Source organism: Oncorhynchus kisutch, linkage group LG27 (genome assembly GCF_002021735.2).
Source record: "Oncorhynchus kisutch isolate 150728-3 linkage group LG27, Okis_V2, whole genome shotgun sequence".
NCBI classification, from domain to species: Eukaryota; Metazoa; Chordata; class Actinopteri; order Salmoniformes; family Salmonidae; genus Oncorhynchus; species Oncorhynchus kisutch.
Window position 1 is genome coordinate 12,163,048 of NC_034200.2, and position 104,599 is coordinate 12,267,646.

General features: G+C 42.9%; 4 protein-coding genes and 1 long non-coding RNA gene across 7 annotated transcripts; 3 read left to right on the forward strand and 2 right to left on the reverse strand.

The window, feature by feature from the left end:
- The first annotated feature begins 12,139 nt into the window (after window positions 1-12,139).
- On the forward strand, window positions 12,140-16,088 carry LOC116357831 (uncharacterized). The gene is made up of 3 exons (XR_004205864.1): window positions 12,140-12,360; window positions 14,267-15,285; window positions 15,523-16,088. It is a non-coding gene; the product is annotated as an uncharacterized LOC116357831 (long non-coding RNA).
- Window positions 16,089-29,609: 13,521 nt separating this feature from the next.
- On the reverse strand, window positions 29,610-50,324 carry LOC109872308 (angiopoietin-related protein 1-like). Its single transcript, XM_020463499.2, has 5 exons — window positions 50,122-50,324; window positions 34,590-35,456; window positions 31,200-31,393; window positions 30,374-30,644; window positions 29,610-30,260 (listed from the first exon to the last, which is right to left on the reverse strand). The coding sequence occupies exons 2-5, from the start codon at window positions 35,389-35,391 to the stop codon at window positions 30,073-30,075; spliced, it is 1,455 nt and encodes a 484-aa protein (XP_020319088.1). The 5' UTR covers window positions 35,392-35,456; window positions 50,122-50,324; the 3' UTR covers window positions 29,610-30,072.
- A 6,904-nt stretch (window positions 50,325-57,228) lies between these two features.
- Window positions 57,229-76,143, forward strand: LOC109872366 (transcriptional adapter 1-like). Its single transcript, XM_020463572.2, has 8 exons — window positions 57,229-57,375; window positions 60,170-60,261; window positions 64,862-64,927; window positions 65,019-65,116; window positions 65,237-65,449; window positions 65,665-65,816; window positions 71,582-71,738; window positions 71,953-76,143. Exons 1-8 carry the CDS (start codon window positions 57,251-57,253, stop codon window positions 72,103-72,105), a joined length of 1,056 nt encoding a protein of 351 aa, XP_020319161.2. The 5' UTR covers window positions 57,229-57,250; the 3' UTR covers window positions 72,106-76,143.
- A 26-nt stretch (window positions 76,144-76,169) lies between these two features.
- On the reverse strand, window positions 76,170-79,699 carry LOC109871765 (transcription factor AP-1-like). The gene has a single exon (XM_020462755.2). The coding sequence runs from the start codon at window positions 77,650-77,652 to the stop codon at window positions 76,702-76,704; it is 951 nt and encodes a 316-aa protein (XP_020318344.1). The 5' UTR covers window positions 77,653-79,699; the 3' UTR covers window positions 76,170-76,701.
- On the forward strand, window positions 79,574-100,827 carry LOC109871447 (FGGY carbohydrate kinase domain-containing protein-like). Of its 3 annotated transcripts, none has more exons than XM_020462344.2 (4): window positions 79,574-79,977; window positions 82,213-82,419; window positions 85,950-86,178; window positions 100,681-100,827. In XM_020462344.2, the coding sequence occupies exons 1-3, from the start codon at window positions 79,972-79,974 to the stop codon at window positions 86,022-86,024; spliced, it is 288 nt and encodes a 95-aa protein (XP_020317933.1). In that variant the 5' UTR covers window positions 79,574-79,971; the 3' UTR covers window positions 86,025-86,178; window positions 100,681-100,827. The 3 variants fall into 3 exon arrangements, with proteins under 3 accessions (XP_020317933.1, XP_031663044.1, XP_031663043.1); XM_031807184.1 differs by lacking the exon at window positions 100,681-100,827 and adding an exon at window positions 86,403-86,849; XM_031807183.1 differs by lacking the exon at window positions 100,681-100,827 and adding an exon at window positions 86,403-86,849 and having other exon boundaries at window positions 79,574-82,419.
- Window positions 100,828-104,599: the final 3,772 nt, after the last annotated feature.

The window sequence follows — 104,599 nt, forward strand, 5'->3', positions numbered from 1 at the left end:
AACCCAGCATGCTGTTGCTTTTCTGGCTGGCCTCTCAGTGGGGCCAGGTCAACACGGAATGTGATAATTGATTTCCAGTGTCCCTGCTGTCTCTGGTTAGTACAATGCACAGAGTCCCATCCACCCTAGCTGTCTCCACATGCACTGACTGCACCAAAAGCCTTATTGAAGTACTGAACTATTTCTACAGCAATAGCACAAAACACTACTGTGAATCAGAATGATTATTATGAAGCACAGTACTAGGCCTACTTTGGCACAGTTGCTTTAATCTAATCCGTACCCTTCAGAATACTACTGACCATCTATCATTCACTGGCTTCTTTTTAAAGCTAAATTCAGATCACATGGATCAACACTCACTGCACTCCCTATCTGTCCTGTCGGTCTTCCGGCTGCACTCTGACAGTGATCCTGACTCTTGACTGTTATAAACTTAGGTGAGTCGCCCCATTCACCCCAACAACAACAGCTGCCCTAAGGAAAGGCTGCGGCTGGATTACACTGGCTCTGAGGGGCTGTCAGAGGACATATCCACTACACCAAGGATTGATCAGCTGGAGAGGTTGTGTGAGAGGGAATAAAGTTATATGACTGACAGAGAAGCCAATATGAGACAAACTTGGTGCACCTAAGTCAGTTTGTCACCCCTAACACACACACACACACACACACACACACACTCTAGGAGGTGATGCACATGGGTGTTACAGAGATAGACTAGGGTCCAAGGTGCCCCCAAGGTTAATGCACTACATTAATGTACAACCAGTGTTTATGTCATAACTTCTGTTCTGATGTATCTAACCGACTGGGAGCATGTTCTCTGGGAATAGGAGAGGTAGCGTTGAGTGTTGGCTGTTGTCCTGATCAAAGCAGATCTGTTATTACAGTTAAATTGCTTTTATAGTGACACTATGACACTCTGTTTCTAGTCAGCACCAGGCAAGTCTGAACCAGGAGATACACTGGCCAAAAGTATGTGGACACCCCTTCAAATGAGTGGATTCGGCTAGATCAGCCACACCCATTGCTGACAGGTGTATACAACCGAGCACAAAGCCATGCAATCTCCATAGACAAGCATTGGCAGTAGAATGTCCCATACTGAAGAGCTCAGTGACTTTCAAACGTGGCACGATCATAGGATGCCACCTTTCCAACAAGTCAGTTTGTCAATTGTCTGTCCTGCTCGAGCTGCCCAAGTCAACTGTAAGTGCTGTTATTGTGAAGTGGAAACGTCTAGGAGCAACAACGGCTCAGCTTGAAGTGGCACGCCAGCTTACAGAACGGGACCGCCGAGTCCTGAAACGCGTAGAACGTAAAAATCGTCTGTCCTCGGTTGCAGCACTCACTACCGAGTTCCAAAGTGCCTCTGGTAGCAACGTCAGCACAAGAACTGTTCGTTGGGAGCTTCATGAAATGGGTTTCCATGGCTGAAAAGCCGCAAACAAGCCTATGATCACCGTGCGCAGTGCCAATCGTTGTGCATGGTGATCTTAGTGGTGTGAACTTCGCCACCATTGGACTCCGGAGCAGTGGAAATGCCTTCTCTGGAGTGATGAATCACGCTTCAACATCTGCAGTCTGACAGACAAATCTGGGTTTGGTGGATGCCAGGAGAACGTTACCTGCCCGACTGCATAGTGCCAACCGTAAGGTTTGGTGGAAGAGAAATAATAATCTGGGGCTGTTTTCCATGGTTCGGGCTAGGCCCCTTAGTTCCAGTGAAGGGAAATGTTAACACGACACCATACAATGACATTCTGGACGATTCTGTGCTTACAACTTTGTGGCAACAGTTTGGGGAAGGTCCTTTCCTGTTTCAGCATGACAATGCCCCCATGCACAAATCGAGGTCCATACAGAAATGGTTTCTTGAGATTGATGTGGAAGAACTTGATTGACCTGCACAGAGCCCTGACCTCAACCCCCATCATACACCTTTGGGATGAATTGGAATGCCGACTGCGAGCCAGTCTTAATGGCCCAACGTCAGTGCCCGACCTCACTAATGCTCTTGTGGCTGAATGGAAGCTAGTCTCCGCTGCAATGTTCCAACATCTAGTGGAAAGCCTTCCCAGCCAAGGGGGAACCAACTCCATATTAATGCCCATGATTTTGGAGTGAGATGTTAGACGAGCACATACTTTTGGCCATGTAGTGTAATGTTGGCGGAATGAACATAGTACTGCTGCACCCCTCAAATACGATACTCATGAATGTATGCGCAAGCGTGCTTGTTTGTTTGTGCGTGTTTGTGTGTTTCTTTTGAGGGGGGGGGCTGACACAGAAACATTGTCTGCCTAGCTTTATGCGTCTAAGGCCAGGAATCACACCCCAATAAGTGTATTTTTCCCCCTTAATCATATCACAATCAAGTTTTACCAGTTGAATGTGGACACATTGAATACCATTTATTTATATATATATATATATATATATATATATATATATCTCTGACATAATTCGTTATTTACCATTATTTTCTATTGGGCAGAAAATGATCTGAAACACAACCAAAACAAACAGCAGATACATCCAACAAGTTTGTAGAGTCACATGCTTGATGTAATCATTGCGTGCTAGGAATATGGGACCAAATACTACACTTTTGACAACTTTAATACACATATAAGTGAACTCATCCCAATACTTTTTGTCCCCTCAAATTGGGGGACTATATACAGAAAAGGCTGTAATTTCAAAACAGTTCACCTGATATGGATTTTTTTTCACCTTTATTTAACTAGGCAAGTCAGTTAAGATCAAATTCTTACTTTCAATGACGGCCTAGGAACAGTGGGTTAACTGCGTTGTTCAGGGGCAGAACGACAGATTTTTACCTTGTCAGCTCGGGGATTCGATCTTGCAACCTTGCAAGTCCAACTCTCTAACCACTAGGCTACCTGTCATGACGGTATGAGAATACGTTAGCCTCGTATTCATTGTATCATTTCAAATCCAAAGTGCTGGAGTACAGAGCCAAAACAACACAAAATGTATCAATGTCCCAATATAGTCCAGTTTGTAACATTCTCTATAAAATGGGCATTTAAATGATGTGTGATTCAATGTAGTGAGCTTTGAAACGATGGATGTATGTCCATTTTTAAAGCGGTTACAATTCGTGACATTTTGATGACGGTAATATATGATACTTTTTGAAAATATTAAAGGGACCAATACCAAAAAATGACATTTTAGCCTGTGGCGCCTGGCCTTCATTTCATAATCACCCACACAGGGTCTGTGTGCCAACAGACTAAAGAATATAGTGTCAGCCTGTCTAGGTTGGAGGTTGCTCATGTACATACAATACATACTGTACCCTGCTATGCTTGGATGTCTCAATGCACATTTTCAACCACAGGTTGCTGGTTGCTATTATACTTGCATGTCATACAACAGCCATAGTATGTGACTACAGTACCTATCTGCATGGTCCCTACAGTACAGTGTATGTGATATACAGTCACTATGCATGTTCAGTCTAAGGTCTGTGTATGACCTTTAAACCACATACCAGTCAGTATATCCCAGATACTCACCACAGTATGAGTACATCACATTCTGGTAAGGTATCTGGTTAGGCAATAGGGCGCGCAGGCACGAGGTGCTCTGGGGAGGGGAAGGGTAGGGAAGGGTGCTGCAACAGGATACCTTTCTCTAACCCTAACTCATGTCTCCACGGCGACCCAGCAGGAATGTCAAGGAATGACCACTTGTCTGTCCCTGTCTTAATGAACCACTCAACGACCCCGCTCCCTTTTTAACCACTTTCCCTCCAACACGCATGCAAACACACACACACACACACACACTCTCCGACCCCAATCCAGCTACATACTATCTTTACCATTCATTGGACAGGGTATTTGTGACTCTTACAAGATAGCTTCGAGGTAAGTTTATGTTGGCTCTGAATATTGCTCTCACTTAAAACATGGGTTGTGGTTGTGGCTTCATTGATTGGGTGGGTGAGGAGTTGGGCAGCATGTGATCCAGGAAGGAGCAGGCGGACCTGGGTTAGTTAGACACAGTCACAGCTGTCTCTCTGAGCTAGCTAGTCACATGGGCTGCGACGGTATGACAGGCGGTATGACCCACGTGTTTGTGTTCTTATATGGGGCCAGCAAGGTCCAAGAGTCACCTTTACACTGCCTTACCACCACCACAACCACCACCCAACACACACACAGACACCCATACAGACTACCCAACTAAGTATTGGGTACTTACTATACAATCATTTCATCGTACCAAGTCCTTGGATAGAATTAAGTCACATTTTACAATAGATTTACCATAAACTGGGGTCTAGACATAAGAAAACTACTGTAGCTTATATTAAGTGAACATCTCTAGTGTTTTTATTTTTATTTTTACAATTGCAAACATATACGACGGTGTATATTGAGTGTTCTGTACCTGTTTTGTACCTTTCTGAAGTTGTTTTTGTCGTTGCTAACTAACCTATTTATTCTGACAGCACAAAACAATGGGAATCTGAGAAGCACAGGTTGATGAATAAAATTAAATGAATGACTGATGTACAGTATGATTGATTGATTTGTGTAGTAGGCTGGACCATCAGCCCCTGCCTGTACTTGGCAGGGCAGCGGTTGGCTCCTCTGTGTGGTTTAACTGCACAACAGCCTGAGAGGGCTTGCCAACTCTGTACCCTTCCAAAGCAATAAAAGGTCATTGGATCCGAGAGGAGTTGTGGTGTCCTTTGTGCATCACAGAACAGCCCGGAGAGGCGTCCTGCTTTGTCTTGTGTGTCCTCTGTCTCTCTGACTGTCCTCTGTAGAGGGACACTGGCAGCTTCATTCACACCTAAATAACTTACACACATCTTTGACCCAGGGTATACACATACACATACGCATGCACACAAACACACATATACACACTCTCTATCCCTCTCTGTCAATGTATTATGGAATATTGGATAGAGTATTCTGGGTGTCCAGACTGATCCACAATTATGTTAATCCAATAGTCTTGTCTGGGAGAGTGAGATAACGAGATGCTAAGCTCCCACAGAGGAGCGAGCAGCACATTGATATTTCAGCTTCGAACAGACAGGCAATCTGCAAATTGCTCTGTGGTATTTCTGTGTGCTATGGCTGGTCGAGGGCCTGAAACATACATGCGTAGTCTTTCAATTCTTTTACCGCACTTTGTCTGTTCTGTCTGACCCAGTTTATCTCCAATCTGTCTCTCTCCTTTATCGTTCTCTCTCTCTTTATTCCCTTCTCTTTTTGGGATTTTTCTGGCTCGTGGCCACCGACACCGCTTTTTCACCTGTCACTTTCCCTCCTTTCTTTTTATGTCTCTCTCTCTTGCTCTCTCACCATATGTCCTTGTGTATCTTGCTCCCACATCTATCAGTAAGTTCCCTCACTTACTGTCCTCCTCTTTATACCGCCCTTCTGTTTTTCTCCCTCCCTCCCTCCCTGGGAACATGACCTTTGACCCCACAAGACTGTCACACCAAGGTCCCCGATGACCTCTTGGCACGTTAATTCTATACTACACTACTCCAGAAGGTCACATTTCAAGGTACTGTATATTCCGATCCTTTTTTTCCCACTAAGCGGCATCAAGGGAATTTTAACTTTTAGTTCTGAACCCAGCGAGACTTCTCCAATATTAATGTGATCTATTTTAATCTCCCTCTTACTCAAGGAATTATTAATAGACCATCTTGGAATAAACGGTAGTCTCTCTTGCAGGTTGGGCTATGAAAAGCCAGAATACATTTACAATATAGATTAGATGTCTTTCCTAATTGAAGGAAGAGTGTGTATGTGGGACAGTACATTAATATATTCAAGGTAAGGATTTTGTGGCTTAATGAGGTAAGAAAGTATTTTAGCTTATATATAATGCAAGTATGAACTGGGATATAAAAAATTACCTGCTTAGCTTGTCAAAGTTCCATATAACAAATGAAAAGTAAGGCTCCTGGGTGGGGCAGTGGTCTAAGGCACTGCATCTCAGTGCTAGACGTGTCACTACAGACCCTGGTTCAATTCAAGGCTGTATCACAACCGGCTGTGATTGGAAGTCCCATAAGGTGGTGCACAATTGGGTTTGACTGGGGTAGGCTGTCATTGTAAATAAGAATTTGTTCCTAACTGACTTGCCTACTTAAATAAAGGTTAAATAAATACAATTCTGAGTGGAGACTGGTATAGATGCAGCACCTCAGAGCCCTCTGGTGATGATGTTTGGATTTAATCCCCAAACACACAGTAGAATGTTTGTTGTTGCATTCCTTTTGAATTAGGAATGCTCATTATCCTAGTCTCTTTGAAAATGGTCTTCATTGCCTCTGCTAAAACTATATCTCCTTTTCTTTTTAGCAGCAGCAACTATGCAGTTATCTAGGTCACTTATTTCTGGAATCCCACTGGGCACACACTGGTTGTATCAATGTTGTTTCCATGTCATTTCAATGAAATTACGTTGAACCAACGTGGAATAGACATTGAATTGACGTCTGTGCCCTGTGTGATTTCTACAGCTAGGTATTGATGCGTCTGACATGATTTTTTATTTTATTTCTGTGCAATAATGAAATATATTTTGAAATATGTATTTATTTATTAACCTAAGTCCCACCAACATAACTAATATAAATGAAAATTCTCTTTATATTTAAACACACCATTTCCTAATACAACATTTATTTAATTTTTGTATAATCCTCCTCCCACCTGTGACTAAGGAGTCAAGGGTCACAGATCCATCATGACCTCCCATGATGCCCCTGTTCTGGGTGTGTTTTTATGGGTCGCTTGTCATCCCTCTGACGTCGCTGTGGGTGTCAAGGTCAGAGGTCAAGGTCTTCAGGAGGTCCACTGCCCCCTCCTCCTGGAGTATACGGCAGTACTGCACACATGAGGTCAAATAGAATCACCCTTGATTTACAAAACATAAAACACCTCAATAATATACACACAATTAACTAGTAAGAGAACGCCTCCTCAGACCACAGAACACCATGCATCATCAATCGATAAATGTTTCCAGTTTTCAGAATAAGACGTGTGCAGGTTGTGGTTGTGTACACATGTTCAATTGAATATTGCCCAGGTTTATATTTACTGGCTCAAACAAAGCACACACTCACATCTACAACATGTTGAAACAGAAAGACCCAGCAGAAGACTTAGAAGTTTCCGCTGTATAGAATATTCATTGAATGGTTCAACTACACTGAACAAAAATATAAACGCAACATGTAAAAGTGTTTGACCAATGTTTCATGAGCTGAAATAAAAACAAATTTGTTTACATCCCTGTTAGTGAGCTTTTCTCCTTTGCCAAGATAATCCATCCACCTGATAGGTGTGGCATATCAAGAAGCTGATTAAACAGCATGACCATTACACAGGTGTACCTTGTGCTGGGGACAATAAAAGGTCACTCTAAAATGTGCAGTTTTGTAAACACAATACAATGCCACAGATGTCTCAAATTTTGAGGGAGCATGGAATTGGTATGCTGACTGCAGGAATGTCCACCAGAGCTCATGCCAGAGATTTGAATGCTAATTTCTCTACCATAAGCCGCTTCCAACGTCATTTCAGAGAATTGTCAGTACGTCCAACTAGCCTCACAACCGCATACCATGTGTATGGCATCGTGTGGGCGAGTGGATTGCTGATGTCAACATTGTAAAGAGAGTGCCCCATGATGGCGGTGGGGTTATGGTATGGACAGGCATAAACTATAAGTGTGTGTGTTTCTTCTCCTACCTCCAGCACGTCCTTGTACAGCTGCAGGCCCTGACACTGGAGGAAGTTTCTCAGGGCAGTGGGTGTCTCATGAGTCAGGTTCCACAGAGCACTCAGGGCAAACTTCAGAGTGAAGTCTAATACTCCTGCCATTGCCTTCTGCTGCATTATACCCAGCAGCTTTTGTTTGGGGGGAGAGAGGTGAGGTGAGGTGAGGGAGGAGAGGATAGGGTTGAGAGGGAGGTGAAGGGGGAGAGAGGAATAGAGAGATGAGGTGTGGGGGGGAGAGAGAGAGAGAGAGAGAGAGAGAGGGGAGGAGATAGAAGAGAGGTGAGAGGGAGAGGAGGGTGAGAGGGAGAGATGAAGAGAGATAGAGGTGAGGTTAGGGATGGAGTGATAGAGAGGGACAGAAGAATAGAGTGTAGAGTGTAAGGAGGAATGAAGAGAGAGAGAGTGATAAGAAAATGGAGGGATATGGACATCTTACCTTCATAAGATATCAGCCCCCAGCTGTGTGGTCTGCTCTGTGGACAGCTGCAGAGAGACTAACCGTTTCAACAAATGAAGTGGCTGCGAATCAGACTTTTCTGGACCCTCTTTCTGACATCTAAAGGTCCTAAAGCTTCTGCGCATGTGCGTGATTCTCAACGTTACATACAGTCTATGATCTACTCGTAGAGAACAGATTTTCAAACAGAAATCTAGTTTTATTGATCACATACACATATTTAGCAGATGTTATTGCGAGTGTAGCTAAATGCTTGTGTTCCTAGCTCCATCAGTGCAGTAATATCTAACAATTCACAACAATACACACAGATCTAAAATAAAAATGATGGAATTAAGAAATCTATAAATATTAGGACGAGAAATGTCGGAGTCCGGAGTATAAATATATATATATATATATATATATATATATATTACAATAATTTCAAAACAGATTTCACAGCACATTAACTGAGGAGTGGCTTCTGTCCGGCCACTCTGGCATAAAGGCCTGATTGGTGGAGTGCTGCAGAGACGGTTGTCCTTCTGGAAGGTTCTCCCATCTCCACAGAGGAACTTCGGAGCTCTGTCATAGTGACCATCGGGTTCTTGGTCACCTCCCTGACCAAGGCCCTTCTCCCCCGATTGCTCAGTTTGGCTGGGCGGCCAGTTCTAGGAAGAGTTCTTGGTGGTTCCAAACTTCTTCCATTTAAGAATGATGGAGGCCACTGTGTTCTTGGGGAACTTCAATGCCGCAGAAATGTGTTGTTTTAGAATGTTGTAATTGTATCTGTCCCTTAACAAATCAATTCTAGATATTATAATTATTTCAATAGTTTTTCTTTAGATCAAATCAGGGTCACATAGGCTACTGGTAGCCTACCCTTTTCTTTATAAATGCACAAAACACAGTAGGCCTATTGTCCATAACGTTATTTTGTATAATGTTATCAAGAGAATTATAAAGGAATGTGGACAACTCGTTGTGTCATAAAAGCAGAGGGTAGGGCTGTAGTGGTCACAACATTTGATTGGTTGATTGCTGGTTGATTGTCAAGCAAATAGCTGTTGGTCTCACGGTAATTGACTGTTAAATAACCTACATACATTTAGCATCTCCTAACTTTCACACATAACCTACAAGCCACTGATGCAGACCTACGTTTGAAAAAGTCTAATAAATCCATGTAATATAGCCTAAACCTTCACAATAAAGCCATGATTTATTTTAGACAGGTCTAAAGAAACATGATATTAAGAAAATGTTTCCTGTTTCAGAAGAACATAATAGCATACTCTGAGTTGTCCTTATGTTAGGCCCTGATCTGGCTATGTCATATGGCTGTGGGCTACACTAGTTCATTTAGCAGACGAGATTTGCTTAGAATTCTGTGGCATTATTTTATAGTATGAAGAATACAGTAGAACATTATATTTTCTCCAACCAATTTGAGGGAGTGCACACATACGGCTATTCTGTGTTGAGCGGCTAACAAAGAAATAGGTACTCCTATATGCTTAATTTAGAGTTATCAATGTAACTTTAGTTATTCTACAAATGTTGGACTATATGTTTAGATTTTTAATACATTGTACGGCTGCAAGATGCGACTCTAATGATGATTTGAGAAAAAGTCGCTTGAAAGGCACGAGCTCTGCTTTGTTTTTTTTGCGCAGGCTGTACACACTTCATCAGTCTCTCGTTCACAATTGGACAAGCACTTGATAATGCCTAGAATTCCATGCCTTTTGCGGCTAGTGGCTGTTGTGCCATTCTTCCTGAGTGCTGAGTGCTCCAAACACCTCTCGCTCACATGGCTCTCCATCATGTTTATTTTTATTTTTTATTTTTTTATTTCACCTTTATTTAACCAGGTAGGCTAGTTGAGAACAAGGTCTCATTTGCAATTGCGACCTGGCCAAGATAAAGCATAGCAGTGTGAACAGACAACACAGAGTTACACATGGAGTAAACAATTAACAAGTCAATAACACAGTAGAAAAAAAGAGAGTCTATATACATTGTTTGCAAAAGGCATGAGGAGGTAGGCAAATAATTACAATTTTGCAGATTAACACTGGAGTGATAAATGATCAGATGGTCATGTACAGGTAGAGATATTGGTGTGCAAAAGAGCAGAAAAGTAAATAAATATAAACAGTATGGGGATGAGGTAGGTAAAATTGGGTGGGCTATTTACCGATAGACTATGTACAGCTGAAGCGATCGGTTAGCTGCTCAGATAGCAGATGTTTGAAGTTGGTGAGGGAGATAAAATTCTCCAACTTCAGCGATTTTTGCAATTCGTTCCAGTCACAGGCAGCAGAGAACTGGAACGAAAGGCGGCCAAATTAGGTGTTGGCTTTATGGATGATCAGTGAGATACACCTGCTGGAGCGCGTGCTACGGGTGGGTGTTGCCATCGTGACCAGTGAACTGAAATAAGTTGGAGCTTTTACCTAGCATGGACTTGTAGATGACCTGGAGCTAGTGGGTCTGGCGACAAATATGTAGCGAGGGCCAGCCGACTAGAGCATACAGGTCGCAGTGGTGGGTGGTATAAGGTGCTTTAGTAACAAAACGGATGGCACTGTGATAAACTGCATCCAGTTTGCTGAGTAGAGTATTGGAAGCTATTTTGTAGATGACATCGCCGAAGTTGAGGATCGGTAGGTTAGTCAGTTTTACTAGGGTAAGTTTGGCGGCGTGAGTGAAGGAGGCTTTGTTGCGGAATGTGATCGGGTCTTTCTCATAGGCTACAAGTGAAGATAGACACATCGAGGACGGAACTGTGCGCGTCCTTATCCAATTCTGAGGAGCATATTGATGATATTGGAAGAACTGTCCACATTTACTTTGTCAGCCAACAAGATGAGTAGGCCTAACGAACAGCAAAAGCACTACCCTATGTCAATCTACAATCCCCCATAGTACAAAAATCTACCTATTCTATTCTGTGTGAGAAATAAATATTCCAAACATTGTCTGGGACAGTTGTGAGATGCGATAGATCCCAAATTAATACAACCAATGTGGCTGACACAACAGTTCAGAACGTTTAGCTTAAAATGTTGATAAACTGTTAAGCTATTTCTTCACATTTTAGAACTGCAATGCACACATGGTAGAAGGCTATAAGCACAAATATTCCATTAGCAGAAAACACCATTATCAAAAGTGACCGCAAATGCAATTATGCATGTAATGCTTTTATTAGGTGCATTTGTATGCCGAAAATTATCTTTCCCAAACTGAAATGAAATTCATGCGCTGCTTATGTATGCCAGTTAGGCTCTACACCCCTTGTAAAGTAGATTAATGTGCTTAATTTTGAGAAGTTATTTGGCCACATTAGTTGTGATACAAATTTTTATCAAAACTATATAGGCCTATGAGCTAGGCTACATGAGGTGTGCGACTATGATTCGGGAAAAGTAGCAAAACAAACACGTTGTTTATTATGCTGGGCATCATTCACAAGTGATAATATATCATTCACAAGTGATAGGGTAATATTGTCACCCATCAGACTATTCTTGATTTAATCTTGTCTTTACATATACTAAATAATACATGTGTGAAATTTGTTTTGATTTAGAATGGACCATTATCATGCACCTGTGTCGAAAATGGGGCAGCGGGAGAAAATACATGTCATCTATGCACTTAAATAGCGAATGGAGGACACTTTTGCGTGGTGTCACGTCCTGACCCTAGTTATTGTGTTATTTGTTTGTTTTAGTTGGTCAGGATGTTAGTTGGGTGGGCATTCTATGTTTTGTGTTTCTAGGTTGTTTTTCTGTGTTCGGCCTAGTATGGTTCTCAATCAGAGGCAGGTGTCGTTAGTTGTCTCTGATTGAGAATCATACTTAGGTAGCCTGGGTTTCACTGTTTGTTTGTGGGTGATGGTTTCCGTGTCTGTGTTTTACACCACACGGTACTGTTTTTCGGTTTTCATGGTACGTTTATTGTTTTGTAAGGAGTGTTCAGTTTATGTGTTTAATAAACAACCATGGACACTTACCACGCCGCAAATTGGTCCTCCGATCCTTCTCGCCTCTCCTCTTCAGACGAAGAGGAGGAAAACCATTACACGTGGTTCATTTTCATGCCAGCCAGGTAGGCTATACTCCTGTTGTAAATATAAGCAATGTGCTTAATATTAGGAAAGTTGAGAAATAAGTATAGTAGGCCTAGCCTATAGAAAACTGATGGGATCCTCTGTCACGTTCTGACCTTTATTTTGTTTTGTCCTTATTTAGTATGGTCAGGGTGTGAGTTGGGGTGGGCAGTCTGTTTGTTTTTCTATGATTTGGGTATTTCTATGTTTTGGCCTAGTATGGTTCTCAATCAGAGGCAGGTGTCATTAGTTGTCTCTGATTGAGAATCATACTTAGGTAGCCTGGGTTTCACTGTTTGTTGGTGGGTGATTGTTCCTGTCTCTGTTTGCACCAGATAGGACTGTTTTGGGTTTTCACGTTTTCTTGATTTTGTATTCAGTTGTTCATGTGTACATTTACGTATTAAAAGAACCATGGACACTTACCACGCCGCATATTGGTCCTCCGATCCTTTTCGCGTCTTCTTCTTCCGAAGAGGAGGAAATCCCTTACATCCTCCTCTTTTTAGTAGATGCCATCACTCTGTTTTCTCGTGCAATTGCATAGCCTATAGAAATGTTGCGCAACATGAGCTCATGGGCTTTCATGAAGTGTTTGATTAGATTTTCGATTACATTTGCATTGATGTCAGAGTGATTAGAGGGACAATGTCTGCAATAATAGTGTTTAACATGAATTTTTTTATTTTAGTACCCCACACATACATGTATCTGTAAGGTCCCTCAGTCGAGCAGTGAACAGATTCAACCACAAAGACCAGGGAGGTCGCAAAGAAGGACATCTATTGGTAGACGGGTAAAAAAAAAAAAAAGTTGACATTGAATATCCCTTTGAGCATGGTGAAGTTATTAATTACACTTTGGATGGTGTATCAATACACACATTCACTACAAAGATACAGGCGTCCTTCCTAACTCAGTTGCCGGAAAGGTAGGAAACCGCTCAGGGATTTCAAGGACAAAGGAGCTTTTTGGGGGGATAAAAATAAATTGAATAAAGCTAATCAAAGGCAAAATCCTAAAGGAAAATCTAGTTCAGTCTGCTATCCAACAGACACTGGGAGACATTCACCTTTCAGCAGGACAGTAACCTAAAACGCAAGGCCAAGATACACTGGAGTTGCTTACCAAGATTACATTGAATGTTCCTTAGTGGCTTAGTTACAGTTTTAACTTAAATTGAAAATGGCTGTCGAGCAATGATCAACCAACTTGACAGCGCTTGAAGATTTGTGCAAAGATGTGCAAAGCTCTTAAAGACTTACCCAGAAAGGTTCATGGCTGTGAGTCTTTCTGGGCAAGTCTTTAAGAGCTTTGCACACCTGGATTGTACAATATTTGTACATTATTATTTAAAAAATTCTTCAAGCTCTGTCAAGTTGGTCACATGTTAGATTATTCTAACATGTGACTCAGCTGTGTGAATAATTATGTAAATTAGATATTTCTGTAATTCATTTTCAATACATTTGCAAAAATCTCAAAATACATGTGTTAATTTTGTCAATATGGGGTATTGTGTGTAGATGGGTTAGAAACAAGTTTTTGAAGGCACTGTATGTCATAATTGTCCACAGGACTAGCTCTAAAGCTGTGCTCTTATCAATGTAACAATGATGACGTAATGAAAACCAGAGGTCAAATCAAGTGTAGGAATCAGTCTACCGTCAACAAGCTAACGGCTACTAATTTGGTCTATGAAACTTTACGCAGCACTTAGTTTACATGGTCCCCTAATTGCTCACTTTAGATATTTTTTTTCGCAAGCTCATTGCTACAGATTTTTAGAGCCAATTCAGATGCAGCCATATTCCGACCACTTTCTTGAGGATGTCTGTTCTGGTAGATATGGACCATAACTCTTTCTCTCTCGCTCTCTCTGTACCTCTCTTTGTACTTCCTCAGAAACCCACATATCTGCCTCTCATTGGCCTCACCGGTTACCTGGAACACAAACACAAGAACATTATCCCTCACTCACTCCTCTGAACAGATCTGATAGGTCATTGGTGTAAGCAATATGGCTGAAACCAGGTGGAGCTACTGCTTTACATCTTCACAGATGTCTCAGATCCACCAAGGCAATCAATGACAGCAGAAAGCAGGAGACAATGTTTTTTAATATACAATAAGTCACCTCACTTTTAAGTCGTCCTTCCCAGACCGAACGTCACAGTAGCCAGCAGCCCCAAAAACACCAGCCCACTCCTCCCCTCCTCGAAGGCCTTGGCCGCCCCTTCAGTCACCCTCTTCCTTCCAGAAACATCCAGAGACACAAGCAGTGGGAGAATCCCAGAACTCCCTCCAGAAGCAGCCTAACCGCCTCATCCCCCTCCCTTTCTTAGTCATCCTCTGCGGTGGACATTCCAGAGGCAAAGCAGTCATCAGAGAGATCCAGGTGCCTGAGGGCGTGGAGCTGGTTGAGGATGGAGATCACCCTGGCAAGGGAAATGTCCAGCTGCCTCAGCTTGTGCAGTCAGGGATCCCGGCACCACAGCAGGGTACTCAGCTCAGTGACGAGGGTGCTGGAGATGTCCAGGCCCTCTAGCTGTGTGAGAGTACAGAGGTCCTCCAGGAATGGGTCTGAGGTCTGTGTATGCCAGGTTTAGTGTCCTCAGGCCCAGCAGAGAGCTAAAGCCCACCTGGGCCCCTTCCTAAACCTCCAGGGACTCCCAGCCCATCTGGTGCCCACTCAGAGTGAGCCTCTGCAGGCTGACTCTGCACTCCGGGTTGGAGACCAGGCCTGATAGGATGTGGGCACCAATGAGGCCCCCAGGGACCCAGGAAGCGTCCAGCTCCTGCAGCCGGTGAGGGCAGAGGACCAGGCAGAAGGCCTCCTCAAAGAGGGGGTTGGAGCGCATACACCCTCGGTACAGACAGTTGTTCACAACTGCGGAAGTGGCAGACCATTCGGTCGTTGTAAGGTAAAGCTGAAATGTGGATGAGAACGTCGATGACCAGGATGCAGACCTAGCTTTAAGCAGCAAGGCCTATTTCTAAAAATGACCTAAAAGCAACCTATTGAATAGAAATGAGCTTTTTTAAACCCATAGAATGTTTGTTAACTATTACATTTATTTAATTCCATTTGTGTGTGTCTGTTGAATGTCCTCTGGTGCCCTCCCTCCCTCCTACTCACCCTGGGCATCCATCTTGTGCAGTATCTGATCAACCATTTCCTGTGGGAGCGGTGGGGCCCAGCTGAGCCTCCGGGACACATCTGGTTGCATGCTGCAGAAGGAGTCCAGGCTGAGACACCTGGGCCAGACAAAGCTCCGACAGGGCCACGAGACAGAACTCCTCAGCCTGCAGTCAGACACACAGCTGGCTTTGGTTCTGCAGTGCATGACATTGCAGCTGATGCAACCACATTTGACATGATTGTACACTTGGTATGTGTCATTTCATTACAGCAGGGACATGAGCATTTTATGCTCAGGCAGCCTGAATTTGCCACTCTGTATTTTAAGTATTTGGAATAAACCTTTTCCTTTATTGATGATACAAAACGTGTACAACTGGTAAGCAATGTACATTAGCGGGAGTTATCGCACGGTGACACTGCTTCCCATTCATTTTCAATGTAAGGACAGAGGTGAGGGGCGGAGTGGGAGGCAGTGAAAAAGCATTTTCAGCATTTACCAACTTTATGCAAATCACAAGGGATGAACGCTGGGCGATCATATCGAGTGCTCCCCATGATGAATATGATGTTCTGAGACCCAACACTGGAGACTTTCTTCAGCAAAGATGGCTGACAAAAATACTAGGATTGAAGCAAATGTAAGTAATTATAATATCACGACGAATCATCCAAAAAATGTACAGTTGAGAGGAATATGTTAGTTAATGTAGAGAAATGATTATGCATATTAATTTTTGTCATAAAGTTAATTTAGCAAGCTAGCTGACTAGCTTTATGGGCGTTTTGACATGAGTATGACATTTTAATTAGTGTCTTTTAATATTTTAGGGACTCCTGAGAACCATTAAACCAGGCTGTTATCTTGTGAAACAGTGGATTTAACTAATCTAGCTAGCTAAAGCATTTACTGCAAATTTGAATGTACAATTTTGTAAGCTTGCCGTGTCGATATTTGCCATGCAGCTGAAGTAACTTAGCTAACTAACTCTTCTTGCTTATTATGTAGTGGAGGATAAAAATCCTTGTATGCCTATGGATGTGTAGCTAGCTATGTAGACCATCTGTGTATGTACTGTCTAAAACGTTTGGTATAAATATTAGTTCAGTTCATAGTTCATATTAGTTTAAATATTTACACCAGTTAATCATGAATCCCCAAGAAATTGCAGAAAATGACTGTTACATGTCGATATTATAATGTTAATATTAGCTAGCTAGCTTTGAACCTAGCTATGAACCTCAGCTATCATAGCCAGTAGTATTGGCTTCAAGACACTCTAAATAGCATCAATGAAGCCTCTGGATTAAGTAGAATATAATATAACTTTAAGTCGTGTGTGTGTGTGTGTGTGTGTGTGTGTGTATATATATTAGTTATTACCAAGCATGAGTTTCCCACATTCTAGCCTGTACATTGAATATATTCACTGATCATGTACATTACTCTACCTTGACAAATAAAGGTATGGCTCAGGTATGAATGACTGTTAGACATTCTTTTTCAGTCATATCCAATTGCAGGAGTATCATACTCCAGTCTTTAAATGATACTGTGTCTGCATGTATGTATTACAATTATACACTTCAACATTGTTTACCAATCCTGGTCTTGGGGCATCAGTAGATGAGAACACATTATTCAACTAGTTAAAGGCTGATTTGTAATTCAGGACCAGAATTATTTTAAAACTGTACACACACTACACCTCCTATGCATCATGTAAATACTCTAAAACAGGTTCATCTCACCATCTCATTTCCTCCATCTGCACTGATCTGAGGACACAGGATATGTGTATTATTTCAACAAATGAGACTTAATTTCAACCAGTAGAGAATGTGAAAAGCTTTATTGAAAGTGACTTATCCAAGTGTTATAAATATATAATACATGCATTATAAATATTATAGTTAGAGTTTTAAACATGTATTTTTCCATTTCGAACACCCTATGTGTTCTAATAAAATCAACTACATGCATTGAGTTTGTCTGATGCTTTAAATTCATGGTTTGATGCCTCATGAGGGCACCAGAGATCTAGAAAACCAGAAGAAAAAAACCTAACCCAACAATTTTCCTCCCACTCCTGCTGGCTTTCGCAGATTCTGCCATTACTCTCCTGAAGTTGATGGTAACAGGCTACACGTGGAGTCGGCAACCTTTCTCATGTGGAATGCCAATTTAACTTACCATTTCTACCGATCTGTGTGCCAGTTATGGTTTTCATATGCAAATGTTTGTGAAACAATTTAATTTATAATAACGTCTTCAGATCTCAAAATCGGTGTCATGTGGTTAATCAAAATTCTATGCAAATCTAAATGAAAATTAAACAAACCTAAAAAGTAACTTCTATTGCCAACTATGTAAATAACCTTAATAAAGCCAACAAATAAAAACATTGCATAAGTAAATATTATATAAATCACATTGGCTGTACATGGTCTGTCTGCAATGAATTTGAAACACTATCAACTTGGGTCAGACCCGAAGCTTGCGCTAGTGTAGCAACTCTCATATGGCTCATTGACAAAGGACACAGTGCTCTTCTCTTTCAAGGTTTATTCAGCAAGTACATACTGTACACAACACTGTGTAAACTTCAGAACTGCAAACCCACCAAGCGATCTCCATCAAAGTTGAATAATTCTTTGGCTGGATCTGTAATCATTTTAGAAAAGTTAAAATGCATATTCATAATATACAGTACCAGTCAAAAGTTTGGACACACCTTCTCATTCAATGGTTTTTCTTTATTTTTACTATTTTCTACATTGTAGAATAATGAAAGCATCAAAACTATAAAATAACACATATGGAATCATGTAGTAACCAAAAAGTGTTAAAGCAAAATATATTTTATATTTGAGATTCTTCAAAGTAGCCACTCTTTGCCCTGATGACAGCCTTGCACTCTTGGCATTCTCTCAACCAGCTTCACGAGGTAGTCACCTGGAATGCATTTCAATTAACAGGTGTGCCAACTTAAAAGTTAATTTGTGGAATGTATTTCCTTCTTAATGTGTTTGAGCCAATCAGTTGTGTTTTGACAAGGTGTAACGGTTTTCTTCGGGTGAAAGAGAGTCGGACCAAAATGCAGCGTGGTTAATTCGATACATGTTTAATAGACGAATAAACACGATGAATACAAAAAAACAATAAACGTACGTGAAAACCGAAACAGCCTAAACTGGTGCAATAACACAGAGACAGGAACAATCACCCACAAACACACAGTTTAACCCGGGCTACCTAAATATGGTTACCAATCAGAGACAACGATAATCACCTGACTCTGATTGAGAACCGCCTCAGGCAGCCATAGACTTTCCTAGACAACCCTACTCAGCCACAATCCCAATACCTACTAAAACCCCAATACAAAAACACACCACAAAATAAACCCATGTCACACCCTGGCCTGACCAAATAAAATAAAAAAACACAAAATACTAAGACCAAGGCGTGACACAAGGTAGGGGTGGTATACAGAAGATACTGCTATTTGGTAAAAGACCAAGTCCATATTATGAAACTGGCTCTCAGGAATGGAAGACCCAGAGTTATCTCTGCTGCAGAGGATAAGTTCAATAGTTACCAGCCTCAGAAATTGCAGCCCAAATAAAGGCTTTGCAGAGTTCAAGTAACAGACACATCACAACATCAACTGTTCAGAGGAGACTGTGAATGAGGCCTTCATGGTCGTATTGCTGCAAAGAAACCACTACTAAAGGACACCAATAACAAGGAGACTTGCTTGGGCCAAGAAACACAAGCAATGGACATTAGACCAGTGGAAATCTGTACTTCAAAACATACTTGCAGATGAGAGATTGCATGATTAAACCTTGTCTTTTTCATTCTAACCCAATGTCAGTCATCATAGTCATCAGGGGGTGAAATACAAAACTGACCTTGGATCATTAACTCTGGGACTACTACATCTCCATTTCAATGTAAAGCATCTCTTTAATAATACTTCCTGTTGACCCGACCAAGTGACCTCTCACCTCTGATCATGCTGTGCACTCCGTTTCAGGCAGTTCAGAAGCGGTTCACTGACACAGCTGATATAACCTAGAGGATTTAGGGAGAAGGGGGAGAGGGAAGAAGTGAAGGAGTGAGACTGTTATTGAGAAAATATGGTAGTTAAAGAGACAGTGTTTAACAGGAATCTGTGTGTGGCCTCACGTAGTGTCCACACTGAGTGGCTGCAGAGAACTTTATACTGAAAAACATGCAGACACACGAGGACAAACAATATAGCGTAGTTATATAAATCATGGAGTGTCTTACTATTCTCCATGGTCGGTCCTCTTGCCTATTCTTTGAAGGTGGAAGGAGCCACAGTTGTAAACCTGAGCCTGCTTACTGCACAACACAATCAAATTGATACACAAGTGTGTAGGTGTGAGTTGTAGGGTGTTTAATTGTTCATGACATTTTCCAATATGACTCTTAAAAGAGCCTGTTTTGTTTATGTGCTGACATCACTCTTACCTGAACAGCACCCTCACCTGAGAAGTAAGAATTAAGAATATTGCAATATGGGTGGCTTTTAAGAGCCTTTGCTTGTGTATAGTGTACGGCACAAGGTGTTACCAGGGAACAGCACCCTCGTCGAAGAAGTAGGAGGTGAAGATCTCCTGCACCAGGATTGCCTCCCGTGCTGCGTTGTTTGCCCCCATCCATGCAACATCATGCAGAGCAGCAGAGCTCTCCTCTGGCACACGGCAGAGAGCTGCAGGTCCCCTCCTGGTCCTTGTCAGCTGGGGATATGAACTTGCAACCTTTTGGTTACTAGTCCAAAACGCTAACGCTCTAACCACTAGGCTACCCTGCAAGGGATCTGTAGGAACATGGAAGACAATGTCATTATTAGACTTTTGCATCACCAGGTCATTGTGGATTATTGAAGTATAATATATCTTATAACAAATCAGGAGAACATTGGACAGATAGATGCATGTGACAACAGCAGGATCACGTCAAGGATGTCATCCCAAATGAATACATAAATGCCAGTTGAAGCTTGATGAGTTGATCATTTGAATCAGCTGTGCAGTGCTAAGGCAAAAACTAAAATGTGCACCCCTTTAGGACCCCAGGACTAAGAACCACTGCACTTCATTGAGACCTTTTCATCTGCAGACAGGCTTTCACAGCTCTTTGTGTCTGGGGATAGAAAACATCACAAGAAACAGGTTTCATTATACTCATATTAGACAGCACTAAATATTATGTGACTATTATCTATGTCCTCACTTCTTTCTAGGGACTGGAACTACACAAAAGTACCTGCCCTATCCGGAATAGCCTGCACTCTCCCTTCTTTGAAAGCTGGAGCTGCTATCCTTTCATTCTCTTCCATGGCTGTTAGCTAGCTACAAATGCATTTGGAGTTTGTCTTTAATTTACAATGATAAATCTATCAAGGTAGCTAATATGAAGTTAGGCTGGGGATATTTAAATCACTTAGCTAGCTATCTATACAGTATGTGAAGTTGGCTAGCTAGCTATCTTAGCAGCTCATTTGCATTAGCTACAGTGCAGGCTAACACTAGCTAATAATACATAGTTGTTTTTACATTTTCAAAATATATTTACTTCATTGAATAGGTTCTCCAATCCAGGGGGACAGAGGTGGACTGCCGGTCACTGACAACCCAACTTGGGATGGGGGGGTGGTGGGGGGGGGGGGGGGGGGGGGGGTGGCAGAGTACATTTGGAGGTTTACTTAGTAGAAATGCAAATGTTATGGTACAGCTACACTCCCCTTTCAAAAGTTTGGATCACTTAGAAATGTCCTTGTTTTTTAAAGATAAGCATATTTCTTTCCCATTAAAATAACATCCAATTGATCAGAAATAAAGTGAAGAAAATTGTTAATGTTGTAAATGACTATTGTAGCTCGCAAGGCTGCAGGCCCAGACGGCATCCCCAGCCGCGCCCTCAGAGCATGCGCAGACCAGCTGGCTGGTGTGTTTACGGACATATTCAATCAATCCTTATCCCAGTCTGCTGTTCCCACATGCTTCAAGAGGGCCACCATTGTTCCTGTTCCCAAGAAAGCTAAGATAACTGAGCTAAACGACTACCGCCCCGTAGCACTCACTTCCGTCATCACGAAGTGCTTTGAGAGACTAGTCAAGGACCATATCACATCCAACCTACCTGACACCCTAGACCCACTCCAATTTGCTTACCGCCGAAATAGGTCCACAGACGATGCAATCTCAACCACACTGCACACTGCCCTAACCCATCTGGACAAGAGGAATACCTTTGTGAGAATGCTGTTCATCGACTACAGCTCAGCATTTTACACCATAGTACCCTCCAAACTCGTCCCCTGGGTCTCGACCCCGCCCTGTGCAACTGGGTACTGGACTTCCTGACGGGCCGCCCCAGATGGCGAGGGTAGGTAACAACATCTCCACCCCGCTGATCCTCAACACTGGGGCCCCACGAGGGTGCGTTCTGAGCCCTCTCGTGTACTCCCTGTTCACCCACGACTGTGTGGCCACGCACGCCTCCATCTCAATCATCAAGTTTGCGGACGACACTACAGTGGTAGGCTTGAATACCAACAACGACGAGACGGCCTACCGGGAGGGGGTGAGGGCCCTCGGAGTGTGGTGTCAGGAAAATAACCTCACACTCAACGTCAACAAAACTAAGGAGATGATTGTGGACTTCAGGAAACAGCAGAGGGAACACCCCCCCATCCACATCGATGGAACAGTAGTGGAGAGGGTAGTAAGTTTTAAGTTCCTCGGCGTACACATCACAGACAAACTGAATTGGTCCACCCACACAGACAGCATCGTGAAGAAGGCGCAGCAGCGCCTCTTCAACCTCAGGAGGCTGAAGAAATTCAGCTTGTCACCAAAAGCACTCACAAACTTCTACAGATGCACAATCGAGAGCATCCTGTCAGGCTGTATCACCGCCTGGTACGGCAACTGCTCCGCCCACAACCGTAAGGCTCTCCAGAGGGTAGTGAGGACTGCACAACGCATCACCGGGGGCAAACTACCTGCCCTCCAGGACACCTGCACCACCCGATGTCACAGGAAGGCCATAAAGATCATCAAGGACAACAACCACCCGAGCCACTGCCTGTTCACCCCGCTATCATCCAGAAGGCGAGGTCAGTACAGGTGCATCAAAGCTGGGACCGAGAGACTGAAAAACAGCTTCTATCTCAAGGCCATCAGACTGTTAAACAGCCACCACTAACATTGAGTGGCTGCTGCCAACACACTGACTCAACTCCAGCCACTTTAATAATGGGAATTGATGGGAATTTATGTAAAATATATCACTAGCCACTTTAAACAATGCTACTTAATATAATGTTTACATACCCTACATTATTCATCTCATATGTATACGTATATACTGTACTCTATATCATCTACTGCATCTTTATGTAATACATGTATCACTAGCCACTTTACCTATGCCACTTTGTTTACATACCCTACATTACTCATCTCATATGTGTATACTGTACTCGATACCATCTACTGCATCTTGCCTATGCCGCTCTGTACCATCACTCATTCATATATCTTTATGTACATATTATTTATCCCTTTACACTTGTGTGTATAAGGTAGTAGTTTTGGAATTGTTAGTTAGATTACTTGTTGGTTATTACTGCATTGTCGGAACTAGAAGTACAAGCATTTCGCTACACTCGCATTAACATCTGCTAACCATGTGTATGTGACAAATACATTTGATTTGATTTGATTTAGCTGGAAACAGCTGAATTTTTTTTATTTTTATGAAATATCTACATAGGCGTACAGAGGTCCATTATCAGCAACCATCACTCCTGTGATCCAATGGCACGTCGTGTTAGCTAATCCAAGTTCATCATTTTAAAAGTCTAATTGATCCTTAGAAAACCCTTTTGCAATTATGTTAGCACAGCTGAAAACTGTTGTTCTGATTAAAGAAGCAATACAACTGGCCTTCTTCAGACTAGTTGAGTATCTGGAGCATCAGCATTTGTGGGTTTGATTACAGGCTCAAAATGGCCAGAAACAAAGCACTTTCTTCTGAAACTCTACAGTCTATTCTTGTTCGGAGAAATTAAGGCTATTCCATGCGAGAAATTGCCAAGAAACTGAAGATCTCATACAACGCTGTGTACTACTCCCTTCATAGAACAGCGCAAACTGTCTCTAACCAGAATAGAAAGAGGAGTGGGAGGCCCCGGTGCACAACTGAGCAAAAGGACATGTATTAGTGTCTAGTTTGAGAAACAGACGCCTCACAAGTCCTCAACTGGCAGTTTCCCTAAATAGTTCCTGCAAAACACCAGTCTCAACGTCAATAGTGAAGAGGTGACTCAGGGATGCTGGCCTTGGAGCAGTGGCTTCTTCCTTGCTGAGCGGCCTTTCAGGTTATGTCGATATAGGACTTGTTTTTACTGTGGATATAGATACTTTTGTACCTGTATCCTCCAGCACATGGAAGAAGCAGTGGCTTCTTCCATGTGTAACTCTGTGTTGGTGTCTGTGTCACACTGCTTTGCTTTATCTTGGCCAGGTCGCAGTTGGGTACAAATCTGTCGTTCTGCCCCTGAACAGGCAGTTAACCCACTGTTCCTAGGCCATCATTGAAAATAAGATTTTTTTTCTGAACTGACTTGCCTAGTTAAATAAAGGCAAAAAAAATGTTTGATAAATAAATGAGAACTTGTTCTCAACTAGCCTACCTGGTTAAATAAAGGTGAAATAAAACATTTAAAAAATAAAAAAGGTTCTTTGCTGTTGTTCTAGTATTGAGTTGCACTTTTCGCACCAAAGTACATTAATCTTTAGGAGAGAGAACGCGTCTCCTTCCTGAGCGGTATGACGGCTGCGTGGTCCCATGGTGTTTATACTTGCATACTATTGTTTGTACCGATGAATGTGGTACTTTCAGGTGTTTGGAAATTGCTCCCAGGGATGAACCAGACTTGTGGATGAACCAGACTTGTACAATATATTTTTCTGAGGTCTTAGCTGATTTCTTTTGATTTTCCCATGATGTCAAGCAAAGATGCACTGAGTTTGAAGGTAGGTTTTGAAATACTTCCACAGGTACACCTCCAATTGATTCAAATGATGTCAATTAGCCTATCAGAAGCTTTTAAAGCCATGACATCATTTTCTGGAATTGTCAAAGCTGTTTAAAGGCACAGTCAACTTAGTGTATGTAAACTTCTGACCCACTGGAATTGTGATACAGTGACTTATAAGTGAAATAATCTGTCTGTAAACAATTGTTGGAAAATGACTTGTGTCATGCACAAAGTAGATGTCCTAATTGACTTGCCAAAATTTGCATTCGATAATAGAATGCAGAATTATTTATTCATTGGGATCCATTTGCTCAGAAGCCTATCTGATTTCGGCCTATGTAATGTTTTTGAAGAAGTCAAGTAACTAGTTTTGCCACAAGGAGGGGCCACTGGCTTCAGGGAAAATATTATCGGTAGCCGACTGTTTATACATTCTTCATGACCATTACTTCAGCTGTTTGGACTTAACTAGGCCATAAAAACAGCTGAGCAATAAGCAGGAGGGCAGTATTGGCTCTATTACCAGGGGCCAGACAGACATACAGGCATCTTGCCCCAAATATGATTCTTATTATGTCACACAGTAAGGAGTCACATTAGGGGCAAGCAGACACACAGGCCACTGCCAAGTGACAAAGCTGTCTGCCCGACTGAATCAAGATCAAACGTCTGTTTATACTATTGATGTTCTCCGGGTTTCATGGTTTGGGGAATAACATTTTGTAAAAAATATATGAAAATGTGTTGTTTTATCTATCGTCATCTACAAATACATGCCATGCTCTGGATGTTGAGGAAGCAAACATAATATATCTGTTTAAGTATAGGGACTGTGGAAAGCTCTTGCTGACAACTGATATGCCTTGAAGGACAGCTAATAGACGTCTAATAGACTAAATACCTTCTAAACGGCAGCTTGGCTTGAAAACTTGGCTTGAAGAGACGAGTAACGCTCTTTTCATGGCTCAAGGCTCTCTTTTATTTGTTGTCTTTGGATATGTTTTCTGTGCTTGGATTTGCTCTTGTGTGCTGTTAAAATCAATTTAATTGAGCCTTGGCAAAGGCTCCTGTGTTTCACGTCTCACTGAAATATCATACCACGTTTTAAAGTTATTTGAGTGAGAGGAAAACTCCTCCAGGCAGCTGCCTTTAAATGAAACTTCCCGGCTCTAACTGGATGACTATGAATCTAAAAATCTGTGTGTCTTAGTGGAGGAGTTGCTCAGTCCAGACTCCATACAAAAATGAGCTCTGTTAGCTAATTGGTTATATTTTTATACAGTGATATTTTCTGTCAATCGGTATGGTTTTACATCCCAGATCAATATCATTAGCTGTTTGTGGGTGTGCTGCCTGTGACAAGTTTTGAGAACCACTGGGCCGGGATGGATAAATGGATCTCTATGGAGATTCCCAACTGTCACCGGGAACCTGTTGGTTGAAGGTTCCACAATTATTTCCTGAAAACCTTCGAGCTTAGCACTGTCATGGTGGTCAAAGACTCTTTTCACCCCTGAAAGCGCTGATGGTTTCACAGAAGAACACCAGTCATCTCCAGAGCCTGGCTGTAAGCCAGCCCCTGAGTGTGGTCTCCTCACAGGGCCAAGGATCTCACCTTTTCCCTTCAGGCTCCTGACAGCAGTGGCTCTCGGGCAGAGGGTGGCAGGTGTGTGGCTAACTGGCTATGTAAAGTTTGAGGGTTTATGGTGCAGACAGAGTGACGGGAAGACTCAGGGTGGATGTGTTTTACAAACGGTGGACGTGAGCACACACACACACACACACACAAAGAAAGTGTACAGTACAGTGTAAAGCTGTGGAATCTGAACATGTTAACAGCTGCAGAAAGAGCTCAATGTGGTCGGTCCATCACTCTCCGCCAGCCTCATTCATACACACACACACACACACACCTTTAGGAGAGGCCCCAGCACCATCCAATGCAAATAGACTAACTGTAAGAGCCTGTAAAAAAAGGCACAGTACCTCAGGCCTCCAGTGGAAATCTCTTTCTCTCTTCCCCACTGAACCATACCACTGCACAAGGCACACACAGAGACTCAAGCAACCCATGCAAATCAGTTGAGGGAGAGAAGGTCTCAGAATGTAGATCACGGTAATGCTCAATCTGCTGAAATACATATAGAACTGAACTGTTCTCACATAAAGAGATTAACCTTGGATGACCTCTCTTAGTCGTCCATTCCCTTGTTGTCTTAACCTCATGAGGCATTTATAAGACATGTTCTTCAAGAATCAATGGGTATATCATTCATTTTCAAAAATGGATGTTGAATATAAGGGGCGGCGGGTAATCTAGTGGTTAAGAGTGTTGGGCCAGTAACCCAAAAGTTGCTGGTTCGAATCCCTGAACTGACAATTCTGTTAATGTGCCCTTGAGCCAGGCACTTACTCCTAATTGTTCCTGTAAGTCACTCTGGATAAGAGTGTCTAGTAAATGTAAAACATTGTTGTAATAGTTTGTGAGTAAGCATTGTTGTGGCAGAATTGGGGTGAGCTGTTTTAACTTCTCAAGGGTTATGTTCTGCTCTGTGTTGGACTGTGATATTATGCATTTCATAGACTCCTGTTATCTCTGCACCCTAACACAAGGCCATTGTGTTCTGGAACTGTTGCTTGTATAAAATAACTTTTGTGTAAACAATATGATTGTATTATCACCTCCCACTATATAAGGGACATTGAAGGGGTGAAACCAAGGCCTCATACCTTAAAGGGTTAATAAATTGTTTTATGATAAACTGTAAGGTCTCCTCTTTAGGAGACCTCTGTGTGTGTGTGTGTGTGTGTGTGTGTGTGTGTGTGTGTGTGTGTGTGTGTGTGTGTGTGTGTGTGTGTGTAAACACCTGTTTTGAGTGTTGTGCCCTTCAGACACTATCAGAAGGTGGAAACCACCTACGTTCATATTCCTCCTGCCTGGGCCCCGCCGTTGGCTATCTGGGGTTCTGAGAATACGACTGGTTTCCTGAGAACACAAGGCTGCCGCATGCCTGATAAAAACAGCCTCCCGTCAGAAGATGCTTAGACTCGTTCACCTTGTTATGACCCCATACTTGTGATGAAAGGTCAAGTTTCGGTCAAACCCACATCTGAGCTTTTAATTGCTGACAAGATGGTTGCTGCTGTCAGGGGGAGGTTAGATGTATTAAAATGATGTTGCCAGGGAAACTCACGCAAGTAGGACTGGGGAGGCTATATGAGTTACAGGATGTCTCAGACACTTTGCAGAACCTGGGGAGAGCTATCATATAGTTCTCTGTATTACTAAAGGAGACGTTTAATACTGAAACAAAGAGTCTGTGTTTCCATTCTACTACCAATATACAGTTGAAGTTGGAAGTTTACATACACCTTAGCCAAATACATTTAAACAATTCCTGACATTTAATCCTAGTAAAAAATTCCCTGTCTTAGGTCAGTTAGGATCAACACTTTATTTTAAGAATGTGAAATGTCAGAATACTAGTAGAGAGAATAATTTATTTAAGCTTTTATTTATTTCATCACATTCCCAATGGGTCAGAAGTTTACATACACTCAATTAGTATTTGGTAGCATTGCCTTTAAATTGTTTAACTTACACTTAGGTTGGAGAATTTAAGTTTATGTAAACTTCCGACTTCAACTGTATATAAGTTTGATAATTATATAGATCTGATCATCTGTTGAAGAAATTGACCAACAACATGTAACCAGTTATTCTTCAAGCTCCTTCCCTGACTGAGATCAGAGAGGGATCTACCTTCCAGCTCCTTCCCTGACTGAGATCAGAGAGGGATCTACCTTCCAGCTCCTTCCCTGACTGAGATCAGAGAGGGATCTACCTTCCAGCTCCTTCCCTGACTGAGATCAGAGAGGGATCTACCTTCCAGCTCCTTCCCTGACTGAGATCAGAGAGGGATCTACCTTCCAGGTCCTTCCCTGACTGAGATCAGAGAGGGATCTTACCTTCCAGCTCCTTCCCTGACTGAGATCAGAGAGGGATCTACCTTCCAGGTCCTTCCCTGACTGAGATCAGAGAGGGATCTACCTTCCAGCTGCTTGCATTAAAAGATTCACTATTATACTTTCAATTATTCTCTGCCTTAATCTTTGGATTGAGTATTCCACAACAGCATGTTTAATTGGCTCTGAGTTTTTGGACATCTGTAAACATGTCCATAAAACAGCACAAAGAGCCTGTTTGGTTCATTCTGACTGGTTTACATTCAAGTCTGGTGACTTAAACTTGAATATTACCCTTCATCTTGTGTCCATGTGTGACAAATATACAGCAAAGCTCATTATAATCATATGTTTTGTTGAAGTTTATGGGATGTCTCTTTCTCATTGACTTTAATGTGTGATACAGTATGTCTTTTTGTAGTGTGCCGTGTGCTGCAGACCCATCAGTCAGAGGAACCCGCTGGTCTCTCCTTTGGGGTCAATTTCCCTCCAGATCTAGCCAGTTCTACCGGTGATTACGGACTACAGGGAGTCGTGACTTTTTCAATGTAAAATATATTTTTTTAAACATACAGTCCAAGCACTTTTGTACGGAAGGAATGTAAATGTCTCTGTATTTAAAAGGAAGAAAAAAAGGATCACTTTAAAATGTGGACAGAATCCATCCCAGTCCCCCCCCTCTCTTCCCCTGTCTCTTTCCCTGTCTCTTTCCCTGTCTCTTTCCCTGTCTCTTTCCCTGTCTCTTTCCCTCTCCCTTCTTCCCTTCACTCTATCCTGTGGCTTTCAGCCATGTGTTTCTCGTTGTCTGTTCCGATATTTCATACTAACTCTCTGCTTCGTGTGCATTTTTTAAGTCTCTGAAAACCACACAAAACAAACCGTAATTCCTTTCCTTTTTTCTTTTTTTTTCTTGTTTTGTCTCTGGCTCGTATTGAGATTTAATCAACTGCAAAATGAGAAAAACATTCACACAGGCTACAGTACATAAGTCAGCTGTGAGAGCACAATAAATGGTGCATGATCCACAAATATGGACGGTGAATCGACAACCCAATGTTTTCTATAGGATAATTTGCAGCTTCTCCCTGGTTTATTTCAAATACATGAAAAAACATCTCAAGGGATGCAAATGATAAAGCATTTCAAGATGGAGAAGTTGAAACAAAGTAGATTGAATGCTTACATAAGATGTTATTATGACATGTAAAGATATTTACACGCCTCTAAAATAGGCAAGCTTTTACCTCTAGCAACATACACAGATTTCAATTCCATACCATATGGCCAGTTGTTTTGCTCTCCATGGTAACTGAAAGGTCTGGCACTCCTTGGCTCTAAGTCTAGTGCTGACAGTAAGGCCCAGACATTAGTAGTAATACTTTAATACTTTACCATCACCACAATGAGGTCAGACAATGTTTGTACTCAATCTCTGGTGAGTGAGTAGGTCTGAGATAGGCAATAGTGTACATGTGTTGGTTGAGGGATAGGATGGTCATGTCTCTCCCTCTGTAGTCTCAGTCTATAGGTCTAATCATCATGCGCACTCCCTTCATAGAGTAGAATCCTCCGCCGTAGTCTGCCCAGAAAATTCCGTCCTGGAACTTGCTGCGGTAGACACCGCCAGTGTACCAAACACCATTCAGATTGGCCTGGCCACAGGAGTTGTACCACCAGCCTCCCTTAAGGAAGTGTGCACAGTTACCTGCATAGAGATCATGTAAATAGCCCATTTGTTTGTCTCATATGCTTTCTTTAGGGCCTACTGTATATCTTATGCATTTAGCCAACAGTATATGAATTGATTGATTGACCCACCTGAGAAGGCATCCTTGTCTCTGTCCAGTGTGGTGAACTGCTTGCCGTTGTGGCTGCTGAGTGAGTCGCCAGCGTTTCCCTGGTAGGTGCCCAACCTCAGGCGGTAGCCCTCGTTCTCATGCTCCAGGTGGAAGCTGCTGTAATCAGCATACACCTTCTTCCCCACCCAGTCCTCCAGCTCCACTAGAAGTCTGTAGTCTCCCTGCTTCCCTAAATTGTAGATCCCCAGCAGCCCCAGCCAGTACTCCCCATCTATGTTGCCGAATCCATTCTAAGAAAGATAAATGAAAAGTTAGTTGTTGGTTTTGTATAGTCTGAGTGGTTGGAAAAGAGGAACACTAAAAAAAGGAATACTATAAATCAATTTTTGTCAGAAAGTACCGTTGGAAGACAAATGCATCTAAATAAATTTTTGGTCTGTTCAGGTGAACAGCTTTAATCTCTTTGGCCATGATAATATATAAGACAAACAACAATCAGAGAGTTCACTTCAGATTGAATTAGTGCACTATAATTAAAGAAGATATACCTAGCAGAGCTGTGGAAGTTTGGAAAATAAACATTGGAGATTGAGCGGTGGAATATACCTTCCTGTTGGGTCTTCTTACCTTTCATAATGGCCATCTCAAACTAAATCACTTCAGCAATAATACGCTGACTCACACAAAATACATTATATTATAAGTGAAAACACAAGGGGTCCAGGCCTTGGAAAGGATCCTGAGACACCAGACCAGACGCGTTCCTTTTGGATAGGTCACATAACGGAACTGTTGTTGTCTCTGGCTTATTCGTTTTCAGTGTCTTTTCTCTTTCTCATCATCACCTTGTAGGCGTCCCAGTTCCTGAAGAAGTTGACAGAGCCATCCCTCCTGCTCTGGATGACGGTCCAGCCTCCGTTGTCCAGGCCCTGCTCACACCACACCTGCATGGGCCTCTCCGCTTCGCCAGGTTTCAGCAGGTACATACCGCTGGTGCCATGGCCAGCCTCCTGGGCCTGGAGACAGTCCCTGAAAGGACCTGGGGGAGCATGGAGGGTGGGATGGTGGGGGAGAGATGGAGGGGGAGATGGAGGCATGAAGGAAGATATGGAGGGGTGAAGGGAGAGATGGGGGGATGGGGAAAGAGATGAAGGGACAAAGGTAGAGACGGAGAGATTTATCAGTTACAAACCTTTAATCAAATCAAATTGTATTGGTCACATACACATATTTAGCAGATGTTATAGCGGGTGTAGCAAAATGCTTGTATTTTGATTTTATTATTGTATTTTCGTTTTTTTTTTTTATAATGTAAGAAATAACACACAAAATAACAAAATATCACACACCAGATGTAGGCAGTTAAAGCAGTGATTTGTTTAGAACACATTGAATATTAGGATTTATCTCTATCTACCATTCATTTGTTATACATTTGTCTTAGAGCAGATGTGAACAGTTCAACTATTGTGTTTGTTTAATGTGAGATGAATCTTTGCCTAGTTTATAGGTGAGGATCGCTATTAGTCTCAGCAAGCGGTGGTGAAGTAAGCCAGATGTGCAAATACTTTGTGGTCAGCGGAAACCATGTCATTCCAGCCTAGGTTCTGTCCATGCTTAGCATGAGAGGGAGCCATCCTGCAGAGGGTTCCCTTTCATACACAGCTGCCTTCAAATCCCACACGTTTTATTATTCTTGGGTCGGGACAATCTAAATGTGTCAGGAATTTCGGTAGATGAGTCAAATGTTTATTTTCTGTGTTTCTTTTTTTCTCTTTTCCTTCTTCTGAACTTAGAATGCTACGACCTATTTTCTTTCCATCGAGGTCTGTGTTCTTTCTGGTGAGCAGCACCAAACCTAGTTCTAGCTGAATATGCAAATGTTACATAATTTAAAAAATCTGACTAAGAAGAAAATGAACACACATTGTTTTGAGGTTAATTTGGAAATAAGTCTATGCTTTATCCTTGCTACCAAACAAACAACAACTAACCACCCATCCACCCCCTCACCTACCACCTCACCCACCAACCTACACTACATGACCAATAGTATGTGGACACCTTTTCGTCGAACATCTCATTCCAAAATAATGGGCATTAATATGGAGTTGGTCCCTCTTTTGCTGCTATAACAGCCTCCACTCTTCTGGGAAGGCTTTCCACTAGGTGTTGCTGAGGGGACTTGCTTCCATTCAGCCACAAGAGCATTAGTGAGGTTGGGTATTGATGTTGGGCATTTAGGCCTGGCTGGCAGTCAGGCATTCCAATTCATCCCAAAGGTGTTCGATGGGGTTGAGGTCAGGGCTCTGTGCAGGTCAATCAAGTTCTTCCACACCGATCTCGACAAACCATTTCTGTATGGACCTCGCTTTGTGCACTTGGGCATTGTCATGCTGAAACAGGGAAGGGCCTTCCCCAAGCTGTTTTCACCAAGTTGGAAGCACAGAAGCGTCTAGAATGTCATTGTATGCTGTAGCGTTAAGATGTCCTTTCAATGGAACTAAGGTGCCTAGCCAAAACCATGAAAAACAGCCCCAGACCATTATTCCTCCTCCACCACACTTTACAGTTGGCACTATGCATTGGGGCAGTTAATGTTCTCCTGGCATCTGCCAAACCCAATTTGGTTTGTCAGACTGCCAGATGTTGAAGCGTGATTTATCATTCTGGAGAGCGTGTTTCTACTGCTCCAGAGACCAATGGCAGCGAGCTTTACACCACTCCAGCTGACACTTGGCATTCCGCAGGGTGATCTTAGGCTTGTGTGCAGCTGTTTGGCCATGGAAACCCATTTCATGAAGCTCCCGTCAAACAGTTCTTGTGCTGATGTTGCTTCCGGAGGCAGTTTACAACTCGGCAATGAGTGTTGCAACCGAAGACCGCTTCAGCACTCAGCGGTCCCGTTCTGTGAGCTTGTATGGCCTACCACTTCACGGCTGAGCCATTGTTGCGCCTAGACTATTCCACTTCACAATAACATAATTTACAGTTGACTGGGGCAGCTGTAGCAGGGTAGAAATTTGACGAACTGACTTGTTGGAAAGGTGGGATCCTATGATATTGCCACGCTGAAAGTCACTGAGCTCTTCAGTTAAGCCATTCCACATGACAAAGTTTTGTCTATGGAGATTACATGGCTGTGTGCTCGATTTTATATATCTGTCAGCAATGTGTGTGGCTGAAATAGGCAAATCACAAATTTGATTGGGTGTCCACATACTTTTGTATGTACGGTGCATTCGGGAAAAGTATTCAGACCCCTTAACTTTTTCCACATTTTGTTACGTTACAGCCTTATTCTAAAATGGATTAAATAGTTTTTCCCCTCATCAATCTACACACATAATGACGAAGCAAAAACTGTTTTTTAGACATTTTTGCAAGTTTATTACAAATAAAAAACTGAAATATCACATTTACATAAGTATTCAGACCCTTTACTCAGTACTTTGTTGAAGCACCTTTGGCAGGTATTACAGCCTTGAGTCTTCTTGGGTATGATGCTACAAGCTTGCAACAGAGACTTGTCCTGGAGTGACTCCTGCGTTGCCTTGGCTGTGTGCTTAGGGGCGTTGCCCTGTTGGAAGGTGAACCATCGCCCCATTCTGAGGTCCTGAGCAGGTTTTCATTAAGGATCTCTATGTACTTTGCTCTGTTCATCTTTCCCTTGATCCTGACTAGTCTCCCAGTCTCTGCCGCTGAAAAACATTGCCACAGCACTATGCTGCCACCCCCATGCTTCACCGTAGGGGTGGTGCCAGGGAATCTTGTTACTCATGGTCTGAGAATACTTTAGGTGCCTTTTGGTAAACTCCAAGTTGGCTGTCATGTGCCTTTTACTGAGGAGTGGTTTCCATTTGTGTCTTTCCAAATCATGTCCAATAAATTGAATTGACCACAGGTAGACTCCAATCAACTTGTAGAAACATCTCAAGGATGATCAATGGAAATAGGATGCACCTAAGCTCAATTTCAAATATCATAGCAAAGTGTCTGAATACCTATGTAAATAAGGTATTTCTGTTTTTTATTTTGTATACAGTTGCAAAAATGTCTAAAAACCTGTTTTCACTTTGTCCTTATGGGGTTTTGTGTGTAGATTGATGAGGGGAAAAAAACAATTCAATCCATTTTAGAATAAGGCTGTAACGTAACAAAATTTGGAAGAAGTCAAGGGGTCTGAATACTGACCCAATGCACTATATAGTGTATCTAATAATCAGTTGCCTCACCCTCTGCACTGAAGTTGCCCTGCGGAGCCTTCTGGAGCTCCAGGGTGCTTCCTGTGGGTACTGGCCCTGCTTGGGAGCCCCTGTTTCTGGGAAATGCCCGGCCGTGGTCCCTCTGGATCTCGTTGGTAAATCTTGGGATGCTAACCGGTATGTTCTCTGGCACCACCTGCACCAGTGGTGGGCCCTGAGGAGACTGCTCCTGCCGCCGGCCGTACACCTGCAGACAGCGCTCTTCCAGGGCACCAACCAGAACTGACTGGCTGTTGACCACGGCGGAGAGCGCAGCGTATCGGACCTCTAGGTCACGGTAGCGGGCGGCCAGGCGTAGGGACTCTGCTGTGGCGTTGAGAATGCGCCCCTCCAGCTGAGCCAGCTCCAGAGAGTTGTCTCTCTTCCTGATGATCTCGTGCAGCAGCTGCATGTAGAGCTGGGTCACCCTGGAGTTCATGTTCCTGCTCTCCTTCCTCAGCAACTTCATCTCGTTCACCATGTTGCCATCAATGTTCACCACCAGCTTCAGGGTATCCATCTCCCGTCTCTGTTTGGAAAGCAGGTCCCTCACCGCCGCTACGTCTAGGCGGGTCACTCGGTCCTTGTCCGTGTGTAGGCCCCGGCTGGTGCAGATTGGCCCTGTGATCTTCTGCTCAGGGACCAGGAAGGTATACGAGCACTTTTTGGGTGGTTCTCCTTTGTCCTCCAGGTACCTCCGTCTCCGGGTCAGGATGGGGGATCTGAGGCCCTCACTGCTGCCCCAGACGGACAGCCCAAGCAGGACAAACAGGCACCAAGCTCTGGGCCCCATAGCTAGTGGTTTCTTTTCTCTTCTTCTGCTCCTCTACAACAAGGCTGTCTGTGTCACTGGTGCACCTAAAACATAGGCAGGGGAGAGCGAGTCAATACGTGGTTGAATTCTTAGCAGTGGTGTGTGCACTGCAGAACAGACATGCAGAAATATGTTATCACAACTCCAATTCTGACTTAAGTTCATTCACTCTTGGATATTCCTTCACGCTACTGCCCCTGACCAGGCTATATCATATTTCTGGGTGTGTTTGGTTAGCCCTGGTTCTCATATTCCTACATCTCCCCTGCTTTCTCAAGCTTCTCCAAAAGCTTCCAGATTGTGTCTTTGGGTTATAGAAAAGGACCTATGTATTATTATAATTAAGTGGAGGGATACTGTTAAAAAATCTCTACTCTTTCATAATAAAAGTCTGAAAATCAAGTAGGAAGTTTTTGTTTGGAATTAGATGAAGGCAAACATGAAGCCCCAATTCTAAATAAAAAAAGTAATCTCAAAGAAGTGTGTGCATAAGTGTACCTATAATAAGATTATGCCTGTGCATCTCTTGGGCGCCAGCTGGAGGCCAATGATTGTTTCTGACTGACCCATTTTACTCGCATTCTATTTCTCCTGGCTGGCCTAAATATGGCACTGGCTGAATTTGGTATCGAATGAAAGAGCTGGATGTGTGAGACTGGTTTATAACTAATGTTTTCTGGGAATCCATTTTTAAAAATCAGAACTCAGGATAAGACCCAGATGCAGACAGCTAGAATCACAGATGTTTATTGACCCAAACCGGGTGCACGCAAAAGACAGGTCAAAGGTAGGCAGAGGTCCGTAATCCAGGACAGAGTCAATAAAGTGCAGAACAGCAGGCCGGCTCGGGGTCAGGGCAGGCAGGAGACAAAGGGCAGTGAGACATAGGTTTAATCCTACACATGAAAAATTGGATGAATACGGAGGGTACGGGGCAACAGAAGACAAACAGCAGAGAGGCTAATAATCTTGGAGAAATTTGCGGCCCGCTTGTTGTCGATACCTGGTGGTGGTCTTGAGAAGAGCCGACCGGGCTCTCTTCCAGGTATGGCAACAGCAGCGGACAAACATCTGGGCCGAGGGTATGGTGACCTCTTCCTCTTGCTCCGGAAAGAGCAGGGGCTAACACCCCAGGGAACACTTGAAAGGTGAGAGCCCAGTGGCAGAACAGGGGAGAGTGTTGCAGGCTTATTCAACCCACACAAGTTGATGGCAGAGTTGTCTCCAGGTCTCGCTCCAACTGGGCATTGGACTGCTAGTGGAACCCGGAGGACAGGCTGACCAATGAGCATGCAGAACGCCTTCCAGAACCCGAGACTAGAACTGAGGGCCCCGGTCGGAGACCATGTCCACCGGGAGTCCATGGATCCGGAAGACAGTGCTGCACCATGACCTGGGATGTCTCTTTGGCAGAGGGTAGGTTGAGGAGAGGAATGAAGTGGGTGGCTTTGGAAAACTGGTCCACTACTGTCAGGATGGAAGTGTTGCCATCAGATGAGGGAAGACGCGTGACGAAGTCCAGGGATATGTTAGACCAGGGATGGTGAGGGACAGGCAGTGGTTGAAGAAGACCAGCCAGAGCTTGCCTAGGAGTCTTGTTCTGTGCACAGATCGTGCAGGTCGCGATGAACGCGGAGACTTCCGGGGCCATATTAGGCAGGCCCCCAAAAGCGTTGTCGCACAAAAGTCAGGATCTGAAAGTGTAGCCGCGGGGCTATAGCAGCGTGACAGTTGGTAAGTCCTAATGGCATGACATGTCTCAACCTCCAGTATGTATGCTGCAGTAGTTTATGTTTCGGGGGGCTAGGGTCAGTTTGTTATATCTGGAGTACTTCTCCTGTCCTATCCGGTGTCCTGTGTGAATTTAAGTATGCTCTCTCTAATTCTCTCTTTCTCTCTTTCTTTCTCTCTCTTGGAGGACCTGAGCCCTATGACCATGCCTCAGGACTACCTGGCAGGATGACTCCTTGCTGTCCCCAGTCCACCTGGCTGTGCTGTTGCTCCAGTTTCAACTGTTGTGCCTGGGACTATTATTATTTGACCATGCTGGTCATTTATGAACATTTGAACATCTTGGCCATGTTCTGTTATAATCTCCACCCGGCACAGCCAGAAGAGGACTGGCCACCCCACATAGTCTGGTTCCTCTCTAGGTTTCTTCCTAGGTTTTGGCCTTTCTAGGGAGTTTTACTAGCCACCGTGCTTCTACACCTGCATTGCTTGCTGTTTGGGGTTTTAGGCTGGGTTTCTGTACAGCACTTTGAGATATCAGCTGATGTACGAAGGGCTATATAAATACATTTGATTTGATTTGATTTTGATGACCAGGTATTCATAGTGGCCGCTGGCCATGTTGAAGGCGGTCTTCCACTCGTCCCCTTCCCGTATCCGCACCAGATGGTAGGCGTTCCACAGGTCCAACTTGGAGAAAACGGTGGCCCCCTCGAGCGGCTTGAAGGCCGAGGGGATGAGTGGTAGCGGTTCTTCACTGTGATGTTATTGAGGCCCCGGTAGTCGATGCATAGGGTTCTGTCCTTCTTCTCCACAAAGAAGAACTTTGCGCTGGTCGGGGGAGGCAGAAGGACGGATACACACTGCAGCTGTAGGGAGACCTCGATGTAGGACTCCATAGCCATGTCCATGCCCAGAAAATGCCTCATTTGGACACTGCTGGACAAGTGCTTGTCCCAGTTGCATTTGGCTTTGGACAGCTAGGAGAAATTACTTTCCCGGGATGGTGGGAGAGGGGAGTGTCTTCCTGTCGAACCAGTTCCTTTCGGCGCTGCCACCCACCATGGGTGCGGGCAACTCGATATTGAGTCTGGTCGCTGATCGTTTACAGACATCGATTAGCCCATATTTGTCATTAGGTACTGAAGTTCTGATGAGGGAGAAAGACAGCCTTGAGCCTAGGGCTTGGGCTTCTTCTTCTTCTTAAACTCGTCAATGAGGAAGTCCCCTTCTCCTTCATTCGCTGTCAAACATACAGTGGGGAGAACAAGTATTTGATACACTGCCGATTTTGCAGGTTTTCCTACTTACAAAGCATGTAGAGGTCTGTAATTTTTATCATAGGTACACTTCAACTGTGAGAGACAGAATCTAAAACAAAAATCCAGAATATCACATGTATGATTTTTAAGTAATTAATTTGCATTTTATTAAATGACATAAGTATTTGATCACCTACCAACCAGTAAGAATTCCGGCTCTCACAGACCTGTTAGTTTTTCTTTAAGAAGCCCTCCTGTTCTCCACTCATTACCTGTGTTAACTGCACCTGTTTGAACTCGTTACCTGTATAAAAGACGCCTGTCCACACACTCAATCAAACAGACTCCAACCTCTCCACAATGGCCAAGACCAGAGAGCTGTGTAAGGACATCAGGGATAATATTGTAGACCTGCACAAGGCTGGGATGGGCTACATGACAATAGTCAAGCAGCTTGGTGAGAAGGCAACAATGGAAGACGTTCAAGATGATGGTCAATCACCCTCGGTCTGGGGCTCCAAGCAAGATCCCACCTCTTGGGGCATCAATGAACATGAGGAAGGTGAGGGATCAGCCCAGAATTACACGGCAGTACCAGGTCAATGACCTGAAGAGAGCTGGGACCACAGTCTCAAAGAAAACCATTAGTAACACACTACGCCGTCATGGATTAAAATCCTACAGCGCACGCAAGGTCCCCCTGCTCTAGCCATCGCATGTCCAGGCCCGTCTGAAGTTTGCCAATGACCATCTGGATGATCCAGAGGAGGAATAGGAGAAGGTCATGTAGTTTGATGAGACAAAAATAGAGCTTTTTGGTCTAAACTCCACTCGCCGTGTTTGGAGGAAGAAGAAGGATGATTACAACCCCAAGAACACCATCCCAACCGTGAAGCATGGAGGTGGAAACATCATTCTTTCATTCATGGAGGTGGAAACATCATCCTTTCTGCAAAGGGGACAGGATGACTGCACTGAGGGGAGGGTGGATGGGGCCATGTATCGCGAGGTCTTGGCCAACAACCTCCTTCCCTCAGTAAGAGCATTGAAGATGGGTCGTGGCTGGGTCTTCCAGCATGACAATGACCCGAAACACACAGCCAGGGCAACTAAGGAGTGGCTCCGTAAGAAGCATCTCAAGGTCCTGGAGTGGCCTAGCCAGTCTCCAGACCTGAACCCAATAGAAAATCTTTGAGGGAGCTGAAAGTCCGTATTGCCCAGCGACAGCCCCGAAACCTGAAGGATCTGGAGAAGGTCTGTATGGAGGAGTGGGCCAAAATCCCTGCTGCAGTGTGTGCAAACCTGGTCAACAACTACAGGAAATGTATGATCTCTGTAATTGCAAACAAAGGTTTCTGCACCAAATATTAAGTTCTGCTTTTCTGATGTATCAAATACTTATGTCATGCAATAAAATGCAAATTCATTACTTAAAAATCATACAATGTGATTTTATGGATTTTTGTTTTAGATTCCGTCTCTCACAGTTGAAGTGTACCTATGATAAAAATTACAGACCTCTACATGCTTTGTAAGTAGGGAAACCTGCAAAATCGGCAGTGTATCAAATACTTGTTCTCCCCACTGTATAGGACATAGATCCTCAGGGTAACCTGCCGCTACCTCCGCCCAAGTGGGTTGCGATTGCGGGGTCTCCTCATCGCCCTGTTTTGAGGGTGAAGGGGTAAGCACGGTGAGTGCTTTACGCAGCCTTCACATTCGGGTGGGACCCCCAGCTAGGCGGTACACAAAGAGTGTGTCCTTGTCTGAAATTGTAGCCCCACACGGATAAGGGTGTTCCGGTAGAGGGAGCAGGGCAGGCACCCCGCTTGGTTCTCCTTGTGAGGGGTAAGCCAGCTCCATTGCTCAGAGAAATAGTACATGTAAACTAGCTAGCATTCGTCTTGAGGTTAAATAGCCTAGCTAGTAACCACACTGCTAGCCAGAGAAAAGCATATGCTTCGCTTGTCTCTCAACGAACAAATCGTGTCTCTCAACTGTCAGGGAGTGAAGCAATTCTATCCTTACAAGTGAAAAAGCTAGTTTGAGGTAGCTAGCTTTGCGGAGACCCTTACAAAAATGTACCATGTAAAGGTACTGCTGTAAATACCATGGTATTTTCCTGCCACGGCAGTGACCAAAAACCATGATGATCGTATAATGGTATTTATTTTATTGTACTGCCAAGGATGGAGGGAATATACCATGGTTTTACACTAACAGCATGTAAACATGAAAGCATGGTAGTTGTTTATAATGTATTATCATGATGTTCTGCGTAACAACATTTTACGGGTTAAGTGACCAAAAATAAGGCTAGGGGGCGGTATTTTCCCATCCGGATGAAAAGTGTGCCCAAAGTAAACTGCCTGCTACTCAGGCCCAGAAGCTAGGATATGCACATTATTAGTATATTTGGATAGAAAACCACTCTGAAGTTTCTAAAATCGTTTGAATGATGTCTGTGAGTATAACAGAACTTATTTGGCAGGCGAAACCCCGAGGACAAACCATCCAGGGGGGGAATTGGAGGTCACTCTCTTTTCAATGGGTTTGAATGGGAATCTAGAATTCTAAGGCAGTTGCTTGCAGTTCCTATCGCTTCCACTAGATGTCAACAGTCTTTAGAAATGTGTTGATGTTTTTCCTTTGAGAAATGAAGAAGTAGGGCTGTCCAGAACGAGGGTCAAGTGTAGTGTACTGTTTGTTAGAGATGCGTGACCTGAAAAGCTTGCTCCACTTTGTTTTCCTCCGGTATTGAACACAGTTTATCCTGTCTGAAATGTTATTGATTATTTACCTTAAAATATACCTAAAGTTGTATTAGGAAAGTTGTTTGAAATGGACAAAGATTATAGGTAATTTATGAGATATTTTGTAGTCATGTTGCGCGAGTTGGAACCGGTATTTTCTGGATCAAACGCGTCAAATAAATTGACATTTTGGATATATAACGACATAATTAATCGAACATCCAACAGAAGAAGATCGTCAAAGTTAAGGAATTAATTATATCTTTATTTCTGAGTTTCGTGTCGCGCCTGGCGGGTTGAATTATGATGGTCTGTCTTTGTTTGACGGTGTGCTGTCCTCAGATAATAGCATGGTTTGCTTTTGCCGTAAAGCCTTTTTGAAATCTGACACATTAGCTGGATTAACAACAAGTATAGCTTTAATGTTGTGTGATTTCATGAAAGTTTAATATTTACAGTAATTTCATTTGAATTTGGCGCTCTGCCATTTCACCGGATGTTGTCAAATCGATCCCGCTAAAGGGATTTGATCCCCAAGACGTTTTAAAACCCCTTTAGCGCATAGCAAAAAACAACAACACACATTCTAGCATAGTGTACCCTCTTAAACCTTGGGACCTGGATATGGTGTGGTAAAAAAATGAAGGGAGACTGACACACCGTGAAGATAAGGTTTTAAAAAAAAGGTTTCCTGGTGCTTCTCTGTTCAATACAGCTATCTCTCCTCAACGACTAGGTTCATCTTATACATACCCAACATACTAAAAACTACTTGTAACAGGTATTAATAATAATCTTATCTCAAAGATACATTTTCATAATTTCATATCCCTAACAACAGCAAGTTACAATGTTCCCCCTGTTACACTCTCTGAGTTTATAAAAGACAGGTGAAACAGATCAGGGTGTGACCGTGTTAACATTTGTTGGAGTCCTCTGTTCCTCTGTTGCCACTACAGGCTAGCTTGACTGGAGCTAAAATTAGACAATTCTAGCTTTTTTGCTAACATACTTTCATAAATCCATAAAACTATCAAAACGTCATAAAAAAGAAGAATTATATCATTATTCTCGCTTAACTTTGTTTTATATCCTATGCTTTATAACTTGCTCACTTTCCGGATAAGGTTTAAAATAATTAGTTTACCTAGTGCTTCTCTCTTCAATGTTCAGTTCGCTCTCTCTCATTCAACTGACTGATAAGGCAGGCTTAGGATTCCCCAAAAGACAGCCTAAAAGTAGCTAAATTTGTCACCGGAGGGGCCTGAAAAGTCACTAAATATAATCATGATAATGACAATGCAAATAAATCAATCAGTTATAAATGATTCAATCTGTAATCTCAATCAGTTTGATCTCAGGATTTATCAATTTAGCAAATAATAATTACATTTCATACTTCCAGGTTTGTCTTCATATCTACATGTAATTTTGTTACATTTTAACCATATTTCAGTGGCATAATTGTCCCGTGATGATCTGTAGGGCCTTGATCATTGTCCATTGATATAACACAATAGGTTTGAAGCATGCGCTCCAAGCTGCGCTCCGTGGTAATAACTATAAACGATAACTGATGTCCCGCTCCCGAGAGTAACAGATAGTTCAGATGAAAGATAACAGATTCTGTGGATTTATGTTGATTTGTGGATGCACACAATGTCTAGATTAGATGGAGTTGGGGGAGAGAAAGCAGCGAGGTCAGGCAGTGGAGATTTCCTCCTTTTAATGAGTTGAGATCTGTCAGACATTTCAACCTGACCTAATTAAAGCGCTCTGGTCAAGCTGGGCAAGTGGCTATGAATTAAAGGGAGATTTCACCAACTCCACGAGCCTTTTCCACAGCCATCCCAGAATTCTGTTAAATTCCACACTCCTCAAAAGGCTCATCCCTCCACGTCCTCTGTCATCTCAGGGAGAGGAATTATTTGGACAACAGGCTGGATATATGTCTGGTTCTTTACCTGGATCTCCACTGATCTAACACGACCGTTTGTAGTTCAGTATTCCTTCAAACTCTATCAGGACGGTCCGCAAGATGGTTTCAGTGACAGTTTGGTCACCCAGGACGGCTTGTAAGGCCGTCTTAACCAATTTGATCTCTCGCTCCCGTGTTCCTCCAAAAATAGCTTCTCGGGGGTTGAATTTGAAGGAGATTTGTTGGCTCCATCAGTTGATCCTGGAGGGTTGGTTACATTGCTTGGAAGGTTTCCTCCAACTTGGCCTCTCCTGCCTTGAAGTTTGTGCCTCTGTCAGCCAGGATCTTGTAGGGTTTCCCCTGTCGGGAGCTAAACCGCCGTAGGGCCATGAGGAAGACTTCAGCATCCAAACTCTCCAGTAGTTTCAGGTGGATACATCTAGTATTCAAGCACTTAAACAGAATGCCCCAGTGCTTCTCCACTCAACGATCTAGCTTGATTGTAATGGGCCCAAAACAATCTACTCCTGTTGAACAGAAGGGGGGTTTGAGGAGGCGCAAGCGAGCAGAGGCAAATCTGCCATGCAGGCGTATTGGTGCTTGTGAATTGCTCCTTGTCCTCCAAGTATCCAGTACTTCTGCCACATCGCCCCATAGACTCTTACTGGCCCTGGGTGGAGAAGCTTCTTATCATAACTCTTGATGAGGAGGTTGTTAAGAGGGTGTCTGGAGTCAAGGATAATTGTATGGATAGCATCGGGATCCAATACTTCTGCTTGGTGCAGCCTCCCTCTGACTCTGATCATTCCGAATATTTGGTCATTCTCTGGGGCAGAAGAGAGAAGACAGCTGTCCTTAGCCACTTCCTTATCTGCTTTCAGAGATTTTAGCTCCTCAGGGAAGCTGACTGCTTGTGCATGCTGTAGGAGGAGTGTCTCTGCAGTGAGGTAGGTGGGTATGAAAGCCACCACATCTGAGGTGTTTGGGATTGTGCTGCGTCAGGGAGAGCTATTGTTGGCTCTGTGGAGATGTTGTAGCATGAGCTTCAGTTGGTTGTGGAGGGGCCGCAGGCACCGGGGCTGTCGGCCACTCGTTCTCCAGTTGTGACAAGAATGGTGGTCCCAAGCTCCAGCGATGGGGTTGAACCAGTTCCTGGAGTTTTACCACGAGTGATGTCATCAGCAAGGTTATTTTCTCTGTCAACACACCTCCAATCATTGACTTCCGTTAGATCTTGGATTTCCGCAATGCAAGTTCTGATGAACACCTTACACCTGCAGGACTGACTTGAGCCAGGTCAGCCAGGTCGAATCAGCCCAGTAGATGACCCCTTGAATTGGCAAGGTGAGCCCAGCTTGCAAGGTGGAGGCCAATTGGGCTCCGGAAAGGGCAGCGCTGAGTTCCAACCTAGGCATTGACAACTGCTACTTGGGTGCAACCCTGGACCTGGCTATGACAAAGGAGACATGGGTTTGGCCAGCATCATCCAACACTCCAAGAATGGAAACTGCTCCAGAAGCTCACTCTGAAACGTTACAGAACACATGAAGTGCCCGGCTTTATCCAAGTTGGTCAGCACAGGGTGCAAACATAACACCTTGGCATCTGGAGAACTCTGACAAATCTGTTTCCCAACAGATCCATCATTCCACTAGCTCTGCTGGGTGGATTGGGTCACCCCAATCCCTCTTGGTCTGCCACAGGTCCTGGACTAAGACTTTGGTGGTGCTTGTACCCAAAGGTATCTAGTATGCAGCTCCATCTTAGTCCTAGAGTGGGCTCTTGTGGGTTAGCGCCAGACTGCGAAAATCATAGTTCACTACTATTTGACCTGGCTTGTGGCAAGAGGTGCAGAATACCTCTGCTGTGTTGCTAGCCCACTGTCAGTCCTCAAAAGCCCCTTTGGATAGGAGATTCTGGACTTTGTCGAGGAGTGCTTTCGTTTCAGCAGTGGATGGGAGGCTCTGTAAGCAGTTATCCACATAGAAGGCATTCTCCACTGAATCCCAGACTTCTGGGTCACTGTCTGGGTGCTCCCAGGCGTGTCTCTGCAGAGCATATATGGCCCAGCAAGGACTGCATTTGGTGCCAAATGGGAGTACTTGATGGCTGAGGAGTGCGAGGACACCGTGTACGGAAGGACCTAATGTTGATCCTTTGACCAGCGCCTTGGAAAGAACAGTTGAAGACAAGTCAATACTTCCCACTGTGTTGCTGGATAACATGGTGAGGGAGATACCAGGCTTTGCTGAGTGGGTTTCCCGCTTCATGAGCTGTCACTTTTGTGACATATCCTGCCTTCACAAGGTCATGAATTTCCCAGGTATAAACTTCTGCAAGCTCAGGGTTCTTCACCAGTCACCACTGTTAAACACAACACGTGTTGTGTTTAACAGAGGACGATGGTATGGTTGGGCACCCGTAGTAGTGGGGTTGCGTACCTCTGAACACCATCCATTGCAGTGGTGGTGTGCTTCTCCAGGAGGTCTAATGCATAGGAGGAGTCATATTTTGAGTGGGTGACCTCCTTTAGCTTCCGGTTGGGGAAGGTGTCTATCTTTCAGAGCATCTGAATATTCCGAAGGAGGTCAGTAGCTGCACAGGGAGATGGAGCTAGACTGCTTCTGGTTAATATGAGTTGCTGTGACTCTACAGCTTGGGTGGAGAGAAGTAGATGGACAAGTGTGGGTAGTCTGACCCGATCAGGATGAGTGGCGCAACCCTGGCCATGTTGCGAAGAGGCAGTCCTCTGAGATGAGGATATTGCTTCTGTAGAACACTCATCCGGCAGGAAGGCCATCTGCCATGAAGGCATTTGTCATATTGTAGGCCACGTCCCTATGTCCTGAAGGTGAAATGCAAAATGTCACAGCAGAGCCCTTCACTTGGATAATATTATGCCACACCGTTCTGAGGTTAAGGGTCTCGGGGGTCCCCTTCAGGTTCAGCTGCCAGGCAGCAGCTGGGAGAATGATTGTTTGTTCAGACCCATCATCTAGAACATTGATTGTATCCATGCTCCTCCCTTCGCTTTGCAGAGTGACCTTTACCACCTTCAACATGACCCTTGGCTGGTCGAGGTACAGTAGAGCTCCTTTGTTGCTCCTACCATGAGCATACTCTGCTCCTTCGGTGTTTGGGGAATTACTTCATGCAATACTGTGAGATGGATCTTCTTACAGCTGTTGCAGAGTTTCAGCAATGTGCAGCTCTCCGATTTATGGCTACGGACACACTTGTAGCATCGCTCACCTGAAGTTATCCAGGCCTTCAATTGGGGTCGAGTGAGATTTTGTACCTTGGGTCATGAGCCCAGGAAGTTCCCCTTACTATTGCAATAGGGGCAATTGTGCTGGAATTTGAGAGCGATCTTCTTCCCGGGTTCCTCCCCGGCTTCACTATTTAAGTACATGGTAGTGGAATTCAGCCTTTTATGACCCTCCTTGCGTTCAAACTCCTTCCTTAACCAGAGGCTGTGGCTGAGATTGAGGCCTGGTGAGCAATGCTCTTCGCCCTCATCTTCACCTGCAATCATGCTGCCATGGAGGCACGTTCAGGATGTTGTCAATTACACTCTGGACAAGCTGGCGTGGCTCACCATATCTCGCTTTCAGAGCCTGGAGAGCAGCCATGTATGATTTTGCGGAGTGCATTTTGGATTTGGTCAGCTTGTATTCACTGGGGAACCTCAAGTGATCCATCAGTACTTGTTATTTGTAACTTTCTGACAGATGACTGTGAATAACCAGTAGGCTCTCCAATGCCATTTCCAAGAGGATGAAATAACTCTCCTTTCCACTCTCAAAGTATGGCAGTTTGGATCTTGGAATTCCATAGGCTGAGGCTATTAGCAGTTCCATGATGTTGGTGTCACGCCCTGGTCTTAGTCCCGAGCTTCCCCTCAGTCCCGAGCTTCCCCTCAGTCCCGAGCTTCTACCTCAGTCCCGAGCTGCCCCTCAGTCCAGTGGGGTCCTTGGTGAGGGTTATTAGGCCAAGGTCGGCGGCGAGGGTCGCCAATCAAAGGACGCGTTACAGGGGGACTAAGACTTGGTTGGAGTGGGGTCCACGTCCCGATCCGGAGCCGCCACCGTGGACAGACGCCCACCCGGACCCTCCCCTATGGGTTTAAGTGTGCGGCCGGGAGTCCGCACCTTGGGGGGGGGGGGTTCCTGTCACGCCCTGGTCTTAGTATTTTGTGTTTTCTATATTTATTTGGTCAGGCCAGGGTGTGACATGGGTTTATTTTGTGTTGTGTTTATGTATGGGGGTTTTTCGTGGGTTTTGGGATTGTGGCTTAGTGGGGTGTTCTAGCAAAGTCTATGGTTGCCTGAGGCAGTTCTCAATCAGAGGCAGGTGATTCTCGTTGTCTCTGATTGGGAACCATATTTAGGCAGCCATATTCTTTGAGTGTTTGGTGGGTGATTGTTCCTGTCTCTGTGTTAGTTTGCACCAGTTTAGGCTGTTTCGGTTTTCACGTACGTTTATTGTTTTTGTATTGATCGTGTTTCTTCGTCATTAAACATGTATCGTATTAACCACGCTGCATTTTGGTCCGACTCTCTTTCGACGGAAGAAAACCGTAACAGTTGGCTCCCTAATCTGGTTGCGTGAAGGATACAACCATGACTGCTGATGAGCTAACTGTGGCCTCGTTAGGCTTGTCCCCTACTGTCCCAGACCCTAAATTGGTGGCAGCCTGAAATGAGTGAGAGCTGATGGTTGATGACTGGCCTGGTCCAAGCCTTGGATGAGAGGAACGATTTTACGCTGTTGTTAATTGGCAGAAAGGCGAAGGAGAGGTGCTTTGGCTAGATGGAGGGGGAATGCTAACTTGTGTCGCTGGCATAGAGGGCGTTGGCGGAGCGGCCTGTCCCCCCGTGGTCCATGCTGGCTATTGACCTCAGAGCCTCCCGGGACTGTGTGCCATGCTGTACCAGAGGAGCAGATTGGCAAAGACAGGTCAGGTCCATGTGGAGTGGTGGTCAGGTCAATCCCCTGTTTGTTCCTCTCCAGGAAGGATGAGTATGTATCCCACTTCCTCAAATGTATCCGTCTGAAAAGTATGATTGTCTAGGCTTGGATTGTCTAGGAATGGTTCTATGAACATGACAGTGAATTCACCTTACTGGTGACTGGCCTGCCCAAGACACTTTCAAAGTTCTTGAAATTTTTCAAATTCACTGACCTTCATGTCTTAAAGTAATGATGGACTGCCATGTTTCTTTCATTATTTGATCTGTTCTTGCCATAATATGGACTTGTTATTTTACCAAATAAGGCTATCTTCTGTATACCACCACTGCCTTTTCACAACACAACTGATTGGCTCAAACACATAAAGAAGGAAAACAATTCCCACGGATGAACTTTTAAGAAGGCACACCTGTTAATTGAAATGCATTCCAGGTGAGCGTGTGACTACTTGTCTCCAACAGATGCTGTTTGATTGGTTACTTCGAGCTTGTGGCCACACCCAAGCATATCCCATAGTGAGACATCGAAACATCAAGTATTTGAAATAGAACCCTCATCCATCCAACACTTTTGACAGGTGCAAAATATGACCTACTTCACATCAATAATGCTACCCATAAAAACAAATCCTCTGGATTCAAACATACTGAGGAAGCAAGGACTCAATATGTCTTGGATGGAAAAAGTAGTGGGGGCACGCAATCATTTCTGCCTGCGGTCTTCTCGGAAATGTTCTGAGGTGCATTTGAAGGGTTCCATCCCAACCATACTTAATGGGAGGTGTCCAGTAGCATTTACCTAAACCAAAACCAATGTGGTGGCAAAATTGTTCACTGTCAAAAGAGAGAACCATTGTATTACTGTCTGACGTCAAGCAGAGGGCAACATCAGATGTTCTTTATTTACGTCTGTACTATTGATTAAGTGTTATTTATCATTACCAGTCCAGCACTGGAAATCCATGAATTTCCTTTGTGTCAGGCTTTCAGGCAAATCAAATCGAAAGCACCCCAAAACATACTTACAGATGGAGAATAGGTTTGAGGAAAATTGGAGGAGGAGAGATTAAGAAAGGGATATATTAGAACTTTAAAGCCATAATAAGTCAGAGACTTGGGACGTGAACATGAACCATGCTCACTCTCTCCCTCTCTCTTTCTCTCTTTTATCAAAACCCCTTTTCATCATCACTATCAATAATTAGGCTTCAGCGATTAACCCTTCTTAAAAGTTAGTCCCAAACCCCAATTTAGATAAGTGACAGTGGTTACAGAAAAGGATCAATATAGCAGGATTATTAATCTAATAGTGTGTTATTACTGCTGTATAGTATGTCTCTGTTGCTAACACCCTAGGCCTGCTACTCTTCATCAAGTCAGCCACATTCAGAGCATTACATTTTTCATTGACTTATAAAAAGCAAAACAAAGTTTCCAAAGTACATTTCCCCCTCAGGTAAAGCCAGACCGATAGCTCATTTATATTGATGGGGCGGTTTGCATCCAGACAGGTCAAACTTGCGGTGACTGTCCTGCAGTAGGCTGGCAGAGGATAGTCTTTGGGGTGACTGTCCTCCAGTGCCAGTGGGTCACTGGATGTTCTGCTGTGACTGAAGTGTGTCTGTTTCAGTCACAGGCAGACCCAGGGGGGATGTTTACTCAGTCTTTTCTCCTTACCCAAAGTTTCTCTAATAATGGCTCACATTTGTAAGTTAATAAACTATTGATAACAGTTAATAAACCTTTAACAACAGCGAATAAAGCGTTAATAAACAGCGGGAGTGTATTAAAATAGATGAACAACTAATTGTGGTGAATGGTTTAAGTTCTGGGAGGCTTCCATTAAAATACAAGCCCTTTGTAATGACATTTCTTCTAAATAAATGAGTTACATAATGGTAATAGAACCCATTTTCAGAACTATGTTACTCTTGAGGATGACAGATACGATCCACAAACGTGTTGTTATCTCTCCTCTAAACAATACCGTAACTGGAATTTGCTGTTTAACGTAGTTGAAGAAAAGACAATCAGGACAAGATAAGCTACAGGAAAGAGGAGTGTGTACACACCTGCAGCTGTGTGAAGACAGTCTATGCGTCCCAACGTTGTTTGTTTCTCCTGCTGGTCTTTGTTACAGGCTTGTCGGAGCCGATGTCTCAGTCTCCGTTGTGGCTCCTGTATAACTGCATGCTCTTGACTCTCATGCCTTCAGCCTAGTACTGGTCTCTCTCTCTCTCTCTCTCTCTCTCTCTCTGGCATTCAAACACACATGCATGCATACACACACTCGCAGTAGGATGGAGGCTGGTCCAAAAAGATTGAGCTAGCCTGGGGTGATGGTAATTTTTCACTGTGGAGTGAGAGGTTGTCCTGCCAACTACCTTTGATGTCATAGTGCTTCTAAAGAATAACAAAACTCCTCCTAATATAAGGTTTCAACTGCTAATGGAAGGAAGGTATTTTTAGTATTTTGTTAGGATCCCCATTAGGTGTTGCGAAAGCACCAGCTACGCTTCCTGGGGTCAACACAAAACCTGAAACATGACCTAATACAGAATGTCAATAGACATGAACAGCTCAAGGACAGAACTACATCAATTTAAAAATGGAACACGTAGCCTACATATCAATATATACGCACAAACTAAAAAAGGGGAGAGGTGTTGTGCCGTGAGGTGTGAAGGAAGGAGGGAGGGAAGGAAGGAAGGAAAGGAGGAAGGAGAGAAGGAAGTAAAGAAAAGAAAAGATCGAAACCCACTATGCCTGGTTGCCTGGAATTGGTGTGTGTGGTGATGACACTTACACCCGCTCTGGATCACACATACATACTCACACTTGCTGTTGTTGCAGCTTAGTGCTTGGTGTTTGTTTCACTCACTCACGCACACTCTCAATCAATCTTTAACTTTCAATCTCGTGGTTAAGCTTTGAAACTTTCCCATATAATCCACTTATCAACAACTCACTCTCAATCACTTTCAACATTTCTCTCATACATACCTCTGTTTCTATTTCTAGAAGTCCTCTTAGAAGAACTTATGATCTTGATTATCCAGTGTTTTGGCTCTTATAAAAGAGGTTTCTGTGAGGGATGGTTGTGAGTTTATGTGTGTTTGTCCCACAAGGCAGGGTGTGTATATTGTGGCCATCTCAGAGCTATTGGCAGCTGTGTTTATTTGATTATGGACACAATATGTGGTCTCAGCAAACAAAGAGGGCTTTAGGCAAAATGTTTTGGACATAAAACCCAAATGAGGAAATACTTGTGAGTGTGGGAGAAGGGTACTACTTGGAAAATACTGGGATAGGGGACTTTCTTAAACTTTCTTGACTGGTGTGTGTGTGTGTGTGTGTGTGTGTGTGTGTGTGTGTGTGTGTGTGTGTGTGTGCGTGCTTGGGTGTTTCATTGTCTCTCAAAGGTGGTTGTTTGTATGTGAAAATAGGTAACTCTTAACTTTGGAGAAAAAGTTATTCTGAGAGTGAAGAAAACACAAAGCATGTAGCATTCCTTGTCTGGAATTGATTTACATTTAAATGAATACGTTCTCTACCCCTCAACACTCTTTAAGTAACCTGTTGCACATCACACACACACACACATTTATTTTATCATTAAGAGTCATAGCCTTCAATAAAGACAAAGGTATTATAGCCAATAATTGTAGGCCAGTGCTCCTAATGTACATTTTAATTTAATTTAGCTTTCTTACAGACTATTTTCCTCCAGTCTATACTAGTATGGATCAGCCACAAGAAAATTATTGATTGCCAAAGTTCTACATCATTAGAAGTGATTTTAATTTCCATGAAACATCAAACAAGAGCCTTAGTGATCTTCGATGAGTGCAATAATGGGTATTATCATGTCTTGTTGTCTCGAGATTTTCTTAATGTTTGTGGTGAAAAGATGGTCTCTCCCCAAGGTAACTTGTACATCTATACACTGAATTGAAAAACTGTATATTTGATAGGCATACTGTATATTGAATCACAAAGTGTCATATTTAAACCAATAACAACCAATCAGTAGAGAAAGAGGAAATTGCCCCAGACACTGGGAGAGTATGTGCTGCAAGACAACAACACAACAATAGTGATGGGAGAAAAAAATTGAATATTCTTTTTGACAATATATCGTATCGTATTGCATATATTCAATCACAAAATGTCATATTTAACCCAATAACAACCAATCAATAGAGAATGAGGAAATTGTCCCACACTAAAATAAAGTCAGATTTACTGATACTAGATCTGTGACTAATGACAACTTGTACCTAGGTCCAGACATTTTGCACATCACCGGAGCCAAGCTTCCTGCCATCCAGGACCTATACACTAGGCGGCGTCAGAGGAAGGCCCAAAAAATTGTCAAAGACTCCAGTCACCCAAGTCATAGACTGTTCTCTCTGCTAAACGCACTGCAAGCAGTACCGGGGCGCCAAGTCTAGGTCCAAAATAGGATCCTTAACAGCTTCTACCCCCATACCATAAGACTGCTGGACAATTAACAATGAATCAAATGGCCACCCGGACTACTTACATTGACCCTCCCCCCTTTGTTTTTACACTGCTGCTACTCGCTTTTTATTTTCTATGCATAGTCACTTTACCCCTACCTACATATACAAATTACCTCAACTAACCTGTACCCCGCACATCCACTCGGTACTTGCACCCCCTGTATAAAGCCTCGTTATTGTTATTTTATTGTGTTATATTTTTCTATTTATTTTTTTACTTGAGATAATTTGGTAAATATTTTCTTAACTCTATTTCTTGAACTGCATTGTTGGTTAAGGGCTTGTAAGTAAGCATTTCACGGTAAGATCTTCAGCTGTTGTATTCGGAGCATGTGACAAATAACATTTAATTTGATTTGATTTGACCAACATCAAAGATTTCTATAACCCAGGATAGACCAGTCTGTCGTTTCCAATGGGAACTAATTAATTATAGTGGGCAGAACAAGCAAGGAGGTGGGCAGAGCCAGGCACGAGCTAGCGAGGTCATATTTGCGGTGTTTTAGCATGTATTTACATATTTCCTTTAGGGAACACCTACTCTGTGAAGTGCGTGGGCAATAACTCAATTCACCCTTGCACTCCTCCTAAACAAAGCCATTTTTTTCCTTTGGCAAAGGGTTGAGTCTACCAAACTTAGTACACTCTGTTTGTAACAAATTATAGTTTTGGGAACAGAAAACTGTATTGAGATCAAATGTTTGATGAAAAAATGTGTAGAATGTCTGGCAAAATCCATAATATCACTCCATCTTCTCCCACTGCCGGCCACTGGGCTTCCTCTCATCACCATAGTTGGTGGTGAGTGGAAATGCCAACCGGATGCTTTAGATGAATAGATCCGGTGAAACATCTGGCTCATTGTTTTATTTGTGCCTATATGCTATGTTTATTGGGAGTCGTGTAAACCTAAATCAGGAATGGGCAACTTTGATGGGGATGGGGGCCCACAAAAAAACAGAACTCATCATGTGTCTTGCAAGCAAAACATTTTAGCAGCCCCCTTGTTGTATAGAGAAAATGTTGCCATTTGTAATTAAGTTTGCTGCAATTCTACACGTTTTGCCACAGGCTAGAGAGAAGATTTAGCAATTTTATAACACATTTCATGCAATTCTGCAAATTTTGCCATGGGTGGAGAGAAAAATGTGCAGTTTTACAGCTATTTTCCTGCAGTACTACACATTTTGCCATAGGGTGGAGGCAAACGTTTATAGTTTTTTATATGATAACTGATGATCAATGGGCCCCAGCCCATTCAGTAATTCAACCATGCTTACTACAAGATTAGATAGCTGACTAAATCAAATCAAATTGTATTGTTCGCATACACATATTTAGCAGATGTTATTGCGGATGTAGCGAAATGCTTGAGTTCCTAGCTCCAACAGTGCAGTAATATCTAACAATACACAACAATACACATGAATCTGAAAGTAAAAGAATGGAATTAAGAAATATAGAAATATTAGGACTAGCATTGTCGGAGTCCACAGTATAAATATATATACGGAACAAAAATATAAACACTACATGTAAAGTGTTGGTTCCATGTTTCATTAGCTGAAATAAAAGATCCCAGAAATGTTCCATACACACAAAAAGCTTATTCCTCTCAAATGTTGTGCTCAAATTTGTTTACGTCTCTGTTAGTGAGCATTTCTCAGTTTCCAAAATAATGCATCCACAGACAGGTGTGGAATATCAAGAAGCTGATTAAACAGCATGATCATTACACAGGTGCACCTTGTGCTGGGGGCAATAAAAGGCCAATCTTAAATATGCAGTTTTGTCACATAACACAATGCCACAGATGTCTCAAGTTTTGAAGGAGCATGCAATTGGCATGCTGACTGCCAGAATGTCTACCAAAGCTGCTGCCAGAGAATTTAATGTTCATTTCTCTACCATAAGCTGCCTCCAATGTCGTTTTAGAGAATTTGGCAGTATGTCTAACCGGCCTCACATCTACAGACCACGTGTAACCACACCAGCCCAGGACCTCCTCATCCGGCTTCTTCACCTGCGGGATTGTCTGAGACCAGGCACCCGGAGAACTGATAAAACTGAGGAGTATTTCTGTCTGTAATAAAGCCCTTTTGTGGGGAAAAACTCATTCTGATTGTCTGGGCCTAGCTCCCCAGTGGGTGGGCCTGGCTCCCAAGTGGGTGGGCCTATGTTCTCCCAGGTCCACCCATGGCTGCGCCCCTGGCCAGTCATGTGAAATCAATAGATTAGGGCCTAATGATTTTATTTTTGTTGAATGATTTTCTTATATGAACTGTAACTCAGTAAAATTGTTGAAATTGATGCGTTTATGTATTTGTTCTGAATAAATACGGTATATGTGATGGGATGTATAGACATTATGGACACTCTGTGGATAGAATATGTAGTATATCTGTAAAATAAGTAGGATAGAATTGTATATGTACAGCAATAGTTGAAAAGGATGGTCTTGACTAGAATACAGTATTATACATAATGAGTAAAACATTATGTAAAGTGCATTCGGAAAGTATTTAGACCCCTTGACTTTTCCACATTTTGTTACCTTACAGCCTTTTTCTAAAATGTATTAAATTGTTTTTTTCCCTCAATCTACACACAATACCCCACAATGACGAAGTAAAAACAGGCTTGTACAGTGCCTTGCAAAAGTATTCACCCCCCTTGGCGTTGTTCCTATTTTGTTGCATGACAACCTGTAATTTAAATGGATTTTTATTTGGATTTCATGTAATGGAGATACGCAAAATAGTCCAAATTGGTGAAGTGAAAATGAAAAAAATAACTTTTTTCAAAAAATTCTAAAAAAGAAAAAAAGAAAAAGTGCTTGCGTGCATATGTTTTCACCCCCTTTGCTATGAAGCCCCTAAATAAGATCTGGTGAAACCAATTACCTTCAGAAGTCACATAATTAATTAAATAAATTCCACCTGTGTGCAATCTAAGTGTCACATGATCTGTCACAAGATCTCAGTATATAACACCTGTTCTGAAAGGCCCCAAAGTCTACAACATCGCTAAGCAAGGGGCACCACCAAGCAAGCGGCACCATGAAGACCAAGGAGATCGCCAAACAGGTCAGGGACAAAGTTGTGGAGAAGTACAGATCAGGGTTGGGTTACAAAAAAATATCTGAAACTTTGAACATCCCACGGAGCAACAAACCAAGACAGGGCCGCCCACCAAAACTCACAGACCAGAGAAGGAGGGCATTAATCAGAGGCAACAAAGAGACCAAAGATAACCCCGAAGGAGCTGCAAAACTCCACAGCGGAGATTGGAGTATCTGTCCATAGGACCACTTTAAGCCATACACTCCACAGAGTTGGGCTTTACGGAAGAGCGGCCATAAAAAAATCATTGCTGAAAGAAGAAATAAGCAAACACGTTTGGTGTTCACCAAAAGGCATGTGGGAGACTCCCCAAACATATGGAAGAAGGTACTCTGGTCAGATGAGACTAAAATGTTGCTTGGCCATCAAGGAAAACGCTAGGTCTAGAACAAACCCAACACATCGCATCACCCCGAGAACACCATCCCCACAGTGAAGCATGGTGGTGGAAGCATCATGCTGTGGGGATGTTTTTCATAGGCAGGGACTGGGAAACTGGTCAGAATTGAAGGAATGATGGTGCTAAATACAGGGAACTTCTTGAGGGAAACCTGTTTCAGTCTTCCAGAGATTTGAGACTGGGACGGAGGTTCACCTTCCAGCAGGACAATGACCCGATGCATACTGTTAAGGCAACACTTGGGTGGTTTAAGGGGAACATTTAAATGTCTTGGAATGGCCTTTTGGGGGGGGGGGGGGGGGGTGAATAGTTATGCACGCTCAGTTTTTTAAAGTTTTTTAATTATTACTTGTTTGTTTCACAATAAAACATATTTTGCATCTTCAAAGTGGTAGGCATGTTGTGTAAATCAAATTATATAAATCCCCCAAAAGTATATTTGAATCCCAGGTTGTAAGGCCACAAAATAGGAAAAATGCCAAGTGGGGTGAATAGTTTCGCAAGGCACAGTAGAAATGTTTGCTCATTTATCAAAAGAATGGACTGAAAAATCAGATTTACATAAGTATTGCCTGAACAAGGCAGTTAACCCACTGTTCCTAGGCCGTTATTGTAAATAAGAATTTGATCTTAACTGACTTGCCTAGTTAAATAAAGGTTAAATAAAAAATAAAAAATAGCTGTGCAGCGACGCTCCCCATCCAACCTGACAGAGCTTGAGAGGATCTGCAGAGAAGAATGGGAGAACCTTCCCAAATACAGGTGTGCCAAGCTTGTAGCGTCATGAAGAGTTGAGGCTGTAATCGCTGCCAAAGGTGTTTCTTAATACATTTCATTTTAATAACTTTGATTACTAACACATTTGCTAAAATGTCTAAAAACCTGTTTTTGCTTTGTAGGTTATTGTGTGTCGATTGATGAGGGGAAAAAACTAAGGTAAGGTAACAAAATGGGGAAAAGGTCAAGGGGTCTGATTACTTTCCGAATGCACTGTTAATAATACACAGCACTGTCTCTTGAGGCATGTGTGCTCTCTGCTGGCAGGAAAGGGTAATTGCAGAAGTGTGTGTGTGTTTTCCTATATTCCAAGTTCATAGGTGGCGCTATTACACCTTTTGCTGATGCACACATTTCCGATAACCGAAAAAAGAAGATGCAGCCCAGGCGCGGAATGATTACGTCCAACACTTGTATAGACGTCGTTATGGCAGCCCATGCTACTGAGCTTGAAATTGCCAAGAAACATTTAACTGAAGCAATTGGTGATAATGTTAAACAGTAAGTAAGCAACCATTGGTTGGTTTCATGTTGTCCTTACACTTTTAACTTTCCTATTTCGAAAGTTGTTTTAATCGGCCACAAATGGATAGCTAAAACTAGCTCTCTGCTAACGGCGATGTATTATCTAGCTAGCTAAAGCCTGTAGCTTGTTTCCCAGTCGGTATTATGGGTGCGTTCGTAAATTCGCTCTGGCTATCTGCTCGATATTTGAGCTTCTTGCCTGAGTGTGCTAGAGTGCAGAGTAACTGAAGCATTCCGAACGCGCAACACCCGTTTAATATGACAGGTGTCTGTACATTTCAGCAAAAAAAGTTATTCAAATTGTTGCCATGGTTATTCAAATTGTTGTTAGGGTGAGTGAAATGGTCAGAGTGAGGCGTTCTCTTATTTGTGTCTGGAAGTAACTAGCAAACTAGCCAACTTTATTTAGCCATTTAGCTTGGGTGCTTTTAAATTATTATTTTGTACATTTAACCTTTTAACTAGGCAAGTCAGTTAAGAACAAATTCTTATTTACAATGATGGCCAACCCCGAATGATGCTGGGCTAATTGTGCGCTGCCCTATCCCAATCACTGCCGGATGTGATACAGCCTGGATTCGAACCAGGGACTGAGGCACTGAGATGCAGTGCCTCAGGCCACTGTGCCATTCGGGAGCTCAAAACGGCTTGACTGCTCGGATCAACTCTGCTCCTCGGCCAGAGCGTCCAGGGTGCCCTCTGAATGCTCCGAGAGTGGACCTCTGAATTTACTAACGGGCAATTTGACAATTTACGAACGTCCAGAGCGCAGTTTGGCACTCCAGAGTGAATTTACCATCACATCGCGACCTCGCCCGCCTGTGGGTAAAACAACCTGTGGTTACCTAGGTTACCCCATTGGCTCTTTTTACAAATGCAATTTTCTTGTCTGCTTGTTTTAGCCAATTTACCGTTCAAAACTACTTTTAAAAAGTATATTGTGTAATGACTTTGTTATTCTCATTGAAAGCAAGTCTAAAAAGTCTGCTTATCGACATGTCTGTAGACAATTGTCATAGGTACATTATGAACATTATTTTTTTCGCCCAACGTCAAACTTATATTGTCGTTATGGAAAAAGTAGTAATATCAAACGACGGCCCGGTGCTCCAAACATCAATTTGTGGTCGATGGGAATTCCCTTTTATTACGTGAATATCGACTCGGGAGTACACGATTCGCGCATATAAATAAACAAAAAAAACCTGTTTGGCGTTCGGCAGGGTTTTTTAGGCTGTTCCGAGCACACACTTTTTCTCGAGGCAATTCGAAGTTCGGTATTCAAAGTCTACGCCCCTTCGTCAATGATTGGTCAACAGTAGGGATTTTTCAATTAGGTGTTTGTCATTCGACGACAGATGACTAGTTTTCATGTACATTTTTCCACTTGAGAAATACTGCACCAAACATCTTTGGGTAGATGTAAAATTGTGCGACTAAAGGCGTCCGCATCCATCCGGAACAGTTCGTCTTGTGGCGTTTTTGTTCTACTGTTTACGCAATCCATTATACATCGCAATCTGGGTCAGGTGGGTATAATTTGCAACATGACTAGCTAAATTATAAAATACGATTTTACAGTGTTAATCTTTCACAAGGCAATTCAGAGAAGCAGATCGTACTTTTGGTGCGCATGGAATGGAGTCATGAGTGCATTCTGATGCGTGGTCCAGAGCAAATGCTCTTTACAATACAACCAACAGGCTCATTCAGTTCAGGACAACCCAGTCTATAATGCCATGTCATCTTGTAATTACATAAAACATAGTGATCATAAACGTTGACACAGTATATTACATGAGTTTTGTGATATGGAGATGTTCAGTGCACATTTGGCCTCACGGGTGTCCTTGTTATTTACAGCATTTTCCTCGCTCTGAAAACAAAACATTTGCAAAAGTCCCAATTAGCAGGAGTGATGGGGTCAACTTCTTGTGGCACTCAGTGCTCAAGTTCAGAATGTCTGTCGGTCAAAACCCATACAGAACTGTGAAGCGGAGACCCTGAGCTCTGAAGTCAGGTATAGCATGTTACTGTACAGCCACTGCGTTCCAATTTAGGAGTTTGAGTGTCAAAATCGGCAATGTTCAACCTGTATACAGACGTATAAAGGTAAAAGGTAGAGAAAAAAAATGAATCAGATTAAAATTGAATCATTCTGAACAGTCCCAAGACCAACCTTCAGCAGATAAGTTTCTAGCCACAAGCATAAACTAGCTAGCTGGGAACGACTCATCAGGACGACTGACTGAACTGAGTCCGTTCATCTCCACTCAACTCTTGTTCCGCAACGAACGTGATCAATTTGAACACCAGGCGTGTTCGAATACTCTCCCAAGTCGAAGTTCAGTCTACTCCCCCTTGTAGGAGTGGGAACTACGTGTTGTTATTCAACGAGAGATGACTAGTTTATTACTTCAGAAATGCTGCAACGAACATCTCAGTTAGATGTAATATGGCTCGACTAAGGCCTCTCCTGCAAAAACGTCCAAATGAATGACAATTTATGAATTCATCTTATATTCATTCTGACTATTTTGAGGAAGTATATACTGGCTATGTTGCTACGTTGTCTTGAGGGACAAAGCGTAATATTGCAATTTCTCAAGTGAAGGTCTTTTAAGAGGGTATGCGAGGCACAAACGTTCACCAAGCCAAGTTCTGCCAGGAGCAAATCGAACCTAGTATGCGCACGCTTTTACGTTAACTTTACTGAATGTTTAGCTAACGTTGTCATGAATGTTAATTTCCTCAATTGCTTCTCTTATAGTTACTGGGCGAACTTGAAACTGTGGTTCAAACACAAGATAAGCAAGGAAGAGTTTGACATCGAGGCTCGTCGCCTTTTGGCACAAGACAACGGTTAGTGGAGAAATTATTCAACATTCTCTGACTGTTTCTGTGGGTTGGACTAGAGGTCTTCATACAGAAATGTATGCACTGAGCACATTTCAGATCTGCTTAGCGCAAACTTGAACATTTAGAAAATACTGTGACTTCCAGCGAGTGTTTACTGTGAACGATGAGGCTGTAACCGCTTTAAGTTACAGTTTTAAGTGGTCAAGTAGGCTACTGTGGCTATTTGATCATAATGTAGGCCTAACATTTTAACATGGAAATAGCTGTTCTGTAATTCAGCCTACGGTAGCAGCCGATGGGTGGTGTTCAATGTAGGCATACAATCCATGAGACTTTAGAAAAAACATGCAGGGCTTGACATTAACTTGTGTATCCTCTTGTTCTTCAGATAAGGATGAAAATGTTATTGTGTTTGTTGCAACAAACCACTTTAAAATAAAATGCATCATTATTCCCATACCATTATTACAGGAAAGACAAATTATGCTACCCTCTGCCTGTTGGCTACTTGGCTTATTCAAGCCTGTTGCAAAATACAACACTTCGCTTTCAAAAAAAGGCTACAAATGCACATGTTTTGTGCATTTGTAGGAATCAATCACTCCCCCATTGCTGACTACAAATGATCTATAACTGGGCTAATAAGTCACTAACTAGCAAAGGATATGAACAAATGTGCGCATGTGGCTACATGCAGCTCTCGCTTTGGTCTCATGCTGTAAACACAGTCGAGTTAAAAGGGAATGGCACAGATCCATATATGGTAATAGTTTAATTGCATATAAGCCTACTGCAGCTCTGATTGGTTATGCCTAACTCTGGTCTCAGGCCTATCAATGCAACATAACCCTACTCTGATGCGTTCTGCCTAAAACAAAATCTCTTGCATACTTTGTTTTGTTTCGGTATGTTGCATTGTAAGTGGCTAACATTGCATTGATTCGATCGCAATTCCCATAGTAAAGGGAAATGTTCATAGTGTTAGTGAAAATTTGAGTGAAGTTCAATGTCGTGCTTCTCTATGCGGGCTGATATTTCTTCTGGGGGGCATTCCCGGGGAGCTGCGAGCCTGCAGGTTAGAGGTAACATTGCCTGAGACCCGTACTGGGACCTGAGCGGGTCTGGATCCAGAATTATAAATAGTGTCTCAGGTCTGGGTCAGATTTGATATGATTGTCTCGGATATGTGTAATTAAGACTTTTCCGGAAGGGGCTACACACACACACACACACACACACACACAGAGCGATGCTTTTCTGGAGTGTGTAGCTTGTTGGTTCCTTATTCCCTGTGTTACTCACAGTACTGCCCTGCCCCACCTGCTAGACTGTCTCTTCTCGCACTTTATAACCTCCGGTTAATAAAGTAACTCAGCTCCCTCACTCGGATAGGACCAAGTCTGGATCTGACTAGGTCTATACAGGTTGTCCTCTGGTCTATTTGGAACGGGTCTATATATACAGTTGTAAGTCAGAAGTTTACATACACTTAGGTTGGAGTCATTAAAACTTGTTTTTCAAACTCTCCACAAATTTGCTTTTAAATGGTGTAACTTCTCTAGGGTAGGGGGCAGCATTGGGAATTTTGGATGAAAAGCATGCCCAAATTAAACTGCCTGCTACTCAGCCATAAAAGCTAGAATCTGCATATAATCAGTAGATTTGGATAAAAAACGGTATGAAGTTTCTAAAACTGTTTGAATGATGTCTGTGAGTATAACAGAACTCATATGGCAGGCAAAAACCTGAGAAAAAATCCAACCAGGAAGTGGGAAATCAGAGGTTTGTAGGTTTTCAACTCTTGCCCTATCGAATACATCGAATATGGGGTCATATTGCACTTCCTAAGGCTTCCACTAGATGTCAACAGCCTTTAGAACCTTGTGTGATGCTTCTACTGTGCTGTGGGGGCGAATGAGAGGGGAATGAGTCAGAGGTCTGCCAGCAGCCACGAGCTCAGTCTCGCGCGTTCACGTGAAAGCGAGCTCTGTTCCATTGCTTTTCTATAGACAAAGGAATTCTCCGGTTGGAACATTATTGAACATTTATGTTAAAAACATCCTAAAGATTGATTTCATACATCGTTTGGCATGTTTCTACGGACTGTAACGGGACTTTTTGTCTGCTGCTAGTGACCGCGCGTCGTGAGTTTGGATTGTGTACTGAACGCGCTAACAAAAAGGAGGTATTTGGACATATGATGGAACAAAACAAACATTTATTGTGCAACTGGGATTCCTGGCAGTGCATTCTGATGAAGATCATCAAAGGTAAGTGAATATTTATAATGCTATTTCTGACTTCTGTTGACTCCAACATGGTGGATATCTGTTTGGCTTGATTTGTCGTCTGAGCGCCGTACTCAGATTATTGCATGGTGTGCTTTTTCCTAATAGTTTCTTGAAATCTGACACAGCGGTTGCATTAAGGAGAAGTGGATCTAAAATTCCATGTATAACACTTGTATCTTTTATCAATGTCTTATGAGAATTTCTGTAAATTGATGTGGCTCTCTGCAAAATCACCGGATGTTTTGGAACTACTGAACATAACGTGCCAATGTAAACTCATATTTTTGGATATAAATATGAACTTTACCGAACAAAACATACATGTATTGTGTAACATGAAGTCCTATGAGTGTCATCTGATGAAGATCATCACATTTTAGTGATTCATTTTATCTATATTTCTGCTTTTTGTGACATCTCTCTTTGGCTGGAAAATTGGCTGTTTTTCTGTGACTTGGTGGTGACCTAACATAATTGTTTGTGGTGCTTTCGCTGTAAAGCCTTTTTGAAATCAGACACTGTGGCTGGATTAACGAGAATTGTATCTTTAAAATGGCGTAAAATACTTGTATGCTTGAGGAATTTTAATTATGAGATTGTTGTTTTGAATTTGGCGCCCTGCACTTTCACTGGCTGTTGGCGGGGTGGGACGCTACTGTTCCTCTCCTTAATGTAATGGCTGCGACAGATTTCCGAAAAAAACACGGAAAAAGCATACCTTGCAATAATCTGAGTACAGCTCTCAGAGCCCAAACAAGCCATAAAGATATACTCCATGTTGTGGAGTCAACATTAGTCAGAAATGGCATTATAAATATTCACTTACCTTTTGATCTTCATCAGAATGCACTCCCAGGAATCCCAGTTACACAATAAATGTTTGATTTGTTTGATAAAGTATATAATTTATGTCCAAACACCTCCTTTTGTTAGCGTGCTTGGTAAACAAATCCAAACTCGCAACGCGCGTGCAAGTCCAGCGGAAAGGTCGGACGAAAAGTCCAAAAAGTTCCGTTATAGTCTGTAGAAACATGTCAAACGAAGTATAGAATCAATCTTTAGGATGTTTTTATCATAAATCTTCAATAAATGTTCCAACCGGAAAATTCCTTTGTCTGTAGAAAAGCAATGGAACGCGAGGTAACTCTCACATGAACTTGAGTCACGAGCCCATGGCACTCTGCCAGACACCTGGCTCAATCCCCTCTCATTCAGCCCCCCTTCACAGTAGAAGCCTGAAATGAGGTTCTAAAGACTGTTGACATCTAGTGGAAGCCTTAGGAAACACAAACACACAGACACTGTATATTGGAATAGCAATGAGTTGAAAAACTACAAACCTCAGATTTCCCACTTCCTGGTTGGATTTTTTCTCAGGTTTTCGCCTGCCATATGAGTTCTGTTATAATCAGACATCATTCAAACAGTTTAGCATATTCTAGCTTTTATGGCTGAGAAGCAGGCAGTTTACTCTGGGCACCTTATTCATCCAAGCTACTCAATACTGCCCCCCAGTCACCAAGAAGTGAATGACTCCAACCTAAGTGTAAGTGAACTTCCATCTTAAACTGTATATATTGGGTCAGGGTTGGAAAGGCCAAGGTGCATTTTGGGAAAGGCCTGTTTTGAAGCCCTCCGCCTTCATCTAGGCACTCCCCCACTGTTGTAAAAAATATTTTGGAAGCTTTAAAAATGCATTTATTAATGTCTAAATGTATTTTTGCCTTATTATATTAGACACACCTTAATGCATACTTTTATATTATGTGAGCTAAAAATAAAATTGAAAAATATATAACTTTACGTATACTTTTTGGAAAGTTCTAATATTACTGCCCACAACCTATAATGACATGTAATTTTGTCAATTTTAATCGAAATACCTATGGAGGACTGCTTCTTCTGGGGAGTGACAATATGGGTGACCTGGGGCTTCAAAACCTCTCACTGACCAATACATAGCATCATCAATCAAGGGTTTTAAACCAAGCTCTGGTCCATGTCAGCGACTTGCATCTTTCCATTCATCCCCCATCAACAATTTTTTTTAGTGACTCGCTTCTATATACTTTCATTACTCACCAAAGTTAAGATGTTACTAGAGTTCTGATTTAACTTTTCACTGAATTCTTCAGTTGTCCGTTCTCCAAAATATGAAATGAGAGCACTTTGTTTACAGCCGCTAGCCATGCACATGCGTCCTATTTGCACTACGAGCTGACACAAGCGTATGGACCAGAGCTAGTCTGCTCAGTGCCAAAAAAAAAATGAATTTCAATCAAACTCTACTTATTTTTCTTTCTCTCTCTCAGTTCATGTCCACAATGACTTTCTCCTGGCCATTCTCACACGTTGTCAGATAATCGTCGCCACACCAGGTAGGGTTTCCATCGAGTATATTACTATCGATGGATACCACACATCTGTATGTTGACCACAAACCTGACTGCAACCCATTCCCTTTTCCAGAGGGTGCTGGATCTTTGCAGTGGGCAGGTAGCTCAGCCTCCAAGCCTGGCAAGCCTGCCAAAGGAAAAAAGAAGTTCTCCTTCAGACAGAAATTTGATGTGAGTTGTTGTCCTTCAATAATGCATAATGGGAGGTGGCAGTAATACATGGTTTATAAACTTCAGACCTCTCCTGTTGGTGAATTATAATTCCATGCGTGTGACCTGTTGCGTGTCCAGCATCGCTTCCAGCCCCAGAACCCTCTGAGTGCGGCCCAGGCCTTCAGCCCGCGGGAGGTTGGGAGTGAGGAAGAGGAGCTGAGACTTAGTGCCCACACCCTGTTGCTGCCCACCCGGGGCCAGCTGGAGGCCCGCATGATGGTCACCGCTTTTGAGCTGGGCCTGGACAACGTCACGGAGGACGCCGTCAACACCATGGTCCACGCAGTGGAGGTATGTATCGAGTGTGTGTTTTTATGGGATACTAGTACAAGATATGAGAAGGGTTGTAAGACTTCATGTTTCTCATGTAGCACAGGTTACTTTATGCTTTGAGATAGGCTTTGTACCCCTTCCAACAGCAAGTTGGATCAGTCCACTCAGGATCCCCCCCCCCCCCCCCCCCATACACACACTTCACTCACCTGTCGTTCCCTCCACTACCACAGAACCACCTGAAGGACATGCTGACTGCTGTGGTGTCCAGGAGGAAGGCCTACCGACTGCGTGATGGACACTTCCCCTACGCCTTCGGCAGTGATGTCACCCCCCAGCCCTACTTGAAGAACAGCCTGGCAGCCTACCACATTGTCACAGATTGGTAATGAGGTTAATTGTCTTTCTGCAGCGTTCAGCTGCCTTAAATCAACTAGAAAAATGTTCAACAAAGTATCAAATCAAGTGTTATTTATCACATGCGCCAAATACAAACGGTGTAGGTAGACCTTACAGTAACATGCTTACTTACAAGCCCTTACATTTTTATTTCACCTTTATTTATCTAGGCAAGTCAGTTAAGAACAAATTCTTATTTACAATAATGGCCTACCGGGGAACAGTGGGTTAACTGCCTTCATGGGCAGAACGACAGATTTTTAACTTTTCAGTTCGGGGATTTGATACAGCAACCTTTTGGTTACTGGCCCAACGCTCTAACCACTAGGCTACCTGCCGCCCTGCTTAACCAACAATGCTTTAAGAAGTTAAGAAAAAAAAGTTTTAGGTAAAACATTGAAAATAAAAAGTAACCAATAATTAAATAGCAGCAGTAAAATAATAATAGCGAGGCGATATACATGGGGTACCGGTACAGAGTCAATGTGCAGGGACACCGGTTAGTGGAGGTAATATTTACATGTAGGTAGAGTTAAAGTGACTATTCATAGATAATAAACAGAGCGTAGCAGTGTAAAATAAGGGCCTGCGTAGCCCTTGATTCTTTTTCCAGCAGTCTTATGGATTGGGGGTAGAAGCTTTTAAGAAGCCTTTTGGACCTAGACTTGGTGCTCCGGTACAGCTTGCCGTGCGGTAGCAGAGAGAACAGTCTATGACTAGGGTGGCTGGAGTCTTTGACCATTTTTAGGGCCTTTCTCTGACACTGCCTGGTATAGAGGTACTGGATGGCAGGAAGCTTGGCCACAGTGATGTACTGGGCCATACGCACTATCCTCTGTAGTGCCTTGCGGTCGAAGGCCGAGCAGTTGCCATACCAGGCAGTGATGCAACCAGTCAGTGCAGCTGTGGGACCTTTTGAGGATCTGAGGACCCATGCCAAATCTTTTCAGTCTCCTGAGGGTTAATAGGCTTTGTCGTGCCTTCTTCACGACTGTCTTAAAACCTCTTGAAACTAGGGGGCACTATTTTCATTTTTGGAAAAATAATGTTCCCCAAAGTAAACAAGCTATTTTGTCAGGACAAGATGCTAGAATATGCATATAATTGACAGCTTAGGATAGAAAACACTCTAAAGTTTCCAAAACTGTCAAAATATTGTCTGGGAGTATAACAGAACTGATATTGCAGGTGAAAGCCTGAGAAAAATCCAATCCGGAAGGGACTCTTATTTAGAAAGCTCTGCGTTCCTATGCGTCCCTATTGAGCAGTGAATGAGATATCAACCAGATTCCTTTTTCTATGGCTTCCCTAATGTGTCTAGTGTCACAGTGCATAGTTTCAGGTTTTTATTTTGAAAAATAGCCTGAACGACAACATTGCGTCAGTGGTCAGCTGGAGGCTCTCAGTGTTTTGTGCGTAAAAGACAAATGCGGCCATTGTTTCTCTCTTTCCTACTAAGAAGCCACCTGTCCCGGTTGATATATTATCGAATAGATATTTGAAAAACACCTTGAGGATTGATTATAAAAAACGTTTGCCATGTTTCTGTCGATATTACGGATCTAATTTGGAATATGTTTCGGCGTTGTCGTGACCGCAGTTTCCGGTGTATTTCTTAACCAAACGTGAAGTACAAACGGAGGTGTTTCGGCTATAAAAATTATCTTTATGGGACAAAATGAACATTTGCTGTCTAACTGGGAGTCTCGTGAGTGAAAACATCCAAAGCTCATCAAAGGTAAACGATTTAATTTGATTGCTTTTCTGATTTTTGTGACCAAGCTGCCTGCTACTAGCTAGGCATAATGCTATGCTAGGCTATCGATAAACTTACACAAATGCTTGTCTTGCTTTGGCTGTAAAGCATAATTTCAAAAACTGAGATGACAGGGTGATTAACAAAAGGCTAAGCTTTGTTTCAATCTATTTCACTTGTGATTTCATGAATATGAATATTTTCTAGTAATATTTTTTTGTCTGTTGCGTTATGCTAATTAGTGTCAATTGATGACAATTATCCAGGAGAGGGAGTTCCAAGAGGTTATTAATGTGTTTGGACCGTGATAGTTTGTTGGTGATGTGGAAACCAAGGAACTTGAAGCTCTCAACCTGCTCCACTGCAGCCCGGTCGATGAGAATGGGGGCGTGCTCGGACATCCTTTAACTATAGTCAACAATCATCTTCTTTGTCTTGATCATGTTGAGGGAGAGGTTGTTGTCCTGGCACCACACTGCCAGGTCTCTGACCTTCTCCCTATAGGCAGTCTCATAATTGTTTGTGATCAGGCCTACTGTTGTTGTCATTTGCAAACTTGCTGATGCTGTTGAAGTCATGCCTGGCCATGCAGTCATGAGTGAATGTGGAGTACAGGAGGGGACTGAGCACGCACCCCTGAGGGGCCCCCGTGTTGAGGATCAGTGTGGCGGGTGTGTTGTTACCTACACTTACCACCTGGGGGCGGCCCGTCAGGAATTCCAGGATCCAGTTGCAGAGGGAGGTGTTTAGTCCCAGGGTCCTTAGCGATAAGCTTTGAGGGCACTATGGTGTCGAACGCTGAGCTGTAGTTAATGAATAGCATTCTCACAGGTGTTTTTGACCAGGTGGGAAAGGGCAGTGTAGAGCGCAATAGAGGTTGCGTCATCTGAGGATATGTTTGGGCGGTATGCAAATTGGAGTGGGTCTAGAGTTTCTGGGATGATGGTGTTGTGAGCCATGACCAGCCTTTCAAAGCACTTCATGGCTACAGATGTGAGTGCTACGGGTCAGTAGTCATTTAAGCAGGTTACCTTAGTGTTCTTGGGCACAGGGACTATGGTGGTCTGCTTGAAACATGTTGGTATTACAGACTCAGTCAGGGACAGGTTGAAGATGTCAGTTAAGACACTTGCTAAGTTGTCAGCACATGCTCGGATTACACGTCCTGGAAATCCGTCTGGCCTTGTGAATGTTGACATGTTTAAAGGTCTTACTCACATCGACTATGGAGAGCGTGATCAAACAGTTGTCCGGAACAGCTGATGTTCTCATGCATGCTTCAGTGTTACTTTCCTTGACACAAGCATAGAAGTAATTTAGCTCATCTGATTTGTCATAGACGCTTGCTAAAAAAACTTTAATGAGCAAGCCTTCCTTAATGAATTGGCCTCTGTAAATGGTACAGAATCAGCTTGATCCTCTCTGTCTAAGACGCTTGGACCTTCCTTTTTTGATACTTTCAATGGTATTGTTAAAGAAAATGAGAGTTAAAAACAGGTTCAGCCCCTGTTCGACCGTGATCTTGCAGAGTTACTCCACCTCAAGAATTGCATTTGGCGACAGGCTCGGCACACGCATACTCAAGTTGACTGGCTATCATTCAGGCAAATGACAATTAAGTGAACTCAGGCTATCCAGAAGGCCAAAGTTAGTTACTTTAAGGAGCAGTTCTCTCTCTGTGGGTCTAACCCCAAGAAGTTCTGGAGAATAAACCCTCCTCACAGCTGCCCATGTCCTTTAATGTTGATGGTTGTTGCTGACAAGAAACACATGGCTGAGCTCTTTATTCACCACTTCATTAAGTCAGGATTCCTATTTGTCTCAGCCATGCCTCCTTGCCTGTCCAACATTTCCTCATCTCCCACCCCTTCTAATGCGACTATCCCCGACGCTTCTCCCTCTTTTTTTCCCCCCTGTCCTGCTACAAAGTTTCACCCTGCAGGCAGTCACTGAGTCTGAGGTGCTAAAGGAGCTCCTTAAACTTGACCCCAAAAAAACATCAGGGTCAGATGGTTTATGCCCTTTCTTCTTTTAGGTTGCTGCCCCTATCATCGCCAAGCCTATCTCCAACCTTTTTAACCTGTCTCTCCTTTCTGGGGAGGTTCCCATTGCTTGGAAGGCAGCCACAGTTTGTCCTTTATTTAAAGGGGGAGATCAAGCTGATCATAACTGTTATAGGCCCATTTCTATTTTGCCCTGTTTATAAAAAAGTGTTGAAAAACTTGTCAATAATCAACTGACTGGGTTTCTTGATGTCTATAGTATTGTCTCGGGTATGCAATCTGGTTTCTGCTCCGGTTATGGATGTGTCACTGCAACCTTAAAGGTCCTCAATGATGTCACCATTGCCCTTGATTCTAAGCAATATTGTGCTATTTTTATTGACATGGCCAAAGATTTTGATACGGTAGACCATTCCATTCTTGTGGGCCGGCTAAGGAGTATTGGTGTCTATGGCCTGGTTTGCGAACTACCTCTCTGAGTGCAGTGTATAAAGTCCGAAAATCTGATGTCTCAGCCACTGCCTGTCACCAAGGGAGTACCCCACGCTCTTCTCAATTTACATCAACAACATAGCTCAGGCAGTAGGAGGCGCTCTCATCCATTTATATGCAGATGATAGTCTTATACTCAGCTGGCCACTCCCCAGAGGTTGTGTTAAATGCTCTACAACAAAGCTTTCTTAGTGTCCAACAAGCTTTCTCTGCCCTTAACCTTCTGAACAGCTACAATACAAAGGTCATGTGATTTGGTAAGAAGAATGCTGCTCTTCCCCCAGGTGTTATTACTACCTTTGAGGGTTTAGAGCTTGAAGTAGTCACCTCATACAAGTACTTGGGAGTATGGCTAGACGGTGCACTGTCTTTGTCTCAGCACATATCAAAGCTGCAGGCTAAAGTTAAATCTAGACTTGGTTTCCTTTATCATAATCGCTCCTTTTTCACCCCAGCTGCCAAACTAACCCTGATTCAGATGACCATCCTACCCATGCTAGATTACGGAGACATAATTTATAGATCGGCAGGTAAGGGTGCTCTTGAGCGGCTAGATGTTCTTTACCATTCGGCCATCAGATTTGCCACCAATGCACTTTTATAGGAAACATCACTGCACTCTGTACTACTCTGTATACTGGTCATCTCTGTATACCCATCGCAAGACCCGCTGTTTGATGCTTATTTATAAAACCCTCTTAGGCCTCACTCCCCCCTGTCTGAGATATCTACTGCAGCCCTCATCCTCCACATTCAACTCTCATTCTGCCAGTCACATTCTGTTAAAGGTCCCCAAAGCACACACATCCCTGGATCGCTCCTCTTTTCAGTTCGCTGGAGCTAGTGAATGGAACGAGCTCCAACAAACACTCGAACTGGACAGTTTTATCTCAATCTCTTCATTCAAAGACTCAATCATGGACACTCTTACTGACAGTTGTGGCTGCTTTGTGTGATGTATTTTTGTTTCCACCTTCTTGACCTTTGTGCTGTTGACTGCCCAATAATGTTTGTATCATGTTTTGTGCTGCTACCATGTGGTGTTGCTACCATGCTATGTTGTCTTTGGTCTCTCTTTATGTAGTGTTGTGTTGTCTCTCTTGTTGTGATGTGTGTTTTGTCCTATATTTAGGACTGTAGACTGTAGAATAAAGTTTAACTGCTCTGTTCAAATGTAACATCAAGGGTCAACTTTTATAGACTTCAGTTTTACCTTAAATGGTTGTTAGGTCAAACAACCTACTATACTTTAGGTACATGAAGCACCAGTAGTAGCAGTAAAGTGAGGTAGGAGAGCTGCCCATACAGCACACTGCAAAAAGGATCACTTGGAGACTGGATAGAGGTCCATTTAAAATACTTCTTTTTATTTTATTTACAAAGGCAGGGTCCTTTGCAGTTTTAGGGCCAGGCAGAATTTCCCCTTACTAATAAATTACTTTTAGGCTCTTGTCATGCTCGTCTATCTGTTCTGACTCCCTCTCCTCATCCGTACTCTAGCCCACCTCACAGTGCATCTCGCCTGGCCGGCCCGCCCCCTCAGCTATTACAAGACGATGCTGAGCAGCAGGCTGCTCTCCTATTAGCCTGTTCTGGTGACAGTCTCCTTGCGCCCCTCCCTCCGATCAGCATGTTTGACCTCCTGGAAGCGTTACAGGTGAGAGAATCACAGCTTCAATCTGCCTTACGTCACATGATATACCTATAACAAAAAACTTTCTGACATTTGAATTGATTTGCTTTTTCAACCGCATTCAACAATTTGTTTTTCTCTCTAATCAAAAGGAAAGCTGAAAAGGTATTTGTGTCATTGTATGTGAAAGAAAAATCAACTCAAACGACTATATTGTTCATGTTTTTCCTTAACGTAGGTCCACCGAGGTGTGATGCCCTCTCACACCATGTATGCCCTGAACATGGAACGGATTCTGTCCCGGCTGTGGCATCCCAGTCACGAGGACCTGGAGCAGGACCATGTGCACCGCCAACGCCTCGCAGGGAAGGATGGTCTGCTCGTCAGCTGAGACACACACACACACACACACAGACAGTTTGGTGGATAGACAGGCAGATTGTGGTGGGGGTATGGCTGAGACAAATGGAGAGTTTAACACACAGTGTTGAGGCATCCATATGGCCCCTAAATCCTGCCTTGAAGCAGAGCGAGAGGATGATATCGAAGACTGGATTTCCACTCCACTAGGTCTACTCCGTAGAGGCTCTGCAACCGCTTCACCGCGCACCACAACTTTACACTAGTGTCAATAACGTTTTCCAACGCTTGGTAGAGTGCAAACCCAGCCTAAGATGCACACAGTAGATCTGTGTTGAAGGCTCACAGAGCTGTGCTGTAATGAGAAGGAAGGAAGGAATGAAGGCCCAGTGTGTTGTGGTCACAGACAGCTTGTTATGGCACTAACATGTCTACACAGGTGCGCACACAGTGATATCTCTCCCATAGCCTCTCTGACCCTCCTTTAAATGCACAGTTAGTGATGTTAATACGTTTGAGGAGGTGTGCATTTCTGACCTTCTGGTGGGTTTATTTTGTCAGTTAATTTGTTTGATAGAATAGTGTTACATTTGTTGTATTTCCCAAGCCTTTGTGTACAAATGTTGCAGCCCTATTATTGCGATATTAACATGCTCTTGTAGAGTTATGCCTGAGTAGTACACTTGGGTCCTTGTTCACTGTACTTTGTCAGAGCAATGCATGCATTAGTATGCATACAAATGTGTATATATGGTTTTAGTTATTTTTTTTACACCAGCGATCTTGTTTAATATCAAAGTCCACTTGACCAATAGTATTTACTCTAGTATCTTATGGTGCCACTGTTGCCAATGACATCTATAGTGACACCAACTGGTCTGGTGCAGCCATCTAAGGTTGCAGTGACTTTATGTTCACACAGCTTGTAAGGACATATACGTAAGGTTTTCTTACCATGTTTCATGGCCCATGTCCATCTGTTCAGTTCTTATAGCCCTGGTGATATATGGTGCCATCTAGTGGTGCAGTGTGGCCGACTTTGAATGCAGCAACTAATCATTGTCAAATTCATTAGGCTAATTCATTGACTCCAGATTTGGTATATAGACTCAATCTGACTTCATGAGTTCATGAGAAGATGTTTTAAGTATTATTAGCATATGTGCTAACATGCATCTATAGGTTCATCTTAAGGACGTCCATGATGGCGATGATGCGTTTCAAGTTGATAGGCCACTTTGGAGTGGCTTTACAGTGGTTTAAATGGACACGTCAAATCTGATTTTTGATTTGTTAACTCTGCCATCTTTTTACCAATCCCTTTTAGCTTTTCTCAAGCTAAGTTAAGATGTAGCATGGGCCAACATTCCACATTTGGTGTCATGGTTCATGAAAATATTTATTTTAAGTTATTTTTAGCATATGTGCTAATATGCATCTATTGGTATAGTGTGACCATCTTTGAATGCATTAATGTTATTTTCTCAACTGTTTAGGGACTGTTTTGATGATTCAAAATACCAAATTCTGAGTGTATCAGACTTTCAGTCCAGGTGAAGATTATTTTATGATTACTTTAAACATTAGCCTTACATAGGAAACTATTAACAATTCACTTTGATATCTTTAAAAAAGTTAGTCAAAGCCAAACTTAACATGGTTCATCATGGTAATGTATTTGATGACCCTACAAAGTCGATAGGCCATTGTCCATTTAAAACCTTTGTAAATCCACATGTAAAATCTGATTTCCTGATTTATCAATAACTCAGCCATCTCGTCACCAATCCCTTAGTTTGAGAAAAACTAAGTTAAGAGATGGTATAATTTGGATTTATGGTTCATGAGAAGTTTTTCAAAGATTTTTCAAAATGTCCAAGATGAAGGAAAATCTATCCTGAGGGACCGTATGGGTTCTTGAGGCAAATTTGTTCAGCATGGCTTTGCTGTGAATCCCTTATAATAGTAGTAAACAGTATGGCAGCATCATAAGTGGTGTGCAAGTGTCCGTGTAGGCGTGATAGTCCTGTTTACATGTATATTGGCCTAAAACATGACTGGTAGCAGGGATATATATAACTACTTATGGTTATACACTAATGGTATTATATACAGTGCATTTGGAAAGTATTCAGACCCCTTGACTTTGTCCACATTGTTACGTTACAGCCTTATTCTAAAATTGTTTTTTGTTTTTTAGAAAATCCTCAGTCTACACATTACCCCATAATGACAAAGTGAAAACCGGTTTTTAGATTTTTTGTGTGCAAATGTATTAAAAATAAATAAAAAACATACCTTTTTTATGTAAAGTATTCAGACCCTAGCTATGAGACTTGAAATTGAGCTCAGGGGAATCCTGTTTCCATTGATCATCCTTGATGTTTCTACAACTTGATTGGAGTCCACTCGTGGTAAATTCAATTGATTGGACATGATTTGGAAAGGCACACACCTGTCTATATAAGGTCTCACAGTTGACAGTGCATGCCAGAGCAAAACCAAGCCATGAAGTCAAAGGAATTCTCTGTAGAGCTCAGAGACCGCATTGTGTTGTGGCTCAGATCTGGGGAAGAGTATCAAGAAAGAGATCCACAAGAACACAGTGGCCTTCATCACTTTTAAATGGAAGAAATTTGGAACCACCAAGACTCTTCCTAGAGCTGACCACCCAGCCAAACTGAGAAATTGGAGAAGGGTCTTGGTCAGGGAGGTGACCAAGAACCCGATGGTCACTCTGACAGAGCTCCAGATTTTCTCTGTGGGATGGTTGTCCTTCTGGAATGTTCTCCCATCTCTGCAGTACTTCACCAAACAGGTCTTCATGTTAGAGTGGATATGCAGAAGCCACTCCTCAGTAAAAGGCACATGACAGCCCGCTTGGAATTTGCCAAAAGGCACCTACTGGACTCTGACCATGAGAAACAAGATTGTCTGGTCTGATGAAACCAAGATTGAACTCTTTGGCCCAAATGCCAAGCGTCATATCTGGAGGAAACCTAGCACCATCCATACGGTGAAACATTGTGGTGGCAGAATCATGCTGTGGGGATGTTTTTCAGCGGCAGGGACTGGGAAACTAGTCAGGGTCGAGGGAAAGATGAACTGAGCTAAGTACAGAGAGATCCTTGATAAAAACCTGTTCCAGACCGCTCAGACTGGGGCGAAAGTTCACCTTCCAACAGGACAACGACCCTAAGCACACAGCCAAGACAACACAGGGGTGTCTTTGGAACAAGTCTCTGAATGTCCTTGAGTGGCCCAGGCGGAGCCTGGACTTGAACCTGATCGTACATCTCTGGCTTTGCAGCGACACTCCCTATCCAACCCGAGAGAGCTTGAGAGGATCTGCAGAGAAGAATGAAAAAAATACATTCTAAAATTGATAAGGTTGTAACATAACCAAATGTGGGGGGAAAGTCCAGAGGCCTTAATGCTTTCCAAATGCACTGTACACGTAAACAGGAGTAATAGTGACCAGTAGCAGTATGAATAGATACTTGGGAATGTCAATCAATAACCAATGGATAGCAGCATAGTGGTAATCATTTAAGCAGCAGTGTAGGTGTGAAGGGGGGCAGTAGTTGACACTATTGAACACGTATACATATCTATTGAACATATTACACTATCTACACGACACTATTGAAGAACACTATTGAAGAATGGTTTTTTTTCTCAGTCATGAACTCATCAAAGATATTTTAATTTATTATATAGCACCTCAGCTCCTTAAAACACCAGTCGTAAGACTATTAGTACCAACCAGCATTTACAACAGGAGACAGACAGTATTTTAGGCACACCCTGACCCACCGTCATAGAAAACGTAACTGCTCCCAGAGCTCTCTTGCCATATTTGGCTTGCTTGCTGCTCATTTCCGAAACGGTGTCCAATCGTTGTCGAGGAGCACGGTCCCCTACCAAGCGATTACACTACACTGGAGTGACTCAATGGTCAGTCTGTCCCCATTTTACTGTTAACAAACATTAAATGTATTCACTGTTCATCCAAGAACGAACTATTCAACGTGTTTTCTGCGCCAATAAAAGCTATTTAAAACCCGATTCTTTATAATTATAACAAAGACAATATTCTCAATTCATGACTTTTTATTCCACATTGTATTTGTCGTATATTTGTATTTTCTGAAGTGCTCAAAAGACAGGCATAAAAATAGTATTATGATAAAGTATTCATTCAGGTCTAACAATTGTTTGAACCTTTTCACAAAATGGTATTAATGTAAATGTTAAGAAAGTAAGGCAGCTTTGTGTCAGTCCTTGTACAAACACCTCTGGGTCAATCCTCGCACAAGGTGTGTCAATAAAGCAATGTCTCGTAACGTTATAGTGTTACATTGTACAACGTGTCGCTGGTAAGAAAACTCAGTGCTAGACTTGGTCTATATACATACTAGACAATGTCAGAACTCGTAATCGATCAACAGGCATTGCCACTGTTTGTTGGCCGTAGCCACCACTAGCCCATTTATTCCACGAATACGTATATTTTTCTTGTCGCCATTCTGTCAGGGCGCAAAGACGAAGAACACGCCCCTATATGAGCTGCGTTTGGTCCCATAACGAAAAGTCTCTCACTCAAACCGCAATGTCTTATGGCTGTTCAGAACGCCTGGAGCTGCTGCGTCAATATGAGTTGGCACCCGCTGTTAACATGGTCCATGACCTTCTGTTTGAGCAGTGCCAGTTCGTCCCGGAGCACGTTGGCAGAAGAGACCAACTCTGTGTGTTGCGTCTTCAGGTTTTTGACCCTGTCCTCCAGCCTCGAGATCCTCTCCAGCTTCCTTTTCCGGCATTTAGACGCGGCCACCCTGTTCCTCATGCGCTTTCTCTCGGCCTTTATCCTCTCCTGGCTCTCCATGTCGATAGGAGACATCGGAGGGGTATCGCCGCTCATCTCGGGCACCGTCTGTGGCTCCTCTTTGAATGGCTGTAGCCGTGGGTGCTGGGCTGGCAGCTGGGTCTCGATGTGGGTTTGGGACGGGACGGACGTGTAACTGGCGGAAGAGTGTCTGTCGCCGGTAGGTGCCGACGCAGAGCTGACAGCCCGATTGAAAAGGCCCAAGTTTGTGTATTCCGGTGGCTCGGGGCGCACGGTGCAGCTGTAGGGTATAGGACTGTCCAATACAGTAGATGCGGATGCCATGTCGTTGGAAGCATTCGTCTGAGAGTCACAACTGCCATTAGGCATATGCTGTTGATAATGAAGCTCCGCGAGCGCCCTCACGAAACCCTCAGCAAAACCCTCTTGCTCGTCGGTGATGTTCTTGGGACAGAGGAACTGAGTTGGGGTCGGAGTCGTCAAACCATTGCAGGACTGGATGATGAGCCTTTCCAATTCCGGAGAGGCCAGTTTTAATAATCCCACATCAGGGGACGTCAGTATATCGATAGCTTTCGCCCGCAGATGAGGTTTAAACATTTTAGGGTCGTTGAGGTTCAGTGTCATACTCTGCTTCATACTATTCGGGTTAAACCCATGATATCCACCCACGGCGCCTTGCTGACCATTTACCGATTCGTCATAGAATGTAGCTTCCATTTTGGTGGGCATCAATTGACTGGTCTTTATCTCGAAGATAGTTGTTGGGAAAAAATAAACGCATCAACTGTTGAAATTGCAATAAACAATTTGGAGTGATAAACTGCAATCCGATGTCCCCAATCTTTTGACAATTTTAGGACAAGTAGACTAATATTCGAAACTCAAGACGGAGGACAACTTTTGATGTCCTACGTGGAAACTTTTCTTGAGACTTGATAAAAGAAGAATAGTATCAAACAAAAATATTCACTTCCTCAATCGATATACGTCTTTTCAATTAAGAATTGTTTTATTCGATTTGCCAACTGAAATAAAGCTTTTCTTTTCTAAGCAGATGCTGTATCTCACTCGATACAATGTACTTTCTAGCACTTCCAACGTGGAGACGAACTTTATCCACTTCTATGCTGCTGCTACACTGAAAATAACAATGATGTAATTTCTAAGGCTTCCTATTGGTTTGAGATGATGTGATGGGCGTTACTTTTTGTAATGACATGCACGTTGCGTGGACAACCAGCATTGTTCCCGCCTCCCGCAATGGTTGATGGGATTAGGTAATGCAGTAAAAGGAGCGGTGTCCTCTGGGATTACGTATTGTTTTTGAAAATATTGTTACCCGCTCTATTTCGCAACCAAATCTTAATCAGGTTGACTAGATTTTCTTTTGAATAACAGCTTTCACAATATTTGCTTTCCTTCTTTTGCTCTTTGACTTTGTAGGTGGAAGCGTGGCAATTTGGCACCACAGTCACCACACAAATTATTGTCACCCTTGATAAAGATTCGCAAAAAAACGATATCAAATAAATAATTCAAATACTGAGCTATATTTCATGCAAAAAATGGGAAATTATATACTAACACAATTACCCAGAGAAAGATATGTTTTTTTAAACAAGTAATACGTTTTTTTTTTTTTTTGCTTTTCAGGTGATCCATTCTGCATTGGTTATATAGGGGAAGGAAAATGTTCAAATGAATATCAAATAGAACATTGTGCCTCACATTTTAAGGGTTGCTTCAAGTATAGGTATAGCAGGTAGGCATCTGCCAAAATAAAGGAAACACCAGCACAAAGTGTCTTATTTGGGTGTTGGGCCACCACGAGACAGAACAGCTTCCATGCACCTTGGCATAGATTCTACAAGTGTCTGGAACTCTATCGGAAGGTTGCAACACTATTCTTCCACAAGAAATACCATAATTTTGTGTTTTGTTGATGGTGGTGGAAAACTCCCATAAGTGTTCAATTGGGTTGAGCTCGGGTGACTGAAATGACCAGGGCATGTGGTTTACATCGTTTTCATGCTCATCAAACCATTCATTGACCATTCGTGCCCTGTGGATGGGGGCATTCTCATCCTATGCGGACAAAGAAATGGAAGCCAAAATAATATACATGATATACATGATCCTAAGCATGATGGGATGTTCATTGTTTAATTAACCCAGGAACCACACCTGTGTGGAAGAACCTGTCTTCAATATACAGTACTTTGCATCCCTCAAGTGCTTCCATTATTTTGGCAGTTACCTGTATGTAGCAACAATGTGTTTCTACACTGTAATTACATAGGTACTACCATGCAAATGCATATCCTAGGTATTAGCATTACTGAATGTAAACTCTCGAACTACGTTTTTCATTATTTCCCTGAATAGATGGAAATATGTCTTATGATCTGTCTATAATATACCATGTGTGGAGAAACTCCTTCCAGTCCCAGTAGATCTCAATGGGCCTCAGTGTTGCTCCTCAGTCTCAAGCAAACTCATACACTGATAGCACTGGTATTGTCTCTGCTCTGTCCTTGCTGTGAGATCAACCCTGAGATGACACACTTGTCTTCAGGTTGCCTTGACAGCAGAACAACCACCACCATTTGGAGATATTGACACCTTCAGTGTGAATTCCAGATTGGAATATTTTGGAAAGTCTGTTCCTCCTGTCACGATAATGATACTAACAACAAATGGATTCAACAACAAAGTTCCAATACCATAGTCATGCACACAGTCACAGAGACAGATCAAACACACATAAGCCCAAAAAGAAAAACACACACCTGCATTCTCTGTATGGAGCTAGCAAGACTCGAGACTGGTCTCTCAGCAGTCTCTTTGCTGAAGATAAAATAGGTTTACACATATCCCCCAGCACGCTGCTGTGTTTATTACTGTAACTGGGAATTTTTCCCATCAGCCTACAGCTGACCTGGCCATACTTCCTGTTCCTCTGTCCCTGCTTCCTGTTCAGTGGCCTGATGGGTAACCTCTAGATAACACCACCTTCTTCCCCCTGGCTCAGCCAGCTGCTTCCACTGCATGGAGGTCTGTATTGCTCGATGTCCACCAGATGCATATGCGTTTTGTTTTGCTGGATGTCTAGTCCACATTGTCCGTGCTTGACGCACATGTGCTTCGCTTTTCAACTACAGTAGCTAAAAGCTAAGCTTGTTAGAGTCTGTGACTGTGCTTCTGTTTGTACCACCACACGGTAAAGCAACCCACGAGTGGAAAATATTGAATGCATGTGGTACAAAGAATGCACCGCAGCCTATTGTGGCACCCCCAACGTAGCGTTGAAGCGACTGCTTCATTGACAATGAATGACTTCCGCAGGAAAGTAAAGAGTTTGATGCATGTGGACATGAGGCGTAATCAAGAGTTTAGATCCAGCTGCCATAAGCTGCCCTTTGTTGGAAAGTGATGGATCCTTAGCCCATGAAAACACACTCTTCCTGTCTGTGCTCTGCTCTATCCAAAATGTGGAGAGTGCCCTTTGCATTTGTTGTTCATGAATAGAGGAAAGTTAGATTGCCCGCTCACTCACTCACTCACTCACTCACTCACTCACTCACTCACTCACTCACTCACTCACTCACTCACTCACTCACTCACTCACTCACTCACGTGTATGTCTACAGTGTTTGTTAACGACCATCTGTTTCTTCCTGTCCTGCTGCTATGTTTTCCTCCATCCTCTCCTTCCTCTATTCTCTCTCCCCTCTATTTATGCATGGCCCTAACACAGCCTGCTAACTGTGCACTGCTTCTCTGTTTGCCCTTGGCTTTAAGTGTTTATACTTTCTAAGAAAATAACACAATAGTAAGATACTGTATTCGCCCTTGTAGTCTTGGCAGGGTCAATAGGATTGTCTTCCAATTCTGACTGAATGATTTAAAAAAAATCTGTGTTAGACTCTAATGACCCTGACTTATCTATGTTATTATCACCTATTTCTAAGAAGTGTATGTCTTTTTTTCAATTGGAGGTCAATCCCATTTGAAGGTCTAATCTTGGCAGAGCATTTTTTATACATATAGATTAGTTTCCCGACATCCTCACTTTAAAATAAGGCAACAGTAAACATGTCGCCCCCATACGAAGTATGCAATGCCCCCCTTGGGCCAAACCGTGTACTGTTGTAAATGAGGTTTCTCTATGGCAAGATGCGTCATTCACCCATGTTTTGTCAAAATCAGGCCAGTGGTGTCTGAGAGAGCATGTATGTTAGCTAGACTCGTATCCCTGAGCATGTATGCCAAATTTCAGCACTCTGAATCAAACAGATTAAGACATATTGAGTCTTAACAGTGTTTGCAACATGTGTACCAAATTGTGTTACAATACGAATATCCTTTACAGATTTATATACATTTATGAGCCAGACCACGCCCACGTGAGTGTTTATTGGCCATGTTATTTTAGGTGCTAGTCTGGAAAATATTGTGTTGAGAGACTTTTGTGCAGATCAGTCATTTGGTGCCAGAAGAGTAGCGTTTTAACAAAATTCATAAAAATCCATCATGGCAGACCTTATTGGTCCCTGAGGCAAATTTGTTCCTTGTGAGGAGAGGGAGCTATGTACCGAATTTCAAAACGGTGCATTTGACCTAAAGTCTTTAGATTCGGTACATTTAGTGGGCTAATGTAATTTCAGATTTGTGTGTGTAGGATAATGAGCTGCCAGTGTCGCAGACTCACTGTTTACGAAGCTGACCAAACCAGAGAGTAACCTCTCTGGGCTAGGGTGTAATTAAAACAAGATTTTCTATTGGACAAATTCAGTCAAGTCCCTCCCCGTTTCGTTTCTTTTACTTCCGTTTAAGAAATATTTCGCAACAGAATCGTCTGAATGAATACACACATGCCTTGGTATGCGAGACCACAGCGACTACCCTTTTTGGCCACTAATGCGTTCCGTTGGAAACCAGAACGTTGTTATCAACATAAATTGTGAACTTCGATGTAAAGTAATGTTTCAAAAAAGTTAGTTTCCCGTCGTGTTGTCCCTGTTTAAATCAAATGTTTAGGAAGCTGTGTTTTGCACAATACATTGTCTAATGCAGCAGACTGAAATGGAGTCCAAAATTATGGTTGAAATTCCACGCAAAAAAATATCACTCACCATGGTGCAATAGTTTTGGTATTTTTACACTCTATCAATGAGTCTCTACATATGTTTATATGTTTTAATTAAATGTTTGGGACCATAACCTATAAAAAAACAGATCCGGACTTACCCTAGTAACCTTCGTTAATGATTTCTCTCTCTCCTGCAGGTGTTGTTCATGGTCGAGTCAGACCCAGTAGAGTGGCACTATGTGGGTGTGGGCATGGGGACAGCCAGAGTGAGCGCTGCTCTGGTCACCAGGGAGGGACAGATGAAGACTACTGCAGAGGAGCCTGTCACCATCTGGGAGCCTCACTCAGACAATTATGTCCAGTCATCCACTGACATCTGGTCTAAGGGCTGTAGCACAGTTAGGGTAGGTGTTAGGATAGTCTGATTTAATCACACTAATACACAATTCATTGGTATACAGCCTGAGATATTTGTGTGCAAAATCCTTGAAATACACTGCTCAAAAAAATTAATGGAACACTTAAACAACACAATGTAACTCCAAGTCAATCACACTTCTGTGAAATCAAACTGTCCACTTAGGAAGCAACACTGATTGACAATACATTTCACATGCTGTTGTGCAAATGGAATAGACAACAGGTGGATTAGCAAGACACCCCCAATAATGGAGTGGTTCTGCAGGTGTTGACCACAGACCACTTCTCAGTTCCTATGCTTCCTGGCTGATCTTTTGGTCACTTTTGAATGCTGGCAGTGCTTTCACTCTAGTGGTAGCATGAGACGGATTCTACAACCCACACAAGTGGCTCAGGTAGTGCAGCTCATCCAGGATGGCACATCAATACGAGCTGTGGCAAGAAGGTTTGCTGTGTCTGTCAGCGTAGTGTCCAGAGCATGGAGGCGCTACCAGGAGACAGGCCAGTACATCAGGTGACGTGGAGGAGGCCATAGGAGGGCAACAACCCAGCAGCAGGACCGCTACCTCCACCTTTGTGCAAGGAGGAGCAGGAGGACAACTGCCAGAGCCCTGCAAAATGACCTCCAGCAGGCCACAAATGTGCATGTGTCTGCTCAAACGGTCAGAAACAGACTCCGTGAGGGTGGTCTCCTGTACTCCCTGTTCACCCACGACTGCGTGGCCACGCACGCCTCCAACTCAATCATCAAGTTTGCGGACGACACAACAGTGGTAGGCTTGATTACCAACAACGACGAGACGGCCTACAGGGAGGAGGTGAGGGCCCTCGGAGTGGTGTCAGGAAAATAACCTCACACTCAACGTCAACAAAACTAAGGAGATGATTGTGGACTTCAGGAAACAGCAGAGGGAACACCCCCCTATCCACATTGATGGAACAGTAGTGGAGAGGGTAGTAAGTTTTAAGTTCCTCGGCGTACACATTACAGACAAACTGAATTGGTCCACCCACACAGACAGCATCGTGAAGAAGGCGCAGCAGTGCCTCTTCAACCTCAGGAGGCTGAAGAAATTCGGCTTGTCACCAAAAGCACTCACAAACTTCTATAGATGCACAATCGAGAGCATCCTGTCAGGCTATATCACCGCCTGGTACGGCAACTGCTCCACCCACAACCGTAAGGCTCTCCAGAGGGTAGTGAGGTCTGCACAACGCATCACCGGGGGCAAACTACCTGCCCTCCAGGACACCTACACCACCCGATGTCACAGGAAGGCCATAAAGGTCATCAAGGACAACAACCACCCGAGCCACTGCCTGTTCACCCCGCTATCATCCAGAAGGCGAGGTCAGTACAGGTGCATCAAAGCTGGGACCGAGAGACTGAAAAACAGCTTCTATCTCAAGGCCATCAGACTGTTAAACAGCCACCACTAACATTGAGTGGCTGCTGCCAACACACTGACTCAACTCCAGCCACATTAATAATGGGAATTGATGGGAAATTATGTAAAATATATCACTAGCCACTTTAAACAATGCTACCTAATATAATGTTTACATACCCTACATTATTCATCTCATATGTATATGTATATACTGAACTCTATATCATCTACTGCATCTTTATGTAATACATGTATCACTAGCCACTTTAACTATGCCACTTTGTTTACATACTCATCTCATATGTATATACTGCACTCAATACCATCTACTGTATCTTGCCTATGCCGCTCTGTACCATCACTCACTCATATATCTTTATGTACATATTCTTTATCCCCTTACACTTGTGTCTATAAGGTAGTAGTTTTGGAATTGTTAGCTAGATTACTTGTTGGTTATTACTGCATTGTCGGAACTAGAAGCACAAGCATTTTGCTACACTCGCATTAACATCTGCTAACCATGTGTATGTGACAAATAAAATTTGATTTGATTCGACTGCCATTAGGTACCGAGATGAGATCCTCAGACCCTTTGTGAGACCATATGCTGGTGCGGTTGACCCTGGGTTCCTCCTAATGCAAGACAATGCTAGACCTCATGTGGCTGGAGTGTGTCAGCAGTTCCTGCAAGAGGAAGGCAGTGATGCTATGGACTGGCCCGCCCGTTCCCCAGACCTGAATCCAATTGAGCACATCTGGGACATCATGTCTCGCTCCATCCACCAACGCCACGTTGCACCACAGACTGTCCAGGAGTTGGCGGATGCTTTAGTCCAGGTCTGGGAGGAGATCCCTCAGGAGACCATCCGCCACCTCATCAGGAGCATGCCCAGGCGTTGTAGGGAGGTCATACAGGCACGTGGAGGCCACACACACTACTGAGCCTCATTTTGACTTGTTTTAAGGACATTACATCAAAGTTGGATCAGCCTGTAGTGTGGTTTTCCACTTTAATTTTGAGTGTGACTCCAAATCCAGACCTCCATGGGTTGATAAATTTGATTTCCATTGATTTTGTTGTCAGCACATTCAACTATGTAAAGAAAAAAATATTTAAGAAGAATATTTCATTCATTCAGATCTAGGATGTGTTATTTTAGTGTTCCCTTTATTTTTTTGAGCAGTGTATATAAAAAAAGATGTGTATATATGTGTACAGTTGAAGTAGGAAGTTCACATACACTTAGGTTGGAGACATTAAAACCTGTTTTTCAACCACTCCACAAATGTCTTGTTAACAAATTATAGTTTTGGCAAGTCGGTTAGGACATCTACTTTGTGCATGAAACAAGTAATTCTTCCAACAATTGTTTACAGACAGATTATTTAACTTATAATTCACTGTATAACAATTCCAGTGGGTAAGTTTACATACAATACTTTGACTGTGCCTTTAAAAAGCTTGGAAAATTCCAGAAAATGTCATGGCTTTAGAAGCTTCTGATGGGCTAATTGACATCATTTGAGTCAATTGGAGGTGTACCTGTGGATGTATTTCAAGGCCTACCTTCAAACTCAGTGCCTCTTTGCTTTGTATTGTTGTGATCATTGTGTTTACTTGATAGCTACCAACACAAATAGTTAGCTAGAACAAAGTGTTAATAAAATACAAATTCATTAAAAGATTTAAAAGCAATACAGTATAAATAGTAGCCAGTCTTCCTCACTATGAGCGCTCTGCCTCAGCCCTGCTGTATTCCTCCCTCTTCCATTCCTCTCACACTTCAGGCGACTCGTCAAATTATGTTCTCAGAAGATCAGGAATTGGCAACCAGGTGAAACAAAAAAAGGCAGTACTGTGCCCAGATGCATTTTTCAGACAAAAATATTAGCCTGCTAGCTAGCTAGTTAGCCAAGCCAAAAAGCTAGTTAGCCAGCCAAAAACGTGTCAGTCAAGCTGTAAATCCGTGGCTCAAAACACAATATATATACAATAAAAACTCTATATTATTCAAACCAAAAGAGCTTATTTAAAATCAACAAAACACTGTTTAGGGAGCCTGTACAAGCTGTGTTGAAGCACATAGCTCAGTGGCCCCCTATGTGTTCTTCTGTCCCAGGGTGTTTCAGATCAGTCAGGTGCCCCTGATTGTCCCGGGGGTGTGGAGACCCTACCTGTCCGCCATGGTGCCTGACCTGTGGCTCAACGAGGGAGGACAGAGTCCTACTGGAAGACTAGTCATTTCAGCTCTGCGCCGCCTGGGTCCTGCTAGATCAGGCTTATTCAACTACAGGCCCTTGGCCCTGCAGAGCTGCTGTTTTGCTGGGGTTTTCTCTTCTCCATACCTGGTAGGTAATTGATCAATTCATGTCACTGATTGGCCTGAGAACCCACACACCTGGTGTCCCAGTCTCCTTTTTAGAAGGAGAGAAAGAAAACCATGTAGTTGTGACCTGAAGTAATCAGCTACATATTCATTATACACTGACATTTTTTTTACACAGTAAGCCTTGATGACTAGGTTTGCTCAAACTAGATCCACAAAACCACACTTTTTTTCCTCCTACCTCAGATTGACCATGTGGTGAAAGGTCATGCAGCCTACCCCAAGCTGCAGAAGCAGGCTGTGAAAAGATCAGCTTATTTACAGCAAAATCATATCCACCAAAACAACAACATACCTTTCACCTGGAACAGGCCCCCATTAACATTGACGGGGCTGTAGGGGAGTGGGTGGAGAGTTTCAAGTTCCTTGGTGTCCACATCACCAACAAACTATCATGGTCCAAACACACCTTCAAGAGACTGAAAATATTTGGCATGCGTCCCCAGATCCTGCGTCCCCAGCTGCACCATCGAGAACATGACTGGTTGCATCACCTCCTGGTATGGAAACTGCTCGGCATATAACCGCAAGGCCTAACAGAGGGCAGTGCATATGGCCCAGTACCTCACAGGGGCCAAGCTTCCTGTCATCCAGGACCTACAGTGCCTTGCAAAAGTATTCACCCCCATTGGCATTTTTCCTATTTTGTTGCATCACATCCTGTAATTTAAATAGATTTTTATTTGGATTTCATGTCATGGACATACACAAAATAGGCCAAATTGGTGAAGTGAAAAAAATTACTTGTTTCAAAAAATTCTAAAATATAAAAAAACGGAAAAGTGGTGCGTGCATATGTATTCACCCCCTTTGCCATGAAGCCCCGAAATAAGATCTGGTGTGACCAATTACCTTCAGAAGTCACATAAATAATTAAATAAAGTCCACATGTGCAATCTAAATGTCACATGATCTGTCACATGATGTCAGTATATATACACACCTGTTCTAAAAGGCCCCAGAGTCTGCAACACCACTAAGCAAGGGGCACCACCAAACAAGCGGCACCATCAAGACCAAGGAGTTCTCCAAACAGGTCAGGGACAAAGTTGTGGAGAAGTACAGATCAGGGTTGGGTTCTAAAAAAATATCCGAAACCATTAAAACCATTGTTAAAAAAATTGAAAGAATAATGCACCACAACAAACCTTCCAAGAGAGGGCCGCCCACCAAAAGTCACGGACCAGACAAGGAGGGCATTAATCAGAGAGGGAACAAAGAGACCAAAGAGAACCCTGAAGGAGCTGCAAAGCTACACAGCGGAGATTGGAGTATCTGTCCATAGGACCACTTTAAGCCATACACTCCACAGAACTGGGCTATACAGAAGAGTGGCCATAAAAAAGACATTGCTTAAAGAAAAAAATACGATTTTTTTGTTGTTGTTGGCAAAAGACATGTGGGAGCCTCCCCAAACATATGGAAGAAGGTACTCTGGTCAGATGAGACTAAAATTGAGCTTTTTGGCCATCAAGGAAACCGCTATGTCTGGCACAAACCCAACATCTCCCATCACCCCGAGAACAGCATCCCCACAGTGAAGCATGGTGGTGGCAGCATCATGCTGTGCGGATGTTTTTCATCAGCAGGGACTGGGAAACTGGTCAGAATTGAAGGAATGATGGATGGAGCTAAATACAGGACAATTCTTGAGGGAAACCTGTTTCAGTCTTCCAAAGATCTGCGATTGGGACGGAGGTTCACCTTCCAGCAGGGCAATGACCCGATGCATACTGCTAAAGCAACACTTGAGTGGTTTAAGGGGAAACATTTAAATGTCTTGGAATGGCCTAGTCAAAGCCGAGACCTCAATCCAACTGAGAATCTGTGGTATGACTTAAAGGAGCTGGAGCAGCTTGAAGGAGCTGGAGCAGTTTTGCCTTGAAGAATGGGCAAAAATCGAAGTGGCTAGACGTGCCAAGCTTATAAAGACATATCCCAAGAGACTTGCAGCTTTAATTGCTGCAAAAGGTGGCTCTACCTTTTTTTTTTAAATTTAACTAGGCAAGTCAGTTAAGAACAAATTCTTATTTTCAATGACGGCCTAGGAACAGTGGGTTAACTGCCTGTTCAAGGGCAGAACGACAGATTTTGTACCTTGTCAGCTCGGGGATTTGAACTTGCAACCTTTCGGTTACTAGTCCAATGCTCTAACCACTAGGCTACACTGCCGCCCCTACAAAGTACTACAAAGTATTGACTTTGGGGGGGGGGATAGTTATGCACACTCAAGTTCTGTTTTTTGGTATTATTTCTAGTTTGTTTCATAATAAAAAATATTTTGCATCTTCAAAGTGGTAGGTATGTTGTGTAAATCAAATGATACAACCCCCCCCAAAAAAAACTATTTTAATTTCAGGTTGTAAGGCAGCAAAATAGGAAAAATACCAAGGGGGTGAATACTTTTGCAAGGCACTGTATATAATAGGCGATGTCTGAGGAAGGCCCAAAAACTGATTTAAGAATCCAGTTACCCAGGTCATAAGACTGTTTTCTCTGCTACCGCACCGCAAGTGGTACTGGAGTGCCAAGTCTAGGTCCAAAAGGCTCCTTAACAACTTTTACCCAAGCCATAAGACTGCTGAACAATTAATAAAATATCCACCCAGACTATTTGCATCATACCGGCTGTATTTCTTATGTTAAAGTGCCTTCAGAAAGTATACATACCCTTTGACTTGTTCCATATTTTGTTGTGTTACAATCTGAATTCAAAATTGATTATTATTATTTTTCTCATCCATCTACACACTTAATGACAAAGTGAAAACAAGTTTTTAGAAATGTTTGCAATTGTATTGAAAATGAAATACAGAAATATCTAATTTATTCACACCCCTAAGTCAATGTTAGAATCACCTTTGGCAGTGATTACAGCTGTGAGTCTCTTAAATTAACACCTGGATTGTGCAATAGTTGCACATTATTCTTTTAAAAATTCTTCAAGCTCTGTCAAGTTGGTTGTTGATCATTGCTGGACAGATATTTTCAAGTCTTACCATAGATCTTCAAGTCGATTTAAGTCAAAACTGTGACTAGGCCACTCAGGAACATTCAATATTGTCTTGGTAAGCAACTCTAGTGTATATTTGGCCTTGTGTTTTTGATTATTTTCCCGCTGAAAGGTGAACTTTTCTTCCAGTGTCTTTTGGAAAGCAGACTGAACTAGGTATTCCTCTAGGATTTTGCCTGTGCTCAGCTCTATTCAGTATCTTTTATATCCCCAAAAAACTCCCTAGTTATTGCCGATGACAGGCCTACCCATAACATGATGCAGCCACCAACATGCTTGAAAAGATATAGTTGTACTCTGTGATGCGTTGTGCTGGATTTGCTTCAAGCATAATACTTTGTATTCAAGGCATAATGTTCCATTTTTGCAGTTTTACTTTAGTGGCTTATTGCAAACAGGGTGCATGTTTCAGAATATTTTTATTCTGTACAGGCTTCTTTCTTTTTACTCTGTCATTTAAATGTTATACATTTTAGTAATTTAGCAGACATGCTTATCTAGAGATACTTATAGGAGCAATTAGAGTTAAGCGCCTTGCTCAAGGGCACAACAACATATTTTCACCTACCTTGCTTGAGGATTCAAACCAGCAACCTTTGGTGCAACGCTGGTGCAACGCTTTTAACCACTAGGCTACCTACCACCCTCCATTTAGGTTTGTATTGTGGAGTAACTACAATGTTGTTGATCCATCCTCAGCCATTAAACTCTACAACTGTTTTAAAGTCACCATTGGCCTCCTTCCTCTCCGGCAACTGAGTTAGGAAGGACGCTTGTATCTTTGTAGTGACTGGGTGTATTGATAAACCATCCAAAGTGTAATTAATAACTTCACCAAAGGGATATATACCAATAGGTGCCCCTTCTTTGCGAGGCATTGGAAAACCACCCTAGTCTGTGTGGTTGAATCTGTGTTTGAAATTTACTGCTCGACTGAGGAACATTACAGATAATTGTATGTGTGGGGTACAGAGATGCGGAAGTCATTAAAAAATTATGTTAAACGCTATTACTGCACACAGAGTGAGTCCATGCAACTTATTATGTGACTTGTTAAGCAAAATGTTCCTCCTGAAGTTATTTAGGCTTACCATAACAGAGTTTGAATACTTATTGACTCAAGACATTTCAGCTTTTCATTTGTAATTTAAAAAAAAATCTATAAACATAATACCTTTTTGACATTATTGTCTATTTTGTGTAGACCTGTGACAACATCTCAGTTGAATCCATTTGAAATTATTTCTGAAGGCACTGCATAAACCTTAATCTTAAGACTATATCAACAATGGACTAATGAAACAAATACCAAAAGATAGTTTTTGGGTGGAGTTTTCCTTTAAGTCGTATGTGCCTGTAGGCGCCTGAACCCACTAATCTAGTAAGAGCATGGGTTAGTTTGTTTTAACTTTCTGGCTTAGTTAGAACAAACCCCTTGGGCAAACCAGTTTTTCTAGCTTGGTAACATTTTTGCTTGAAATAATGTCTGTCCACCTGTGATTTATTAATGATCAGAGGCATTATATACAGTGTCTTGTGAAAGTATTGGGATATGTCTCTATAAGATCTCTATAAGCAGATCTAGCCACTGGGATTCTTTCCCATTCTTCAAGGCAAAACTGCTCCAGCTCCTTCAAGTTGGATGGGTTCTGCTGGTGTACAGCAATCTTTAAGTCATACCACAGATTCTCAATTGGATTTGAGGTCTGGGCTTTGACTAGGCCATTCCAAGACATTTTTTAACCAGTCGAGTGTTGCTTTAGCAGTATGCATCGGGTCATTGTCCTGCTGGAAGGTGAACCTCCGTCCCAATCTCAAATCTCTGGAAGAGTGAAACAGATTTCCCTCAAGAATTGTCCTGTATTTAGCACCATCCATCATTCCTTCAATTCTGATCAGTTTCCCAGTCCCTGCCGATGAAAAACATCCCCACATCATGATGCTGCCACCACCATGCTTCACTGTGGGGATGGTATCCTCGGGGTGATAAGTGTTGGATTTGCGTCAGATATAGTGTTTTCCTTGATGGCCAAAAAGCTACATTTTAGTCTCATCTGACCAGAGTACCTTCTTCCATATGTTTGGGGAGTCTCCCACATGCCTTTTGGCGAACACCAAACATGTTTGCTTATTTCTTTTTTTCAGCAATGTTTTTTTTATGGCCGCTCTTCCGTAAAGCCCAACTCTGTGGAGCTTAAAGTGGTCCTATGGACAGATACTCCAATCTCCGCTGTGGAGCTTTGCAGCTTCTTCAGGGTTATCTTTAGTCTCTTTGTTGCCTCTGATTAATGCCCTCCTTGCCTGGTCCGTGAGTTTTGGTGGGCGGCCATCTCTTGACAGGTTTGTTTAATAATGGATTTAATGGTGCTCCATGGGATGTTCAAAGTTTCTGATATTTTTTTTATAACCCAACACCGATCTGTACTTCTCCACAACTTTGTCCCTGACCTGTTTGGAGAGCTCCTTGGTCTTCATGGTGCCGCTTGCTTGGCGGTGCCCCTTGCTTAGTGGTGTTGCAGACTCTGGGGACGTTCGGATCAGGTGTATATATACTGAGATCATGTGTCACTTAGATTTTACACAGGTGGACTTTATTTAACTAATTATGTGACTTCTGAAGGTAATTGGTTGCACCAGCTCATATTTAGGGGCTTCATAGCAAAGGGGGTGAATACATATGCATGCAATACTTTTCAGTTTTTATTTAAAAAAAATTGAAACAAGTAATTTTTTACATTTTACTTAACCAATTTGGCCTATTTGGCCTGCAACAAAATAGGAAAAACACTAAGGGGGATGAATACTTTTGCAAGGCACTGTAGTTCCAATAGCTGCTAAGAAGCTGAATTACTTGATACACTTTACAAAATAGATTGCTAATGAAAAAGCACCATGCTACACAGAGAATTGACAGACAACAACACACTCCTGTACATATGTATTTAGGGTGTGATGCTAAAATGTTACATTTGTCTCTATACTCCAACATTGGATTTGAGATCAAATGTTTCATAAGAGGTGACAATACAGAATGTCACCTCTTTATTTGTGTATTTTCATGCATATCTGCTTTCCATTTAGAAATGGAAGCACTTTATAGATCTAGTCCACCCATTTGAAGATGTCATAAGTATGTGGACAAATTTCACTTATAGTGTAGTAGTACAAAGTGTATTTGGTCCCATAATCCTAACACACAATGACAACATCAAGCTTGTGACTCTACAAACTCGTTGGATGCATGTGCAGTTTGTTTGGGGTAATGTTTTTCCCAATAGGAACTGAATGGTGAATGAGTATCAAAGTGAGTATATAAGGTGTTTCTGAACGCTTCTAAATCAAACCTGATAAGGCCATGATTATTCATGATTCATTCAGGATTTTTCTTAATGAGGAATGAGAAAGTTAGAGGCTACATCAAAGCATGCTAATCTCTCATCACCAATAATGGGGGCAGATTTGCATTTTTTTGGGGGGGCGGGGTATGACTTTTTCCTTCTGTAACTTTCTTACTCATCCTTCACGATTATCCACAATCATGATAGCATCCACATTCATGTAGAAGTGTTCACAAACATCTCTTCTTACTTACAATAAAAGTAACTCCAAAATGACAATACGTTATTCACCATTCACAAGTCACAAGCTTGATATAGTCATTGTGTTCTGTGTGCAAGGAATATGTAACCAAATACCAAACTTGACTACTGTAATACACTATGGGTTCTATATCCGGCTGGCATTGAGGCGCAAGTGTCAAACACACGTTAGTTTACAATTTCGTCATAAAAAAAAATACAAATAGAATGCGCCCTGGCATTTTCCAGCCCTTAACGCCAGGTTAAGCAATTTACCTGCCAAACATCAACTCGTTTGCCCTGAGATGGGAAGGGTGGACATTTTTTAGGCGTGTCCTTGAAGCAGCAATCAGCAGTTGAAACAATAACAAAGCTCACTCCCCACCCATTTCGGTAAAAAAAACGAGGAATGGGGCTTGAGAAATGTAACCACTCTCAAATACATAGACAGAGCTACGGATTCATGGTATCAAAATTATGGTTTTAACCATGCTCTGCTGCTATATGGTGTTTGTTAACATTTACTTTGTTTACAAACAATGGAGTCAAATAAATATATTTTGGGTAGTGATGGGGTATGACAGTTGAACTAAACTCATGAAGCATTTATGAGTTAAATTCTTCCATAATGAATGGGTTCATATGACTAATTTATAAATCCAAAAATGGATGTAGCATCTGCAGATTGAGCTTTTTTTTTACATTTGCAAAAGTGACAATTTCATGCAGTGCTAATGGGATGTTTCAAGACCCACAAAAAGCAGTAACGCAGTTGATATAATGGCATGGATTCTGAGAGCAGAAGCGCAGCCTATTCAGCCATGACATACAGTGCCCATGGGAAGAGAAAAGTGCCTTTTGTGCCAATGAATCCCCCCCCCCCCCATTTAGTTTAATTTGAATAAAAACCAAGCATAGCCTATCCACCCCTTAATCAATGCTGGTTTAGCAGCATTGGATATGTGTCTATTTTTATCCTGGGCATTCAGCCAAGTAGCCTATGAATAAAGGGGTTTTAAATGGTCTACTGAGAGTGCTTTGAAATATTTTGGAGTTGTTTGCCTTCATGCATTTTCATTATTTACAATTCACACACCTGCATATTTCATTTCGCTTGTTCCAGGTCGGCTGTCCATCCCCATTTTCATAGAGCGCTCCTCGTCCGATTACCAAAGACACGCTCCCGTCCAAACTATTCAGTCTTCCTATAATGCCGTATCAACTGCAGATTGTTTTTAGAATCTGCCTCGCACATAGGCAACGACACAATTAACAGGAGCCTAGTATGTTGTATAGACGTGCAAATGTTGCACGTGAAGGCCTACGCGTGCACACAGTGCCAGTGCCACGAGACGAGAGGAGTGATTTATAATATTATACTTCTTATTTAGAAAGATTCACCTCCCATCGGTTTGTAGTGAGGAACGTACATGGCTCGAATGCAATGTAAATCCATCTGCTATTCCTGGAGAAGTGCAAAAATGATATGCAAGACTGTTCCATGATGTTTATAAACCATTACATTTGCGAGCGGTATAGCGGTCAGTGGACATTCCCCCTTTCTCTTTATATTGGATCTTTGTCCAGCTCCTATGAAAAGTTTGGATGTGCGTAAAAGCCCTCCATAGTCTTAATTTGCCTTGTCTGTGTTATGCCCATGGGGAGCAATTATGGTGCCTAACTGTATTTAAAACAAGTTGTTGTTTAGTTCAGTCAAATTTGATTAGAATCATACACTGTCCTGAAGACCTTATCAATAGCCTAAACTTGCTTATTGACTACGTTTGGTATGTCCATATCCAGACTAATTTACAGTAGGACTAGCCCCTATATCAGTGTAAATCCTATAGCCTATATTTAAAAATGTACTTCCATATTTAAGTAATGCAAATAGAACAATGTGGACTGCAAACATGTTCAACATACCGGGCAGGCTATTTAATGAACTAGGCTATAATGGACTAACATTTGAATTGGAGTTGAAGACAATGCAATACATAAAAGACTGTAAATACACAACTTGAAGCAACCACATATTTAGTCAAGGGGAACGTTCTGATTGGCCAGTGAGGTGCCAAGCCTCTACACACCCACAGCTTGTTTATTCATCAAAACCCAGCCCTTTCGTGCCACCACCAGCTACTGCGCCCATAATTCCGGTTGTGAAAATTGCAAAAATATTTCTGACACACCCCTGAACCTATGTTGCTACCGCCAGCACTTAGATTTACTATTGCGTTAGGTTTGTTCAACTAGAGCCATATAGCTGAAATATGTCCAAATAGTTATGATGATCTATTCCCTTCGAATGGGGGAACTAGATCTATAAAGTGCTTTAAGATATCTATGAAAATACCCTCGGAATCTATTCAGACCTCTTGACTTTTTCCACATTTTGTTACAGCCTTATTCTAAAATGGATTAAATTGTTCCGCCCCTCAATCTACACACAATAATACCCCATAATGACAAAGCAAAAATACTTATTTTCTTTGCAAATTTATAAAAAAAGGACAAACAAATATCAAATTTACATAAGTATTCAGACCCTTTACTCAGTACTTTGTTGGACACCTTTGGCAGTGATTACAGTTTACACCGAACCCAAACCGGCTGCGCGAGTGCGCCATCGTGCATATATTTATTTTGGCCCCCCACATCAAATGCGATCACTACAAGCAAGATAAAATATCAAAACAAACTCTGAACCAATTACATTAATTTGGGGACCGGTCGAAAAGCATTAAACATTTATGGCAATTTAGCTAGCTAGCTTGCACTTGCTAGCTAATTTGTCCTATTTAGCTAGCTTGCTGTTGCTAGCTAATTTGTTCTGGGATATAAACAGTGAGTTGTTATTTTACCTGAAATGCACAAGGTCCTCTACTCTGAAAATTAATCCACACATAAAACAGTCAACCGAATCGTTTCTAGTCATCTCGCCTCCTTCTAGGCTTTTTCTTCTCTTGACTTTATATTGCAATTGGCATTTTTCTGAAATTAGGTGCATTACCGCCACTGACCTCGTTCGTCATTCAGTCACCTACGCGGGTATAACCAATGAGGAGATGGCACGTGGGTACCTGCTTCTATAAACCAATGAGGAGATGGGAGAGGCAGGACTTGCAGCACGATCTGCGTCACAAATAGAACTGACTTCTATTTTAGCCCTTGGCAACACAGACGCTCGTTGGTGTGCGCGAGCAGAGTGGGTGCAATACTTGAATAATATAGATTTCAAAATACATTTTTCAACGCTCGTGCACGCGACGCGAGCGGTGTAGTCAGCCTATTAGTCTTCTTGGGTATGATGCTACAAGCTTGGCACACCAGTATTTGGGGAGTTTCTACCATGGGTGGGGTGCGTCACTGCACAGATATTTTCAGGTCTCTCAGAGATGTTTGATCGAGTTTCTCATAGTCTGAGAGTCCTTTAGATATATTTTGGCAAACTCCAAGCGGGCTGTCATGTGCCTTTTAGTGAGGACTGGCTTCTGTCTGGCCACTCTACCATAAAAGCCTGATTGATGGAGTGCTGCTGTCACATTGGTATAAAGGGTCGGGAGACAGGTGCAGGAATGTGTAATAGTTTTAAAAATGTCTTTACCCACAGCGTGCCGTGTAGAGGCACGGGGACGAAGACCAAACAAACACGTATACAACACACAGGGTTGAAACCCAAACAAAAGAGTGAGGAGTATCTCTAATAAATAACAATAGCACAATGATTATCACACGGGACGAGACCTGTAATCATCTACGCAATCCACAATGGCACGAAAGTTGTCCTTCTCGAAGGTTCTCCCATCTCCACAGTTGAATTAACCACAGGTGGACTCAAATCAAGTTGTAGAAACATCTCAAGGATGATCAATGGAAACAGGATGCACCTGAGCTCAATTTCAAGTCTCAGGGCAAAGGATCTGAATATCTGAATACTTATTTTCAATACATTTGTCTAAAAAAATACCCAATTTTGGGGTATTGTGTGTAGATTGATGAGGGGGAATTTTTTTTAAATTCATTTCAGAATAAGGCTGTAATGTAACAAAATGTGGAAAATGGTAAGGGTTCTGAATACTTTCTGAATGCACTGTACATATAAACTCAGGTTGTCTTCGGTTCTGTTCAGAACGGGAATAAATAAACCCAGCAAAAAAAGAAACGTCCTCTCACTGTCAACTGGGTTTATTTTCAGCAAACTTAACGTGTAAATATTTCTACGAACGTAACAAGATTCAACAACTGAGACATAAACTGAAGAAGTTCCACAGACATGTGACGAACAGAAATGGAGTAATGTGTCCCTGAACAAAGGGGGGGTCAAAATAAAAAGTGACAGTCAGTATCTGGTGTGGCCGGCCACCCGCTGTATTAAGTACTGCAGTGCATCTCCTCCTCATGGACTGAACCAGATTTGCCAGTTCTTGCTGTGAGATGTTACCCCACTCTTCCACCGAGGCACCTGCAAGTTCCCAGACAATTCTGGGGGGAATTGCCCTAGCCCTCACCCTTCGATCCAACAGGTCCCAGATGTGCACAATGGGATTGAGATCCGGGCTCTTCGCTGGCCATGGCAGAACACTGACATTCCTGTCTTGCAGGAAGTCACACACAGAACGAGCAGTATGGCTGATGGCATTGTCATGCTGGAGGATCATGTCAGGATGAACCTGCAAGAAGGGTACCATATGAGGGAGGAGGATGTCTTCCCTGTAATGCACAGCTTTGAGATTGCCTGCAATGACAACAAGCTCAGTCCAATGAAGCTGTGACACACCGCCCCAGACCATGACAGACTCTCCACCTCCAAATCGATCCTGTTCGAGTATAGGCCTCGGTGTAACGCTCATTCCTTCGACGATAAACAGAAATCTGACCATCACCCCTGGTGAAACAAAACAGCAACTCATCAGTGAAGAGCACTTTTTGCCAGTCTTGTCTGGTCCAGCGAAGGTGGGTTTGTGCCCATAGGCAACGTTGTTGCCGGTGATGTCTGGTGAGGACCTGCCTTACAACAGGCCTACAAGCCCTCAGTCCAGCCTCTCTCAGCCTATTGTGGACAGTCTGAGCACTGATGGAGGTTATTGTGCGTTCCTGGTGTAACTCGGGCATTTGTTGTTGCCATCTGGTACCTGTCCCGCAGGTGTGATATTCGGATGTACCGATCCTGTGCAGGTGTTGTTACACATGGTCTGCCACTGCAAGGATGATCAGCTGTCCGTCCTGTCTCCCTGTAGCGCTGTCTTAGACGTCTCACACGACAGACATTGCAATTTATTGCCCTGGCCACATCTGCAGTCCTCATGCCTCCTTGCAGCATGCCTAATGCACGTTCACGCAGATGAGCAGGGACCCTGGGCATCTTTCTTTTGGTGTTTTTCAGAGGTAGTAGAAAGGCCTCTTTAGTGTCCTAAGTTTTCATAACTGTGACCTTAATTGCCTACCGTCTTTAAGCTGTTAGTGTCTTAACGACCGTTCTTTTGTCTTTGAAAGACAGGGTCTTGAAAAAGGGCTGTTTTTCTTTTTTTGTTGAGAATACATAACACACACACACTTTCTCTCTCTGATTTCCGCTTATTGTTTCCCCCATAACGTCTCTAACCTCTCCTGTCCCCTGCTGGCCGAACGGTCCAGGTGGCTGTAGAGGAATGTACGTTCCTGTTCCCAGTGCTGTACAGCAGTATTTCCCAACATTGAGTACCCCCAACAGCATACATTTCTGTTGTAGCCTCGGATAAGCACACCTGATTCAACTTGTCAACTAATCATCAAGCCCTCAATAAGTTGAATGAGGTGTGTTAGTCCAGGGCTACAACAGAAATGTGTACCGTTGGGGGTACTCGAGGTTGGGAAACACTGCAGTACAGGATCAAAGCATAATCTCCTCCCCGCCGGTGTTGTCCGGGTGAGACAGAGGAATGCTCAAATCCCACACAGCTGAGTTAACAGGCCACTTCTTTCAAACGACTGGCTAATGACCACAAACAAGTGTCTCAATAACAGATGAACGTGGTACCTTCAGGCGTTTGGAAATTGCTCCCAAGCATGAACCAGACTTGTGGAGGTTTCTACTGAAGGTACCACGTTCATCTGTACAAACAATAGCATGCAAGTATAAACACCATGGGACCACGCAGCCGCCATACCGCTCAGGAAGGAGACGCGTTCTGTCTCCTAGAGATGAACGTACTTTGGTACGAAAAGTGCAAATCAATCCCAGAACAACAGCAAAGGACCTTGTGAAGATGCTGGAGGAAACAGGTACAAAAGTATCTATATCCACAGTAAAACGAGTCCTATATCGATATGACCTGAAAGGCCGCTCAAGGAAAAGGCCTCTGCTCCAAAACTGCCATAAAAAAAAGATTTGGCATGCGTCTCCAGATCCTCAAAGTTCTACAGCTGCACCATCAAGAACATCCTGACCGGTTACATCACCACCTGGTATGGCAACTGTTCAGCATCTGACCGTAAGGCACTACAGAGGGTAGTGCGTATGGCCCAGCACATCCTTGAGGCCAAGCTTCCTGCCATCCAGGACCTCTATATTAGGCAGTGTCATAGGAAAGCCCCAAAAACTGTCAGAGACTCCAGTCACCTACATCATAGACTGTTCTCTCTGCTACAGCACGGCAAGCGGTACCGGAGCGCCAAGTCTAGGATCAAAAGGATCCTTAACAGCTTATACAAGCCATAAGACTGCTGAACAATTCATCAAATGGCCCCCGGACTATTTACCTTGACATCACCCCCCCCCCCTCCATTTGTTTTGTACACTGTTGCTACTCGCTGTTTATTATATATGACCTTGAATAAACCTGTACTCACATTGACTCGGTACCAGTACCCCCGCACATTGACTCGGTACCAGTACCCCCGCACATTGACTCGGTACCAGTACCCCCCCACATTGACTCGGTACCAGTACATACCGCTTTATTGTTACTATATTGTGTTACTTTTTATTAGTTTTTTACTTTAGTTAATTTGGTAAATATTTTCTTTACTCTTTCTTGAACTGCAGTGTTGTTTAAGGGCTTGTAGGTAAGCATTTCACGATAAGGTCTGTACTTGTTGTATTTGGTGCATATGACAAATATCATTCAATTTTATTTTATTTTATTTAGACCGGTGGAAATCTGTCCTTTGGTCTGATGAGTCCAAATTTGAGATTTTTAGTTCCAACCGCCATGTCTTTGGGAGACGCAGAGTAGGTGAACGAATGATCTCCGCATGTGTGGCTCCCACCGTGAAGCATGGTGGAGGAGGTGTGGGGGTGTTTTGCTGTTGACACTGTCAGTGATTTATTTAGAATTCAAGGCACACTTAACCAGCATGGCTACCACTCCATCCCGTCTGGTTTGCGCTTAGTAGGACATCATTTGTTTTTCAACAGGACAATGACCCAACACACCTCCAGGCTGTGTAAGAGCTATTTGATCAAGACAGAAAGTGATGGAGTGCTGCATCAGATAACCTGACCTCCACAATCACCTGACCTCAACCCAATTGAGATAGCTTGGGATGAGTTGCACCACAGAGTGAAGGAAAAGCAGCCAAAAAGTGCTCAGCATACAGTATGTGAGAACTCCATCAAGTTGTTGGAAAAGCATTAATCTTTTAAAGCTGTCATCAAGGCAAAGAAAGGGTGACTACTTTGAAGAATCTCAAGTATTGTCACACCCTGATCTGTTTTACCTGTCTTGTGCTTGTCTCCACCCCCCTCCAGGTGTCGCCCATTTTCCCCAATGTCCCCTGTGCATTTATACCTGTGTTTCCTGTTTGTCTGTTGCCAGTTCATCTTGTCTCATCAAGCCTACCAACATTGTTTTCCCGTACTTCTGTTTATCTCTTGTCCCTGTTTTTCTAGTTTTTCCGGTTTTGACCACTTTGCCTGCCCTGACCCTGCCTACCGTTCTGTACCTGTCTGACACTGCCCTGGATTACCGACCTCTGCCTGCCCTTGACCTGTCGTCTGCCTTCCCCCTGTTTTGTTAATAAACATCTGTGATTCGAACTGTCTGCATCTGGGTCTTATCCTGAGGTCTGATAAATATAAAATATTTGTTTATTTGTTTATTATTTTTTGGGTTACTACATGATTCCATATGTGTTATTTCATAGTTTTGAATGTCTTCACTATTGTTCTAGAACTGTCAGGCGGTGGGTAACTGGTGCAGTGAATCAGGCGCAGGAGAGCAGAAATGAGTGTACAAGGTATTTAATTCCACGACAGCACCAGTATACAGACAATACTCAAGGTGCGGCGAAATACCGGTCACTCGAAAATAACGGGCGTAAATACATAACCCGGCAAACATAACCAGCCGACAAGTACCGACATGAACAATCAATAAACACGCACACTAACATGTGGGAAACAGAGGGTAAATAATGAACATGTAATTGGGGAATTGAAACCAGGTGTGTAGAAAACAACGACAAAAACAAATGGAAAATGAAAAGTGGATCAGCGATGGCTGGAAGACCGGTGACGTCAACCGCCGAACGCCGCCCGAACAAGGAGAGGGACCGACTTCGGCGGAAGTCGTGACAACAACGTAGAAAAATCAAAACCCTTGATTGAGTAGGTGTGTCCAAACTTCTGACTGGTACTGTACATTTGCAAACATTTCTAAAAACCTTCTTCTTCTTCTTCTTCTCTTCTTTTGTCATTATCGGGTATTGTGTATAGATTGAGTAAAAATATATATTTAATCCATTTTAGAATAAGGCTGTATCGTAACAAAATGTGGAAAAGGGGAAGGGGTATGAATACTTTCGGAATGCCAATGGCATGTCAATTGATGTTGTACTGAATGCAAATTGATATCGCTCTGACTGTGGGTTCCAAGTATTTGGAGAGCAATACAAATAGTTGCAGTGATGAATGCTGATGTTAACTGATTGTCTATAGGGTCACTCAAGCTGCCATTTATATTTGACCAATAATACTTCCTGGAGAAAGCTGCAGATGCTACTCTATATAGTGAGACTTGGCTACTTTCAGGTTATGGCGTTCGAGAGGGACTGGCTGACCTGCCAGTCAGCAGGGGTGGCCAACTGGTTCTGTGCTGTGAGCTGCTGGCCGTCAACCGCTCTCAGGATCTCATCAAAGTTCCATGCCATTGTGGGAAGGTAGAGCAGGGACAGCTTCAACCTTTTGTCTGGGCCAATGGAAAAATCCCTTGACAAGCGAACATGTCACATTTTGGTGGGAAGGAATTAGGCAGGTAGGGGGTGGTTTTACTCTCATGGCAAACAGTTAGAGAGAGAAAGTGTGTTTGACCGAAACTGGGAGTGTAGCAAATATGAGCTCGTGAGCTGTGTTCATTCGTGGTGATATCACCTTCACTGATACATATAAGAAGATTACGTCATCGTATCCAGCAAGGGGCTGAGGTAGTGTTGTTTTTGCCAGACTGGGAGGTGGGGCCTGGGTGGGAGGGGTAGTTAACTCATATTAACCAGTGAAGATGGGCCACTTGCATCAGTGTGAATAAGTAACGTTTATGGGAATTGGAGCACAAGAAAGAGCAGGATGATCTCATGGTGGGCCAATGAGTCATACCGGAAACTGAGAAACAGTTGGAGAGAGAGAAAGGCTGTCTGAGAGAGAGTGCGTGTGTGTGTGTGTGTGTGTGCCTGTAGGTGTGCATTCATGCATGAGCGTGTTTTGACACTCACACAGTGGCAGTAAGGGGAATGCCGTCCTTGTCCTTCTCGTCATGGTCCAGCATGGCCAGGCCCACTGCCAGCTTCCTGTGACTGTCTGCTATGATGGGGAAGAGGAACGCACAGCCAGACTCCTTCCTCATTGTTGTAGGCTAGGATGTCTTACAGTATCACAGCACAGCCCCTCCATTACTAAACACACTGGTCATTTGTATAGGCACTCAAAACAATGGCGGTATCCCAAGCGGCACCCTATTCTATGGGCCCTGGTCAAAAGTAGTGCACTATAAAGGGAATATAGCGGGCCATTTTGGAAGCAGCCGAAACCTTGGTCCAGCCACGGTGGTCCTCCAGACTGTCGATGGACAGGGCGATCATTTCTATGTTGCTCCTGCTAAATTCACAGCTGAGTTTGTTGGCTCGGCCCAGCTCTGTGGTGCAGACAGCAGTGTAGTCACGGAGGTGGGAGGACAGGATACCCCAGCTACAGAGAGAAGGGTGGGGGGTGATGGATAGAGGGACAGAAATAGCGAGAGAGAGAGAGTAGGGGCCTAGCAGAGGAATGACAGCCTCTCTCCCCCTGGCTCCTGTCTTTCATTTTTTGACCACTATTGCTTTTAGATCAGGGTAAGAAACAGTTAATTCAATGTTTAATACACTTTAATAAAACGTATGTTAAGGAGCCTAAAGTTCCGTTCAAATGTTTGATTTCATCATGTAGATAAGAACCAGGTGGAAAGTAAAAGTGGCATGCAGCTGGCGTCAAGTATGGCCACACAGAGATCTTGCACCCATTGACATTTCAGAGTCAGTGTTTTCATTGAGTGGGCTCAGACAACAAATAATTTGAGCAGTATGTAAAGCAGTCTCGACCTCATTAGCCTGACACAACCAACTGACCTACACTGAGTATACAAAACATTAAGAACTCTTTCCATGACATAGACTGACCAGGTGAATCCAGGTGAAAGCGATGATCCCTTATTGATGTCACTCGTTAAATCCACTTCAATCAGTGTAGATGAAGGGAGGAAACGGGTTAAAGAAGGATTTATAAGCCTGGAGACAATTGAGACATGGATTGTGTATGTGTGCCATTCAGAGGGTGAATGGGCAAGACAAAAGATTTCAGCGCCTTTGAACGGGGTATGGCAGTAGGTGCCAGACGCACCAGTTTGTGTCAAGAACTGCAACGCTGCTGAGTTTTTCATGCAGCTTCCCGTTTGTATCAAGAATGGTCCACCATCCAAAGGACATCCAGCCAATTTCATACATCCGTGGGAAGCATTGCAATCACTGTAATACTGTTGTATTCGGCACATGTGACAAATACATTTTGATTTGTAATCACACAGCGAGCCGTTAGTGGGCGTCTAAGTGCCCATCCTGCCTTAGTGGCTCCAGTTGTTCCACTAAGGCTTTTATAGGTCTTTGAGCTTCCGATATGATGAATTATTCTATGCCATTTTGTTTTGATACTGGCCTAGGCATAATACTCGATTCGACTGAACAGATGGTGTTCAACCCTACATTTACCACTTGTGCTAAATTAGGATATTATACTGAATTGAATCAGATGGACTTCAACATGTCTTTACCCCATGACTGTCGGTCAAGGACCCAGCATTCTTTACTGACGTCATATCAGTACACATCATCCCCCCCTTATCACCCCCCCCCCTTGTCATCCCCCCTTTACTTGGATATAAACTTCAATGTCAACCTGACATACACAACAACACTTGTACAGCAACCTTTGTGTTAATAATAAACAACTTTTCTTTATCAGCTTACTCTTTATCTACCATTTGCAAAAATAAACAGTATTCCTTAAAAAAAAAAAATCTGCTACAAAACATTCTGCACCGTATCTTTTTCACAGAATAACTCAAACAGTCAGAGTATTTTTTATTAGACCATTGTACTTGCCACATTTCAGATAACACTTGTTTTCTTTTACTACAAATTATTTCACGACAAAGTCTGTTAGCTTCTGAGGCAGTTTGATACCAGGCGGTGTCAAAGGAAGGCCTTAAACATTTTCAAAGACTCCAGCCATCCAAGTCATAGACTGTTTTCTCTGCTACCGCACGGCAGGTGGTACCGGAGCACCA

What these genes read in the sequence shown, in the direction of transcription:
- LOC109872308 (XM_020463499.2), bottom strand. Translation starts at nt 35,391, where the DNA reads ATGGGGCCCAGAGCTTGGTGCCTGTTTGTCCTGCTTGGGCTGTCCGTC. An exon ending in GGGCAACTTCAGTGCAGAGG is followed by an intron (nt 31,394 to 34,589) that starts GTGAGGCAACTG and finishes ATGCTCCCCCAG; the next exon opens with GTCCTTTCAGGGACTGTCTC. An exon ending in GGAACTGGGACGCCTACAAG is followed by an intron (nt 30,645 to 31,199) that starts GTGATGATGAGA and finishes TATCTTTCTTAG; the next exon opens with AATGGATTCGGCAACATAGA.
- LOC109872366 (XM_020463572.2), top strand. Translation starts at nt 57,251, where the DNA reads ATGCAGCCCAGGCGCGGAATGATTACGTCCAACACTTGTATAGACGTC. An exon ending in CCATGGTCCACGCAGTGGAG is followed by an intron (nt 65,450 to 65,664) that starts GTATGTATCGAG and finishes CCACTACCACAG; the next exon opens with AACCACCTGAAGGACATGCT. An exon ending in TACCACATTGTCACAGATTG is followed by an intron (nt 65,817 to 71,581) that starts GTAATGAGGTTA and finishes TCCGTACTCTAG; the next exon opens with CCCACCTCACAGTGCATCTC.
- LOC109871765 (XM_020462755.2), bottom strand. Translation starts at nt 77,652, where the DNA reads ATGCCCACCAAAATGGAAGCTACATTCTATGACGAATCGGTAAATGGT.
- LOC109871447 (XM_031807183.1), top strand. Translation starts at nt 82,370, where the DNA reads ATGTCCAGTCATCCACTGACATCTGGTCTAAGGGCTGTAGCACAGTTA. An exon ending in AGGGCTGTAGCACAGTTAGG is followed by an intron (nt 82,420 to 85,949) that starts GTAGGTGTTAGG and finishes CTTCTGTCCCAG; the next exon opens with GGTGTTTCAGATCAGTCAGG. An exon ending in TTTTCTCTTCTCCATACCTG is followed by an intron (nt 86,179 to 86,402) that starts GTAGGTAATTGA and finishes CTCCTACCTCAG; the next exon opens with ATTGACCATGTGGTGAAAGG.